The sequence below is a fragment of the Thalia democratica genome, chromosome 8 (genome assembly GCF_965202585.1).
Source record: "Thalia democratica chromosome 8, ktThaDemo2.hap1.1, whole genome shotgun sequence".
NCBI classification, from domain to species: Eukaryota; Metazoa; Chordata; class Thaliacea; order Salpida; family Salpidae; genus Thalia; species Thalia democratica.
Genome location: NC_139172.1, coordinates 6,695,153 through 6,798,679, shown reverse-complemented (window position 1 = coordinate 6,798,679; position 103,527 = coordinate 6,695,153). Strand labels below are relative to the sequence as shown.

General features: G+C 25.0%; 6 protein-coding genes across 8 annotated transcripts; all 6 read left to right on the top strand.

The window, feature by feature from the left end:
- The first annotated feature begins 3,170 nt into the window (after positions 1–3,170).
- On the top strand, positions 3,171–9,503 carry LOC145842845 (uncharacterized). Its single transcript, XM_082950323.1, has 10 exons — positions 3,171–3,180; positions 5,173–5,230; positions 5,652–5,856; positions 6,727–6,908; positions 7,156–7,336; positions 7,537–7,610; positions 7,795–7,984; positions 8,132–8,281; positions 8,507–8,612; positions 9,340–9,503. Exons 1-10 carry the CDS (start codon positions 3,171–3,173, stop codon positions 9,501–9,503), a joined length of 1,320 nt encoding a protein of 439 aa, XP_082806449.1.
- Positions 9,504–16,003: 6,500 nt separating this feature from the next.
- On the top strand, positions 16,004–21,185 carry LOC145842473 (prenylcysteine oxidase 1-like). Its single transcript, XM_082949925.1, has 11 exons — positions 16,004–16,052; positions 17,382–17,555; positions 17,966–18,175; positions 18,421–18,607; positions 18,872–18,968; positions 19,034–19,154; positions 19,442–19,622; positions 19,979–20,101; positions 20,315–20,425; positions 20,561–20,743; positions 20,885–21,185. Exons 2-11 carry the CDS (start codon positions 17,387–17,389, stop codon positions 21,033–21,035), a joined length of 1,533 nt encoding a protein of 510 aa, XP_082806051.1. The 5' UTR covers positions 16,004–16,052; positions 17,382–17,386; the 3' UTR covers positions 21,036–21,185.
- A 12,757-nt stretch (positions 21,186–33,942) lies between these two features.
- LOC145842423 (uncharacterized) lies at positions 33,943–47,899 on the top strand. 3 transcript variants are annotated; one of them, XM_082949864.1, is made up of 10 exons: positions 33,943–34,330; positions 37,109–37,293; positions 38,221–38,301; positions 42,360–42,471; positions 42,683–42,951; positions 43,543–43,708; positions 45,789–45,943; positions 46,650–46,709; positions 46,953–47,057; positions 47,340–47,899. In XM_082949864.1, exons 1-10 carry the CDS (start codon positions 33,958–33,960, stop codon positions 47,589–47,591), a joined length of 1,758 nt encoding a protein of 585 aa, XP_082805990.1. In that variant the 5' UTR covers positions 33,943–33,957; the 3' UTR covers positions 47,592–47,899. The 3 variants fall into 3 exon arrangements, with proteins under 3 accessions (XP_082805990.1, XP_082805989.1, XP_082805991.1); XM_082949863.1 differs by having other exon boundaries at positions 42,671–42,951; XM_082949865.1 differs by lacking the exon at positions 33,943–34,330 and adding an exon at positions 35,982–36,166 and having other exon boundaries at positions 42,671–42,951.
- Positions 47,900–69,354: 21,455 nt separating this feature from the next.
- On the top strand, positions 69,355–77,101 carry LOC145842741 (alpha-aminoadipic semialdehyde dehydrogenase-like). Its single transcript, XM_082950220.1, has 11 exons — positions 69,355–69,522; positions 69,790–69,843; positions 70,279–70,437; positions 70,660–70,771; positions 71,927–72,104; positions 73,275–73,492; positions 73,820–73,999; positions 75,225–75,331; positions 75,551–75,771; positions 76,025–76,174; positions 76,794–77,101. The coding sequence occupies exons 1-11, from the start codon at positions 69,370–69,372 to the stop codon at positions 76,846–76,848; spliced, it is 1,587 nt and encodes a 528-aa protein (XP_082806346.1). The 5' UTR covers positions 69,355–69,369; the 3' UTR covers positions 76,849–77,101.
- A 10,241-nt stretch (positions 77,102–87,342) lies between these two features.
- LOC145842843 (uncharacterized) lies at positions 87,343–90,418 on the top strand. Its single transcript, XM_082950322.1, has 7 exons — positions 87,343–87,402; positions 87,472–87,577; positions 87,841–87,982; positions 88,201–88,264; positions 88,474–88,557; positions 89,289–89,383; positions 90,289–90,418. Exons 1-7 carry the CDS (start codon positions 87,343–87,345, stop codon positions 90,416–90,418), a joined length of 681 nt encoding a protein of 226 aa, XP_082806448.1.
- Positions 90,419–95,806: 5,388 nt separating this feature from the next.
- LOC145842633 (myosin-M heavy chain-like) lies at positions 95,807–102,681 on the top strand. Its single transcript, XM_082950108.1, has 9 exons — positions 95,807–96,018; positions 96,480–96,668; positions 98,115–98,216; positions 98,617–98,730; positions 99,299–99,361; positions 100,250–100,405; positions 100,693–100,755; positions 100,944–101,029; positions 102,325–102,681. Exons 1-9 carry the CDS (start codon positions 95,830–95,832, stop codon positions 102,503–102,505), a joined length of 1,143 nt encoding a protein of 380 aa, XP_082806234.1. The 5' UTR covers positions 95,807–95,829; the 3' UTR covers positions 102,506–102,681.
- Positions 102,682–103,527: the final 846 nt, after the last annotated feature.

The window sequence follows — 103,527 nt, the reverse complement described above, 5'->3', positions numbered from 1 at the left end:
ACTAAGCTAAAAGATGCTTTTTACAGATTTTAAAAATTCAAAACAATTTTTGAGATATAGCTGGTCAAAGTCGGAGGCAACAATAGGTTTCTTATGGGAGACGCAAACTAAAACAGCAAATAACTAGAAATCACTAAAAATCTATCTCCTGCTAGGTTTTTTTTGAGATAACTACCTTAAACTTTCAGGAAATGTTCCTTGCAATATCTAGAAAATTCTGTCAGAACAGAATTTAAAAAAATTAAAAAACTGAATTTTATAACAAAAAAAAAGTTTTCTTTGTTTATTTTATATATATATTTTTTTTTAAATCCTGTTCTGACAGAAATTCCTTAATATATCAAAGAACACTTCTCTAAAATTTTGAAGTAGTTATATCAAAAAAGGTAGGAGAAGATAGATTTTTAGTGAAATAGTCTATTTTTGCTGCTTTAGTTTGTGCCTCCCATAAGGAACCTATTGTTGCCTCTGACTTTGACTGGCTATATCATAAAAATTATTTTGAACTTTTTAAATTTGTAAAAAGCATCTTGTAACTTAGTAAAAACTATAAAAATAAGATTAAGTTTCAAAAAAAAGAGTGTTCCCCCCATATGCCCTTAACAGTTACAAAAAAAAGCTTAAACTATACTTAACTTATAAATTTGTTGCACCCTTTATTGTTATAGCTCAAAGATTGAACGTTTTAAAAAAGACAATTAAGATTTACTAGAAATATTTTTTCAAGCTTAATACTATTTACAATTAGTTAAAAATTGTTCAAAGTGTTAAATATGTTAGCTGCCGCCCATCATATCAGAATTTCAGCAGAAATCCCTCTTAAAGTTAGCTTGGTCATTAAAAATGACAACGATTATCTACATAACAGACAGCAGTTTTTATAGATACAAAACTTGAGAGTTTTAAAATGAAAACTATTTTAACTTGTTTTTTATTTTTAAACATTTGAGACAATAAAAACAAAACAAATTTTCTACCTTTCAAAAAGAATTCTTAACCTTCTCATTCAGAACTTTTTTTTGGCTATTTTGCAAAAAAAAAACTGTTATCTAGATGTCTTCCTTATACTAAAACCAATGAATATTGTAAATAAGTGTAACCATAAGGGTTGATAAATGTTTTAGGCAATTTTTTTCCAGCTTTTCATAATTTATTTGAGATTTTTAAAACTACACTTTTTAGGGTCTTTTTTAAGTTTCAAGTTAAGTTTAAGGTAAAAAACTGTGTTAAAAAGTATAACATCATTGAAAATATATCTTAAAGCTTTTTTAAATGTATTTTTGTTAAAAAAATATTTGATGATGACAAAATTCTTTTATCTATAAGAAAAAAATATTGTGTCAAATCGAAATTTAACTACTTAATATGAAAAAGTTGTTAAAAACTCTAGGTTTTTCAAGGTTTTTTGGTAATTTTGTTCAAAAATTACAGGTTTTTTAGTGATTTTTGTTTAAAATTAATGTTTTTTTTTTCAAAACTTCTAAAGTTCCAGATTTTTTGGCAACCCTGAACAAAACCAGTAAAAAGTAAGTTTTATATAATTTCTAAATTAGTAGTGCCAAAGTTTAATAATTTCCTTAAAACCTGTTTATCCTGTATAAAAGCTTTTTTTTACAATCATAACATAACTTTACTGCCACCAAGAGGTATAAGTTTCTATTATATCAATGAATATATTTACAAACAAGCATTTGTTTATTAGTTTCTTCCCAGGGAGTTTTGCATTTTCACAAGTATAAACAAACAAATAAGTCAAACTACCACAGATCAGTTAGTTAATTTATATTAGATATTTATACTATAATATACTATTAGATATATTAGATATATTATATATTAAACATATTAGATATTATATTAGATATTTATATTAGTTAATTTAGAACGTTCTAATATAATTGCCTACTGAAGACGAATTTTTTTGAAAGTACTTTAGGCAATATAACGAATACTAATAACTTTGTAGATTTTTTTGTAAAATAAAAAAGACTTTTTATTTAAAACGATTTTGACAAAGACAAAAAATCACGAAGAACATAAAACAACCAAAGGAAGATTTGAGATACTTAAAACTATTATATTCCTACTGTGATATGTTAAGTAATATAAATTAGTAAATTGGTTATGTTTACAAATTAATTAATAAGTTTATATTAAAAGCAGTAGTAATTTCTACTTATTCCAATTTGTTAAACGGTATTTAGTTATCCTGCTACATTCTCTTTTCTTTTTATGAGCTAACTTTGTTATATAGTAAAAGTAAAAAAAGTATACGATAGTTAAATTTGATAGTAATTTTTTTATGTTATATTACTTAATAAGTTAACACACACTTTAGTTTTAAGTTTTACAAAGTGCTAAAGTAATCTAAAGTTAATGGTTTCATTAATTTGTAGAATTTATAAAGATTATTAACAAAATTTACGTTTTGATCAAACTGAGCTTTTATATTTTGACTTTTTTAAGAAATTTAATTAAAATCTAAAGTAGGAGTGGGCAACGTAAATAATTGCAAGGCCGGATCCAAAAAAAATAGTCCTCGGCGGGCCGGAGCATTTCAAGTAAGTGATCTACCGGATTCAGTTGGATCCTATTTTAGATCCGGATCGTTATTCAAAAATGTTTTCCAGATCCGGTTAAATACTAATCTTAGACAAGGTTCGTATCCGAATAGAACTAACTTCAAAAGGCTTGGATCCGGCTCGATGCTAATTGATCTGTTGTTTTAAAATTTTGAATCAATTTATTAGTTACCAAGGTTCTCAAGTATAAAACTTTAAGTTAATTTTTATTAAGTACTCATATTTCTGTATTTATTACAACTCTGGACCGAATTAATACTAGTTAGTTTTATAAAAACAATAATTTACTTATTAAAATTTACTCGAGCCTCAAATTTAAAACTAAAACATTAAACATTTTTAACTATTCGAAATTATCTAATTTTTTGTAGTCCTTGGCTCGAGGCTACATTAACAATTTTAGACTAATTTTAGACTCGAGGCTACATTAATAAATTCCGTTTAAATTTAAAAAAGGTTTGGGGGCCGGTCATTTTGACTCCGGTGCCGGATCCGGCCCGCGGGCCGTACGTTGCCCACCCCTAACCTAAAGTCTAAAACAGTTTAGAAAACTCATGAAAAATATCTAGTTTCTTGTTTCAACAAACAATGAATACATGTTTGATTATTTAACTTTATCTTTTTTTCTGACAATTTTTTTAACTAAAGATTATGGAAAATATGATTTGATGATCTATGACTGATATCAGAAAACTGCGGCCCGCGAGGTACTTTTTAGCTGAAAACAGACTAAAAACAAGTATCTAAGAAGCGATAAGGTAAAAACTTTTAATTAGAGCTTTACTAGGTAGTTACTCTTTATTGATGCTTATTTTTGTTGCTTATTTTACCAAATTTTAGGTATGAAAAAAAAACTATTAAAAATTATTTTAAAGTTACTATTGAAGGTCAATGGAAGCCTCTTAAATGCGTTGCAGCCTACGAGTAATTATTTTAACAAAAACTGGTCAGTGACTAATAAAAGGCTGCCGACCTATAATCTATTGTATTTAAGTTTTAGCTTAGTTGTTATAGTTGTGTTAAGTTTATTCAATTTAAAATGCTTTTCCAAAAAACGGATACTAATTTACAGTAAACTATTTTAGTTAGTTTAGTTGAAATACTTTCTGTAAAACTTGCAAAAAATACAGCTAAGTAAATTAAATCTATTAAAATGTTTTACAATTGTGTTTACAATTTTTATGTTTCCTGCGTGGCTAATATCACAGAATAAAAAAAAAGGCGACAAAAAAATAATTTTATACTATGATGTAGAATTTAAAACAATTACTACTTTAAAGAATTAAAAGAATATAACCAAGTTCGCAAATTACTTGTTGTAAATTTTGTTTTTTCAAACTGAACATTGTATTCAATTTATTAACTTGAAAAGTTAAATGGTTTATTTATTTCATTAAAGTAAGTCATGTTTCAAAATAGTAATAATATAAGTCAACTTTTAACGCGAAAAAAATACTTCTACCATTTTATGTCATTTGATATTATTTTAATTGAATAGTCCAATGTTTTTTTAGAAGTTATCTAAACTAAAAAAAGATCAATTTAAGTAATAAAATAAAAAGTAAGTAATTCTAACTTATAAAAACATCTTTTAATATATTGAAAACAAAGTTTTAGAAAAATTATATATTAAGTTTTACTTGAAATAATTAGTTAACAGAACGTTAACGGATTTCCGGCTTAAATCATTTGAACAACAACAATTTTTGCAGTTTCTAGTTTACTTTTTATAGCTTAGTAAAAGTTCAATAAATGTTTATATTGTTTTTCAGGTTTTTATTCTCTTAATTAAGATGTATGAAAATCTACAATTTTATTACATAGCTGATTTATCGTAAGATATTAATTTTTCTAAAACTTATTTACCTTTATTCGTTAGTCAACTTGGTTTTTATTAAAAAATGTTTTTTATATTAGTTTTATAAAGTTTAGATCTTACAAGAAAGGTACATTTGATTAAACAAACTATTTAAAGTTTGATAAAATAAACATAAGTTTATTGCTAGGAAAAATAAAAAACTCTTGTAAAATATTTTAGTAATACAGTTTAGTCTTATTAAGTTTTCCAAAAACGAAATAAATAAAAAAGCGTTAAAATAAAAAAATGTAAACAGAAATAAAGAGATAAAATATAATGAAGCGAAAACTATTTTTAATCTCAGCAATTATTCTTTTCAAGTTTGTCTGTGGTAGGTTTTTATTTTAAAATATTTTCAAAACTGTAGTAAAAACAATTTAGCTCTTTCGTTGTCAATTTTTAAAAGTTATAGCTAATATGATCTTAGTTTTTTTTTTACAATCATAGCTACTTACAGTTTACCAAAATCTTAATATTAGTAGATTTTTGATAATTTCAAAGTTACACAGTACTCTTTCTTTACAAAACTAATTCATATTTCTAGGTGTTAGTTTAATAAAAAAAGAGTACTGTTTAAATTTGTTATAATATACTCCAGTGAAATTGTTTCTCTAGGACCTCTGCTAAAAAACGACTTACTCTAAAATTTCAATAGTTACAATTTTAATACCTACTTAAGTTTTTTATAATAAATACTTCAAATAAATTTCTATAATAAATTGTTCTGTGCAGGGTTTCCAGAAGACACTGGTAAGGATGGTGGTTATTGCTCACCTAACTTAGTGTTGCAGTAAGTTAAATTGAAATTTTTCTCTTTTTTATGAATTTGCTTAATTAGGTTATCGATTTAGATTTAAAATAACATTTAAAGGTCAATTCAATATGCATTTAAAAAATTTAATCATATTTGTTAGCTAATAATATTTTTAGTTTTTGTGTACAGAGAATGTTTCTGATCCAAAAGTCTCAAAATTCAAAGAGTTTATGATTTCTATAAATTGCGACAAACAAATCTTAGATTTTTTAATAAATTTAAAGTATCTACTTTGGTTAAGTCGTGTAAAAGTACTTAAGGTAAAGCCGTTAACAAAAAAATGCTTTATAAGTTTTAAGAAAGCTACGTTCTTACTGTTAAAAAACAACTTAGATTTGATCAATTATAAACAACCAATTTATTGTCAAAAAAAACAAACTAAACGTTATAACCACAGAATAAGCCCGGTTACGATTGCTGAGTTCAATGTTACAAACCCGGTTTCGCAGATAGTGTTGGGAGATACGAAGTACTGCAGTAAGGATCTCAACTACGCAGCTGACGTCGACAGCAACTGTTTTCCAACCGAACAAGTTCTGAACGGAAACACTTACTTGATTTTCAACAACAGCGTCAATGATTGCGGTGTGCAGCAAACAACAGTTAGATTTTTTGAGCGTTTTTAGTAAACTTTTTGAGGGTAAAAATATACTTTTACTAAAATAAATCCATTGTCGTTTTTGTAAAGGTTTATTTTTAGTTGTAACTGTTAAATATTATAATAAGGTTTTTTAAAGTTAAACATTTATTTAAAACTATAAAGTTTTATGCACGTTAGATATATAGTTCAATAAAAAATAAGATATTAGATAATTAATTTCTTAGTATTTTAAAGCTTTAATTAAAACTATTCAGTTTTATGCACATTGCATATTGACTATACAATTTAACAAAAACTTACTTCTACGAGTTAATTTTTTTTTCAAAAGTATATCATTAACTTTTATTAGTTTTATGAGCTTTTTTTATGTTTTCTTTAAAATTTATATGTCTAAAAGTTAAATACAAAACAATAGTAGTAACATACATGAAAAAAAGTAGATTGTATGCTTCTAAACATAACTTTACAATTTTACATTGTTTTAATTCACAAAGAGATTAATATGTTTTTCAAATAACTTTAAATTGAAAATTGACTAAGTCAATACTTTTTGTTTTTAAGTTGTTTAGTTTAATGCTTTTGTGATGCTAAGAAGCTTTTTTTGTTAAAACTGTAAACAAACTTGTGATTCAAGACATTATAATTATTATTATGTGTGTGTTGTTTAAGCGGCTCAGGTTTAATGCCCAAATCCATCTTCGCACAACAAACTTCAATAATATTAATAATAATAAAACTAAAACCTTTTTAGACATTAAATATCTGATAAAGTAAATTAAATTAAAATCTGAGAAGTTTCATACAATAGCAGTACAAAAAACTTAGCGTACAAAGCAACTGCATTTTAAACAACGGATTATATCAACTGCAGATAACTGAGAGTGGGGGGACGAAGTACGAGTACATTGCCACTGTCAGCAAGATACCCGACCTGACGAGTGATGAAGTTTCCAACGGGATAGGAAGGTACGAGTGCAAGAGCATTGTGTTCACCTGCAACATCCTCGCCGACAACAAGAACGCCTCCATGAAGCCGTACAAGCCCACACCGAAGTTAGTTTTTATAAAAAGTAGGACGAGAAGTTTTTTACGGACTGATGATGTACATATAAAGATAAAGCACGGTTTTTGTAAAAATTATGACAAAATAAAAACGATAAAAAGGTATAATCTTTAAACAGTGATATCTTTATACGCCATTCAAAAAACGCATGTTTAAAAATATTTGTCTTCGGAGCGATAAGTACTAAAAATAAGACAAACTTTGAAGCTTTTAGGCGAAAGATTTTAAAATTGACAGCTTGATCGACCAAGGATTGAGAAACGGGTCATCTTCCGCCTCATCGGTCCAATTCACCATCAAGGAGTCGTTGGACCAGTCGACAGCGATGACAGACACTGCAGAGGTCGACGTTGGCACGGACGTGTTTGTTGAAATAAACTACGATCTCGGTATCGATTCCGTCACCACAAAAGTGCAAGTTTGTGAATTACAAATAACACGGTGAAAAACATTTCTTGTTTTTGATGATTTTTTTTCAAGCAAAAAAAAAACTAATTTAGTAGCAAAAAACTATTGTTGACAATTTTTTTTTAAGCGTTATTTAAAATTATTACTTAGTGTTTGAAATTTGAAATTTTTTAATGTTAAATTTCTAATGTTTAAAAATATTAATATCAGATGGGAGAATGCTGGGCAACACCGACGTCTAATGCCGGCGATACGTACAGAGTTGACCTCATTCGCTGCGATGGGTATGAACATATTTATATATAAATAACAATAAACCCTAAACTAATATGTAACACTACAAACAGTTTAAATAGAAAAAAAAAAGTTTATAGCTCAAAAGTTTTATATAAATAAAACTATGCTGTTGTAATGTACTTACAATCTTTTTAAATACAATCTGTTGATATGAAAGTTTGTTTTTCGAAGGTGTGCGGTCGAATCTGGACCGGCAGAGGTCGGGTTGATACAGAACAACGCGCAGTCGCCAGAGTTCTCGTTCAAAACTTTCATATGGCGGCACATCGATCTGTATTCCGACAATCAGAAGATCTACGTTCACTGCGAAGTGGGCGCGTGCATTGAAGACGGAAACAACACTTGCGCTAGTTTCGATAATGTTGGTTGAAGTTTAAAAAAAATTCGGATTTAAAATAAAACCTGCTTATGAAAACATTATTTGGAAAGCTCAACAATTTCATAAGTGTTTTTACTTCAAAAAAAAACCCTAATTTAGATTATTAAATTTTTAAAAATATTGTTTCAGGCCAAATGTAGTTCTGGCGCAGTTTGCAGCAAGAGAAAACGGAGGTCGGTTGTTGATGCTAAAGTTTCCACCCACGGATTCCGAGTCAGATCAAAACCAAAAATTAGGGTTGAAATTCCTGATAAATTTGAGGAAAATCCTTGCCATAAGGTAGTTAAATAAAAACATTGCTTTTTTAAAATATTTAATTAATACTAGTCAACAATGTTTTTTCAAATTCCTACTCCAAAATAACTTCATATAGTTAATTTATACTAGTAAATTAATAAACTTTTAATGTAAAATACTATTCTTTTTGTTTTGTAATATATGCTGCTGTTTTTAGTTATTTAAAGCTTACTTTTGACATTAAATTCACTAAAAATTAAATAACAGGACAACGGAGGATGTTCGGACAAATGTTCTGTAGCTTCAAATGGAATTGTAGAATGTTCTTGTTTTGACAACAGACTTCTTCAAACAGACAGCAAAACTTGCTTAAGTATGTTAAATATCTTTTTAACCTGTACTATTTGTAAAACAACATTAGTAGAAGTTTAGGTCTAAAACAATACTTAAATTTTAAGCACAATTAAGATAAAAGTTGCTTTAGGTTAAACACATAAGTTTTATGAAAATGATAATTTCTTTTAAATACAATAGCCTGAAAGTAACTGTATTCCTTAATGAACTAGCAAATCAAAATATTTACTTACTTAAGAATAGAGATTATTAACCTGGGGTAAATTTTCTGGTTTTATGGGGTAAGATTTTTTATTACAAGTTATGTAAGTTGAAGTTTGTTAGTTGTCTTTTTTATTTATAGGTTATTATTTAATTATTTTTTTTAAGTTAGATTAAATATTTAAATTTTAAGATTTTCATATTTCATAAGCTTTATATTCAAAAAAATTTTTCCTCAAATTTAATTTCTGTTTTGTATGTTGGGAATAAATTTGGTGATTATTTTCTAAAAGGAGTAAAATATGAAAAAGGTTAAAAACTGCTGCTTTAGAATAAACGATAAACTATTTATCTTCAAAAATAAAACTAACTGTAAATATATGTTCACATAACTTTAAAAACAATTTCAATAATTCTATTTTTCATATGAGTTTAAGTGGTTACTTTATAGGTCATCAAAAAGTATGTGTTTTATAGCAGAGTTTAAACTAGCTTAGTTTTATAAATTAATTTTAAAAGTAAACTAATTGTTGCATTTCTCCTAGCTCAAAACAAAATTGTCGAAACAAACGTTGAACCAGAAGAAAAAGTTGAAGAATACGAAGTCGAAGATATGAATTCTCTACTAAATAGTCCTGTATTGCTTACCTGCGCTTCTTTGAGCTCTCTCACCTTTGCATTGTTTCTTTTCTGGGATTTGTTTTATTAAATTTAGCATTCATTAAGGCTTTATTACAATAAATTCAATATATTGATAATTTTATTAAATATGTATATTTTACACAGTTACAACCACTCGTGTACACGTAAACTTGTTTATCTTTCAAAAAACACAAAAATTAATGATACTTTCATATATTTTTGGTTTGATAAAACAAAAGAAAGAAAATTTGAAGTTTTATATTATCTTAAAATAAAGCGTTCTATAATGGAATTGACACATTTCTGTTTGTTAAATGTTGTAGAAAATTAATAATCTGATGAAATGATAATTGAAAGCGAGTACAATTCCACGAGATTCATAAAATAGCAAAAATTAAAAAAAAATTGCAGATGGTGTTTGAAAAGTTTTGGAACTCATTATTATATATAAAGTTTTTGCTTAACTAGTCTTTAGCTATTTATACTAACAAATATTATTATGTAATTTTTAGTTGCCGTATTATTTTAAAGATTTTTTAAAAAGCGTAACTTAATTTTACAAACTAAATAATAGTGTTAAAAGTAATAAACAAGGAAAAAATAGTAGAAGTAATTTTTAAAACTAAACTTGTTCAGATGTTAAAACAATAGTTTATCTTATAAGTTTAAAAGTTAGGAAAATAAAAGAAAATACATAACAAGGATTCATGTACCTACATATACATCGTATAAAACTAAGTTTTATAATTACTATATGAAATATAACAGAATTCTATTTGAATAAGATTTCTTAAATAAGCACTGAAGAGGTTTTTGACCGAAACTGAGTCTGCTAAAAACTATCTTGAAAGAATTTAATAAATATAATTTTTCTCTAGAAGTTGAGATCTTTTTATTAGTTTTCGAACAATCAAAACATATAATAAAAAACATGCATTGTTAATTAAATTAAATTAGTTGTTAATTAAAATCTTGATAAAATGGACGACAAATAAACCTGCAAAATTATTGAAAAAATTTAATTTCTGTAGTCAAAATTGTGCAGCATATACATTTTATAGGGTTTCTTTTTAGCAAAATTTAATTAAATTGTTCCTTATTTACTGTACTTGAAAAAAATATTAAATAAGGTACTATAAAAAGAAAGTGCTTTTTATATTCTAGTGTATTAGTTGTCAAAACTAATAAAAAACTTATAGTGAGTTTATATATTATAAAAGCTTTAAACTAAAATTAATAGATAGATTAAAAATATTTAGTAATATTATTAATAAAAACACTTTTTTTTCTTCTAGCGAATCAGTATTTTAAACTATGTAACAAGTTTTTGTTTCAAGCTTATGAAAAGAACAGGCCTACATCAATTGTGATTGTTTTAAAATTAAAGTAATTTTAAGTTTTTATTACTCACTAGTATAATTTTTTTTGAGTTTAGAGAAGGAGTAAAAATTAAAATAATAAAGATACCAAAAAGCAATTTAACTAACGAAAGCTATCTTCAGTTTTTTGATTGTTTTACTTATTCAAATGCTTTTGTATGTAACAAAGTTAGGTCGAAATTAGCGTAATCATTTCGATGAGCTTTTGTAAAATGAAATTTTTATTTTGCGCAACAGTAAACAAAAGTTTTTCATATTTAAACTTTGTTTAAGTTTTAAAATTTATACTGTAAAAAAATAAAGATTTTATTACTCTAGTAACATTGTACATATTCAACTAAAATAGGACCAATTTAGTATCTACTTTTTAGAGCACAATTTATGTCAAATGCTTTTTAAGTATCTGTTTTACTTCTTGTCATTTGAATATTTCTAAAATCTGAAAAGTACTTACACACATACATTTTAAATACACAATCACATGGTCTTCAACCGAAGTTACTTTTTCTAAGCTTCCACTTTGGTAAAAGCTTTATATAATAAATCTCTGTAGTTTTACAGTTTTTAAAATAGTTATTTAGCTAGATTTATTAATCCACACTATCAGCTTAAAAAAAAAAGCATAACCAAAATAATCGATCTAAAGCTAAAAATAGTCAATACAGTCACCTCTCGCGAATCTACGTTTAATTACACACTTTTTAGTTCTAAAATATAATAATTATTAACTAGGAAAAATTTTCAAATTGCAAATTTATTATACGTATTGAGTTTACAATATGTTGAATCTTTTATATATAGTTTGAAATACTAATTCACCTCTATGTTTGTTTAGACTTTATTTAATTATGTTTCTTGACGGGTGGATAAATATGTGATTGTGCATTAGTGTACCATAAATTTTAATAGTTAACAACATTTTTATATAAAGTTCTTACTGTTATTTTCATTCTTAGCCCTTTTTTATACCTTTTAATCAAACAAGGTACAATATTCAACTCCTAACAATATTTATGGAATAAAGTTTTATAAAAAAAGTCAAAAAATTAATCTCTAATCTTTTGTACTGGCTGTTTGATCTTAGGTTAGCAAGGAACAAAGAAAAAAAATTGTATACACGTATAAAAATTTTATTAAAAAACTTTTCACATATATGTGTACAACTTTAATGAAAACTATTTTTGTAAACAAAAAAGGAGGAAAGTCCCCAAACTATATTTAATTAAATATATCATAAGAAAGCAGTCAATATAGTAGGTAAATTATTTACTCGTTTAATACGCACTTTTGCTGTGGACACAATCTTCGTCTATTCGCGAGAGCTGACTGTAGAGCAAACTTTGAAAGTTTATGCTTTGAATTATTAAAAAATAGATGTTTTCAATGCAATAGTTATTTAGTTCTGAGTCTATTTTTTAAACTATATAGTCCGTAATATGTTGATCAACATAAGCCTATGCTTATTTTTGAGTGTCCTCAGTTAAACACTTGATCTGTTTAATCTAACGAGCTTTAAATTTTTAATATCTTAGTGGTAGCACTAGAAACTAAACTAGTTTAAAGACTTCTAATTTTGTAGCAGAATTTACTTATGTTTATATATCTTTTTTGTTGTAAGAAACATCAGTCATTTACTATTTTTCATTATGGAATTTTGTAAAAGTTTAGTAGGTAGACTAGGCTTCTGTAAATCTAATTAAAATATAAATCATATCATTTCAGAGTGCATCTTTATCATCTTTATCATCATTTTTATCTTTTAGCTATAGTTATTTCATTATCTTTTTTGTAGAAGTTTTGTATCTTTTCAAAACCATTTGGCTATTATACAAAGTCTAATTGGATTTAAAAGACTTTAATTTATATTCATTTGTTAAGTTTATTATATATTAATTAAAATAAATGAATATTAAAGATTGTTGTGATTATTTTTACTTTAAATCGTATAAACATTTATTGTACTATTCAATAAAATGTTAAATTACGTTTTTGTTACGTGATTACGTTTTTGTTGCTTCGAAAACAAGAAGCACGCGTCATTTCATGATACAAACAAAACATACAAATTCAATATAAAACTATAACAAAAAAGTTTATATGAATTAAATTTAGAAGTTTAGTCTCGCTTGCCCGTTATAATCATTACTATATAAGTTTTTAAGGATTTAGTAGCATACTTGAAATGAAATATTAAACATATTTTTTTTGTTAGTATTAATTAGAAGTTATTTAAAATAATCTAATTAATTAATCTTTTAAATAAGAAAATAAGCTAGTTTTAGCATTATATTAAAAAAAACTAAAAACAATTTGAGTTGTTATTAACGTAATTCAGCTACTTAGACGTAAACAGAAACACTCTGTTTAAGAAAACGATTTTAATTGACATATGTAAGTAATAATAAAAGAAAGTATTAACTCGGAAGTCCTTAAAAATCTTGTTTTTCAATTAAATGCAATATGAGTGTTCAGTTTCTTCTTTTCGATTAGCATCGATTCTAAACTGTTAGGACCATTCTGTTTTCCACGTTTTTTTAATTAAAAACCATAATTTACCTTTTCGAGTTCTGGCTGAGTTGCAATTAATAATTAGTCTGACATTATTATCATGTTTTTGTCAGCTCTTCGCATTTATTCAGAATCTTTGACGTGATACTAGTATTGTAGATTTTTTGATATTTTTATCTTTCATCTTTATACGTATTTAAAATTTAGTATTATTCAAATTTACTTACAAAGACGTCCTGATCAACAGAGCAAGTGTATCTGAAAATAACATCTAGTAATAGTGTTTGCATAGGATTATATTTGATTTTCACTTCCAACCTTTTTACTATTAAAACAATCAAAAATCAAGTCTTATTATGCTGAAATTGAATTATTTGTATTATGCATATGCAATAATGTAACATTTTTTTTGAATTTTCAGAAATGTTCTCAGTTGAAAAAAGAAATCCTGTAATAAAATAAAAGTATACAGATTCCAAATATACAACTAGTGTTATTTTTATCTATCTAAAAAATTTGATTTCTACAATTAAATTTATATAGAACAAATCCTTTCTATTTTACAGCAAAAAGTTAGTTTTATAAAACCATCTTTAAAGCCATAACTGTTTGAAAGTTACTGAAAGAAAAGTTACAAAAATTATAAAGTTTTATTGTTTTCTTAAAAATAAGCATGTTTTTTATTTTCAATAGTTTTATTAGTATGAGTCGTTTAAACTATCTGTACTAACTTAAAATAAGAACTTATTAAAATAAAATATACTAAATTTTAAATAATATATTTAAAGTTTAAGTCAATTACTTTTAAAGCTGTTCTAATCAGATTAAGTTTTTAGTAAAGCATAATAATAATACAAATAAATTGGATTAAAATATAAAATACATTTATTTATTATTGTTTACAAACACTTCTAATTATTAAATTAGCAAAACCTACTAATCATATATTATCTTTAGAATGTACAAACTTTTTTATAAGTTTTGTTTTTGAAATTAATGTATTGCTTTAAAAAGTTTTCACTCAGTTGTACCAATATAAAAGATTATTTACTTTTCCAATAAAAAAGTTTTATATGATAAAACACTAAGTTTTTTTGAATTAAATCAATTTAGAAAAATATACTTCCTTATACATTTTAATTACTACATTCGTTAAATTATTTTTTCATGTCTTAGTTTTGTTTTAGAACAAACAAATATAAAGTTTTACTACAGTATAGATACAAGCATTGGAATAAATGTAAACTAAACTTTAGTAAAGCATATTATTTTATTTATTTATTTCTGCTAAAAAATGTTAGAGAAATCAGTGTTTATAAGAAGCTTAGGTACCTGGTTTTTATTACTAGTTTTTTGTATTTTTTACCATAACTGACTTTTTTACAAATGAGTAGCAGTCTATTAGCAATAAAGAGTTTAATTAGTGTGAAAGAAAGTTCATAAATTTTTCTTAAATATAAAAACTACACTTACACTTTGTTACTTAAACTAAATGTGGTTTGTATTCAAGTAAAATGTAAGGCAAAGAACGAATTACGCAACATTAAATTGAGAAACTACTCACGATTTTTTGAAAGCTCTTTGGTGACACCTGTGTCTATTACTAATACATCATAATTAAACGTTGTCAAAGTTAAATTCAAAATGATTTTCTTTCAGTTTTGACAAAGTATAAAAAAATTAGAAAAATAAAACTTATATTAAAATAAAAAGTCTTAAAATTTAATAGAACTCCCCAGCGTATTTCGTTAAAATCATGGTATTCGATTTTATTTTTCTGCTAAAACGTGACTATCTTTTTTTCCGCAAAATCTCTCTCAATAAATAGTAAGTTGCAGCAAAATTTTTGTTTAGTTTGCTATCTACTATTTCTCACAAATTTTACTTAAGCATTAAGTTCAGTGTTGTTTTGTGTGTTTACCTTGAAATAGTATTAGCATGCTTATAAAGCTTAGTCTACAAAAAAAAAATGAGTGAAAGGGTATCAAAATACTTAATTATTTAAAATTTAAATTCATTTCAAAATATTAGTGTTTTGTGAGAACGTTATGAGTAGCTGAGTTTACTAGTAATCAAAAATAGAGTAGTATGTTAAAAGTTATATTAGTTTTATTCCACTTATTAATTAAAAAAGTTTTAGCAAAATATTTAAGCTGAATAGTGTGTTTAAACAATCTGTTAAACTTAGAAAACTAATTATAAAAGTTATAAAAGTATTGTGAGTTAAAATTTTTTTTATTGTATCTAAAGTAAGAGTTTATTTTTTTAGCTTTAAATTTAACTTTCTAAAGTAATTTTGATAAAGAAAATATGTTTATTACCTGAAATAATATGTACTTTTAAAATATAAAAATGCTTTCTTTTATGGCAATTGATAAAACTTTAATAAGTTTTGAAAATTTCCTAAACAATTTTAATTTTAAAGCTGGTTTTCTTATAAAATAAAAGTTTTAAAGTGTACTATACTATATAAAACTCTATACTATATAAAATGTTTTATAATGTTCCAAATAGTTATTCAAAAATAGAAAAAGTATAAATTGTAAAGTAGAAATAATATTTTTTTATTTTACGGGATATACTTTTTAAAACTAAATAATTTCTTTAACACATTTTTATACCGTTAGACGTAGAAAAATTAAAATGTATTATATCATTGCATAGTAGCAAATATTTTTTCAGAATAGTTTAATGCTTAATGTTGTTTGAATGGTATTTCAATAAAAAAGGTTGGTAGTGTAGATTTGCTTTCTAATACTCCTTAGGATTTTAATATAGTTTGTACCGTAAGTAAAACCGATCATTTTGTAGCAAACTGTTTATTGCGAGTATATATTTAAATATCTATGTAGCAAACAATTAATCAAACATAATAACCTAACTAAATAGCAAAATGTGTAAATGATAATGTGCACGCGTAAACTTAAAAGCCTTTCATTTTTAAATATAAATCTGTTAAGATTATTTGAGCTTTTGAAAACAAATTAAAAAGTTAACACTATTTTTTTTGATTATAAACTGTCAAATGTATAAACATCATTCATAAAAGCATAAGCTTATTAGCTTAAAAATGTAATTTTAAATAAAAAAACTTTAATCTTATAAACTTCATTATACAAACGCAATATGCATGATATATAAAAACAGTTTAAAAGACTGTTCAAAAATTAATTCTAGATACTTTGTGTTTAACAACATAACAAAAAAAAAACTCCTTGTAACTTATGTAGATTTAAATGTTAAGTTTAAATAGTAGCTTACAATGTTAGTTTGGTCAGCAAAGTTTAAAACAGTTCAAAGTCTAATGTGACTTTTATAACTTTTAACTATTAAGTATTTAGTTTTTTTTTGTTATATGGTAAGGCATAAAATAATACGTTCTTAAACTGTGTAAACACAATAGTTCAGCAAAAATCTAATAAGTTATGTACCAACTATTACATAAAGTTTTATTTTATATAAACGTTTTAGAGAAAACTAAAAAAATAAACTTAAGAAATTTTTAACAGCAACACCAAACACATATAATATAGAGATTGTTTTTATATAAAAAAAATTGCCCAAGACCTTTTCAAAAGTTTTGTTTAAAGAGAAACTAAAGTTTGAAAGACTTTTAAAAACTTTAATTTCAATCAATTATGACGTAATTATATAAGGTTACAATATGAAACTACTAAAATAATCGAATTTAGTAAATTCTCAGTACAGCTATTTTCCCACTTGATTCTACTTGTGTGTGATTAATTTCGATTCTCCTTATCAAATTAGTATCAATTCAAATCAAGGGCTTAAGAAAAGCCAAAAAACTTCAAGTACTTTATAAATTTAAGTTTTAAAAAAAATTTACAAAAAAGTATTTGTTAAAGCATTTTACAATACATTTTTTTCTAAACGAATATGTACAAAAAGTATTGCTTTTTATAAAAGCTAGTGAATATGTTCAACTAGTTGAAGAACATTACAATACATAGTAAAAATTAAACTTATAGTAGACAGAAAAGTATTTCAAGTGTCTGATATAATAAACATTATTTGATATACTTATATTGTTTTTTTAGGTTAGATGATCAAAGAAATTATGAAAACAGCTATTGTTGCAGTACTTTTCGCCTTTTTACTTAACATCTATTATGGTGAAGCAGAAGTAATTCCTGACTTATTTTCAACTTCATACAAACAAGAAGTCTCAAAAATTGTAAACTCTGCTGACTCGAAGCATCCTAAAAATATAGGTAAATAAAAACAAAAAACTTTTTTTTTAACATTAAAAAGTTTAAGTTTTTGTAAATGTAAATAGTTGCTACTCAAAATAAAAATTTTGTTTTTTTAAACTTAAGTTCACCTTTTTAAAGATGATATATTGCCACTCAAATCATATCTTAAAAAAAAAGTTTGAAACACTTATAAACACATACTTTCGTTTTTATACAGTTTTTATATTTTCGTTTTTATACATTCAGTTTATATTCAACTTGATTGCTAAAGACTAAAAAATCACAAAGAACAATTGACATATTTAAGGACGATTTGAGAATTTAAACCATTATAATATTGTTACCGTTTTTATTATGAAACAAGTACTTACTAAAGTTTTTTGAAGTAAGACAAATATATTATAGAGTTATAAATTCAATGAAAACAGGCATCATCGGAGGAGGCATTGGAGGGTCGACCGCGTCGCTTTTCCTCCGCTCATTGTTCGGCGATGACGTCACAATAGACTTGTACGAGCCGGGGGAGCGTTTGTGCGGCAGGGTGAGGGTGTTGGAGATGATGGGAAGGAGTTACGAGTGCGGAGGTTCGATCCTCCATCCGAAGAACTTGTACGCGAAGCATCTCGCTCAACATTTTGGTTTGTTTATGACTTAAGAGTTTACAATGTTGATTTATTTTGAAAATATTTGTTTTGATTAAACTTTATGTACTGATAAGTTTTAAAAATTCTTATAAATTGCTATTTTTACTGAAGATTTTTTAGAGTTAAGCAACTTTTAATCTTCCAGTTTAAAATGCAGTTGAATTTATACGCTCATATTGTTCTTTTAATAAAAGTTACATTTAAACTAATACCAACAATAATATTTAAACAAAACAAAGATTTGCCTAAACGGGAAGACAACAAGCATTATGGAGACATTGAATTTTGGAATAAAAACGAAAAACAGTTCACCATGAACAGCGGCGACAGTGGATTGAAAACTTTGTTTTACATGATTTGGGAGTTCCAGTTTAGCATCATTAGAATGTTCATGCTAATCAAAGAATTTATTGGAAAATTTTTAAAGTAATTGATATAATATTCTATATTTGATTTTCAAAAGATCAAAATAACAGTTTAGTAAAGAAAATTACGTTTATAAAATTGGTAGAATATTTTTATTATAAAAAGTATTTAATTATTCCTAATCGTTAAAAAGTTTGAATAATTAACTAATTATTTAAAATGATATTTTCAAATCTGCTTTACCTAAAACTAGCTTGACCAATTTAATTGTCTAATACTTTTTTTATGGTCGAGTATTAATGTAACGAGCAAACTATAATACAGTATTTATGAAATACAAAATGATGGAAAGAGCTATTCTTCTGTTAGAGAATTATTAAAAGGAATAACTCCAGACGAAAAGTTCTACAATTCAACTCAAGTTTGTTACTTATTATCTAAAGTGTTTTATTATAAAAAATATAATCAAATTTTTTTTTCTAACAGAAAACAGCGTGTGAAATGCTTATTGATAACAATGGAATCAGCGAAGAACTGACAAACGTTCTTGTAAATGGTGCTTTGCTGGTCAACTACGGTCAAGATTGCAATTTGAATGGTTTTGCAGGTTACTAATGGTTGAATATTTAAAAACAATGATCATAGAAAATAAAAAAGTGCTACAAAATATTTTATATATTTTATTTTTATAATTTAGTACCAAAATACACAATATACTTGAACAAAAGTTTAATAGTTAGTAAAACGAAAGGAGTTATTTATTTAAATTTATAAGCTTTAGAAAATAGTAAACTTGTTTTTTCTTTAAATATAGTTTGCAGGTTTAAAACATTAAATTGCTAACCTTTAAATCCACACCTTAAGTTTTTTATCATACTTCTAACACTTTTAAAGGCGCAGTTGGTATTTCTGGGTTTGAATCAGGAACTTGGGCTGTTAACGGGGGAAACTACCAGTTGTGTGAAAGATCAGTTGGTGAATCGCGCGCCAATAATATCAGATCAGCTGTGAATAGTGTTGAGTTCAATGCTGCAGTTAAAAAGTTTTCCGTATCATCAGATGGAAACTTGACCAGGTTCGTTTAAAATTTATAACATCATAATGTTATAAGACTACAGAAATGCTAAACCTTAGTTTTTAAAGAATATAACAATAAAACAGTATGCACAATAACTTGTTTCAAACTGTTAAGTGTAGACAAATCAGCTAGTTTAAAATTTATTTTGGCAAAATTAAAACAGTACTGTAAAAAAACCTCTGTCAAAGTTATATTTTTATTTTATAAAAGCGCAGGATTACTTGTATGCTTGCGATTGAAAATTATTAGTAGCTAAACCTATTCAGAAAAATATCTAAAGTTTGCGTTTTATTTATCAGGATAATATTTGTTTAAAATCAATATTATTTTACATCCAATTTGAAAATGTTTAGATCATATGATATCGTAATCCTAGCGAGCCCACTTTATTACAATGGACCATCGATAGATGTAAGTAAAGCGTGCTCAAACGGAAGGAAGTGTCCTACAAACAAAAAACACAAACAAAGTTACAGGTTAAATATAAATTAAAATCTTAAAACTAAAATGCTACTATTTTTCTATCTTGTTAAGACGAAAGTCTGTATTTAACAGTGAGCGCAATTTATTTAAATTAATTTGTACACCTCAATGTCCTACATAGAATTTTTCTATCGTTTTAAATTAATATGCACCTTTTAAATAGTTTACTTTAGACAAAGTTTTCAAAGAAAGGAATTGAAAAACAGGTCAACAGTAGCAACATTCGTTTATGGTAGACTCAACAGCACAACTTTTGGATGCAAGGGTAAAGAGTGTCCTATAACTAAAATAAACACGATAGAAGACAGCTTTTACAGGTGTGAAATCCCTTTAAAAAGTGTTGTATTGTTTAATTGATTACTTTACTAGTTAAAATAATTAAAACTAACTTGATTTTTTATAAAGACTGAAATGATTTTTTAATTCCAAAAACGACACAATTTAATTTGCAGGTCAATAGCGTTACAAGCACCAGCAGACTACAGTTCAGACGAAGATAAACTTTTAAATGAAAATAAGTTGGGAGTTTACAAAATATTTTCCACTGAAACTCTCACAGACAATCAATTAGATTATTTGTTTGAAATTTACAAGGAAAAGAAAGAGGTCCCATGGAAAGCTTACCCTAAATTTCAGTCAGTATAAAAAGTTAAAATTAGTATTTTTTTGTATAAACATTTTTTACCTATAACTTTTCAACTTATAAACATTAATTTTCAAAATATTTTTCAATTTAATATCACATATCAGCTAGTTAAATTTAGAAATACTTTCAGACCTCCAGAGCATTTGGAAAGTTTTGTATTAAACGAGCAAGGATTGTATTACACGAGTCCTATTGAATGGAGCGCGTCAGCTATTGAAATGTCCATAATCTCCGCTAAAAATGCTGCACTGTTGGCATTCAACAACTGGTTTGGTCTTTAGCTTACCCTAAAAAAAATCAAATAAAGTCTTGAAATGATAATTTTTGTTCATTTGACGAATTTGACCAAAAGTTTGAAAACTATCGTTTCATACTTGTAGCATTAAAAACTGAATCAGACTTAAAAGAACAAAAGCTAAAGATGTTTTGTTTATAACCTATTAATTTTTAATTTTTTATTTGCATTTTAGCAAATTTTAGATAAACTTTTTTCTCTTTTTAAAAGTTTTATACAAGTTTACCTAACTAATTTTCAAAAATAACAAATACATTATGTTTATTAACAAAGTTTTATAATTATTTAAAATTATTCCGTCCAGTTCAAGTATTCATTTTAGCTACGTAATGGTTAAATTATAACACTATGTCTAACAAATTCAATATTTTTTCGTAAACAATTTAAAAGTTTTATTTATAACTTTTGTCTTCATTTGTTAATGCTAAATTCAATACACTTAACACAATATGTATTATCAAAGCTTTAACTCTTTTGAATAACTAGTTTTATACTTAAAACTTTTATTTTCATTTAACTTTATAAATATATAGTTTTTTCATGATATATATTGCAAAATGAAAAGCTAGTGTGAATAGTTGAAACATATTTGTTTGCATTTTGTTAAACTTATTGTAATTTGTGTTTTTTGCATACAATCATCGTAATAAATATTCTTAGATAAACTTTTTCATTTACTTAACTTTATAGTTTGTCGCTTGAAATAGATTTAGCTAGTGATAGTAATAAAAACTTAAGACTTTAAGAAGAATGTAAAACTTTAAAAACATTCGGCTTGAAAATCTATATTCATCATTTTTGGCTGTAAACATTAGTTAAAACAATGGTAATTTTTTTATATATTTTATATCGAGAGAGTTAAACTTATTTAGAGATTACATTTGGATTTAAAAAAATTTTTATTCATATCTTTACGTTTTAGTTATATATTAATAGTTATAAAACATTTTTTTCCACTTAAACTAGAATAATTAAATCAAATAGAATGTCACAAAAAAAGTTCATACAAGAAAATTCATTAGAAAAAATGTAAAAGTTTACTGTTGTCTGATTTTTCAATAAGTCTAAATTTTTACTTTCTAGACGGTTTAAAATTCTTGAGAATTGTTTTTTTGACACTTAAATATTAATACTTGCTCCTACTATTTCAAATTTAGAATGAATAAAAAAATTCGTATTCTACCGATATTATTTTCAAACTTAACCAAGTTTAGAGCTTTCAGAATGAGAATTTGTACTTTAAATTTTGAGCCTAATTATCATTTATAACTCTAATGAAAACTAATTAACAATCTTAAATTGTTTTTTAATAAAACTGTTTATATAAAATATTTTCCTTTCCAGAGTTTTTCTTGTACTGAATATCACTTACTTTTAAGAACTTTGCATTTTTAAAAAACATTAAAGAAGTATTCATTCCTTCATTCCATTTTTTTTTTCTTGTATAAAAATATTTTTGCCAAGCATCGTTAGATCAGAAACTTTTTTGTGTATCAATTAATTATTAATGTTGAAGTTTTTTTTAATTTTATTTAGTATGCATTTAAGCGCCACATAAATCATCTTTATTAGCTGCTTGTAGTAGTTAGTAAATTTTTTTAAAAGCTAGTTTCATTAAATAAACAGGTTTTTAAGACTAAATAAACAAAAAATATGTGTTTGAGTGAAAAAGCGGGCCGTGAAAAAAAAGGCACCATAAGGGAAACTTAGATAAGTTTAACGAGAAATTTGAACTTAACTTTACAATCTTGGTTCTATAGTGAAGAGCAAAAAAAGGTCTTAGGTACATTTCACGAAAAATTCAAAAATTACATTAGGTGTACTAGGGTCTGTAATGAAAAGTAGAAATTTCTTAAGCAAAGTCTACTGATGATTTAAAACTTACACTAGACGTTATGGAGTCTTTTATGGGCGATCATTTTTAAAAAGTGCGTATATGAAATTGAGTTTAGGAAACTTTGATTTAAACTATAACAAAACTAAAGATTAATTTTTTTTTATCTTTTTAAAAAAATAATCTTACAACAATTTTTTTTTAAATTAAAGAAAATATTTAGGTAATCAGTTTATATACATAACAGCAAATTTATTTCTTTTGATAAGTTGTGATACCTGATAGCCTAATCTGTTTTTTTTTTGGAAACATTTTGTCTCAATTATTTCTCTAAGTTACAATTTAGTTTTATTTGGAATTTTTTATGAAAGCTTTAAGAACTACAGTGCAACCGCAACATACTAATACATAATATTGTTTTTGAAATTTATATTTAATGATTAGTGAGTTTAGAACACTGTTGTACTTTATGTATTTATAATTTTAAACTAACTTAGCATTTTCCATCTGCAGCTGCAATAAAGCTATTTTAAGACAAGGTAAATTAAGGGTCTTCTTTTTTTTAAGTATATATAAATGAAATTTGAATAAAACTAAGTTTATAAAAGTTATTGAAAAAAATCAAAAAATAAATACAAAAATAAAAATAAGTTACGCTAACTTTCTTAACTTGTTTATTAAGTTAAGTTTTAAATAACTTTTTAGTACTACAGATATTAAACAAAAATTTAAGACAAGATTTATTAGAAATGTTTTTTATTGAGCAAACAAGTAAGATATACTTTAGCTAACCCTTATCACCTACTTTTGTTAGCAACTAATTTTGAAATAAAGGTTAGGTAAGTAAATAGTTATGGGTTTCATTAGAAATTACTCAACTAATAAAATTAAACCACATCAATCAGAGATAGATTAACAGTTTAAAATTACATTATTAATTTAAGTAAGATAAGCAAGGTACAAAAATAAAAGTAAAATTAAATTAAAAATAAAGTTAGAAGTAGAATCAAACAATAAGTAAAACAAAATAAGCGAAAAAAACAACACTTATAACAACTTATAAAGATTAGATTTATAAACTTACTGTTGCTTGCATAATTTAGGTCTAAATGTTTTTATAAATTCTAAAACGTTTAGATGATAATCATTACGTGCTTTACTTGAAATTTAATAATGATTATCATTATAACTCTTTGACAATCATAATTGTTTAATAAGTGTTCAGCAATCATCGATGACCTATTAGATGATTTATTCAAACCTGTGTCCATCCAACTTCAAAGGGATTTTGAAAAATTTTCGTGTCTTTTAATATGAAATCTCTGGGACGTTCTCTCGATATGCACACTATCACAGTAGCATTTGAACTTATAAACGACTTTAACTTTTGTTAGATCGGCAGTGACATCCTATAAACTTCATTAAAAGGGTTTCTTGTAAAATGGTTAATTCTTAGTTGTACAGATCTAAAAGTAGAGTTGACAATGTATTTGAAATATTTTCAATATTTGTTATGTTTAGTTTTCCACTTATTTTTTATTTCGTAAATTGATATAGCAAACTAAAGTGTTATATTCTTTGCACTTTGTTATACGCTACGTAAACCTCCAAAGCCTATTTTAATTAGTGAACTGTATTAAAAAGATAATTTCTTGATAGTATAGAAATATGTATAACATTGTTAAACTGTATAATATAGAATTTCTTTTAAAACATATAGCTAATGTACGGTCGATCAAAGATTTTTTTAATATGAAAACTAGGAAGCTTAGTCTTTAAGCTAGGGAAACCTTGCACTTCAAGATTTATATCAAACATTATATTATCACTTTATATCAAACATTTGAGCTTTATTTATACAGACGGGGTAAACTTTAAAAGATGTAAAACATTCAGTATCAAGAAACAGGTATAATTTAGGAGATCTTAGTTATAACAGCATTACAAGCTGTTTTAAAAATTTAGTAAAAAAATAACTTCTATGTCTCCGAACAAAGTTAGATTTTTACTTTTTATCCTTTAAAGATAATCTAGGTTTAATTGCAACTACATTTCATTTTAAGGAAGTACATACATACTTTTTTAAGTTGTTTTTAGCTATACAACGTTGTAAATCTTTATACGAAATGCTTAAACTTAATAATGCTAGTTATCAAAATCTTATAAACACAAAACTGAGTACAGACTATATAATCTATAAACGCATACTAAATAGAAACACTCATATAATTTTTTAAATTAACCATAGAAAAACTGTTTAAGTATTAGTAGACTTTAAAAACAAAATGTTTTTATAAAAAGGTAAGGAAAGGAAAAAAATAAAACAACTTTAAAAAATTCTAACCCAACGTAAAAAGTTTATTACTTCAAAATATTATATAATACAGTGTTGATGAATTGTATAAATAAAATAATGTTTGTTACAAAACAGCTTTCACAAAAAGTCTCTTGTAGTGATTTGAAAACACAGCTTCTTTTATGTTTGTGTTGAACAAAATGTAAACTTTATCGCTACCTTTAAACTACAAGTTGTTTTTTCTTTTTGTACCAACTTCTGTCACTGTTTTTGTACCAATAATCATCTTATATTTCCTTGCACTTCGCAGTGCACTTATTGCTGTTTAGACCTTTTGTGTTTTTGAACAAACTGTATTCACCTTTTTCACATGAAATGCTGCCCTTTTTTTATGAAACACGTATAGAAAATTTCACCCAGTTTGTGATTTTGCTACCTTCATTGATTTTTTGAGAAATCGTAATAATTAATAATGGAAGTTATTAACAAAAAGTTTTAGCTAATTTTTTGTTCTTGTTTCACTCCTCGCATACTGTTCGCTCGAAACAATTGTTAAGAATATTATTATGTGTACAAAAGTTAGCCCGGTTACTTGAACTACGAAGGTTTTGAATCAAGTTTACATAACATTTTTCTCATATACGTCATTATTACAGTCACAAAGATACTCTATTTGAAATATTACGCCAAAAGTTCGAATTATCTTAGATTTTTTGTCAGGATCAAGCTGTTTCGTTTAACCATCTGCAACCTTTGAGTTTTTACCTTCATTTATTAAGTAAAAATTCACAGAATTTTAAGCATCGTTTGTATTTAGCAGTAAGCAGTTCTGTTTTTGTATTTTCAACCTTAAATGATTGTGCTGACATTAACTCTCTAAAAACGTTCAAACAAAACTGCGACCCCCTTTGCAAGCTTGCCTTTATCGGGGGTTGAATTCAGATTGTAGGCTCTGCTGATAAAATATTGCGCAAGTTCAGGTGTTTTGAACAAGCACTGGAGTATTGAGTCAATGCAAGACGTGCTTTCCAGTTTTTCCAAGCCGCAAAGACTTTTTTCAAAATCGTTGTCAGACAAAAATCTTCCGAACTTTTTTTGCACCATTAGAGGTTTCATTTTCTTCACAATAACCTTTACTATTTTCATCTTATTTTTTGTTGCCACTTTTTTGACAGCCATTATTAATATTAACCATGTTTTTTGCAGATTTATAAGAATCAAATCAACCTGCTTTCTAAAGACTTTTGTTAGTAATTCCGTCACTAACTTTTTGTATATCTGCATTTCAGTCACTAATAACAAACGAAACTAATTCTTGTGTAACATCAGAATTATCATCAGGTGAAGTAGTGTAATAAGTTTCATTAAGACTGTTTTTTTTTAATATAATCTAAAAAAAGCCGTTTCAAGAGAAGTTTAAAAATGTTATTCTTATTTTTTCTATTTATCTGAGCTTCAGCTCCAGTTTTATTTTCAATTGACAGTATTTAGTCGAATAAAACTGAAAGGTTTGTTGTTCTGCTATCAATTACCGACTATTTTGTGATTGCGCACAATTGTATGACAATCTCTTCAATACGATAATCATTTAAAAATAAGGGGAAATTCGAGTAATTTTTCTTGACTTCAAAAATTTTAAACATAACAATATCTTTGTTCTTTGTTCTAAAAGAATTTTTTTTTTGTGTTGTTTAAAAGCGTAATCAATAATCATACAGCAAAAAGTGTATGATATTTTTTTAACTCGAGTTTATTAAGTCGGTGCTAGAGCCGAAAGACAAAATTAAAACATTTTGGCTTTTTTTTAGTTATCGCAGCATATCTCCAAAATTTAAATTTTCACTATTTTGTTTTTACTTTTTTCGGCGAATTAATTTTATTGGTAAACTTTTTTTATATAAACTTAATATTTTGTGAGATAAAGGCCATTGACTGTTTGTTTAGTCTTTAACCCTTGTCTTCTTACTTGATCAAAAAAAAAATTAGGAAAACCTAAATTCACTATGTAATAAATATATATATTTTTCAATTTTAAAATTAAGACAAAAGATTTTTTAAATATCTTATTTTAAATATTTTTTGAGACTAAGTAGCCACTAAAGAGTTTCCTTTAGTTATCGCACCACATTTTTTGAGCCAACTTTCTAAAGTTTTACATTAAAATAAGATTTTAACCAAACAAGTTGTATATTTAAGTAACTTTCGTAAACTAAATTAAAGCTTATTTACTTCGACCCACATTAAGCTAATAATTTCACATCTTGCCTGCCGACAAAAAACGTTACTCTCCCCTATTTTAAATAAAGCTTTTGATAGTGTGACTAGAGATATTCTATTTGGCAAATTATAGTTTTATAAATGGAAACTAAAGTTTTTTATTGTGATAATATCTTACTGAATGGAATTTTTTTTTGATTTTTACGGGATATGTTTCAACCAGCGAAAATAATGATGTGAAAGTACAACAGAGTTTAGTTCTAGGACCTTTACTGTTTCTTAACTGTTTAATATATGTTAACCGTTTGTAAAACAATACCGGTTTTTGGGTTCTAAACTTGCATATGAATTATCATTGTGTACAACTTTCTTAGAAACACATATGCAAAAAACAGTGCTAACAGTACTTCCGAACTTTAGATAACTTAAGACTTGCATATAAAAAACAGACTTAAGTTAAATGTTTATAAACAAAATGCATGTTTTTCATAGAGATAAAAAATAATATAAAATAGGTTAAACAATGATGAAAAACTATTTAGTTGTAAACATTGTATAAGGGATAGTAATATAAAATAAAAAAGAACATGTAAAAAATTTAAATTTAAGTTATCAAACACAGTTGATGTTTTGTATAAAAACAGATAGTCTTTAAATAAAAATATTTTGTATTTTATTTCTAATTCACTCTTCATGAGTCACATAAAATACAGTTAGTTGTGCTAGGTTAGTACAAATAAAGTAAAAAACAATGAAGTCTATGTACTTAAAAACTAAACAATTAGATGTATTTGTTATTAAAAGATACAAAAAAATTGTAACCTGAAAGTAACAAAATAGTATCAAATGTTGAAAACTTGTTTAAACTTGAGCTATTTAGATGTCTTTATGTTTAAATAATGACTTTTTACCAGTTAATAACAAATTCTTTTTTGAAAACATAGATAGAGTACACAACCATTAAGAATATCTACTTTAAAAAATTGTTCGTACCAAACTGTAACAGACATGGGTATGAACCTCTAGTTTATGATGGTAGCAAGTTATAGAGAGAACTGCCAAATGATTTAAAAGATCAAATCAGTTCTGAAAAAAACCAGCCTGGTCTTAGACATTTTTTACTTTAAGAGCAATTATATTTTGATTAGAAAATGTTGCACTGGGTATAGTATCTTCATATTTTCAGGAAATTACTGATAACTATTTTATACCTAAGGATAGTCCTTACTAAGTATGCTAATTAGGTTCTAATGACTTTAATCAAGTCTGAATTATTTAATTATCAGTTTTCATTCATTATCAATTTTTGTCATAATCTTATGACATTTAGACTTTGGGTGAGTTTTTATTTAGTTATATAGTAGCTTTTTGTAAGTACACTTACTAAATTTTTAATATATATGCTTAAAAACAATTGACTGGTTAAATAGTTAATAAAAAATACTGTTAAAATATAAACTTTGAAATAGTCTTTATGAAATTTATTTAAGTTTTCCTCTTAAAACAAGGTTATCAAATCAAAGAGTTTTGAAGTACTTTTTTATGTTTGTTGACGTGATTTATTTTGTTATAGTTGGTCTATAAGTATACATATAAAATTGTAGTTGTAAAATTTGACAATTCAAAAAGATAAAATATTTTTATTTTGGAAGCATGTATATCTTAACGAGAGCTTCTTATTTTAAGTTAATTAAAACATTATTTTTTAGGTCAAATTTTTCATTAGATATCGTTTCTTGTTTTATTTTTCTACTAGTGTGTAGGTACTACTTTTTAAACCTGAGCTGATAAAGTTTTTAACTTAAAAAGACTTTTTTTATATACTCAAAATAGTTATCAATCATTACTTTACAAAAACTTTTACTGTTTTAAACAAATCTACTTATTGCTTGATAAAAAAAAAACATGATAAACTGTTTGTAGACTGACGACTGCAAGTTTTTTGGTTGCGGCTGACTGACGAGTTTCAATGAGAACGAAACCCGAGTCTCAGTCTACCGAAGGTTTGTGGTCTGATAATCGAATTTGATCAAACCTTTATGTGAACTTTTCTCACGACATACAGAAGTCCAAACTTAGGCTCTGTAAACTTTTGCCGATACTTTCTTTGCTATTTTTTAGTAAAAATCCTTGTTGTTATATAAAAGTTATTAAATATTCAAACTTTATTAATGTGTTTTGTTGCCATCAGTAATCTATACAACCGCGTTGTTTTAAATAAAAACACTTAAGATTATTTACTAAATTAAGAATTTAAGACTTAAAGGTTTTATTCTAATTTTTTCATATTTAATTAGATTAAAAATACACAAAACATAGTGTTGTCTAAAGTCTGTGTAAGATTATGATCAAATTAATTTTACTAGTGTTGTTCTTAATTTGTTATCATGTTTTTAAAAAATCAAAACTTTTTTTTAATTTTGCTGAAAAATAAACAATGTTTTACTAAAAAGTTGTAAATGTTTCAGATTGTATTAAGTTATCTATTAAAAAATAGTCTTATTTTTAGCAAAGTGTGTAACAACGTTTTTTTTTTAACGAAAACTTTGAACTATTTTAACATACATCCTGCAAAGCTATAATATCATAAAAACTATTTACTATGGTACATATATTAAACATGGTTCAAAATTCAACATTCCTTGAACTTTGTTTAAAAAATTTTATTATTGACTTCGTTAAAACATTTTAATGTAATATTGATTTTTTTTTGGTAAAAAAAACTTTGTCTTATGAAGATAAGTTAAAACTTTAAACATTCTCAAAAACAAAGTATGTATATATAGATCACGTTAATGAAAATGAAAATGTTAGTGTAGTTTAATGCTAAGGTATACAAAGCTTTTAAATATCTAAAAACTTTATGAGTAATAAAAAAAAATGTGGTCTGTACTAGGAAATACTATTCGAAAATGATTAATTTGCATCATTTATTGAATATTAGAAATGACATTGCTTGAAATTTAATACAGTTTAGGAAAAATACACAAATATTTTTAGATAGCACTAATAACTTTAACTCTATTTTGTATAAGAAAATAAAACTTAAACAACAATTTTTTAGTAAAATAAATATTTTTTTTATAAATAAGTTTCTATAAAAGGTTGATGTACTCTTCATAATTATCAAAATTATTTATATATCGAGTCAACGCAATTTAAAATAACCTAGAAAACTTGCTTGTACCATATGACAATGAAACAAAGTGTTTGATACGGTTACAGCTAAAAATATTGTTAAAGACTACTTGGTAATTTACTTTTATTCTTATTATTTTTTATTTACCTTATCTAAACTTTCATAACTTTTTTTTTGTCTTTAAAATATTTTTTTTAAATTATTTCTTTATTTAAATCTGTTAAATTACTTTTAGTTCGAAATCAGCAGACGTTTTAATTCAATCAGCAGACGTTTATTTTAGTTTTTTTTATGTTCTACAAGTTAGAGACATGAGCATTTTATCTACATCACAACTTAATCTAAACAAGTGTTTAACTAAATAATTACGAGCTGAATTTATATCTTACTTTTAAAACATTACTTTAAATATTGAAAAAAATTAATACTAAACTATTTGATCAGGTTCTCTTGTGTGAGATATTCTTGATAGTTGTTTAGATTGTGAACTCGAATAAGCTTTAAAAGTAGTTTTATAAACTAAGGTTTAAACAAGCTGATTAATAAAATTCTATTTTGTTAAAACGTTTTAATATCACTTTACTTTAACTTAATCTCTAAGTAATCTATCTAAAAAGTCACTTAACTTAATTTAATTACAAATAGTTGACTAAGTTTTTAGAGCATTTTTTTTTAGCTCTGAATATAACATAATATAGAATGTATTTAAGAAGACTGTAACGTCTTATGTTGTTTAGTAATTTAGTTTAAAGTAATTTCTATTAAATATATACACTAGTTATTTTTTTATATTATTTGGATAGCTAATTATATTTTTTAGCGAAAGAGCTTATTACATTATTATAGTTTGTATTGACTTTATTTTTATGTTTTACAGCTGATTAAAATATCTTTGTAGATAAAATATTTTTTTGAAGTGTAAACTTATACTTTTTTTAAACTAAAATTAAAATTTTGTAAAAATATAAGAGTAATGTGGAGCATATTAGTTGTTTTAAATTTTTAGTTAGGAAAACACTAGATTATTAGTATAGTATTGTGTTATTGTTACCAAAAACATTTTCAAAAACGTTTAAAATTAAAATAAATTCAAAAAAAACAATTCAGATAACTTATTTCATTGTATAGCTATAACTTTACTTACCAAAACAGTCATTTTGTTCTATAATACTGAACACAATGATTATTTAACCTTTTCGAATTGCACATAAGTACTGGTTCTCATTGTTTTGTCACAATGTTAGTATCATAATCACTTAAGTATTTATTTGAAAAATTATTACATTTAAAAATGGTTTAGAAGCATCTGCTTCATAAGGACTCTTCAAAAATGTAAACGCGATGATTTTGTAATATTAATATAACTATATAAAAACGTATACAAAAATTTTGTTTTACTCAACTGAGGTGCCTTTATTAGTTTTTTTTTTTGAAATAAATAAATAATATTGAAACGTGATTTAAGTTTAGCAACTTACTTTTTTTTTTTAATATATTGTTTTTTTTGTCATGAATTAGTTTATTGTTTAGACTGCAAATAAATTTTTGCAAAAGATGATCACTGTGTTTTCACATTTGAATCTTTATTATAAAGTAAATCAAATTAGTTTTAAAAGTTTTTTATTTTAGCTTTAAAGTATACACTATAGTTATTTAGCTCTCTTTTTATAAGTTTCATTTTTAATGCATAAAAAAACTTTTTTATCAGCTTAGGCTGTTATATTATAAAATGTAGAAAAACTGCTTAGCTAGCTTTTTTAGTATATGCAGGTAGAAAAAAAACTTAATAATTCTTTTTTTTTAACAATTTGTGTGAATTAATAAATTTACACAGAAAAAATATTTCAGCGTATTTTTGATTTCTTTATTATGTGTCTTACTTGAATTTTTTTTAGTTTGATAGATGTAAAACTTATTAAAGTCTACAATTATCTATAACAGCATAAAGCTAAGTAAAACCTTTGATGTTAGTATCAGAAAAATACACGTACTTTATACAGTTTTTTTGTTCAATATTGAGTTAAAAATTACTAAATATGTTCATATTAAGATTAAATAACGAGTAAGTTTTACAAATAGCAAAACACAATAAAATATGTGTTTTCCTTTTTTGTTATGCAACATTTTACAGATTGAAACTTATAAACAAATTTAAAAAAAATGTATTAAATTTGAGCTATTTAAGCACTTCAACTAGTTAGCATTTTTTGATTTTCAAAATGTTTATAATTAGTATTTTATAGTATAAGAAAATTTGTGTAAAAGCTCATAAAAAAAACAACTAAAATCACTTATGTTCATTAAAACATAACAACTTATTAACTAATAATAATGTGTGTTGATTACACTTAATTAAAAGTTAGATGGCTTAATTTTTACTTAGTTTTTAAAAATTAGTGTCTAATAAATTAAGTACTTTGTTATATAAAAGCTTTTGTTGTTTTCGAAATCAAAAAATATAATTTAATTAGATGGTAAACGACTTTTTTATTGATAAAGTTTAGTAAGTATTTCAGTATTTTTTTTAAGTTTTTTTTTTTTGTAAATTGATTGACATTATTTTTAATTTATATACAACAATTGATCAACAAAAGTTTATCATGTTGATATATATATATAAAGGTTAAGTTTAAGTTTTATTTAAAAGGCAAGTAAAATCGAATAGCAAATTTTTTTAAATTGTACACAATTTTTACCTTGTACATTTTTGTTCTTTTCTGTTCACTATAACTTTAAAATACTTATGTTTTTGAGTAAATCGCATAGAGTAAATTACTTACACTGTAAAAAACTGTAATTACTTAAAACATAGTATAAACTAGGCTGTGCATACCTATAAATAAAGAAATCTTTTTTTATATTCTTAAAACTAATCTTATCATTATTTACCAATTTCTGTTCATTAACACTACTTAAATACTAAAACTTACTAATGAAAACTATTTTGAGTTTAAAAATTTTATTTTGAAAACAGTTTATATGTTAATTTAGTTTATATATATATTACATATATTAAACGTTTTTTACTTTGTATTTACTTTTCATTTAATTTTCTGTTGGGTGTGCGACTCGAGAGGTGTTTTTGTGCACCTTGGACTAAAAGTTTTTTTGAACATATATTTGTTTTTGTTCAATAAATTTAATATACACACTGTTGTGCATACTTAATAAAAACTGGATTAAGATTTTTTTTTATTTATAAGCAAATTCTTGATTTTTTAATACATATAGCTGAGTAAATCAAGTAGAACATTTTTCTGTTTTTATTTTTAATTTTCTGTAATAGATAATTTATCAAATTTATATAAATAACTGTTTTTACTAAACAAATTTAACCGTTCTATTTAGTTTGCAAAGTTCTATCAAACTACTAACACAAAATAATGTACCACTTATACAGTGTTTATAATAACTTATTCAAAATGCTTCCAATTACGCCGGTTCAAAACCCAGCACCACCGATACCGATACCACCTCCCCAGATAAATTTCCAGGTTCCACCCGTTCCGCCATACCTACTACCACCCACAAACAACCCTGCAATTTTCTCAAAGCTTGCAGACGAAAACAAAAATGTTCCGTTGCAAGTTCCAGGCCAACAAGTAGAGCAAAAATTTACTTCTAATTCTCTACCGCCTCCGATATTTCCGCCTCCGAAAATGAGTAAGAACAGTCAGGTTTACCAAACTGCAGCAGGTGCATCAGGAAGTAAACCTACAGAAGTGCAAAATCTGCCGGTACATTTGCCAGTGTTGAACAACCAACCGTTTCCACCCAATTTCAACTTTCTACCAGGTTAGAATGATGTATTTATAAGCATATTTTTTCTTACAATTAATTCGAAAGTTTTAAATATTTTATTACTTTACAATTGTTTAGTGCTTCCGCAATAATCAAAAGTAAATAAACTTAAGTGACAATGGACATTATATATATATATATATATATATATATAAGATGTAACGTTATAAGGCGTTAAATCCTGGAGATCCTGATAAGCTAAGCTTATCGGAATGTATATCACAGATGTTCTTGTGCTAAAACTTTATTTCAACTAACGGCGTTTCACTGATCTGTTCTTAAATTTATTTGAGAGCAGTGAAACGCCGTTAGTTGAAATAAAGTTTTAGCACAAGAACATCTGTGATATATATATATATATATATATATATATATAGTATTAGCATAGTAATCAGTCAATTAAGTAGTTTTAGTGCAAAACTGTAAAGGACTACAACATATTATAAACAAGACAAGTCGTTCATATAATGTTTAGTAACAATGTTTAGCTCACTGCACAGTTATACTTAAAAAGTTACTCTGCATATTAGTTATTTTATGCGTACTCTTATACTAGTAAAACTATAATTACTATTTATTACACGTTTAGAGCTATCAAAATCGGCTTTTTTACAATTCGAGGTAAAATTAAGTATATTTTTTTCTTATACTTAAAAAGTATTGTTGAAAGAAAAAAACACTTAAATATTTTAACCGCTAGCTGTCGGTAAACAACTTTGGCCTGTCGAGTAAAAACACGTGCGTTGTAAGTACAAAAAAAAGCTGAACTTTTAAAGATGCGTTTCTTGAAACAAATTTGCATTGTGCTTTAAGTCTGAGATCACTTCTGCTTTGAAATTACTATTTTCTACTTGAAGCTAGATATAAATATACTTTTTTTCATGTATTTGAAATTTACTATTGCATTCCAGTAGTTAAAGTACTTTTGAAGCTTTTTTTTAAATATTTAGTTTAGGAGAAATAACTAGAAAGTTATTTATTTATGCTGCTAATTCTAAATATAAAATGTTATTTAAAAAGAGTAAAAAGTTATTTAGTTAGTATCTATTCAAATTAGTCCAGTTTTAAATGCGTTGCTTATTTAATATGCCATGCGTAGTAATAATAACAAAGTTGTTTTTAATTTTAACAATCTTTTACTTAAAAATTTTTCAAAATCACGTTTTAATTTACCATTTTAGTAATTTTCAATAAAGTATTAAATATAGTTTAACTAGTTTAATAGGGTATTTAAACTTTCAAAGTAAAATTATTACAGCATTTTTAAAAAGCATTGATTTAAGCTGTCTGTATTGACATACAGTTTAACCAAAAGTTTATTGAAAAAATTCATTACATTATAAGTTTAACAACATCGCGATACAAACTTTCATAAAAAACTTTTTCACTTGGAGAATTAATATTTAATAAACCACCTTATAAACCACATGGCAGCCGCAGAAATAAAATCTTATTGTTGTCTGAGATTTGAGCGTATATAATCCTTCCAACGAAACATGTGCACCAGCAGCAAAAATTACAGACCTGTCAATTGGAAGCTGTTCATTCGGCTAGGCAGCAGAAAAAGGGGGATTAATTGAAATTACATTTTCCGTTTTTTAATGCTCAATGATCGCTTTAATCCTTCTTTGAAGAGTTTTGCGTGTTCAAAGGCTTGTTGTGTTTTTGTCCCTCAGAGCTACTTTTGAGTATCGATTTTAACCAGTTAAGTACACATACGCATCGCTGTGTATACGAAGTTGATATCGCTCTCTGCCTCATTGTTTCCGCATTAAGCGTGGTAATTTTTTTTCAGCAAAAGATATGTTTGTTTCTGGTAATTATTTTTACGTAAGTTTAGTATTACTTGTCTTTTTCTTATGAGTACTGAGTAAATGAGAAAACAATTTTTTTTTAATAAAATGAGGTAGAAATAAAAACCTTCTACAAAATAAAATTTGTTTTGTTTACTGATATACTTAAAATTACTGTACAAAAAAACACCTAATAGTCTGTTAGCTTTCATTTTTAATTAAAGTTTGCATGTTTAATGAATCTTTTTGATACATATTAAAGCTTGTGTTGTATGAATAAATCTTTATTGTTAGTATGTTAGTTTTTTGTAAAATTTTAAGCCAGTTCATTGAAAGTTTTTGTAAGAATGATAAGTTATGTTATGTTATAGTACTTTTGTAATTTAATAAAGTTTTCTCGGAAATTAGTAATTTAGAAAAATTTTGTTGTAAAAACGTTGAATAGAAATTTTGTAGCAGTTTTCAACTCGTTAGAAGTCAGTCGATATTTTACAGCAGATGAAAATACGGTTAGATCAAAACTCAAGTATCGTTAATTTAGTAAATTTCTTAAAAAAAAACTGTATTAGGACTTATTTTGTAACCAGAGAGTTCTATTAATTTTATACCGAAACGAATTGACACTGTGGAACTGAACAACTTTAATTTTTTTTATCGATCAGCCAACTGTAGGGTTTCAATTAACATTTCCAAGCTGCATAATTGCGCTGTTATCTAACCTCAGCCTGAAAATCAACTTAATTTTCTCGATCCGAAACTAGCTTGCGGTTTTCGGCGTGTCAAACCTGTTTTTATGAGCAGAGTTTGAATTTTCAGAACAAATCGTTAGTAAAGTTTTCAGTTGTTAGCGGTTTCGTTAATTGAAATTTTACCGTTAATTGTTATTAAGGTAGCCTAAAAATAAGATAGAATTACATCGCTTTAAATTCGTTTTTTATGTGAAACAATTATAATAATATTGGTAATCATAAATTTTTAGGTTTAATAAACACATACACCGTACCGAGCAAGATGACCTACCAGCCGACTCAAGTGATAACAACAGCGCTGATCAGTCCCCACAACAGGCCACCCCACAACGAGTCGCAGTTTGTAACCACGATGTCCAAATTGACCGGAGCTTCCAACTTCATCCCCGGTCAGGTGAACGAGCATGCAAGCCAGGTAAGACCTTTTATGTATCTGTTGTTATAAACGTTTAGAAAAAATCCGCTTTTGAAGCTACTTTTTTGTAAAAATCCTTAATTGTTCATTAAGAAGCTGAGAATAATATTTTTACATATTAAACGTAATAGTACCATGTAAGATAAACATCAATAATATTTTGTAGAGTATTAACTTTATCAACTTTTGTATCAACAAAGTTCTAGATGACGTTTTGTTTAGGTACTGTCTTACTTAAGTATTTACATTAAAAATAATGTGAAAACTTATCATAACATTTAGCATCGTCACTAATTAATCAACATTAGTACAGAATGTATATTGTATAATAATAAACGCTTACATTATAAAAACTAAAAAACAGCAATATGACTAATCAATTAAAATATAAACTTCAATGTTTATGAAACAACACTAATGAACTTATTTTATAAATATTTTATAAAAACAGCAGCATCTTATAACTTAGTCAACACGAGTAAGTTGTTTTTTATAAATTAGCATTTTTTTTTCGCTTACAAAGTCTTAATACTTTTGCACAATATTTAAGCTTTTGTTTAAAAGATTTTAATACGTGAAATATACGTTAAGAACATGTATTTGAAAGCATTGATGCGTGTAAGTGACTTCTAGGTGTCATGAATAATTCACCAACCTCATGATGACTCCTCAATGACGGCATATGCGCTTTAATCATCTAATTTGTTTGTCGCAAACTTTTACCGTGAAAAATATTTTTCTTCGGATAATTTTTGAAGTTGTAATCGATGTGTTTTTTTGTGCAAAAATCATGGTGACTAGCTTAGTATACTATTTTTTAGTTTAAATTCAAAGTAAATGATTCTAAAGTTTATAAAAAAAAGCTTGTATGTGATAGTTAAATTATTTTTATAATTTATCGTTTTATTAATTTGTGATATTTTTCAGCTCGGACCCGTTGAAAAAGCAGTTCTTGAACAAGCGATTAGAATGAAGACAAAAAGCACCTATGGGCCTACAAGAAATAAGGTAGTTTATTTAAAATGTTTTTTTTATAATGTATTAGTGTTTTTGTGAGCGACCGCTTTGCAAGATAACAATTGAAATGAGTAAAAATGTAATATAATAATTAATTAACACCAACGCATTTTAACCAACAAGTTGCTTTAAGGTGATGTTGATAAAATATAACTGTAGATTTTTGTTACAAAACCAGCAAATGTAATGTTATATAAAAATAAATAAATAAAGTTTTAGTAGTTCATAAAAAATACCCTAATCATTTAACAACACAAAAGTACAATTTTAGTTTCTTTGTTTGTTTAAAAATACTGAAGTAACAAAATAAAGGTTTTTTTAGACGTTAGGAAAAGAATATTATTTAGTGTCTAAACAAACTGCTTTTTAAAGCAAAACTACAGGGAAAAATAAGGGAACAAAACTATTTTTTCTAAAGTAATTAGTTGACAATTTTAGTTCCAGATACTACTTGATAATTTCAGATTTTATGTGGGTAGAAAATTTAAGATTTAAGATTAAGATAAAGTTCTCAAGAAAATTCTTGACTACGTATACTTATCTTTTTTTTACATTCCCTCAAGTCACTAGTTAGTATAAAACTATATGTTATTGCTAAAGCAATGAAGTTTATTTTAACAAAATTACAGAACCAAGAGTTTTAAAGATTAGATTAATCTTTTTATATTATTATAAAAGTATAAACAGGATATTTAGTAACAAAACTTTAACTTGTAAGCTTGAAGTTGCAGATATTTTTTACAATGACATCATAAAACGCTATAAGGTTTTAAAAAACAGCTTTTGTTGAACTTATTGTTTTTAATTTTTTTTGTTTTATCATAAATTTAGCAATTAACCTAAAATAAACCTTATTTTTGCTAGATAAGTTTAAGCTAAACAAAATCGTCGACTTTATTATTATTTATTTAAGTTTTTGAATAGTTGAAGTACTTAAATGGATCAAAAAGTTCCTAATTTAATTAGTATTCTTAGGGGAGATATTTAAAACAGTCAATGAATTTAAAAAAAATTGTTTAAATACTTTTAAGATTTTTAGAAATAGCAAAAACTACCTTTTTTTACTTGATATGAAGATAGCTAAATTCATTCAGATTTAATACTTTTAAGATTTTTAGAAATAGCTAAAACTACCTTTTTTTACTTGATATGAAGATAGCTAAATTCATTCAGATTTATCTCAAAAAATGAAAACATTTGAACATTTCAGACTGGTCGAAGTTTGTAAACCTCAATATTTATTTTAAGAACAACTACATAAGCGCTTTGAGCCAAAATTCAAACTTTCTAACAATGAAGTATTGTTTTAGGGATAACAGTTTGTTAAGACTTGCAAAATAGTTTTGGTGGTCAGTCATGTGCAAACTATAAGGCGACATTGGACAATACTATAGTATGACGTCACGCAGCAAATAACAAAGTTTTATCGTTTCAAGACAAGTTTTAAATGACATAACGAATTTATATTTTTTTTGAATACTGCAAACAACTTAGTATAAACAAAACTTTTAAACCAAAAACAATTAAATGTTTCCTTGTAGCTTTCAAAAGGAAGTGTCTAGCTTTAATTTAATTAGTAAGCAAAATTATTCATAAAGAATTGATATTTATGATAGTTAAAGAGGAAGTACACCAACTTAAGGAAATATTTCTCAATGAAGAAGAAATAAACTTTAAATTAACATTAATTAAAATATCTATACTTTTAATATAATGCTTTTTAGTTAAGCAATACAAGTTTGAATTTTCACAAAATGTTTTGACACAAAAGTTACCAAAAAGTTTATAAAACAACTTTAAACGAACAAACTTGTTTTAAATGTTCATGTAAACTTTAGTTCTGATCAATTTTCATCGAGTTTACAAATCAACACATAAATATCACTTCATCAAGTTACTTTTTTATTCTAAGACCAAAGAGCTTTGAGAATAACAGCGCGTCAACTGACCTAAAACACAAATAGCTAATTGTTTTTCATCAATTATATAAATAAAACCCGAGCAGTTTATATAACGGTGGTTATAATTAGGGCAGGGCCACTGACGGCGTCTAATAGGTGAACTTAACACGTTATTCCCATTATCACTCTGCATTTGGCTCATTACAAAGCATTTGGCTCCTTTGTACCAGAATGACCATCAAATGAGGTCTTGAACTCGCAATTGACTTTTAACTCGGGTTTGTTGTTACGTCACTATGGCTTATTATCATGCAAGCAGATAATCCAATTATGATATTATTTGACACAATATAATGTATGTTTTAGAATATTTTTTAAGCAATAATGTTTATCAAAAACTTCTAACTTGTCGAATGCAAAAAATCACATGTGTTTTAAATTTAAAATGTTCATAAAATACTACACCTGTTTAAATTTTTTTAAATATTACAGATTATTTTTATTATCGTCTGCAAAAAATAACACTATCTTATAAGTTAAATAGCTCGTTAGGCAGTATAGCTCTAAAATTTAAACATTTCATAACGTTTTATGGTTTTTTACAGTAATAAAAAAACTTGTTGTATTCCTTCCTTAATTAAAAATACATAATTGTTAGCAATTGCTTTTGCAATAACTTGTTGCTTGTTAAATAGCAAATAAATAAAACTTAGAAACAAAAGTTTTACAATTGAATACAGTCTACGTGACTAGAAATTATCAATGTTTGTTTAAAGCTCTGCTTTTTGTTTGCCTTTTAAACGTAATAAACATTTCACTAATAACTTTTTGGCTAGGCTGGATCAAATATTTAATCAATAATTATTTTACTGTCTAATTAAAAGTTTAACTTTTTTTATCAAAATTTTATCTTCAAAGTATCCTTGTAAGTATTTTATACAACATTACTTCTGTATATACACGGAAATGTAATAGTCATTTGAACTAAAACTTATTTAGAACTAAAATAAAATAGCTTTCTAGTTTGTAAGAATTACAGCTACTAAAATGGCTCTCTACCATAACAATAGCAAAGTTTACTGAGAAAAACTTTAAAATAATGTTATATTTCAGATTAATTTTATTGGCTAACTCCAACGTAAAGGTTAAAGTTTATGTAGTGTACCTTGAAATTTGATTCATTCATTGAATTAAAAAAAAGATTTTATAAGTAAAATTTTAAGCTTAATAAAATCAAGTAATTGAATTTATTACACTGTAATAAACAACTAAATAACTTTAATGTTATATTTCGATACACGTATAACATATAAAATAAAATATCATTACATGTTTAATCATTTTTAAAATTTACAAAGTTTTTATTAGTTTGACTAGATATATTTTCTTAAAATTAAAAAAATATATGTCTTTTGCTTGAGCCTAGAATAAGGAAATTTAAAAAGTTTAAGTTATTCATGCAATAACTTAAACCTCACTTCATAAAATAACCAACTTAATAACTATTGAAATACACACTTTAAAAAAGTTCTGATGAATGTACTTGCTTACAAAAATTTAATTCGTTCTAAATTTACGCTTAAAAAGCTCTTATACCAAGCTCTTTTTTTATAAGATTGTGGTTGTTTAACCCAACACGCGAGCTAGTGAAAACTTATTGTTTATTTTTTACTAACTTTTGCTCTGTCTCGTCGATTTACTTGCTCATTTGTTAATTACACACAGCCAGATGTTGCAAAAAGCAGTAAGCTATTTTACCTTTTTGTGCTGAAAGTATTTTTATTAATTTAACACCAGTTTTGAAAAATTAGTATAACAGCGTTGTTTTTAAGGTTAATGTTAAAAACAGTTTTTTTTTTCACTAAACGGCAAGATACTACTTTTTGTTGTTTATGCGTTATGAATAACATATAGTATATGTTATTTACAAACACAACTTTATCTTAATATACCAATTTTTTAATTATATAATTTAAACTTTTTTTTTGTTCGAACAAGAAAAAATACTGTTTCTTGAACAAAATAGTATTTTTTATTAGCTTAGGAACTATGTTTTAGCATATAAACTGAAGTAAATAAAGAATTTTTTGTTTATGTTTTTTTAAAACTTTAAGTTGTAGATAAATAAACTAAGGTATATATTTTTAGCACACTAAGAAGCTTTATAAACCAAGTACTAGATACTCTCCATTGCAAAACAAATTAAAAAAATCAAACATGTCAAGTGAAGAAAAAAATTCTACATCATTTTTTTCCAACGGTAAGTTGTTCATTGTTTAAATTTACCTTAAGTAGAAAGTGTAAAAAATTTATTTTTTACACAAACATTTTTTTTAGTTAAATTTAATCATTTTGTAAGCTTTTATATTAAGTGCAATCACTGTATTTCAATAATTACTGTGCTTTTTGTTATTACTTAAAAATATTAGAAAAATTAATTTGAGACAAATTCCAATTAGCTTTTTCTACAGCTGCGAGAGAAAGCGACAAAAATGTCGCTGAAAAGCAAAAAACCAATTCCCTTGCCAGTGACGAAGGCGTGACGTCACAATCCAAAGCTCGCTTCAAACCTTACACTGTCCCTTCCAACAAAGTAGAGTTGCAAGGACCTAAAGTGTTTTCGGGAACTGACGATTTGCAAGTTCCCTGCCTAAACGTCCACAACGTGAAATCCGATCAGATGACTCCGTACAGGCTCAAAGGGGCGGAAGATGATGAAGATAAAAAAGAATTTTTAACAGTAAGTAATTCACTTTATTTTCTATAAATGATAGTTTTAAATTAAAATAAACTTAAGACTTACTCTAAATTGTTTCTTTTTATAATAGAAAGTTTTTTCTTTACTTTTTAAACGTATCCTAATAAAAGTACCCTTAGAAAGATACAGTAGTTTTGTTATTGATTTTGGTAAAAATTCAAACTAACAATATGAGTCGAAAGGGCAAATTAAAGTAAGACGAAATGTTGCTGCAAATTACTCTCGGAAAAGCAAGTACGAAAAACTTTTTTTTGTTACTTGAGACATCATTACTTTTCTTCAATGCTGCCTCGACGCTACTACTATTATACGAAGGGTCAATAAATCTGCTGAAGTTTTTCTCTTCCTTTGCCTCGACATGTTAATAAACTGACTTTGACAAATGGCTATTTAAATAAAAACTTTAATTATTCATACAGGCTTCTGTTTGGCTATAATTTGTTGAGTTTATTACATAGCTTGGAAATAATTAGTATGCAACCTAATTATGAAAGTTATTAATAGTTTAAAAAAATTTAATCACAACTTTTTGTATGATGTTTATGTCGTATGTAATTGTAAATTTTCTCATAGAATCAATCAGAAAAAGAATCAACAAGTTTAACAAGTGATGAAGTTTCAAGTAGTTCAGATGATAAAGCTTCGGATAAAGATACAGATTCACCGCAGAAAGTCGAGGTCAACTTACCGGATCCACTACCGAGCTATATCATCAAAATAGACACGCCTGCACCAAAAGGTTCAGTGTTAAAATTTTCTCACTTGATTTTTAATTAGTATTTATAACAAAGATAATTGAATTTAGCTCTATTAATATTTTAATTACTTAACTATTTTTTCTACATTATGCTTTGAATTAATCTCCGCAATGGTTTGTGGAATTTTTGGAGAAACTTGTTTTAGGCTTGTACAATAAGTACTTTAACAAAAAAAAACTTATTGTTTTGAAACACTTTAAAATATTTTCTATTAAATTGACAAAGCTTAAGCACTCTGAAAAAATTAATAAGACGTTTTAAAAAAAAATTAAAAAGTTGTTTATTCTTACTTATAAGTTTTTTTAGCTAACAAAAATAAAGCAGTCTTTAATTTATGTTGCGGATTGTGCATACAATTAAAATAAAACCTACACTACTTTAGTGTACGTAAAAGTAATTGTGAACATGTGCAGTGTACACCTTGTATTAAAAAGCAGAATTATTTTCTTAATTGACCATTTAATCGGCTTATTTGAATACTTTTTGAATTAACTCTGTTATATATCTTAATTAAATCAAAATTCCTTTAGTGCTTAAGGGTAAAACTGTACTATTAAAACATTAAATCATGCCTAAAATTTTTAGTAGTTATTGTTTCTAAGTTTTATATCAGTAGGCTTTTTACATTTTCTGAATGCTTGATTTCTATAAAAACTGTTTAAGAATTTGTTAAAAAGTAAAGGTTTTTTTTTTCTTAATTATTTTTAGTTTCTTTTTAACTTCTAGTAAGTGTTCTATTAAAGGTAAAAAGGTAAATAAATTTTATATTATTTTTAAAATTTTGTATAAAATTTAGTTAAACAAGCCACTATAACATAACAAGATTACAGCTTTAAATTAAGTTACATGAATGTTTTTTATAACTAGTTTTCTAAACACATTACTCTCCATTGTACTGAGACAATGCTTAAAGTATTTGTTTTTCATTAAGAAAACTTAAAGTTCAGCATTGAAAAATAACGGAAGACTCCAAAATCGATTTTGTGTAGAAATATTTATTTCCACATACTTTAAAACACATCGAAAGCTTAACACAAACAAAAGTGCTTCATTTATACGCCAAACTGCGGGCTATCCAGTAAATAATAAATATTTTTCCGACTATCGATTTCTCAGCTTTTAAATTGCCTTATAAGTCTTTCATGAATTTACTTACCTCAAACGGAATCTGTTCAAGTAACCTTTTGGTCACCATCCAGATTAGGTGTTTTGATAGCTTTCCAATAAGGCTTTATTGAGACGCACTCAACTTAAGTATGCTGTCAGGATGACTGATAGCTTATTTGAAATGCATCTGACATATTTTTATTTCGAATATTTTCTTTCAACTTTTGTAATTCGAATGGCTTTTTTAAATATAGTAGACGTTTTTATTTTTAAAATTCATACTTTTATGATAGCGATAGTTTCAACTGTAAAGTATACTTAGTACGTTATAAGCATATAAGTTAATTATATATAATGATTTTTAAACAATTACTTAAAACTAATAACAACAACTAAGTAGTATAAACTCAAAGTATAAAATTTATAAGCTCAATATATCTAACGATAAATACAAACAACCTTTTCTTTTAAAAAATATACAGGTCAAGTAACATAGAATTTTAAATATGTGCAACTAATACGTAAAATAAACAAAACTATAATACTTGAAAACAATAAGCATCTTGTAAAACATAAGTTTAATAAATTTAACTAAATATCTTACGTCAAAAAGTTTTAATACAAACTATTAAGCATTATAACATTTTAAATAGCATAACATAAAAAGCATAACAGTTAAAGGGTGCATCTTTTTAATAATTGATCAAGTTTACACAATGAAAAAAATTAAAGTTTTTTACCTAAAATAAAAAGTAACTTAAAAAGGTTTTTTTAAAGCCTAATTTCTTTTTTCTCCATAATAAATTGACAAAAATGAATAAATATTTTAGCATAGAGTAGTAACATTGCTCTAACGTTCGAAAGCATTGAATAAAAACGAGGCCAAAGCTAACAAACACTAATCTAAGTTTTATTTAAGACATTTTGTAATTTCTAAATAAAGTAAACGTGCAGTTCACAAAGACTCATTGTACTGCAAGGTGTGCGATGTGCACACCAATTCAGACAACCAGATGAAGCAGCACCTTGCAAGTGCCCGCCACAACAACACCATGCAGGGAATACCCCACGTTGAAAACATTCGCGAGAAAAAAATTAAACCCAAATCAGTTAGTTGTTAAGTTTTGTATTAGTTGATCTGCTTTTTAATAACTTTATTATGTGTTTATATTTTTGTCTGTTCTTTGATAATTAGTGAAAAATAGTTAATGAAAGATTTAAACTCATAACTTTTACTTAAATTTCTAAATGTTACTTGTAAATAAATTATGGCAGATTTTTATTCATAGTTCTACAAAACAAACTCTTCACATTTTGTTTGAACTTTTATTTTTTCTTGATAAACAATAAAAATGATTTAGATGACAAAATACAAAGTTTATAATTAAAAAAAATCCATATATACCTTCAGCAAAATATCTTTACCATCATTATTAACAGTTTAAGTGTAAAATCTAATTTTACGAAACGCCACTGCAAGTTAGATGAAGTAACGAAAAGTTAAAGTGTATGAAAAATTAAGCAGATATCGATTAGAATATTGTAAAACGAGTTAAGTGCTTCGTTAGATAAGTTTAAGGTTAATTTCTCACAAGGGAGTACTTGCTTTTATTTACTCAAAATCGTTTTTTATTGCTTTTTTAGCTTTGAAAAAAGTTTTATTTTGCTATACTATAAAAACATTTAAAAACTAATTTTATTAATTTGGGACTGGGCTAAAAAAAGTATTAATCTAATAGTTTTAACTATAATAATTTTTTTTATATATAAGTATCATTAAAAAGAAATATTTATTTATTCTTTTATTTTATACAGACACAATACCGATGCACTATTTGTAATGCGATTTGCAACTCTGACATTCAACTGTCTCAAGTTAGTTTTTTGTCTTTTTTTTCAATGTACTTGTTTAAAAGAATTAGATATGTTAATAAATGTTAAAAATCAACGCTTTTGTTATGGAACTGTTTTTCTAAAACAGGTTAGATAAAAGGTCAATTTGATTTTTTAAAGTTATTTGTTGTTGCCTATCCGAATAGTTAAATTGAATTTATTAAAAACTTAAAACTTTTATTTGTTTTTTACTTAAAACTTTTTTACATTATAGTTTTATTTCAGCATTTAACCAGTGGTCGTCACACTGCAACACTAAAAGGGGAAGCCCCTAAAAGATGGCATCCGTACGAGAGAAACCCGATGATTTCTAAAAGTGGCGTCCCCTTGGTTAGAACATACTTTGTTTAAAAACTCAAATATATATTTTATGCTAAATAAGAACTTATGCTAATAAGGTAAAACTTTATTTTTTTTCAATCCAAATTTTGTGTTATGTTGAAAGGAACCAAGTTTATAACAACTCAAAACTTGCTAAAACAGTTTTTGTTGGTGAGAAATCGATTGTTAAAGTTGAGTTCAGGTTTTATTTATTTTTTTAACTATAAAGCATGTTTGTTTCTTTCAAAGCTTGAATAAAACAGCTTTAATTATTCACTTGTTATAAAACAGAGCCAACACAAGCAGAACCTGGTCTACCTGCAGCAGCCTTTCGCCCAGCAGCCGGTGTCGTACCAACCCATGCACCAGCTCATACCCACCCCGCTGCAGATGGACCAGCTCGTCCAGCCCACCAAAATCGTGTACCTGACCCCGCAGCAGGGACAGTTCGCCCCCATACCTTTCACGTACGGAGGGGCGGTCCAACCCATGAGCGGGCAGCAATTGGTTTCCATCGTGCCAAATGTCCAGCTTCCTTCCTAGTTTGCACCAATCTCGTTTCACATTTAGTTTTACCTAGATTTTTTTTGTTTTTTTTTTGCAAAATTCAAAGCTATAAGTGAATAATTAAAAATGTTCAAGTTCTACCTGAAGAGTGTTAAGTTTAAACTTGATTCAAATTGTACATTTTATTATATAAAAATATAATTCGAGAAGTTGTTTTAACTGTTAATGCTTTTAAAAGAAGATATTTTTATTCTTTAAGTTTACATAAGGCTTAAAAAGAGTTATATTTTAGTTTCCATTAAACTAGGTATTGTAACTACTAATAAACAGTTTTTATAACTTTGTCTAAGGCATATTTTTACATTTTCTATTTTGTGTTTTGTTTTTTATACTTTTTACAGTGTCTTCATAGTGTTATTACAATTTGTTAATTATTACTTATATATTTTACTTAACTTGTGGCCATTATCTTTTGATAATTAAGTTGAATTATAAAATAATCCAGTTTATTTGTACTAGAATTTATGTTTTTCTTTATTGTATTTTAAGTTTGGTTAAAGCTTTAAAATAGTGTTCTAGTTTTTCAACATTTTTAAGTATATCTCGGCATCTTTTAGTTATCGATTGTCAGTTTTAAACAAGAATTTCGTGCACTTAAAGTACAATTTTTTACACTTAAGGTATTTTTGAGTTTTAATATATTTTAATAGCCATACAACTGAAACTACTTTGTGCATAGTGTTTTATTTTTTTGTTAAACATTTTTTACAGGTTGTGATGAATTTGTTTTTACGTACTTTTTTATTATTAGTAGTTTAAAAATTATTAATAAAATATGCATAACTTGAACACAGTACTTAATTTTCTATAAAGTGTAAAATATATTTTAAAACTATTTTACGATTATTATTTCATAAATTTATTTATGTACGGTTTCTTCCCTACATCAACTTTAAAAAAATATTCTACATAAAAACTTTAACTAAGGTCTTTAATGTTTTTTTTAATGACAGTAATAGTTTAAAAACTTTTTCAAGCTTTAATTTAAGTTAATAAAAGTGTTGTGCATCAATGTACTTTTATCTTATGTTGCCTTTAGTTAGACAAAAACTTTATATACATTTATTTATAAATACTGACAATGAAAACAACGTTTTAAAAATTTAACTTTCACTTAACGTTAACAAAAATAAAAAGGTTATTTGGTTTACAAATACTAAAGCAGTTTAAAACATTTTTTACGTATTAAAGCTTGTAAAAACCTCACAGCTTTTTTTGTTGTATTTAAAGATTAGTTATTTCTACATTTGTTTGTTTCTATAACAAAGATTACCAGCGAATGAAAGTAAAGAACAAGCTTCTTTTTATTTTATTTTAATGCATAATTGTGTTTTATATTTAACTTTTCTTCATACAAATTAGTAACTTTCGAAAAAAAGCTTTATTTTAAAGTATTTAGATTTTAGTTGATCTATGAAGCTAGACTTAATAAAGCATTTGTTTAAATAACAACTTTAAAAATTTCGGCTGTTTTAAGATATAGTGTTTTACTTTATCTAATTAAACAAAATCCAGTTAAAAGACCAACACTATTTTTTCTATAATGACCAAATAAAAAACCACAGCTAATGTAAATGTATATTGAAGGTAAACTGACTCGTAATTTATAAATAATTGGTGTTGTGAAATGTCAAAATTGTATATAGCGGTTTACATGTGAATACTTATGTCATTCAAATGTCGTTAGCATTCAACATAGGGGCTGCAAAATGCTCAGATGTTGGAAAGATTTCTGATGTAAAAAATAATTGGTAACAATATCTGCTAATAGTTGTAAACATTTATTTGACCTATAACTTAAATGTGACAAACCCATAATAAAATTGTTTCAAAATTAAAAAAAACTCTAACTTTTTTATTGTAAACATATTACAACAATTTTCTTTTCAACCGGTCTTTACTGATAAATACTTTTATAGATAAGTTCTTTATGCATTCTTTAGTTCCGTTTTAGTGTTATGTACTACTTCATGTTTTAAAGTTGTGCTTAGTAAATATACAATATACGTTCATAAAATTGTTAACTAGCAAAATATACTTAATCTTAGGTAAATAATAAATACTTTTTTCTTGTTGTTTTAAACATAGGAACTCAACTTTTAGATATACTTAAAACAGGATTTTTACTATTAATTCCCTAAAAAATCTCAAGTAGGGAGCTTAGTCCTACAAAGTATATTTGAAAAATAACTTTAATTATTTCTTGCTATATTTCAAACATTCCATTAAATTATAAAAATTAAATTTTTTTTTTTTATTGTAGAAGGGAAAAATATTTTAAATCCTTTAATTCTGTTACTTTTTTCAGACAATAAAAATTTTTACACTTTATTTCTAAAGAAACTGTTTATAAGTTACATGCTTAATATCATACCTTATGTTTTACAATTCAAACAATTTTTTTTATGTAAATCAGAAATTTTTAAAATATTAAATAATTAAATTTTTATCGAACGCATGGAAAAGGATTTATAATAATTTTACACTAAATTTAATGTAAGATAGGTACAACCTTTACATAAAGTTTACAAAACATAAATGGAAACTAGATGTAATTATTTCAATTTAGCTTATTAAAAGTATAAGACTTGATATAATTAATTAAAAGCTTTTAGTTAAAAGTATATTATTTTGAAATAATTAATCCTATTCAAACCATTAATACGATTTTTTTTTTGCCTTTCTGCATTCTGAAAACACACGAACGTTTTATGTGCAAATAACATTTTACTTGCACATTTTATTTGCTATTTGAAATTTTTTTAATTTAAGTTTTCTAAAAGAAGCTTTAGTAGGAAGGTTAGTACTATAGGTCCCTTTAAAAAATAACTTTTTCTAGATTATGTATAATTATTTAAAACTTACTTTTGATACAATGACTTAAATGTTTTTCCTTACTAGGTTTTAAACAGTCTAACAATTTGGACAAAACAAAGTATTGTTTTCTATTGTTAAAGAAAAAAAGATTTTAAAGCCTATAATTCTGTTGCTCTTTGCAGACGATAAAAATTCATACGCTTTATTTCCAAAGAAACTGTTTATAAGTAACACGCTTACTATTTTAACTTATGTTTTACGAACTGAACAGATATTTTTTGACTAATTTAGATATGTTACAAATATTGAATATATAAATTTTAAGCAAACCAAAAGAACTTTTAATAATTTTGTACTACCTTTTATGTCAGATAGTTACAAACTTTACATAAAGTTGACAAAAAATTATTGTAAACTAGCCATAGTTATTTTAGTTTAGTTAATTTATAATATTAGACTTAATAAAATTATTAAAAGATGTTTAGTTGAATAAATTAAATTTACGAAATACCTAACCCCATTCAAACCATTAATGCAATTTTTCGCATTTCTGCAAAAACATTTTTGAAAGCACACGAACGTTTCATGTGCAAGTCAAACACATTATGCAAAGCAGTTTCCTTATTAAAAGACTTTAGCCTTTGTATAATCTCATAAACTTGACAGGTACGTTTGAAGTGATTATATTTCGCTGTTGCGGGACCTTGAGCGCGTACTAATTGGACTTAAAACTTGCAGCAGCGGTGGTAGTCGAACAGAAAAAAAAAGTAGCAATTATGTTGCTTCGACACTTCTTGTTACGTCATAATAACAGCCCACACAAGCAGGCTGAATTATTCAGAGTGCATGCATAAATACCGTTTTTTGAGGACCCGTCCAAGAAAAAGCAAAAAGCTACCTGTCTTATTATTTGATGTATAACTGATTTTAAGAATTTTCTTTATTTTTTAAGCTACGAAAACATTTAAATTCAAAAGAGAAAAATTTTATTTACCCTTTTAAGAGTTTTTACAATTTTTTTTTTTCAATGATTCTCAATGAATTTATGTCTAAACAGATTAGAAAGAAATCTTTAACTTAATGATAACGACTAATTAATAATCTTTTAACTATTGACATAAAATTAATAAGCCTAATCGAAACTAAAATCTATAGTAATTAAAATAATAAAAAACTCGTTTATTAACTTATTTTTGATGAAAAACAACCCCGTATAAAAATATAAGCGAGTTTGTAACATCAAATTGTTATAATTTCTACAAACTGCGCATATTTCTGACAGCAATAAATATTTAATTGTAATTCCATGTTCGTATTAGTAGAACACAATGGTTTATTTAGCATGCTTGGCGACACGTAAGTAGATGAGTAAGATACTTGACAATTGAGGGCTTATAACAGAAATATACGGCATGTTCTCAACAAAACTACTTTGTATTTTTCGTACAACTGCGTAAATTATGATGAAAACCGATTTAGCAGACAAAAGGCCATTCAGTATTTACATCTGATATTTTTGTTTTTTATTGACGCGAAATAAAATTAATTTTATGCTGCAAATTTTCAAACAAGCTAATTGGTTTTACGTGTTCATAACGCATTTAAAAATTAATACGGTCTATAAAAATAATCGTTTACTTACGTATGTTTTGCGAAAAACGATTATAAAAAATATATGGTGAAATGTTAAACATATGCAAGCTTCCAACTGAAATGGCTTTGAAATATTTTTAATGTATATTTTAAAGCTAAGAATTTTAATATTTTCAGATATATTTACTTAAATTACTATGTATCTATATTTTATATCATATTTTTTATTAGAAATTTTGTTTTAGCTTAGTTTGTAAATAAAGAAACTATACTTTATAAAAAAATGATCATTAAAGCTTTAATATCAAAACACTTCTTCATAGTTTACAAAAAAATCAATTTCGTATGTTTATTATAAAAAGGTGTTGCCGAGACTCGTAACAAAATAAATAGTTTGTCTTATTAATCTCAAAATAAAAGTTTAAGATAATTTTCATAAGAAATGTTGACCTTTAATTTAGTCAAATGGCACTTAGCTTAAGCAAAAATATCTATTAAAAGCTATTAATAATTGATACTAGCTTTATAGTATTTTGATCATCGTCCACTCTGTTGAAGTGCGCTAAACCTGCAGCTATAAAAACTTCTAAAAGCAGTCTATAGTAATTTACTAAATAAAACCTTTGTACTCACTAAAAATTTAATATATACTTTTCTGTCCTAAAAACTGATTTTTAATTATAAACAATATAACAAATCCTAATAATAACTATCAAACTTTAGCCTTCAAAAAAAAATGTATAACACTCTTATTGTAAAATACTTTAGTATTATTTTTTTGCACAGTAAAGTAATTTTTATGCGCATATTTGTTCAAAGAAGATTTTTTTTATATAAATTGTGTTAGATTAGTTCATGAAAATTAAAAAAAGTTATTCTAATTAACTTATGATTCCTAGTTATGTAAAACATAAATATTACACTAATTTATCATTTGACTTTTGTTGCGTTACACCGTTTCCCTGCAGAGACGCAAACCATCAGACGCAAACAAAAGCTGAAAAACAAAAATACAGAGGAAAAATATACTTTTCCTAATATCTAAAAACATAAATATTTACTAGCATACTAAGAGTTACACAATTCAAGACTAAAATTATGAAGTATGCTTTTTATTAGGTTTAAGTCTTACAAGCTTTAAAATAGTAGAAATTGTAGAGTTTAACTTATACTAACATTTAAAACTTATTTATAAAAAATAACTTTTAGATTTTTACTTAAATAATGTATAGCTATTGATTCAAAACCAAAAAATTAAAAGCTATTTTTTTATGAAATTATAGTAAAGCTTTTAAACGGTATTTGAAATGTGTTATAGTTGGTAAAATAATTTAGGTTTTTTAAATATGCTTCTCTTACATTTGTACAAATTGAATTAAAACATTTTTTGTTGTATACTTTTGCTTTGGATTTAATCTATTTTAACAACTAACTTTTAAAACTCGAAATTCCGCAAAACAATTAAGATAAAAATCATAAGTATTAATTACTTGTAGTTTTAGTTGTAGTTTTGTAATTTAATTTTTGGTTTAATTATTAATTTTAATATGACGACTAATTTTTCCTTAGTTTATATAATAATCAATAAAAATTTAACAGAAATTTTGACAAAAGTTCGGTAAGGACTTTGCGGCATTAAAAATAAAGTTTTATGAAATTTATTTCCTAAAACAAAATTCTAATTATAATTATTCGACAAAAGCTTTTGATGAAAGCAAACACAAATAATAGTGCTTTTAGAATTTCTAACCACAAACAAATAAATATAAAGGCAGCTGGAAACGACTATCCCTACAAACAAACAGGTATAACCATAAGAACAAACTTTTTTAAAAGTTACTGTAGCATCATTGTTTTTCGGTTAGAAAGGTGTTTTATATTAAAAAAATTTTTACTAAAAATTACTATAAAGCAACCAGGAACTACGATATTAATACTATTTTTTTTGATTATTCAAAGTTTTTTGTATTTTTTTGTTTTAAATACTACATTTAAGGCTTTGTCTCGCTTCATGTCACATAAAGTAAGAAACATCTTGAAATATTGTAATAAAACATATAAATACATCAAAACTTTCATAAAAAATCAAGGTTTATCCAATTACTATGCATTTAAAATGTTAATGAAACTAATCTCTTTCTTTATATATAAAGTAGCTTTCTACGAATAATTTTAAGACATCAGAAAAAGTTGTCTATGTCTTTGTAAAACTTTTTGTTTTTAGAAAAGAAACAAACACAATATGTTGCTTTCGTCAAATTCCAAAAACTAATTAAATTTGCTTATCTACAATATAAACCTTTATGTGAGTCTTTTTTTACTGTTTTAAAATTATATTTTAGGTTCAATCAAATTTAAATAAAAAATCAAGGATTGTAGTTATTTTATTTAATAAAACTTTAGTAAAGCTTTTAAATAATTTTTGAAATATATTATAGTTGGTAAAATAATTTTGGTTTTTTAGTTATGTTTCTCTTTACTCTATTCAAACATTTGTGCTTTTGATTTCTACTTTAGGCTTCTTCGTTTTAGATAAAATTGTGTTGAGTTACATAATGAGTTCAACGTGTTTTATATTAAACCTCATATGTACGCAATTTATCAAAAGTTTAACAAAACTCACCAGAATTATCATTAATAAAGACTTTAATAAGTCTTTTGTTTTGTTTTTAAGATCATTTTCTGTTTAAATTAAGAACCCATGTTATAAATATCTTTTTTTAACATTTTCTCTATTTTGAGCCAAATATAAATAATCATAAACGGCTTCATTTTGGTAAAAATAAAGATACAAAAAATAACTGCTTAGCGTTAATTACACTGTTTACTTCTGTAGAAACTATTTCTTTTCTTTTTTTTTTCTTTTTAGAATTCTAAAACACTTTTTAAATATGAAAGTTTATTTAAATTAGTGCATTTTCTTAGGCTTATAAAAACAATTATTGTACGTAAATTACTGAAAACTGACAAGTGTTTTTTTCTAAATTATTTATACTAATATAGTATTACACATTTTAAAAATTGTGTTAAAGCTAAACTTCATTACTTTGAGTAAATGAATTTAGTAAAATTACAAGTTTTGTAAAAAGAAAAGTACTTTATGACTTTACAACAGAAGTAGTTGAGTAAAACTTGAAAGTTTGTAAACTAAATATTGAACTATAACATAAAAATTATCTTAGAATAATCAACTAAGTAAAAGTAAAAATGAAAAATGTTTTATTTTTATTTTTGGTTATTATATTGATTTAACTGATTTCGGTTTTTAACTATAAAAAATAAATTATAAAAGTTCTTTAAACAACTTCGAAAAGTATCAAGTGTTTTTATGAAAAAGTGTTTGTTTTATATAACGTACTTTAAGTTTACTAAATCTAAAACGAAATAATTTCTTGTATAGTTCTTGTACAAAGTTGTTTTATCAACCTTTTTATAAACTATTAAGCTTAAAGTAAACTATGATAAAAATTACATTGACCTTTTTTGTCTGGAAAGAAAATCGTACTCTAGAGAATTTTCAAAAGCTTTTTAGAGCAAGTTTTTATTGACAAACAGTATTGTATGTAAAATTTTATGTAGATTTTCTTATTAAACTTTTTAAAGCAATCATTTGATTTTTATAAATTGCCTCCTAACTTTTTTGTTTTATATATTACTCCACAATAGTTAAAATAGTTGTACGTACATTCTAGGTTTCATATGTAAAATCCATGTTACTACAATGTAAGTAATTATCTTATATTATGTTTATCAAATCTAGTAGTCGTTAGTTTTTTTTTTTTAACTGAGGTTTTAATTTACTTTAACAATTCTTTTCAGTACCCTACTTGTTAACAAGTTCTACCAACAAACACGCTTAAGCTATAATAATGTGAAATCATTTAAGAAGCTTTATACACCACACAAAGGATTATTTATCAAGGATCAGTTCAGTTGCTACATTAGTACGACTTTTAAACTTTTATAAAAAATCTTTAGCTTTTTACATTTATATTGTATTTTTCACTTCGTTATTTTAATATAGCATACTAATTTAAAATGATATAACACAGTCTACAGCTATTTTCTTAAGTTTTAAACTCCCCTTAGACAGTTAAAATACAAATTTATTGATTACTTTTTCAACTTAGATTCAAACTATAAATTTGTAAATAAATTTTGCGTTTAAAAAACAGTTTTAATATAAAAGACTGTTTGTGTAAAATAATCTTCATGTTGAGTACGAACTGTTGGACGCTTTCTAAAGAGACAAAAAAATTGTTATAAATACATATAAGTTTTTCTTAGTTGAAACTTTTTTTATTTTTACAAAACATATAAAAGAAGTTGTGTCATTTACACTTTTTTTCGTTTTATGTATTTTCGTTAAACTTTATACATAGTAATTACTTAAACTTATTACCACACGGTCTAAATTTAAACTATAACAAGTTAAGTTTTTACTAAATTCTAAATAAGTTAGTTTTGAAGATTTACTTAAACACAATTTATTTTAAAGTACTGATTTTATTTGACGAATGTTTAATTATTTTTTCTACATTTATATAAGTAATAAAAATGAAGTAAGAAATCAGATCACTCTTAAAGATTTTTGTAAAAGAGAAAAATCTATAACATTCTAATGATGCTCACTTAACTAGTATTTTTAAATTTGATCAAATAAAGTTTTTGAATTTACAGACTTGACGTTAAATTAAGTGTGTGTTTATTTTGATGCTACTCTAATTAGTTTTTGTGACTTGCAACAATTTAACCTGAAACAAGACAAGCAAAAATCTAGTTGTACTTTTTGCACCATAGTATAATTAGGCTACATACATGGTTTGGTCTATTTTGGAAACTATGCTCTGCGACATCTAAACATTACTTCTTATAGTATTGAAACAAGTAAGTGTAAAAATTTATAACACTTAATCTTTACGATAACAAAAATTGATTACCATATTTATTTTAGTATCTTATTTTAAATATTTAAACTTTACAAATATTTTTTATTTAAACACTAAAGTTCTGACCAGTTATTGATAACTATTTTAGATAAGAAATAAAGCAATTTCTAAATTTAGTTGTTTTTTAATGACTGGGAACCATTTAGCTTCAAAGTTTTAAGTTCAAACTATGGCCAAACTAATTTATATACATAATGATCAATTTCATTACTTTTCTTATACTTGATAACCTAATGGCTATAAATGTTATAAACTAATAAAACATGTTTAATATTTAAATAAAAACTTACAGTCTTATTCTAGCTTGTTTAGATTTAGGTCGTTAATCTAGAATAAAATAAATGTGATATCAGAGTCGACTTTGTACTTTTTTCAGAAAAAGTCGACACTCTTTATTTTAGATTTTCTTTTTTAAGAAACAGTCCTTGCCATACAAAAAGTTACAATTGTAAGTTTGTATTAATCAAAATAAATAAGTAAAAATATTTCAAATTATAAACTAAACTTTATCTCAAACTTTAGTTTATTCTACTTTTGATGTTTTTTTTTATTAGTTTATTAAATCTTAATTTTCTCTTTGTTTTTAAATTTTGTTTAATTTTTTTTAAATACTCAAACCTTAAAAATAATTTTCACTTATTCTAGAAAAAATCAACTTTAAAAACTTAAGTGAAATGTTTTAAGAAAATAGAAAATAAAGTACTTTTTTCAAAAAAAACTTAAAATATATTTTTCTGATATTTAGTTAAAAGATATTTTGATAAAAAATATAAAAAATAATATTACATACTTATATAACAAAAAATTAAATTAAAATAATAAAATACTAAGTTAGACATCTAAAAAATATTCTATCAGTTTAAAAGTTTTACTTAGTACTATATTATAAACTCTAATAAATATCTTAATAAATTAATAAATTGTTATTTTTGAGAAAAAAACAATTACTCAGTTTCACTGCAGAGCGGATTTTCAAGTTGTAAATCTTATTCAAATAGAATCGACATTAACAATCTTAATAAATTGCTAGTATATTTGCAGAAAAGTTTTAATTTTAAAGACAATATAAAATGAAAATTACTTAGTTTAAATAAAAAAATCTTTAATTTTTACCAGTAATTATTGTAATTTTCATAAGTACTATTATAGGAAGGTTTTTGAACGTATTTATATACCATTTGCAACTTAATATCAATAGGTTCATTTTGTTTTTTATATTTTATTACACAAAGCTTTTCAAAATCATACAAGATTTCTTTGTCAAGTGATAAATTTTAAATGAAATTTGAAAAAATTTTTGTGGAGTGAATAGCTTAAAAATAACTTTAAATTATGACGTATGAATGAATTAAAATAAATATAAAAAATAGAGATTCAGTAAATAAAACTAAAGGCATGTTTATTAATAGGTTGTTAATAATTTTGTTTTACCATTTAATGCTACTTGCGTATTTAAGTTAGGTCGCTCTTCTTCAATCAATATTGATTCCAGGCTGTAAAGTTCGCTTTTCTTACATCGTTTTAAAACTTTAAAATTTTGAACAATGTCAGAGTTTTGACAGGATGTGCAATTAAAAAGATGTTCAAATATTGCGCTGTTTTTATCTGTTCCGCAGTGGTCTGTAATTCGTCGGAATATTTGCCGTGATGTTTCTCCAATGTAAGAGATGCTCTGATCTGCAGAGCAGGTATATTTATAAATAACATTTGCGTCAAATACTTCCGAGCATTTACTTTTGTTGCTGAAGTAGTCAGAAACCTTTTTGGTGGTGTAGGCCAGTTTAATACTAATGTTGTGTTTTTGAAATATGGATGCTATTCGTTTTTGGAACCTTATTGAACAGCTTCCAACATAAACTGTTGTGAAATAAGCGTAGTTTTCGGTTTCTGTTTTCTTTTTATTTTTTGTGTTGATATTTTCATTTCGTTTAAATGTTGAATTGTCGATTTTGTGAGCTTCAAGAAATTTGTTGATTTTGGACTCTATAAGGTTTATTGGATACTGATTCTTGAGTAATAAGTTTTTAATTTTTGTAAGTTCATCTTTAAAAGCGGTAAAATGAGCATATATTAAGCGCTCTGTTTAGATAAAAGTTTATTAAACCGAGTTTCCAAGATTTAGGACAAATACTAGTATATTGCATAATTAGACCTGTGTCTGTTGGTTTTCTGTACACATTTGTGTGTAGTTGGTTTGATATTTGTTTTACTTCAGTGTCAAGAAACGGTAGTTTTCCGTCAACGGATCTTTCTAAAGTGAATTCTAAGTTTGGGTGTAGAGTATTCATTTCATGATAGAAGTTTGTTAGTTCAGTTTGGTCTTGTGTGACTACGAATATCTATTTATATAACAATCTATTAATAAACATGCCTTTAGTTTTAATTACTGAATCTCTATTTTTTGTATTTATTTTAATTCATTCATACGTCATAATTTAAAGTTATTTTTAAGCTATTCACTCAACAAAAATTTTTTCAAATTTCATTTAAAATTTATCACTTGACAAAGAAATCTTGTATGATTTTGAAAAGCTTTGTGTAATAAAATATAAAAAACAAAATGAACCTATTGATATTAAGTTGCAAATGGTATATAAATATTGAAATTTTAATTTAATACTTATAATGAAAGTTAAAAAAATGTGTTTTTAAACTTTAGTTTTTTGAAATAAAGGTTGCTGAAATTATTTTATATTTTTAAACTACCCTATAGTTCTCTATATCTGTTTATCAAACATCCACTGACAAACGAGCATACGAGTCGTACTCAAAAAAAAATCAGTAAAATCACACAAAATATAATTGAGATTAAAAAGAAGGCTATTTATAGAAAATTAGATATCATCTTTATTTCCTCTTATCAAAATCTAAACTTTGTCTTGTAGTTTAGTATGACATATATGTGACATCATAAAAAACTTCATTTTTTTTAGTTATTATTTTCCAAACTAGTGATGCTAGCAATTAAAAAAAAAATTGTTTTTATGTCGATAGTAGTCCACATAAAAAAACCACATAATAATATAGTAGTTTATTGTGGTAGATTATCCATAACTTTCACTAACAACCGAACAAAACTTTCTTAAGATAAATAAGGACCATTTTGCGTTTGACGCGATAACTAAAAATCTTCGAAAATCTCTTTGTTGTACTCAGTATAAATTAATTTGTTGGTTAAATGTCTGTTTCTTTGATTAAGACTTTTTTTTTCTTTGGGATTTAAAATGTAACTCTGTGAGTAATAGTTTTAAAGCAGTGAATTAAAACTCTTAGGTAACTGAACTAAATAATTGGCAAAACAAATTATTTTGAGTAAAATACTATACTACTTTTAGCTTTGTTTGAAAAATGTCAGTATTTAGCTTTTAAACATTTTTGAATATTAAATTTATACAAACACTCTTAGTAAATAAACTGCCTAAATATGTTTTCATGATTTCTTTTTGTAAAAAAGACTTTAACATTATTGATTGTTACTTTTTTTTAAGACTTCTATTTGTGCCCTTGATAAGACATTATAAGGTATCCGTAGTGTGCGACTCAATTACCAAAAGGTTCTTCGTGCACCAGGTGCTAGGATCAAATATTTTGTGCGTGTTTTTTGTCGTTCAATAAACTATAATGATAAATAATATTGAATTGATAATAAGTATAATGAACAACTCAAATTTTTAGTAACAAAGTTTCGCTGGTGTATAAGTTAAGTCAAAACTTCTCATGATTTTTTATTTAGAACACCACCAACGAATTTTTCCTGTCTTAGAAGAAGCACCGTGTGTTTCAACAATTTAATTAATACTTATTTGTGTATTTTATTACATTAACCTTAAACTTTCTTGTATACTGTGTTGCCATTAGTTAGTTTTCTATGCATAAACATGTTAAACAACAAGTTAAGTATTTTGATAGATTAAGCATACAAACAAAGATTCAATAAGTTGAAATCGCCTAGCCTAATTTAACTAATGATTTTAATCTTCTGATTTAATTTTTTCCTATGTTCTATGCTAATGATTTTACAATGAATGAATGATCTATTTTAATATCAATTTTCAAAAGAGATCATATTGTTTTCTTTTATGACACTTTTAGTAAAATTAATTACTGAGGAAAAGTTCTACAAAAAAATTGGTTTGAGAACTTGATAGTAAAATATAAAAAAAAATAACAAACTATTAGCTAACTGATTTCTGAACGGATCAATTTTGAAGTAAGTTATTTTTGCACTAGTGACAGTTTTGTACGAAATCGAAAATAATTTAAAAATATATAAATAAATGAATGTTAACACCGACCAGGATTAAGGATAGCAGTGATTTTTTTAAATATAATAAAAAATAGTAATCTTAACATAAAAGATAAATAATAGTTATCATAAAGACAAAAAAAAATATCCCAATAATAATATACCATCGACCAAGGGTAAAGCTTAGAGGTAACAAGTGATAGTAAAAAAAAAAGTATTAATTAAAATACAGACCTTGGGTAAGGGTAAGGGGTAACATAAATAGTAAAAAAAGTAAAACAAAATAAACAAAAATGAAAAGTTTCAACACTTACTAAACTGACTCCGCTTAAAAGTCTCTCTCCGTGCATTTCTGACATCTACCCAAGTTATTCATTTGCAAATAATATTAAAAGTATTAATGTCAAAATGACACCCATGCACCAAGTAATCTTAATTCTTTTAGAGCAAAGCTCTTAGACCGAATTACGATGTATGAAAGTCAAGTTAAAAGTCTAGGGTAAATTATATTTTATATTTAAATTGTTTAATTAGCGAAAACATGCGTACGTTTGTTTTTGGTAAATCTAACAAAACTATTAAAAAATTGAAAAGCAAGGCACTTGAGTTTTTTTAATTCAACTAGATAGCTTTTCAAAAACGTTTTATTTTAAACTTAAAATGTTAAAGAAAACATATATAACTTAACAATAACTGGATTAAAAAAAGTTTATATTAGTAAAAAAAAATATGTATTGAAATTATATTAAAATCAAAAAAATTGAAAAATTAAAAAAAAAAGAAATCAATCTTTTTAAATCCAGTAATGAAACAGATTCATTTAAAAAAGAGCAGGAATAATATGTATTTAAGATAAGGAACATAACAAGAGAATAAAACAACTTTAAATAAAAAGTTAATTACTTATCTTATTCGATTTCACCTTTGCTTAAAGATTTACTTGTCTTAAAAAAATATTTAGCTCAGATATATAAAACAAAAAGATACTAGCAAAACGCAGTAGTTAACAAAAAAAGTTTTAACATAACAGCAACATATATTAACATATTTACAATGTAAAAAATCTCTAAACTTGCTTGTCTAAACAAAAAGTGAAAATAATTTTCGACTAATGATTGCTAAACCTATACAATTCTATTAAAGTAAAAAACACTATTCTAAATTTTTATTTTTTTACGTAAAACCAAAAAAAAATGTATAGCTAGATTTCAAAAACTTTTATTTGCACTTCTAAACACTCTTCTACACAAAAAAATATTCAATTTGATACCTGAAATCAATGTATAATGCTTTTTTTTTCAATTATTTTGGAAAAATACCCAAGAAAATAAAACATCCTCCTTAACTTTGCAAAAACTAAATTCAAATCGGACTTACATACTACTCCTTTGTTCTATTTATTAAATTCCCATGTTAATTTTTTGCATGGTAAATCAAAATAAACTTATTTTTATAGTTTACTTTCAAAATAAATAGTTAAAATTTATGAGTATTAAAGTATTAAAGGTAAATAAGTTTTTTTGAATATATTTTCACATAATTTTTAAACGATAATTGTATAACAATATTCAAAAAAAATCACTCTAGAGGTTTTGTACTTGTTATTGTTTATTTTAAGTATAAAAAAACTATTTTTTAACAAGGTGTTTTACAAATCAAATATTCGTAACACTTACTTTTATTCGATTTTGTATTCTTTTTATAAATTCTTATCACAAAGTTTATACGTACATTTGTTTATATATAATTTTTAATATATTTAGTAAACTTACTATTTTTCAAAAAAAAGATAGTTTTAACAAAACAAACTTAAGTAATTAATAAGTTATTTAAAGATTTTAATAATTTATCACATTAGTTTTCTTAAACACTAAGTAGACAGTGGAAATCTATTTGCTTTTTTTAAACATTTGTTTGTATTCTTTCTGTCATTATAGAATAAAGTTACAAACAGTTTAAAATAGAGTATTTTGAATCAGTATAAGGATTTTTTTCTATTATTTAAAACCAGCTGAATCTTCTTTATTTTTTATTGTCATTTAATTTGATTATACAATCAGTTAGTTATCCATGATTCCTTTTCATTTCTTTAGAAAATAGTTTTTTCGGGTTTTAAAATTAGTTAGGATTTTTTAACAAATTTATTATTTTTTTACTTATCAATATATTTTATATTGAACGACAAAAAGCGCTCACAATATTTGGTTCTAATACCTGGTGCATGAAAAAACCTTTCGGTTATCGAGTCGCACACCACGGATACTTTTCAACGTCTTGTCCAGGAGAAATATATATTTTTTTATTTTGCTTAAAAAAAGTTCAATAACAAAAAAAAATATTCAAGTTTTATAGCCCAGGTAGCTGAAAAAAGGTTATATGTTATGTTTTTAAGTTCAAAATTTAAACCTTGTTTGTTACATCTGTTAACAGAAATATATAAAAATAAAAACTATTTATATTAGTTTTTTTTTTAAACTTACAATAAATATATATTTTATTAATAACATATTTAAAAACATGAGTGGGTAAAATAGGGAAACTAAATGTAAACCATTCAAGTGTCTTAAAAGCTAAAATAGTAAAAATTGCTATTAGTATAAATTATTGTTAATAAGACTATTTGAAATCAGTAAAAAGAAGTTTTAAATTTTTTAAAGCGCACAGCTACAAAGAAAGTCTCCTAATTCAACCCTACGAGTTTAAATAATTAAGTTATCTAGAAAGGTTAATATGTGTTTATAAATGTATTTTAATTTAATTTAGCTTCAAAAATGATTAATTAAGCGTTGAGATTAGACCGTTTAAGACGAATGCAAAACTAGTCTTCATAAATATTTAAATTTAAAATACTAAGTTATATCAGACAAATCTTAAAAACCATAGGTTACTTATTATTTTTTTTATAAATTAGTAAAATTTTATAGAATAGGACTATTAAAAGATATAAATAAAGATAGAGACAAGTTAGATTGTGCTAGGTGCAGTAGTACTGTTATAATTTAACTTGCTAGGTTTAGTTTATTTTAATTAAATATTAACTAACTTTAAATTTTCATTTAACAAATAAAGCTCAAAATCTTTTGTATTTTTGGGTAAAGAAAAACGATTTAGATTTAAACTCTTAGTTAAAACAGCTTAGTGGTAGGTTTAAATTCTGTACTACTGTATTGCTATTGTTTCTCATAATAAAATAAAATGTTTTTAGAATAGCCGTCCCACAAAGTTTATAATTTAAAAAACTATACATTCATCACAAATATAGTGACTTGACTATTTATTTTTCTACCTACTTTTACATATAAAAACCCATTTTGTTGAAATGCATTTGACGTTTCGAAAAACATTTTTGCAGCTTTTCTATTGGTGCAATTAAAAAAGGTGCAACATTTGACCTAATAGTTAAGCTTAAGATATGTATTGGAGTTATATATACATGAAATTGTTTAAATTTTGTATATTTTTATGTTAAACTGTGTGCATGCAAAAAGTTTTTGAAATTGATTTTACTACTACTAATTGAAATTTTCTTATGCTGTATGAAATAAAAATATTACATTTTGTTTTTATTTTTGGCAATTTTTAGTACGTTTTTGATTTTAAGTTATAATTTTGTTTTTGAAAATTCATCAATCTCTTATTTTTTTTTAAATAAACGTTATTTAAAAGTTAAGCAAGCTAGTATTACCATGTTAAGCTTCACTTGTTTAAAAAGCTTTCACTTGGTGGCTTGTCACTTGGCAAGTACCAACAATATTTAAAACAGAATAAAAAACTACAAAGTGTTGAATTAAGTATTTACCAATACTGTAACTATAATCCAACAGTTTATTTTTGTGGCCCACATGTTCAAACTATAAGTTAACTAAAATCAATAAACCATTGCCTCACTATTGCTTTCCATAAGCTAAAATGTTCAAAGTTGTATGAAAAACTTTATACGTTTTAATAATGATATTTTTATTTTCTGAAAACTCTCACAAATAATTTAAACCACAGCAAAAATATGAGAGTTCACTAGTTTACTAGCAATGTTCACTTAGTTTATGTGGTTTTAATGAAATAAACTTAGTAGGACGTTTTTGCTCAAGAATATTTCCATAATAATTTAAACTCACATGAAGGTATTAGGTTTGAATTTTTATACTTTAATGTTTCTCACTATATCAAATAATACTGATGTAAACAGTTTTAAATATTTCAACATTAAGACCTTTTTAAAAAAAGTTTTTTTACAATTAAGAAGAAGTCAAAAAGTAATTAAATCTAATCCATAAGTCTTTTAAAAAAATAAATAACTCTTTAAATAATATTTGAATATGTAATATAGATAACCAAAATAAATTATTTTTGTAAAGTATTTGTAATAAACAAGCATGCAAATATTTAATGTTTCACGATAATTAGTTTTAGTGAAGCAAGCTAAGTTTTTAAAGTTTATAAAACAAAAAAAAATAAATTCACATTTTTATATCCTATTTAAGGATCTTCAGGCTTTTTTAAATTGACAATAAAATAAAATGAAGCACACAAATATACACAATAAGATTAGGTGATGAGAAAGTAATTAGTTATTAATCAGTAATTACATGCTTGAGCAAATACAAGGGGAGTTAAGTAATTAATTGTAAAGACAAAACTAAGCAAAAGCATTCCTTGAATAAAATTAAAATAAATACAAATGAATACTTGTAATCAAATTGCTAGTAATACAAAAGTTAATAAATGGATAAAACTTAAGACGGTATAAAAAATTAAAACAATAAATTATGAAAAAATTATTATCAAAAATGAAACTAAAAATAACACTAAAAGTAGCTAGATCTGAAATGGGGGCATATCGATGTTAATTCTTTTCTTACATAAAGTGCTTTTTCTCTGTCCGCTTCAGCAATGGCCATTCTTTCTAAATTGCATATAGTGCAGTTTTCTGTTTTTTTTGGGAATTAAGCACTTAATTTTAAACAATATTTGCCATTCGATTTCTGAGAATTCAATGTTGTTAGAAGTAGTTAATTTGGTCAAAGCTGTTGATTGTAATTTCTTAATAATGCTATGCTTATATTGTTGCCACCTTTTTTTAAATAAGTTTCCTGTGGAACCGATGTATTCCTTGTCTCTAACTTTTGCTTTATATACTCCTTTTAGGAGACTATAAATACAAAGCAAAAGAATTTCAGAACTTTTGCTTTATATACTCCTTTTAGGAGACTATAAATACAAAGAAAAAGTTAGAGACAAGGAATACATTGGTTCCACAGGAAACTCATTTAAGAAAAGGTGGCAACAACATAAGCATAGCATTATTAAGAAATTACAATCAACAGCTTTGACCAAATTCACTACTTCTAACAACATTGAATTCTCAGAAATTGAATGGCAAATATTGTTTAAAATTAAGTGCTTAATTCCCAAAAAAAAAAACAGAAAACTGCACTATATGCAATTTAGAAAGAATGGCCATTGCTGAAGCAGACAGAGAAAAAGCACTTTATGTAAGAAAAGAATTAACATCGATATGCCCCCATTTCAGATCTAGCTACTTTTAGTGTTATTTTTAGTTTCATTTTTGATAATTAATTTTTAATAACCTATTCTTTAATTTTTTATACCGTCTTAAGTTTTATCCATTTATTAACTTTTGTATTACTAGCAATTTGTTTGCAAGTTTTCATTTATACTTATTTTAATTTTATTCAAGGAATGCTTTTGCTTAGTTTTATCTTTACGATTAATTAATTAACATCCCTTGTATTTGCTCAAGCATGTTATTACTAATTGATTACTAATTACTTTCTCATCACCTAATCTCATTGTATATATTTGAGTGCGTCATTTTATTTTATTGTCAATTTAAAAAAACTCTGAAGATCCTTATATAGGTGAAACAGCGTTAGCTTGAATTGAAAATTGTTTAATAAATTATACTTAATAATTAAGCTCTGTATATAGAGCACTGTACTTCAAATAGTGTTTCAGTATATGCATTTTTATATCCTGATCATAAAACACTCCAGCATTTATTTGTAATTTAAAACTTTAATAAAGTGTTTTAACTTCATGTTTCTACAAAATTGAAAGCTTTATACACAAATACTAAATATAAAAATACTGTACAAAATATACAAATACTTTATATGTAATTTCTAGAATTAAGATAAAAAGCTTAAGTAAAAATAATACATGTATATAGTACATATAACTTTATTTAAATGTTATCTAATTAAAAAATTTTTTTTCAGTTTATAACTTAAACTAAAACAAATATTTTTTTAAGTAAAAAACTAGCTAATATTTGTTATTAAAATCACTTTAAAAAATAAAACAGCTAAATTTAGTGTTATATATATATAGCTAAATATATATATATAAATTCTTAAACCTGATTACCACATCATTTGACAAAAACCACCCATTCCATAAAATATTCAACCGAAACACAATTAAAATATCTTACAGTTGCACAAATAATTTCAGAAGTAAAATAATAGCTCACAACAACAAAATATTAAACAAAAGCAATATAGACAATAAAAGCACCATAAAAATAAACTTTGTAATTGCAGTAAAGAACGTTGCCCTTTAAATAACGAATGCCTAGTGTCAAATATAATATATAAAGCAGCAAAGCAGTATATTGGATCCACAGGAAATACTTTTAAACAAAGATACAGAAACCACATCATCATCAAACAATATTAATAAAAGACACACAACAGAACTAGCGAACTATATATGGAACTTGAGAGATAAAAATACAGACTACAAAATTAAATAGGAAATATAAAACAGGGCAAAATCAAAATTCAATACTAAATTCGGCTGCAAACTTTGTAACTTAGAAAAAATAGAAATCGAAAAATCAGATAAGAGCGTAACACTAAACAAGAAAAGCAAAAGACAAAACATATGCATCCACTATCAAAAATACTTTTTTAACAAAATTAAAACCAACTAAATATTAAAACAAAATAAAATTGAAGCAGCAAACACGAGTATTTTTAACATTTTTCCAACAGCCTAAAACTTTTTTCTATTAGCTTAAAACATTTTTCTAAAATAACCTTTCTATACTTTCCTAAAAAAGCATAAATTAACAATCACAGCGTATTATTTCAAATTCAGCTAATTGTACAATAAACTGTACCATTACTACGTCACAATTATTATAGAAATTTTAAAATCAAAATTTTTGTTTACTATTATAATAAACTGTAACTTACTGAGGATCACATGAAATTTTACATTTCATGTGTGAAACAGCTGTAAAAATTATAGTTTTTATATAAATAGATAAATATATATATATATATACATAATAATTATTTTTTGAACTTTATGTGGATAACTGAAAGGTTTTTTCATGCACCAGGTCCTAGGACCAAATATTTTGAGCATACTTTTTTGTCATTCAATAAGCTATACATGTCAACTTTTTTAATTAGGTTCAAAGAATAGTTTTCATTGTTCAGAAAGAATATTAAAAGTTTAAAAAGACACCTACACTATTTTGTTTACACCTACTTATTAAATAAAAATTATTTGCCTTTATTTTTTTCACTTTAAAGTTGTTCTTATGTAGAATCAATTGTATCTAACTAAAAATTTAACTTCATCTACAAGAAACTATTTTACACTTATTGTGCTGTAGTTGAGCTCTACTTTTAACTAAGTAAAAAAAATATCAATATAATTTATTCAGGGTTGCCACTTAACCTGGAATCCTGGAAAAACCTGGAATTTTTATCAAAAAACCTAGAAAGACCTGGAATTTTTTTTAAATTTTAACATTTTCAGTAGTAAAATTTCGATCTATCATATAAATAAGATACTTTTGTCATCATCAAAAAATTTTTTATTTAAAAACACATTTTAAGTAACTTTACAGTATGTCTTCAATGTTTTTATACTATTTAACACATTTTCTTATATAGAAATTAACTTAAAACTAAAAATAGACCCAAGAATGTGTACTTTTAAAAACCTGGAAGAAATTTGGAAAACCTGGAAAAATTTTGGAAAAAACAAGTGGCAACCCTGTTTATTGTTGAGTATCCTAAAGTAAAAAAAAAAGTTCAATATTTTGTATATTATAGCAAGAGAAAACAATAAACTGTCAATTTGTCCTTCCAGTTTTAAAAACTTTAAAAAAATGCTGAAAATTATCAACAAGATCAAAATACAAAACACCAGGCAGGTATCATACCTTGTCAACAGACCGGAGTACTCCTGGTTGAAGGAGCTTGGTTTGGAGGAGGAAAATAAGGGAGTTTTTGATGGAGAGTGGAAGCACGGAGGGGGTGATGTAAGATTTTGCTATAGTATAAGTAGATTGAAACAAGCAGTTTTTATTGTTTGGTTTTAATTAAAAGTTGATAAGATAAACTTCATTCATTCTTATGAAATTTATTTTGAATATTAAGGCTCTTTTTTCATACAATAAGTTTTTTAAAGATTACGTTTTCAAAGAAAAGATTTCAATAAAACTTGAAAAATAAAAAAGTATTTATTTACTTTAACTGCTCATATCAAAAGTAGCTAAAAATTTTACTGTTAACCAAAATTTTAACAGATGATAACTTCTTACTCGCCTGCTACAAATGAACCCATTGCAAAAATTTCAGCTGTTAGTTTTTATTTTAATTAATTAAAAAAAGCATAAAAAGTTAAAGCTTAGTTTCTGTAGAAATTAGTTTGTATATAAGTATTGTAGACAAAAAATATTATGTTGATCAAGTAGCCAATTTTTTCTATAGAGGTAATATAAATAGTACCCTAAAAGCTTTTGATTATAAATGTTACAAGTGCTGCAGTTAAGATGTTTTTAAATATACAAGACTTGATTTTAGATTTATTTAAAAAAATATATTAGATTTCCAAAAATATTATAAGAATAAAGTGTTGGAAAAATAAAATAACATTATTTACTATAATTTTGTGATGTTGAGAACTTAAATTGTTTAAATAACAACTAAATTCATAATTATAAACCAAGTTAGCAATCTTATATTGCTATATTGAAATTAATAATGTTTTTGTTTATTAAATTCAAACAATAAAGGCAACATTAGACGACTACTCAACAACGATAGAAGCAAGCAGGGAGGCTTACAAGGAATGGGCATCCATACCCGCGCCACAGAGAGGAGAAATTGTCAGGCAGGTCGGTCATGCGTTGAGGGAGAAGAAGACGTTGCTTGGCAACCTTGAGGCTCTTGAGGTTGGTTTAAGTTTGATTTGTTTTATAATTTGTAGTAGTGTTTTTATATTTTTTTGAAAAACTTTGTTTGTTCTTGAAACTGTTGATAAAGGAAAATGAAACTTATTGATTTTTAATTTGAAAGTTCATTAAACAAAGTATAAATTGTTACAAAATTACTTTTTAGAACATCTTAATGTTTTACAAATTTTATTTTTTTTAAAGTTTTTGTTTTATTTTTAGGTTGGTAAAATAGCTGTAGAAGGAGCAGGCGAAGTTCAGGAATACATTGATGTTTGTGATTATGCAGTTGGTCTCTCCAGAATGTTACCTGGAGCCGTGTTTCCGTCTGAACGTTAGTTTAAATAGTTTTTCAAATAATTAAACTAAAAATAAACTTAGCCCAGTATCTTCAAGTATATAATTACATAGGTTTTCATTGATTTTTAAAAGATTGTCTTTTTTAAATATTTTTAGAATTGAAGTTTATAATTACAACTTTATGAAGCTCAATGATTTTGCTTCAATTAAAAAATCATTAAAAAAATACAATTAACTTTTATTGGAAATTGAAAACATATTTTACAAACTTTTTGTCACTGATGTTGCAGTTTGTGATAAAATATCATTCATTTATTACTTTAATTTATCATTGAATAAGATTTAAATTGTAACTGAAGATCCCTTAAAGGGTGAAACTTAGTTTTGCAAATAAAAGTCTTGAATATTTAATATTGTATTCATTTATTACTTAAGTCTTTCTAACATTTCATATTAAATTTTTGTTCAAATTTTTGAAAAAGTTATAAGATAGCTTATTTTAACAGCATTTAGATTTTAGATTAAAACATCTGTACATAATATAGTTAATGTACTTAATTTTATGGACAGTCCTTGTTAAATAAAAACTTATCATATTTATTTATGAAATATTTTACCACAAATTTTTTAATATTTCAAAAGTTTTGGAATAAAAGTATTTTGAAAAACTTTGTTGTTAATTCTTTTTTGGGTTGTCTTTTTTTTAAATATATCGTTTTGCCTAGATTTTGTTTTGTTAAAACTAGTATATTTGGTGTCAAAAGTTTGTGAAGTTTGTATTAACAACTAACATTCTCATTGAAAATACTTTAAAAAGATGCTAAAAATACGATTATTTAAGTAAAAGTTGTCAAAACTAAGCATGTTTATAATTCTATTTTTGCATGTAAATAGTACAATTTATTTCATAAAGGCTAGGTAATTTATTATATATTTTAAACCAACAAATTTAATTTTTTAAACGTAGTGATAATAAAATTATAGTTATTACTTTAATGCAACACAGACAATTTTTAAACTGCTTAAATAACTTATGAACAATATTTACTAACTCTAACAATCCTATACTTTTAAACTTAAAAGATGCTATAAAAATTGTTTTTTCTAAAACTCCTTTTTATCTAAGCACAATATAATTAACTTAAATTATGTAATTTGTAGTCTAAACAAATACTTTCATCTTATACAGGTAAAGGACACGCCCTCATAGAGAATTGGAACCCGGTCGGAGTTGTGGGTGTGATAACAGCGTTCAACTTTCCCATTGCTGTGTACGGTTGGAACGCCGCAATCGCGCTCACATGCGGAAACTCAGTCATGTGGAAACCCGCTCCCACCGTTAACCTGTCTACTGTCGCTGTGCAAAAGTTTGTTGATGTTTTTCAATATAGATATTTCAATATTTATGTACGTAAGAAGTATTTGGCATTGTAAACAATGCAATTATTTTAAATGAAATATAAGTTTTTTTATAATATAAAAACTATAGTTATCTATAGTTTTTATATTATAAAAAAACTTATATTTTATTTAAAATAATTGCATTGTTTTTGTAAGAATAAAGAAATAAATAATAAAAGGTACATAAAAAAATCACCATCATTAAAATTCATAGTCTTCCTAAGTTTTATTTGTATTTACATTAAAAATTATTTAAATAAGTCACTCTCTGTGTAGCTGTAGATATATGTTCAAAAGTGTTTCTGCTCTCCTGGCACATTTGAATTTAATGGAGTTTCTGATGAACCTCCTTCGTTTTTCTCTTTGGCTCACTCTTATTGTGGCTGCTTTGAGGTCTTTTTTGGGAGTTGATGGCACTGAATGGTTCTTTAAATTTCCACAAAAAATATCATGAATACGGCGACCATTGCGAGTCGCATCACGGCTGATTGTTAGCTTAGAAAAAAGCTGCTGTAGCCATCTTTTTGAGGTTAAGAACGAAGTAATTTTGGTGGAAGAACATACTTGCCTGGCAAAATCAGACTTGCTTCAACAACAGAGTATCTATGTATATTATTTTCAATGTTTACTTATCACTTATGTCAAAAATATGTTTCAACTATAAATACTGTTTGCTAAGTAGTATATGGAAACTTTAGAGTCAAACTTGGTAGACTTTTATTTGTTAAAACTCATTGATAAATAAGATAATGGAGAAAGAGTTGATAATACATTTAAAACATTATTTAATTTAAAGTGATGACTTAATATTTTTGTGTAACCATGTAATTTTCTTCTACAGTGTTTATTTTTTCAAACGTGTCAATAAATAAGTTCTTTAAAGTAATTTTGTTTTTGAAAGTTTGGTCTTGAAAAACACTACTTACATACTTTAAGCTCGTTTAATATTTAGATTTGAAATATGTTTAAAGTTTTTCAAAATCCTATTATAATCTTATAGTACTTTAAATCTTAAAAAACCATATAGAATAAAAATGCTTAAACTTGTTAACCAAAAAATCAAAACAATTTAAAATTTTAGTTTAATTATTTCAAATAACCTCTTTGAAATTATCAGTCTAACCTTATTATGACAGGATAATGGCGGACGTGATGTCATCGAACAACGTCAATCCTGCTGTGACGTCACTGTTGTGCGGGGGAAGCGACGTGGGAGAAACGATGTCACGTGACCCGCGCATCGACCTCTTGTCGTTCACCGGATCGACAGAAGTCGGACAGCAGGTCGGAGTGGAAGTTCAGAGAAGGTTCGGGAGAAAAATATTGGAACTCGGAGGCAATAACGCCATCATCGGTTTGTTTATTTTAATTTTTGTATTTTAAGTTATTTGTAATGAATTTAAATGAGCAAACTAGTTTTATTTGTATTATTTTATTTAAATTCATTTAGACTATTTCTTGTTCTTACAGTCTTTACGCATAAAGGATTAAATCTTTTTCTGAGCTTTGTTTACCCATAAATAATAATTTAATCAAGTTGTTGATGATCTTGAGGTGCAATCTAGTTTTTTTTTAATACTTACGAAAATCGACAGACTAAAATTAAGTCCTGTAAAAGTTATGAACTAAACAACTAAATCTATTCATTAGTACAATTAACCTAATACAACTTACTGAACAGTGTTGGAGGACGCGGACGTTGACATGGTTGTGAGGGGAGCGTTGTTCGCGTCGGTCGGTACCCAGGGACAGAGGTGCACCACCTGCAGAAGATTATTAGTTCATCCTTCATTGTATCAGGAGGTGCTTGATAAACTCAAGGCAGCATACCAGCAAGTTTCCGTTGGAAACCCGCTTGATGGTTCGTTTGTAATTATTAAAGAAGTTTTTAATTTGTAACTTTTTATTTAAATCGATGCAAAGAAATCTTATAACTATGACTGAAAGTATCGTTTTTAAAGAAGTTCAAATGCGTAGTTTGTTAACGTCAATTTAGAGTTTATATTTTTTATATGGTATTTGTTTATAGCTTTCACAAGTTCTAACATAACTTTTGATATTTATAATATGGAAATGTTCAAACTTTGCGCTTAAATAACTTTTTATGTAGGCCTAATGTATTATTATTTATAAGCTTATAGAAATTAAAAGTTTAGTTTTTTGGTACTATTATATTACATGACTATTAAATTACATACATATTATTAATGTAATACTCCATCCAAAGTTGTTAAAAATAAGTAATCTCGAAAACTTAGTAAAGTTTAAATTTTTTAATGAAATATTTTTTCAGTTTTTATTGTTTATTAAGTTTTGGTATTTACTATACTAAGTACAACTATATTTTTGTTTTGATCAAGGGTTGATAGAAATAAATAATTGTGAATACTCAAAAACAATAATTTAAAAGGTCATGTTTGAGTAATTTTTTGATTTAAATGAATTTAAAATGCTTCGGCACGCAAAGTACTAATTTTTTCCGCATCCGACCCGCAGACTAAAAGCGCTTCCACTCCTATCCTATACGGTATTTTGTTGATAGAGTTTTTTTTATTGATTTTTTAATTGAAAAGCTATACGCGTTCTAAAATTAGTATAATTCTCAATCTTCTCCAATTGAAATAGTTTTGTTGATTAACTTTTTTTCTTATGTTCACATACGGCGATTCTGCTTTAACACTAATAGTAAGAAAAAACTTAGGTTTGTTAAAGAAGTTTTTCATAGTAAGACGGTAAAAATTTTTTAAATGATCATATTTTTTAGTAGAGTAAGGTCAGTTAGTTTGCGAGATCAGTTGTCACAATTATACTTGAATAAGAAGTATAATATCAACAATCTACAGTCATACTACAAAAATAAAGTAGCTTGTTGTTTTGTATTTATGACTGTCCAGAACAGCAGTTGTTTTATTACAACTTCAAATATTTGTTGGAACAAAATGCAACGTGCAATATCTGTGATTATTAAGGTCAAAACATTTACAGACAATATACAGATTGCAAAAGGACAATCATTTGAGTTTTTTGTTTTAACTTTTATATTATTAGAAATTGTTTTAAAATAGTTTCAAACTACAATTTAACAGAAGGAGTATTGTACGGCCCGCTTCACAACAAAAATGCAGTGGAAATTTACAAATCTGCAGTTGATCAAGCTGTTAAAAATGGCGGCAAAATTGAAGTTGGAGGAAATGTTAGTTTAAATATTTTTTTTTGAGAACATATATTAAAGTTTTTATTAATTGCATATTTTTTAAATTGCACTTTTAACTTATCTCATCTTAATGTATTAATATTTACTATTTTCTACCAACAGGTGTTTCGTTGCTTTTTTTTATTGTTGTAGTTATACATTCTTATCACGTTTTGACCTAAGTTTTCAAACTTGAACAATTTAAAACTTGTTGCCAAGGTGATGGACAGACCTGGTAACTACGTGGAACCCACCATAATATCGGGTCTGAAGCACGACGACCCCATAGTCCATAAGGAGTCGTTCGTCCCCGTGCTGTACGTCATCGCGATGGAGGAAGGTTCGTTGCAGGAGGGAGTAAGGTGGAACAACGAGGTTGATCAGGGACTGACCTCAGCCCTGTTCACACAGAACATCGGCAACATATTCCACTGGATGGGGTTAGTATTTAAGTTGGATTGAAACATGTAATCTAAATTTAAACCACTAGCTTGTGACTTTTTTGTGTATAAATAAGGTAATGAATGTGTGTGTGAAAATATGTAAACAAGTTTCGGATCTTTAGTATACTTAGTATAAATTTAAATTTTAACAAAGTTACAGTTTTAAGAAAAAAATGATATCTAACTACTTTAACAACAGAACTAAATAACTACGATACAGTTTTACTCATATAATTAAATTTGCTTCCAGACCGCACGGATCAGACTGCGGAATTGTGAACGTGAACATTCCGACATCCGGGGCTGAGATCGGAGGAGCGTTTGGAGGAGAAAAGCACACTGGGGGCGGAAGAGAGAGTGGCAGCGATTCGTGGAAACAGTACATGAGGAGAAGCACCTGGTTTGTTAAAATAATATAAATATTTTAAAAGTTGTTTTGATCTCTTATAGAAGTCTGATGTTTTAAATTGAGCGCTTTGGTTGAGCGCACAGCTGAAGCTGTTCAACAAGTTTTCATAAATTGAGAAAATAGCTATTTTTCAAATTAAAAAACAAGCTACAAAAATATTTCATTGTAAAGATCTCTGAGAAATGTTTTATATCACTATATATAACTTTTAAAATAAATTTCTTGTTAAGTAATTTAAGGAATTTAAATCTAAAATACTTTTACAATGTCTGTTTTAATTAAAAAAAAAAAGAAACTTATTTGATATTTTTTTCAGCTATGTTTGATTAAAAAGCAAGTAAATTATCTGTTCTATAAAGTATAACATGTTGTTTTGTTTTTTTAAGATTTTTTCTTATTCTGAGATCTTTAATTCTGATTTTTTTAGATAGCATAACAGTTTTAACAAACTTTGAATAGTGCAATATTTTGCAGTTATTAGTTTATTGCTAGACTTTATATCCATGACAATTATTAAACTTAATTACTATTATCAGACCAAAAACGAGTTTCAAAGTTAAATTAAAAGTTGTGTTTATATAAAGTTTATTAAAAAAACTTTTATTTTCAGTACAATCAACTACAGCAAAGACCTCCCATTAGCACAAGGAATCAAGTTTGACTGAGCATATTTTACATTTAATCATATCAACATATGTTAAATTATGCTTTTTTGCATTTTAAAGTCTTAAATCGAGCAAGAGTTTACTGTTATTTTCAAAATTTACTGTAAATACACAATATTATGTTCACTTTTTATTTGAAGTCTTATTTATAACCATCTTTCATATCATTGGATGTTGCACATACTTTTTAATCAAGCGAATTTATTCATTAGATAATAAACTGTAGAAATATTTGAGATGTTGTATTGATACTAAAAAAGTTTTATTTGTAGTATAAAAACGTAATTTTCATATTTAAATGTAGACTAAAATCGTTTGCTAGAATAAAGTTTCTAAAGTGTTTAAATTAAGAAAATCATTTATATCTTATAAAGTTAATGATATGTTGCACTTGACTTAAAAAAGGTTCTAATTAAAACTTTCAACTATATTTTTTTTGTTTTCTCTTTTTTAAATAAATGATTCTTTATTAGTTAAGTAAATTACTTCTAATTAAAACTGTAATACTATTGTTTTCTTGTTTAGTTTTCAAGCCTGTATATTTTAAATTTCAATTATTTTTGTTTTGAAATTCCAAGGAATTATTGAATTGATAAATGCGTAAAAAATATAATTTTATAACCACTTCATTGCCAAAGTGTCAAAAGTTATTGTTTGTTTTGAAAAGTTGTATACATATTGCAATGTTCTTAATATTTTCCAACGTTTTTGTGATTTAACTTAAAAAGTTGATATAAGTTAAAAGTTAATATAAATAAAATAAAAGTATTGTTACAAGTTGAAGGGTAGTAGGCGTAGGTTTTGTTATTATTATTCAAGTTTTTAATATAATTTAGATACAAAGCTAAAGTTTAAACTTGAAAAGATAAAAATAAAACTAAAAGGCTTTTAGAATGAAAGAAAATTTTAAACAAAATCACAATTGTGCAAGTGAAAAATTGCTACCTAAATATAATATTGCAAATAGTTCGGTAAACTTTTAACTGTAACCTACCTATAAAAACATTAAGTAGTACACAGTATAAAAAACCTTATCACTTCTTAATTCAAGTAAACTTTATTATTGAAATATGGAATAGAAGTTTAAGACTTTTTTTACATAACTTACAGCTTTAAACGTTGTATTTAGAAACAGTTCAACTAAGTTTATAAATCAAGGAAAAGTATCAGGTTTTTTCATTACGATGAAACTAACTAATTCACTTGGAATGTAGGATTGCAATTTTATTTATATGTTTTAAATTAATTTTGGTAGAAAATTTTTGCTATTTTTATTTAAGAAACATAAAATTATTTTGTATATAAGCACAAATAGTTATATAAAAGATAAATATTTTATAAGCTCTTCACAACGTAGTATTAAAGTTTTTATAGTGAAAAAAAATTTGATATTTTTTGATAAAAGTGTTAAACAGCAAAAACTATCTAAATGACGAATAATTGCTTACAGAAAGGGATACTAGTTAAACTTCAAATATTTATACTCTTGTTATTTCAAGTTTTACATAAATTTTTAAAGTTTAACTTTGTTTTCATTAAAAATTATTTTAAGAAAAAAAATGTTTTGGTTTAAAATAGTTAACTATCTTTTTTTTTTTAATTAACTCAATTCAACTGAAAATTTTACGTTTCTAACCCGAATATTTTCTTACTTGGTTTTTTCTAACTCAATACCAACTCACTTGGTCTTTGGAAACAAATTGTTATTGTTTGTTTCAATATTTTATAAAACATTTCGTTCAAAAAAAAATATTTTGCTGAAATTGATTTTAATTTAATCTTTGATACAAATTTGAAACTCTAAAATTAAAAATTGGAATTGTTCTAGAATAAAAAAATTTCAAATATAAAGTTAGAAATGTGTCAAATAGGAAAAAAATCGAGTTAGCAATAAAAAAAATTGTATAAAAGTAAACGTCTAAAGTAAATTCAATAAAGTAAAATAAAAAATAACTTAAAAAACATTTTTTCTCTAATGATAGGCTCCTATGTTAAATTTGATTCTTAGAAATTTATTACCGTACTTTAAAGCATAAATCCTAAGGAAGACATAAAAATGTATACCTTAGTTTATTGTAATTTAAAGAAGTTTAACTATTTGTTTTTTTGTTTAAAAGTATTTATTTTGCTCAAAATAAAGTTAAAAAATATTAACATAGCTTCTACACTTATTAAAATGGTAGTATTTTAAATAACAACTTCTTTTTAATCTTATCATTTTATTTTCAAATTTAATCTAATAAAAAAAAAATTTACAACAAAAAGGTTTTATAAGTACTAAGTAACGTAAACAAAAGTTGACTTAAAATTTAAAAATCACTTTTATTAATAGTTTTTTTTAACAATAAAGTTGACTCTAAGTTTCATAATTAACTTGTCAATTTTTTTTTTGTATAAACAATTTGCTCTTTTTTTAATATAAGTTATATGAATTACAAAATTATGCATTCTTTATTTGAATTACAGAATAGCAATAGTCTTAGCGTCTTAAACTTTGCAGATGATACAATGCTATACAAAACATTAAAAAATCTATACTCAAATTATTGCAAAAGTTTTACTGCAGAACTAAAAAAGGCATCAGATTGACTAATGGAAAACAAACTCAAACTGAACCTTAATAAAACCAGAAGCATGATTCTACATCAATCAAAAAATAGTTTTTCGAAAATATAGATATTTATGTAAAAATAGATAAAACAGTTATAACAAAGGCAATTAGCTATAGATATTTGGGGACAATTATAAACAGAAATTTAAAATGGTCAGAACACATAGAAATTATAAAAACAAAACTACATAAACCTAGGGTGTATTATATAAAACGAGACACTTCTTCAATGAAAAAGTATTATGCTTGATTTTTAATTCTTTGCTTATGAGCAATGTTAGATATAGCTTGTTTTGCTGGAGAAGAGCAAATAAAAAGTGTACAAATGATGTCAATGTTCTCATAAACAGAGCACTTAGATGCATACATTATAAGAAGTATAAAATAATAAAATATTGTAAGATAATTAAAAGCTTAGAAAAAAAATTGATGTTGAAAGACTGTATCTATATAAACTAGGTCTATTTATGTTTAAGTTTGATAATAGTTTGTTACCAGCTAACTTTAATAATTACTTTAAAAAAGTTAATACTATCTATAAATGTTAACGAGGTATTCAGAAACAAATTTTTCCTACCTAGATTCAACAGCAAAATATGTCATAAATCGCTATCCTACCAAGTAAGTAAGTTATGGATTAAGCTACCATTATGTTTGAAAAATATTAGTCATTTTGGAAAGTTCCAGGATAAACTTAAAAGTTATATATTAAATAGTGATTGTTAAGGTCATTAGTAATCATTGCTACTCGACTATTTACTTTTGTTTTAGGAGTTAATAGTATTTGTCATATAAACCCAAAAAAATTTTTTGTTCAAAAGTTGATTTGTTTGGTTAAAATAACAGTGGTTTAATCTAAATTGCAGAATTTTCTATATGGTTATTCTTTAGATTACTTTTTAAGATTACTATTTTGAATTAAGTTCAGAATACTTAAAAACTTTTTTAATTTTTTTAGCTTATCAATGTAAAAAAAAATAATAATAGATGTATATACTTTAACAAAACATTAAGTGTTTAAAAAGTAAGCTGAGGTAACTGTTTCAAGCAAACTTAGGTAAAAAAATCTCTTTTTCTAAGGAAATCAAAAAACGAAAAAAATCTTCTTTTTTATGTTCTCAAATATTGTTTACCTTCTTTTATTACAATTTTAGACTTAGTAAAGTTTTCAAAGTATTATAGAGTATATTTTAAGATAGAAGGAAATTTGTTGTAGCTATAATTTTTATTATTAATATTACTTTTTTTTCTTATAAAGTGCGTGAATGGTACACTACTTATCTTTATATTTTCATTTATAAAAGTTGAGTTCAGTTATGGTAGAATTCACTTCTAAAAAATTAAATATGAAGTTGTACAACTGTTTATTTATCTATTTAAGTATCAAATTCTCCTTACTATTAAAGTAAAACTATTAAAAAAAATAAAAATTACACTTTTAGCAAAAAATATTGATACGATTTAGCGTGATAATACTTCAGTCTATTACAGTTTTACCTTCTTTATAGAAGTTGTAACCTATCATTCAAGTATTTACATTTTTGCTATTAGTATTATTTATCCTCCTTAATAAGTTAATTTAAAGTTATATATAATTTTTTTAGTTCTTATGTTGTTAGACAAGTTTTTAGTACATTTTTAACAGAAAATTAAGTTAGTTTTCGTTTAGTTTTCTTTTCTTTTATTTCGTTTAATTGGTTGTTTTATCACTAAAGATTAAAATGTTTAGATGTTAAAAAATATTTTTAACATCTCGTAAGAAATTTTACAAGCATGCGGTGTTCGACTCGATAACCGAAAAGTTCCTTTGTACACCAGGTCCTTAGACCAAAGTTTTTGAGCGCTTTTTTATCGTTTAATAAACAATACTTTTTAGCTAAACCAAAAAAACTTTAATTTCAAAAACAAAGTAGTACATTAAATCATATAAATCTTAATTTTTGAGAATGGTTTTTCAAAAAAATTAAGCTACTTACTTTTTATAGGCAAAATTTGTGAGAATACTATAATAATCTAAAAATTAGTACAATCCAAGTTATTTGGTATAAAGTTTAAACTTAATGTGTTCAATTTTAAACAGCTACATTTAATCAAGTCAAAAAAAATAACTTTACACGAAGTCTTCACTATCGATAAATTCAGATTGTTCTCTCTTGTTTTATATGAGTATTCCGAAAGTTTTTTAGCTGACATCAACTTGTGCTAAACAACTAAAGTTGATACTTCTTGTTACAAATTATTTGAAGCATGCTTTTAATTTTATTTTTGTTACACGTTAACAATTATTAAATAAAAGTTTAAATTATTATTTTAAAGACTTTTTTGTAGTATAAATTTTCAATAGTATGTCCTGGACAAGACGTTAAAAGGTGTCCAAGGTGTACGACTCGATAACCGAAAGGTTTTTTCGTGCACCAGGTCCTAGGACCAAATATTTTGAGTGAGTGAGTATGCCAGCAATGAATTTTTTGTAGTGTTTGTCCCCGAAATACATCTACTATTTATTATGGTTTCTATTATTACAGTTTTAGACTTGGAAAGGTATTAAAAAAATAAAATAAAATAAGGATTTAAAAATTGAAGGAAATTTATTGTTTTTAATATTATTATTGTTAAAATTGTTATAGTTTTTTATCTTTTTTTCTTATAAAAAGCATAATTTTACACTATTTATGTTCATATTTTATAAAAGTTAATTTCAGTTATTGTAAAAATCATTTCTTAAAAATTCTTAAAAAATAAATTGCAATAGTTTATTTAACTATTCAAATGTAAAATTGTTTTTACTCTTCAAGTTAATTTATTAAATAAAATAAAAATTACCTTTTAATAAAAATACTTAATTTTTTTTAAATTTCAGCTTATTACATTTTACTTTCTTTAAAGAAGTTGTAACCTATAATTCAAGTATTCACACGTTTGTTATTAGTGTTGTTTATCTACTTTTAAAAATTATTTCGAATTAATTTCAAGTTGTATACATATATTTTTTAGTTCATATGTTACTAAACAAGACTCATAGTACATTATTAAATACAAAATTCAGTTAATTTTCGTTAAGTTTTATTTTCTTTCATTTTTTCTTTTCGTTTAATTGATTGTTTATTACTAAAAGTTTAAATATTTAAATGATAAAAAAAACGATGTGTATTAGCTCGTAAGAAACTTTGTAAGCATGTGGTGTACAACTCGATAACCGAAAGATTCCTTTGTACACCAGACCCTTAGACCAAACTTTTTGAGCGCTTTTTTTTTTCATTCAATAAACAATACTACTAGTAAATCCACTGATTAAAAAGTTTCCTTACTCCTACTCGTAATAAAGTAAATAAATTTTAGAACATAAAGTTATTACTTTTTATTTAATTGTTATATAACTTAAAATTTTAAGCTTTAATCAAAAATAATGTATTCGACCACAAAATAATATTTAAAAAGAACGTTTTTACACCAACAATAACTATTATTTAGCTACAGATGATTTAAACTTCACACTATTAGTAGAAGGGCAATATTAAAAAATAAAAATAAAATTACACACAGTATCTTAAGAAAATTAGCGAACGAACAATAAACAAACAAACATTTACTGAACACATGTCAAGTTCTCACAACTTTTTGATGTGAAATATTACGTGTCTTTATAGAATTATTCTTTATGAGCTAGCTAGTAGCACATTTGATTAATAAAATTGCTTCTTAAGTTTTAAATTCATACTTCTTAGAACTACTGTTAACTATCAGCGTTTTTTTTATAGTTTTTCTATAAGTTTTAAACTAGTAAGATTAATTTAAAATTACTATATATACGTTTGTTTCGAACAAAAACTGTGTATGTTTTAAAAACTTGAGTTAAAAGGTTCGTTTTTATAAAACTATTTCAAATAACAACTAAAAAAACAGTTAGGATTAGCAGTAGTAAAAAATCATATAAGTTTTACTTTAATTTGGTTAAGAAACTAACTTAGGAAACATACAATAAAATATTTTTTTAAATTATCTTACTTATTTATCGAAAATATAACTAATAAAAATAATTAATTTTAAAAAACAAAACTATTTCCTTATAGCTTTAGTCAAAATGTTTAATCCTGTTTTTAAAGATTATAAGTTGCAATAAAATTCTGAAACGTTTTTTATCAAGTTTTGTTTTTGTCTTGATAGTAATTTGTAATTATCCAAAGCTTGATCAACACATTGTACACTACATGTACATAATTTAATAATAAAATAAGAAGAAAAATTTTTCAGATATTCAAATGTATTTTCTCCAATAATTCTACAAGAAATGATCCTTAAAAACAAATTTAATAAGAATATTTTGTTTCTAAGAAATATTAGGTGAAAAATAACACAAATTAAAGATTAGCTTTAAGCTATTATTTTTTGATTTTCACGTTAAGCTTAAAACTCTATTTTTAAGATATTCGAAATATTTTTAGTGAAACTTAATTTACAAAGAAAATTAATTTAGGAATAAAAGTTTAAGTATTAATCTTTTATTTGCTAATAAAACAAAATTTACTTAATAATGAATTAGAAACATTAGAAATGCAATTTATAACAATAATTTTTAAGTCATTATTAACGCCATTAAGCTTATTATTTTTACAAGTACAATTATTTCAAATCATATAGTTCATTAAGTACTTAATTAATTACATTTTTACTTCATTTAATCTTTAGATAACATTTGCTTTTTGTCTCATAAACGGTTACATTGCTATTTGTAAGCAGAAACTTATTTGAGTAAAATTAGATTTTATTATTTGAACATTTTAAGTTGATAAAATGAAGCACAATCAGCAAAAAAAAGTCTATATTTTTAGTTGTTTCAAACTTAAAGCAGACTAAGTTTTCAAAAAAACAATATACAGGACAACAAAGTTGTAAACAGTTTTTTTTTTCAAACAGTTAAGCCAGGGTTTCCCAAACTCATTTACTAAATCGCCCCCTTTACAGAAGTTTGAAAAAAAATCGCCCCCCATGATTTTATAAAGTTTTTTTTCTTCTTGAGTACGCACTTTTGAGCCAAAAAAGTTGTATTCGAAATGTCATTTAGTCTTGAATTTATTATTCACGCTCTTTTAGGCAATGTTTAAAGTAATTTAAAGGGCTTGAAAAAATAATTTACCGATATTTTCTTATAAGCCCATGAAAGTGTATAAAAGTACTAAAATATTAAAAAGCCTTTTGTAATCTGTAATCAATTCTGTTTAAATACGAATTGTTTTGAAACTAATGAAACCTTTAGATTAGTTGTGGACAACTTTTGTAGTCAACAAGTCATTTTTACTAAAAAATACTTTCTAGTGTCGACTTGTTAAAAAAATGTACTTGCGGGCTACATGATTTAAAAAACTAAGATATAAGAAAATTAAAAATCTCGAGCAAAATTTAACAAACTGATTTACTATTATTGCGATCTAGGAAGTACTATTGTGAACTGAAAACCAAGTTGAAAGCGTATTTCAAAGTAATAAGTATCAAGAAGCTAAAGTTTATTGTTTTGCACAATAGTAGTTTTTAAGTTACTTAACGGGCTGAAATTTGACTGGATCTGGGCCGTACGTTACCCATCTAAAATCTTAACTAAAACCTAGGCATATTCTAAAACTATTTTACCATAGATTAAAAAAGTTTTACAGTTAATTTTGTGAACAGAAAGTAATCTATTAAAAATATTTTTATTGGATTAAAATTTTGGTTTGTAACTGTAGCAGTCTTTTCGATGGCTTATTTAATTCTGTTCAAAAATGAATTTGTTTTCTAGCTATCAGCCTATAATAGTTTATCAGAGGAAAATAGTTAAAAATAAAAAGCTAGGGTTAAAATATTAAAATAAACAACACATTTTAATTGCCAAAATATTTTGAATTAAGATAAAACAAAAAAAAGTTGTACTAATAGTTTAAAATCCTTAATATATAATTATTTTTAAATAATAAATCAAGTTAGAATATAAAACTGACTTTAAGAATATTTTTAGTGAAATAGTTAAAGTCATTTAAAATAGAGACTTCAAATCTATACTCTTTAAAAGTCCAAAATTCTTTATTGAAATAAAAACTTTATTGGTTTACATAATTTTTTTACTTATACAGACTAAACAAGTAATAATAAAAATATGTCAAATAAATATCTTTTAAACAAATATTATATTCACTATGCTATAAAAACTTTTAGTGTAATGTAAAACAACAAATATAAACTACAAAATTAACCAAGTCAAAACAAAACCACTTAATAAATACAGTAGACTTGAATTTGCACTTTGAATAAAATTAAAAAGTGCTAACTCAAAAATTCATTATCATTTTTTTTTACAAAAGGCAAATTTCAACGTATTATAATGCAATACTGTTATGAATAAACGTGAAATCCACTGAAACAAAAAAAATGTTTATTAAAAAAGATTGATCTATACAAGCTATTAAGTATAATAAAGTTTTTGTTTTTTTAATACTTAGTTAGTTATATACTTTATTTAAGTTAAGTTAAGAAATTCTAAATTTGCACTTTTTTTTTGAGTAAAAGTGCGAATTCAAGAGGAAGTCTACCGTAATTAGTATTCATTAGGCATTAAGCAAACCTGTTGTAGAATAAATAAGTTAATAAAATTTTATCATAAAAAGACTACTTAAGTACAATACAAACGAGCTCAAGTAAGAAATCTTTTATAAAATCAACTAAAATTGAAGACCTTACAGAAAATAATGTCTGCAACTGAAGTCTAATCTAATGTGAAGGATGAGCTTCATGACTGATTGCAAGTTTTTCTATATCTAGCTCTAAATCAGTCAAACAAAGCCTCAAGTCACCTCCTTAACAAATATCTAGATTATATATTTTGTTCAAGATGTTGATAACTGAACTGAAAGCTTTCTCAACAACATAGCTAGAACGAAAAACTATAAACAACAATCTAACTTCCTTCTTAATGATTGGATACTAATGCCTTAGTTTTTGTTGAGTGCAAAAGCTTTTATATCGTTCTTTGGAAAAATTTACTTTAAGTTCAAGGTCAGTTTGTAAGTCTGAAAAAGTTTCCTGTCAGTCAACGTTTACTTCAAAAAGATCTGCTTTGAAGGGATCCATAATCCACTTCGGGACGTTTAATTGACCTCAGGGTCAAATATTTACTGGCAAGCTAAAATTAGTAAAATAAAAAGGTAAAAACTAAAAATTTTATGAATGCCCAAAATTATAAAATCGCCCCCTATTCGCCCCCTTACTAGTTATCGCCCCCCCTTTCGCCCCTTTACTAAAATTCGCCCCCCGACTTACTAAAATCGCCCCCAGGGGGGCGATATCGCCCACTTTGGGAAACCCTGAGTTAAGCTTACCTGCGCTGACTTTGACCATTGACTTTGAGAATTTTACACGGTACAAAAAAGTAATTAAAAAGTATATAAAAACTTAATCAAATTTTCAAAATAGTAGTTAGTTTTTTAAAAGTTAGTCATCAGATATAATTTTTATATTTTTTTTACAATTACTTTTATAGTTGTTAAGTTTGCAAGCACACTTCCAAGTAGTTAATTGACTATTTAAATTTTAAATAAAAATTATTTTGTTAGAATTTTATAACAGAAATTTTCAAATGGATGAGTAAATAGTCAACGTTTAATGTTAAAGCTATAAGTTTATCGATTATAAAAAGAAATACGCACTAAAAAAGATAAGAAAAAACTAAGGTAGCAAACAAAAATATTAATACAATTTTTTAGTTTTAAAATTTGCAGTAAATTAGCTTTTTTTTTAATAACTTTATACATTTTTTAAATTATTTTTCTTAAGAGTTAGATGAAAACTTAAACCACACTTCGCTTTATTGACATTTTAGTAGTTTTGATACACAGCTATACTCAGTTCTAAAAGAAATGAAAACTACTTTCACTTTATTTTGTTTGGTTTTCATCGTTTTGTCCTATCTATCTCAGGTGAGTTCTTTTTCGCTGCATACTAAATTTCTATATTTAAGTATTTAAACTACTGCATTTGTATTAAAGACGGAGGGAACTCTTTCTAAAAAAGCGAAGAAGAAGAAAGGTAAGAAGGAAAACAAACCTCCGGGCGTGGCAGGAGAAAACAAAAACTTTCCTAATAACTGCCAATGTAAGTTTCCTAATTAACATTTAATATGTAAAAGATTTTGAACAACTTAAAAAAATTAAGAAATAAACTACAAAAATGTAAGATTTTAGTTTTTTAAACTTTGCCAAACTTATCATTTGTTATTTAGTATTATAGCAATGTTGTACAAACTGTATTAGTAAATTACAAACAGACATTCGACAAATATTTTAACGAATTAAATAGTTTTAAAAATGATTTAGAAATTTTTTATGAGTTTTAACCATTTAAAACTTCAAACACAGTATGTAGACTGATGGTTGAAGAAATAACAAAGATCTTAGAAGGAGAAGGCCAAGAAGAAGAAGATAAAATGTCTGAGGAGCAAAAAAAGAAGAAGAAAAGAAGAGAAAGGAGAAAATCAAGAGCTGAAAGAAAAAGAGATAAGTAAGAATAAGTTTTAAAGCCTATTTTTTAATTAGAGCTAAAAAAATTTTTTGAATAAGTGTCTTTTTTCTAAAACTGAAGCTGGTCTTGGATTTTTACTTAACATTTTCATTGCGAACTTCATGTATTATTGCTAGATATATTAAAGTAAAACTTATTAGAACAACAAAAGTGCTTAGTGTTATTTAAAATATACATTACATATTCTTTATTTGAAGGAGCATGCCTATGTTTGTTGCAATCGAAGATGTTTGTGACAAAATGCTGGATTATGTACCTCAAGTGAGAAAAAAGAACTTTAGGTAGTATGAATAGTAGTGGAATTATGTGCATTTATCTAACAATGGTTAAATTTGTATAAACGCTTGATACTGTAAAACTTTTATAGTAGTTACTAAACACTTTTTCAAGTTTGAAAAAAAAGTCTTAACTTTACTAGATACATCAAAAAAAGCGATCTGAGTGGCACTCAAGTGATTATGACGTCACAGGTTGAGGGTAACGAGAAAGGTGATGAACTACAGAAAAAATTCGATGATTACAAACATCCAGAGACTAATAGATTAATGTCACAAGTTAGTAGTTTAAAAAAAATTGAAATTAAAAGTTTTCGTTTTTGTACTTAAGGACATAACTACTAAGTGTTTTGTTGCGTTTATCACTTAATACTACAAAAAAGTTTTTTTGTGAGATATAAATTTTTACTGCTTTAAGAATTATAACAGAAAAGTTTTGGTTGAAAAAAGTATTTAAACTTGAAATTAATGTTTATAGGAACTTTCTTTAGTATAATTTTTTTTTCAGTTTAGAAGAATTTTTTGAAGTTATGAAATTAGCTTTTTTTATCAATAGCTGTATTCATACACTAACATTAAATATTTAACTAGAGTTTCAAAATTATATTATTTCAATTGCCATTTACCACAAAGTTAATAAACAATGCTATCTTTATTAAGATATCGGCAGGTATTTAAATGATGGCGGGCCAAATTTAAAAAATAATAGTTTTGCGAGCTGCAGTTGTAGTTACAGCGTGACTTATATTTTACTTTTTGTTACAAAACTAACAATTTTAATATAAATTTTAAATTCCTCGTCAATAATTGATATAAAATAAATAGATTAATTAAAAAGTAAGCTAAAAATGAAAGTTCTTTAAATGCAAAAACTCTCAAAATCACCCCCTTAATTGCCCCCGTCTTACTAAAACCGATAACATCTTAATTCACCTTCTTTGAGAAACTCTCTTCTAGCTGTTCTATACCAAATGATTTAAAGCAAGTTGTAATGATAATTTTCTTTTCAGTGTGACGAGCTAATAAATAGATTTGAGAATGATCTATTGTCATGGCAACAATCTGAAGAAAGACCTGATCTCTCGGACTATTTTTGTAGAGAGAGGTTTCAGTTTTTATTTTACATGAATAAAAAAATATTTTAAGTCAGATAATTATGTTCGTTTTTAAAGAAGCAATAGTTTGTATTAATAATGTCGAACTTGACTGCAGTTTTATGAATTACTCCTATAAATTATATAGCAGAAACTTGGTGTTATAAAACATTTCTTATAGAGATACGAACAAACTTTTGATGTAATGACTATCTTTGTGTATGACTATCTTTTTTTAACACATGCCTTTAAAGGTAACATTTGTTTAAGTTTTTTTTTTATAATTTGCAATAGATTATAAAGTATAAGATGAAAAAATAATTTCATTGCAACAATAATTACAGCTTATGTTTAATTAATGAGTAAATGTAGTACTGAACTTTCTTTTAATACGGCAGCAAGTTAAACTAAATTAAATCTCAACTTTCAGACTGTTTGATTTAAATTGACATTGTTTAAAATTAAAACACAAAAGTATCTTTTGAATAACTTGTAGCAACACAATTAAAAATTAAATGTAAACAAAAATGTAATTAATCAAACTAAAGCTATACTAAAAGAATAAAAAGTTTAAAATGTTATAGAACATGGTTGCAATAAAACAAACATGTCTCGAGGGTTCAGTATTACGATCCGTCATAATATAAAGAAAATTAGAAAGCTGTTTAAGATTAAGAAAAACTATAACTTTTATATCTTTCTATAAAGTATAGTCGAAAACTCTAAAAGTCTAAGAAGTTACTGTTTTGACATTTAACTAAAGATAAATTGAATTTGTTTTGACTGAAAAAATAACAGTTTGTCACGGTGTTTTTAACAACAAAGTAATCAATGAAAAACAACTTATCGAGTTATATTATTTTGCGATAAATTTTTAAATAAGAAACTACTTTATCTAACTACACAAATTTATCAGAGTATTGAAAGAATCCGACGACGATAGTTGCTTTGAAGAGCAATCAGCGAAACAAGAGTTGTGGAAGAAGACGTTTGATGTCGTCCTTGAGCACAGACCGGACCTCCGCGAAGCTAACTTCGATGTTTAAAATTTATTAAAAATCATTGTTTTCAGTTAAAATATTTTTACAACTAATTTGACAATTAAAAATTTCTACTAAAGTTTAATAGTTGAAATTTAGACTTATATTGAGCTATAGCTGGCTTACAAGTTTATAAGTATTACTGAGAGACAAAACAAATAAGTGTTATACTTTATATTTAATTCAATATCGTTTTGATAAAAACTGATTGATACACATGAAAACATGAAACTAAAAACATGAAACTAAATAAGTAAAACAAAAAACTCAAACGTAAAATATTCAAACTGTTTAAATAATAAATCTGAATCTTTTTATTAAATAACAAAACAAACAAATACCGAAATTTTGAGAAACAGAAATTGACTGCGATTTGATAGTTTTTCATATAATGAAAGTTATAAATGTGAATTTTTGATCGAACTAGTAATACAAAAAACTTTTTTTAATTTTTGTTATACAGTTTATTTAGTGCTTAAAAATAGAGGTTATCAACTTAACAACAACCTTGCTGTTATAATTCAGGTTTTAATTCCGGTCAAGGCTGATACAAAAATGTTGCTTATTGTAAAGCAAGTTGAACTGACGAAATTTTCAATGATGATGTTATGTCAGATTTTTGATGATTTTTACTTTAATATGAAAGTTTTTGATAAACTCAATTAATATGTATTTACGCGAATTTAAAAAGCTTACCAAGTGCTATTGATAGTTATTGGTAATTATAGGTGATATAATTACTTTAACTAATCTTGTTTTATTTTAAAGACTGTACGGTAGGTAGCTAAACATGATATATTAAAAGTTAGTAAATAGTTATTTAAAGTGATATAAAATAACATTGTTTTATAAGCTGTTCAATAACTTTTCTATTTTAAGGTACAGTTTGGTTTGAGGAAAAAGTTATTTTTTTAAGAGTATACATTTTAAATGCTGTTTGGAAGTTTGAAGTCAACTTAATTATAGCAGTTTTGGAGAACGATAAAGACTATTAAACCTTAATTTGGGCGTTTAACAAACTTTGTTTTTTAATTTTTTAAGCTAATGGAATCAATTCAACTCAATATTTTGAGCACTAAAGAAAAAAAAATTATGGGTGTTTAATTTTTTTTATAAATTTTACGGTTCAATGTATTTTGAAACATACAATATAGTAGAGGCTGTTAAAAACTATCAAAAGTAGGCTTTTATTGTAAGGCAAGAAAAGTTATACGTTTAACAAATAAATCTGTACACCGTAAATTAAACTAATGGGTTTCATTATTTACAGTTTTTATAACAATGTTTAAAGTTAGACACATTTAGATAAAAAAAATCATTACTGCTTTACCTTAGTTTTGTAATAAGATAATACTGTAAAAAATAAGTTTATACACTTTTAACATGCCGTAATTTTATATATTTTGTTTGTTAATTATAACACACTAAAAAAAATCATTTTTTTTTAATATTTCGACATCAAAATAAATAAATTATCAGTTTAACTTTTCATAAATTTTCTTTAGTTTTAGTTATTCAATTTAAACTAAGATAAATAAGCATTAAATTTTAAAGGTAGATAGCCAAGTTAAAGTATGAGAATGATAGTATGAGTGTAGATTGTAGATAAGTTTTCAATATAAGATTTTAAATAAAGATGTGCAAATAAAATATACTACTTACTACCAGGTTTCGGTGCTAAAAAATTACAACTTTTTCAAATATGATAAAATATAAAACTGCACATAACAATGTTGCTTATCTATTATGTTATTTAAAAACTTATTTATGCATGAAAATCTAAACAAAAAGCTAAAATAATACATATTCGAAAATTCAACCTTATCAGTGTATAATTAGGTAAATTTAGTACTAGTTTTATAACATATAGAATTTAGTTAATGAATTTAAATAATATTAGTTTTTAGTAAAATATTTTGTTACAAAATAAGACCATAAAAACTTAGAAAAGTTATTTTAATAGTTACATTATAAACTAATTTTCTTAAAGCTTTAAATATAATTTTTACACGTTTTTGTTGTTAAACTAAAACTATTTATTTGGCCGTATTAAGAGTTTTTTAGTAGTTCCTTAACTTTTTTGTTAAAATATTATTGTCTAATTGATGAACTTAATTAGAATTTAAAGGTTTGTTAATCCTTTATTTTCATTATTAATACTAGCTCTTTTACTCAGACTTTAAAGTTATACAACTTTGTTAATACCTCGTTTTATAGTAATTTTTTGTTTATTGAACGACAAAAATACGCTCAAAAGGACCTGGTGTACAAAAAACATTTCGGTTATCGAGTCATACACCAGAACAGTTTCACGTCATTCCCAGGACAATATAATGTTTATAGCACAAAACAGATATTTAAAGACTTAAAAGTTTAAAAGTATTATTTGTAATAAATTCAGTAAAATTTTTATCTAAATCTTCTAAAGTTTTTTTTATTTAAACTTTATTTTTAAAATATTTAAGTGTTTAAAATACAATATTCTACTTAAACAGTCACAAAAAAAAATAAAAAAATTAAAACCTACGAAAGATAAATATTTAATTTAAAAAATAAGGTTACAAACTACATATCTGTTTAGTTTGCTGTTTTTACTACCATTTTCTATAGCTAAAAACAACATTTAAGCCTAGAAATTTATTACCGTAGTGTTAAAAAAGAGTATTTACTTTAAGAAGTTTTTTTCCATACGTTCTTTAAAAAACTCGTAAAAGTAGTTAAAATTATACTCAAAATTAATAAAGTTTTTAATACTTTTTGTCGAACTTTAACCACTTAAAAACTAATGTTTGTTTTAATTAATGATTAACAACATTTAATTTTGCAGATGTTGAGTTGATTTTTAATCGTGTTTAGTATAACTTTGGTTACTGATTTAGTATTGAAATAATTTAGCACAGTTTTTTTTTTGCTAATTTTTTTTTTAAGTTTGAATTAAAAAAAATCTTTGGCTTGGTTTGAATAAGAAATATATATTCAAACACAAAAAGTATTATCCTGAGTATTACAGTTAATATGATATATTTTCTGGTACTATTTACACTTTAATAGTACTTAATTGGTACTTACTTGTATTTAGTCTTAAAATATCTAGCAATTAATATATTACTAGAATAAATTAAATTGCAGAGTATATAAATATTAATTTAAGAAACATCACTTGTCTCGCCAAACCTTAAGTTTGTTTGTAGCAAAATTAGCTAGATCTTAAGTTTTTTTTTTAGTATTTTATAATTAACTATATCATAAAACAACATTACTAAAACAATCAACTACCTGTAAAAACAGTTAAAATATATTGCATACTCATATAAGTTTTATATGTGTATTTAAAACAGCAGGTGCTTTTTAGACAATATTTAACATAATAATCCTTAAAAATCAACACGTACTTAAAATTAAAATATTTTTTTGATAAAACATTTTGCTTGTTCTAATAAACTATTAAAGTTATAATTAGCTCTTGAACTTTAAAGTTAAACCATAAAAACTTTTACTATTAATAGCATTGTGAATAAGATTGAATGTTCTTTTCAAGCAAGAAAAGTGGTTTTAGTCCGTCCGATATTACCGGACCTCTAGAAAAGATGAGTTTTGATGCTCCAAATTTACCAAATATCAACAATTTTCCACAACTTGAGATGGTGGAACAAAGCTACAAGGAAAGATGGTTAGTGTAATTAACAATTGTAGTTTTATTTAATCCAAAATATTTAAACTTTTAAAACAATAAATAGCATTTTTTTTTTTAATTTTCAGTTGTAAAATATTTACGACCTTGGTAGATTAAAGTAAAGAGATGTTTTTGATAGTTCAAAAGCCAAAAGAATTAGTTATAACAGAGTAGTAGTTTTCTTTTTTCCAAGTACAGGAGAATACTAACAAAAGTTTTATATAATTAGTTCCAAATAAAAGGTTGATGTTGTACAGTTTGTTAATCCGTTACTTTTTATTAAAAAAAACTATTTATATTTGACTTTTGACAAAATGTAAAAATTTTAACCCCCTTCGAAAAACCCTATTTTAAACTTAATAAAAAAACTGTTTGATTATCATTAAGATATTTAATAAACGTTTAGAGCTAAAACTTACTAAAAGCTTACTAAAAGGAATAAGCATATTGTGCACAAAATGTTAGAAATATTACCGCCAATATTGTAAATATTTTCGTTAGTGTCTTTTTTATGATTACTAATCACATAGAGTTTACTCGAGTAGCAAAACAAAGACAAACCGGTAAAACTTTTGCGTATTACACGTGCTTTTTTAAACATTAAGTTCATAAATTATATAAAAGTATTTTTTTAATGTTTACATTTTATCATCAGACTCAAAGATTTGAAAAAAAACATTTAATGAAGAGTTTTCCTTTAGAATAATGTTTTATTTTTTTTTTTAAGTATTTTTTTTATTAAGGAAACCAACTTCACTAATTATTTTTTATTAAAAAGTTTATATTTTACAAATAGCTGCTAAAACATTTAGTAAACTTTCTTTCACTATTTGTGTTTTGTTAAATTATTTAACAAAACTTTAATTATGATAATTTCCAAGTTTGATTAAAATGTAATGGTTTAATTCTTAAAAAAAAGTTAAAGTTAGTTGTTTGCCTTATTGCGACAAATAGTACTAGCTAGTTTCATAAAAACACTTATTTTATTTTGGAGTTATTAAAATAAACACTGGTTGTACCGATATTTAAATATTTCAATTTAGTTTATAGCATTTTATCTAGAAGTATAAATATAATAGTTGAATGCTAAAAGTTTTAGTTTTTTTTAATGTAATAGCCATTTTACTTTTCAGTTTCAAGCTTGTCTAAATAAAAATAAAAATTATTATAAAACAAGTGTCATAAAAAACTTTGAAAATGTGTAAGTCTACGAAAAAAGAAACTTAAATATTAACTTTTTAGCTTATAATCTTTTTAAAACTTTGTCGTTTTATTATTCACCATAAACAATTTGTTTTTATATGATGTAATAATAGAAAAGGTTACGTGTGAAAACTTTTAATCCAGTTTTCAATTGGGAATGCGGAAGCTAAAAAACATTTTATTTATTATTTTTATATGTTTTAAGTTTTTGTCAGTTTTTAATTATTGTTTTTTTTTACTGGATACTTTTAGTAATTTTTGTTAATTGTTAAAAAAGTTTTATGCAGCATATAATATGTTTTAAACGAAAAAGACTTTTAAATATTCTAAAACAATACGGAAAATGCTAAGCTTCAGTATGTCTATTTATAAATGGGTCTTAGATTTTTTTATAAACTATTTTTATACGTAGCAAACTATAGAACTTTACAGTACTTATTAACTTATATAATTCTAAATTAAAAATGTTTAAAAGTTGTAAACCAATCATTACAGATTTTTTTTAAGACAGCTGCTATTTGTTTAAAATATACACATTATTATGCTAAAATTCGAATCTCATAACAAAATGAACACTAACAAGAAAATAGTAACAATTTCAAACCCGATCATTAAGAAACCTAGCTGTGAAATTACTTCAAAATCTTTATACAGGATTCGAAGTCACGTTATTAGTCGGATAATCGAAGTACATAAGAATTATGCGGACGCTTTAACATTTCATCTGAAGGTTTGTATTTTTTTCAAAAAATATTTGCTCATTTTTACTAAATTAATTAACAAAATCTAATTAGCAAACATATTTTGTAATTTTAAACTTGTTGATTTATTGTGTTAGAAAAACAAGTTAAATGGTTTTTGTTTTATTTATAAATATTTTCACTTAAGCTAAGATTGCGTTTATTAAAACTTACTTACTCATTTTTACTTAAAAAGAGTTTTTCTAACTATTAGCTAATTTATTTGTTGCAGAGATCTTTAAGATCAATTTCTTTACATTTCATATCTGATTTAAGAACTATAAATGCTATGCATAGCTCTTGAGAAAAATTTAATAAGATTGTTAAGGGATTAATTTGAGTTTTGAAAATAGAAAAACAAGTTATGAAAGTCCATTTTCAACTAAATTTTATTTAGAAAAAAAAGAACTACAAGTAATTTTTTAAGTTATTACAAAAAAAAAATTTTAAGGTATTGAAGCCAGCTTTACTTGAATACTCGGAACAGATGGAATACAACATAGATGAACACCAAGTCAGAATTATGTATGCAAACATGGACATTCTGCACGAAATCGAAACTAAAATAAGAATGAAGTTAGCTGCAGTTGAAACAAACTTGAATGAAAGTTCTAACCTTGGATCTTATTTTCATAATATGGTGCGTTTGTGAATTTCATAATATGGTATGTGAAGTTGTAAACCCCGGCCTGGTTAAGGGATTACTTTTACTTTATAAATACAAATTAGTATTTACTTCAACCTATATACAGCACTCTAGCTGTAGTTGCGTTAAATAATGTTTGTTCAATGAAGCATTACAAAAAAAACAGACACTAACTAAGTTTTGAATCAACTGATAACACAAATCAAAGCAAACATAAATACTCTTTAGCGCCAAATTACAAATTAGTACGTTAGAAATCAAAATCAAATATAACAAAGGACAATTTGTTACATTTGAACTCCTCAAATCCTCTCACTGAAGACCGTTGGAAGGGTTTTCATAATTTTTTACTAAAATATAAATTTAAAGTTAAAAAATTGAATATTTTATACTCCACAAATGTTCACATATAAAAATACAAAAGTTCTCACAACATATATATATAATCATTTCTTTTAAGAGATCCTTTTCTCTTTTTAGCATTAGTTGCTGCTTCCACTGGTTATCTCTCTCTTTCAGGGCAATCTTGGTCTCCGAATCCGTACAAGGTACGTCCTCGACGCTTCAATGCTAATACAGCAATAAAGTGGTGACTGTCTTACGCTTGAATGCTCAGTATAAAAGACTGCATCAATACTTTCAGCACACTACGAGTTTCTTCGTAAATCAAGCGTATCCAGTGTCGGGGTGTATTTGCTTGAGCATTTTGTACACATAAATGATAAAACTTTCCTTGCAGTGAGACCTGCGCTAAACACACTTTTATTTACCAACCGAATACTCATGAGTATTTCCTGAACTCTATTTTAATATTTTCTACTACATGAAAAATATTTTCGTCGTAATAATATAATTACAAGAAGACAGTTTACCAAAATATTTCTACATATTTTTCTATCAACACTAAATTACTAAAACTACTTAAAAGTTAGTAACTATTGAATAATTTAAAATATTTTTACAACATTTATTGAGTCTATTTATTGAATAAATAGAAAATAGTACAACAATATTTTAATAAATGTTACATCCATGATTTAGCTCAAGCGTAAAAATTAAAAATTAAAACTTAAAAATTAAAAGCAGATGTTAGAAAAAGTAGTAAAATTGTTTTTTCTGTAGAAGTTTTTACTCGAAGTTTTCAATAAAGTTGGTTTTCTAAATGAATAACCCTGTAAAACTTAGATTTATTTTTAACAAACTGTTTCTATTAAAAATTCAACAAAGTGATTTTGTTTACAAAAAAATAATTTTTGCAGCTAAACTTTATTAAAAATTTTTGATGTTGTCGTTTGAAACTTTTTGATTTATCGTTAAATAAACAAAAGTTATTTACTTATTCATTTGTTCATGTTCTACATAAATAGAAACTTTGTATCAGCAACAAGTTGTAGACGCATATAAAAAGAGATTAAAATTTTTAATTTATTTTTTTAACAGAAAGACCAACTTAGACACAACGAAGGATATTTCCAGGAAATTGAAAAAATTTTGAAGGTTTCCGACCATTGCGAAAGAACTAATTTGAAAAAAGAAATAGAGGTTGTCATATTATTAAATAATTATTTTTAAGAAAAATATGCTTTTCAAAACTTTGAAATACTATCAAGTTTATTTATACCTATACAAACAAAAATTTGTTTAAAAATGGTTTTAATTTAAAGACAAATAGATGAGTTACTTATGAATATAAATAGTATAAATAAAATAAATAAATTGTTTCATATATGTAAATTTTTGAAAAAACATTATAAAACTTAATGCAAACAGTTCATTACTAAATATAGTTCAAAGATACGATGTTAGCCTAATATTTAAAGTTGTAAAAGTTTATAAATTTAAATTTACTCTAACAACTTGTTCTATTTTTAATGTTAAGAATAACAGTACCAAGCTAAAAAATTGTTAATATTTTTATATTTTTAGTGAAATTTCTCTACAGAAATATAAGTATCAAGTAACAGTGAATGATGTAAGCGTAGCTAGAGACGGTTTTCTAAGATTTATTTTGTTTCAACCAATGTATCATGTATGCAATATGAGCGTTCTTTTAAAGGTTCGTGTATAAGTTACAGTAACTAATTATTAATCGTTTTAATTATTAAATTAAAACTTTTAGAACTTACGACTTTTTAATTGTCTTGTTTCATGTATTATGAATATAAAAATTGTTTGTTTTAAAAATATAAAATTTGTACGAATAAAACTTTAAACACTTTTTTTAATATTTCAGCTCCGTATTGTTTTTAAACTAGATAACATTTAAAAAGCTTGCAAGCAAATTGTTGACAAATAAACTTATAAGATTTTCTGATCTTGTCTAGTAAAGATAATACTCATATAAGTTTACATGATGATTATTAGCAAATTTATTTTACAGCTAAATTTAAGATATATTCTCTCCTAGATTTAAGTTCAGCCAAAATATCGTTTTATACGAATTTTTCAAATTCAGAACTTAATGATAACTGAAAAGTGTTACACAGCAAAACATTGATTTGTAATAAAATTATTTAATACTAATCTTGTATTTAAATTTTTGAACTTATTTTCAGAACTCTAGTTTTTGCTCTTAAAACAAATTATAAAACGAAGTATTATAGATAATAATGTTTTACATACAGATTTTAGCAGTGTTTACTCCACCTACTCATACAGATGCTAGAGAAATCATACATGCGTACCAAGTTAGTAGAGGCAATTTTTCTGATTATAGTTTTAATTTAATACTAACACTAAAAACTAAGCAAAGTTAAGGTTATTTTTACTTTTGAAACAAGGTAGTAAATAGGTCTATTTTATTGCATGGTGTTTTTAGATATAAAGTAGCCATTAGTATTAGTAGTAGTATTAGTTTTCTGTTTTAAATTGTGAGCGTACTAAAACCTACTTGTGTTTTGTAAGAAGAAACAGTAAAAATGTTGAAACCATGGACTAAGGTATAAATATCTGTTTTAATTAAAAACGTTTTACATTTTTAGTAAGTTGTTAAAACAGCGGTTAGGTTAAGTTATTAGCTCTTTGTTATTACATATAAAAAAAAACTATTAAAAATAAAATTACATAAGTTTCTAAAAGCTTACTAAGGTTTTTAATTGATTTTTCGGCTATTTGTAAGTATATTTAGTTTATTGACGAGAAAATGCTTTTACGTTTAGTTTTACTTCTTTAATATTATATATAAAAGTTAAAAAATTGTTCAACAAAAGTTATATTCGCAACCTAATTTGTTGTTTTGTTGATAAAATAAACACCATTGTTAGAAAAATTTTTTTTGTTAAGTATGTTTGATTTTAATTAATATTTTATTAGTGAGCAGGATTGTACAGCTATTTTTTTTTTCCTTTTTTCAGCATTTTTAGTTTTGTATATTTAAAAGCTTTCTATGAAGTTCCGAAAAAGCTCTGTTGAGTTTGAAAATATATAAATAAGGAATTTTAAAATGTATCAGGAACTTTTATAAACTACTTTTATGTAAATAAATTTAGACTTTAATTTTACTTAAAGTTAATTTCTTTAAGAAAGTATAAAACTATAAAATAGTATTAATTCTTAATGACTTAACTTACCAATAGGTGTATCAGAGCTTAGTAGTGAAAATAAACCCATCTTATTGCAAGACGTTTTTGGAGGAAGCGTACAAAATTTGTGACGATCTTCAGAATCACTGGGACACAATTGGGGCGAGCAACAAATCTGGATTCGCCACTAAACGGGGTGGAAGCGTTAAGGTTTAGTTCCGATTGAAAGCGCTTTTGAAGTCATAATAAAAAATAAAATATATTTTTTCTACTGAAAAAAAACATTGATATACGGATTTATTACTTTTAACTAAAAAATCTAGTTTACAAATGTACTAGTATAAACTTTATTAGTAGACCAGATTTACCGAAACTAATTTTGTTTTTACACCTTTCTAATTTTGAAAATCCGCTTTGCGCTTTACTTAAAGTTCATATATTTGTACCGTATGAAAATCTTATTCCTGATAATTAATTGAAATAAAACTTTTTTTCAGACTTGGAAAATCCGTTGGTTCACAATGAAAGGAAACGAACTGAAGTACTATGAAGAACCTGCGGTGAGTATAAAAACTTTTAAATTCAATGTTAGTATTAAAATAATATAATTAATCTTTGTTACTTTGCAAAATACAGATTACTTTTATAATTGTACTAGAAAAATACTCTTAAGTAATTATAAATCTGACGTAGTTGTGCTCAATAGTTAATAAACATTTCTGAAAATTAACATGAGTTGTTTCACAAGGCTGATAAACCACTGGCGACCTTAGACTTGAAAAACTGCAAAAAGGTTTACCCAGACTCTACTCAAGAAAAAGAACATTGCATTGGGTGAGTTTTTATTAAAACTTAAAGTTATAAGTGTTTGTGTTTAAAAGCTCTTACAAGCTAATCTGCGTAATCTTATTTTTAATAACAATAACAATAAGATTTTTATCTTTTTAATTTTTATTTATATACTATAAACTAAAAATGCTAAATTTTTTTGACTTCTTTAAAAATCTAAAAATATTTTTTTACCATATAAGCATTTTTAGTTTTTATAATTGTTTAATGTTAACAAATATGAAATATTAAGTAAGTTTAATAGTTAAAGTAAACATAGCACAAGTGCACAAAACAATTATACCTTTTTTAATATTTAAATTTGTATCAAAAAAATAACTAAGATTAAAATACGATTATAAACCAAGACAATTTTAATGTTTTAGTTTTAAATTTATTATACAGGGATAAAGGTAGATTAATTACAAACAAATTTAAATATTTAATTTTTTTACAAACTATATATAGAGTTAATACTTTTAAAAAATTTTTCAAAAATTAGCACGAAAATGAACAGAACCAGAATATGTATATGTAATTATATTTTTATTATTAAGCTAATAAATACTTAGCAAAACTAATGTTGAGTTTTATAAAAACAAAACTTACTTAAATTTTAACTGTAACAACTATGTTTAGTAAAGACTAAGTTTATATGTATATACTATGAAAAATTTTCTGAGTTTTTCTTGTTTAAAATTTTAGATTTAACTAGACTAGATTACCTCGAGGAAAAAACTACTTATCAAAATTAGTGTTTCAAAAATAAGTTAGAAAAAATAAATGCTGCTTTTTAATTTGTTTAATTTTATGCACAACTAATGATATCTTATTTAACTTTGTTTTTATATACATTTTTTAACTCTTTGTGTTGATTTTTTAAAGTTAATTTTATTGTTACAATTAAAACAAACAAATATATTGAAAATACTAAAGTTCTAAGTAAGTTTAAAGTTATTTTACTATATATAATACTGTTTTCACCTTGTTCTCGAAAAATGTTTTAAAATTTTGTGCAATCAAAAACAAATTATCTTTAAGGTAGTTATAAATTTTGTACAAAAGTTTTTTTTTAAATAATATTCAACTTATGTAAATTTTCTGATACAGTTAAGTAAGTTATACAAACTTAATAACAATACAATTATGTGGGTTGTAAAATTAACGAAACAGTTTGAATTAACAGTAACGAATGTTGAAAATTGGGTTGTAAACTAATTGTTTTTTTCAATAAATATACAGAAGTTGTTTAACAAAATGTTTTAATGTTTAAACATAAAACAAGTTTAAATTATATACAGTATGGAGTTCAAGGAACGTACATACTTTATCTATTTTACTTCGGTAAATGAAAAGAACGAGTGGATGAATGCACTTCAGTGGAAAGTCTTCTTACGAAAAGATCCCGTCAAAAGAGCCCAACAGTCTATTAATACTATCAAACAAGGGGCTTTCCCTAACCCTATTTCTCTTATAACCTAAAAGTACAATTAAAGTTTATGAAATTTTTAAATTAAGTTTAAAATAATTTTATACAAAAAAAAATTACATACAGAATCTGTAAGACTTTTTAAGCATGTTGAGTTTTTTTATTAATTTCTTTAGTTGTGTATTGTTTTGGTTTCGTTTGCATTAAGTTTTGTTGCAATATTTTTATACACTGTAAACAATTGAAACAATTTTATTATTTATCTTAACGAAATAAAAGAATCAACTGCATTCACATTTTTGACTTTCTCAATGTATACTTTTAATTTTTTTTATTATTTTCAGATAAAAAACTCTAGAGATACAGAAAAACCAAAATGTTTTATTATTCAAAAAAAGACCTAGTTTGTTATAAGAATCGTTAAAACTTAGTCAAATAATTCAAAAAATATTTTAAAATAAGTAGATATTTTCTATGTTTCTTAAGCTTATTTTAGTACAGTTTATCTAAGAGCTTATATAAAGTACAAGAAAAAAATGCGTATAAATAGATAAAATTACTTTTAAGCAATAAGACAACTGCATGTAATTTGTTATAAAACTTTCCAGAAAAAAATAAAGATAAGTATGAAAAAAAGCATCATAAAAATTGCTTTATAAGAATTAAGGTTTTATGAAAACGATACTGGAGTATTTATTATGGTAACGAAAATTAATAAAAATTTATTTTAAAGTTGTCTGAGTAATGACCTTTACACAATTTAGTTTTAATGTAAATTTGTAATCATTTTAAAATATACATATTGTTATTCGAAAAATATCTCGAAAAACTATTTTATATTTACAATTTTACTTAGCTGATTAATAAATAATAGTTGAAAGTATAAATCGGATTTTAAACAAAATGTTCTAGTATTGCTATATTTTCAACCAAAAATATATATACAAAATCGTAAGTTTCAAGTAAACGCTGTTTTTTACAACAAAAATATTCATATATGTTGTAAAACAATGACTAATTACGAAAAATGACCACTATAGCAACATTTTTTTAAGCACTATATTTGAAAACTAAT

What these genes read in the sequence shown, in the direction of transcription:
- LOC145842845 (XM_082950323.1), top strand. An exon ending in CCGTACAAGCCCACACCGAA is followed by an intron (nt 6,909 to 7,155) that starts GTTAGTTTTTAT and finishes TAAAATTGACAG; the next exon opens with CTTGATCGACCAAGGATTGA. An exon ending in AGGAAAATCCTTGCCATAAG is followed by an intron (nt 8,282 to 8,506) that starts GTAGTTAAATAA and finishes ATTAAATAACAG; the next exon opens with GACAACGGAGGATGTTCGGA.
- LOC145842473 (XM_082949925.1), top strand. Translation starts at nt 17,387, where the DNA reads ATGATCAAAGAAATTATGAAAACAGCTATTGTTGCAGTACTTTTCGCC. An exon ending in TCAGATGGAAACTTGACCAG is followed by an intron (nt 19,623 to 19,978) that starts GTTCGTTTAAAA and finishes GAAAATGTTTAG; the next exon opens with ATCATATGATATCGTAATCC. An exon ending in AAACACAAACAAAGTTACAG is followed by an intron (nt 20,102 to 20,314) that starts GTTAAATATAAA and finishes ATTGAAAAACAG; the next exon opens with GTCAACAGTAGCAACATTCG.
- LOC145842423 (XM_082949863.1), top strand. Translation starts at nt 33,958, where the DNA reads ATGCTTCCAATTACGCCGGTTCAAAACCCAGCACCACCGATACCGATA. An exon ending in CAATTTCAACTTTCTACCAG is followed by an intron (nt 34,331 to 37,108) that starts GTTAGAATGATG and finishes ATAAATTTTTAG; the next exon opens with GTTTAATAAACACATACACC. An exon ending in TGAACGAGCATGCAAGCCAG is followed by an intron (nt 37,294 to 38,220) that starts GTAAGACCTTTT and finishes GATATTTTTCAG; the next exon opens with CTCGGACCCGTTGAAAAAGC.
- LOC145842741 (XM_082950220.1), top strand. Translation starts at nt 69,370, where the DNA reads ATGCTGAAAATTATCAACAAGATCAAAATACAAAACACCAGGCAGGTA. An exon ending in AGCCGTGTTTCCGTCTGAAC is followed by an intron (nt 70,772 to 71,926) that starts GTTAGTTTAAAT and finishes CATCTTATACAG; the next exon opens with GTAAAGGACACGCCCTCATA. An exon ending in AACATATTCCACTGGATGGG is followed by an intron (nt 75,772 to 76,024) that starts GTTAGTATTTAA and finishes ATTTGCTTCCAG; the next exon opens with ACCGCACGGATCAGACTGCG.
- LOC145842843 (XM_082950322.1), top strand. Translation starts at nt 87,343, where the DNA reads ATGAAAACTACTTTCACTTTATTTTGTTTGGTTTTCATCGTTTTGTCC. An exon ending in CTTTCCTAATAACTGCCAAT is followed by an intron (nt 87,578 to 87,840) that starts GTAAGTTTCCTA and finishes CTTCAAACACAG; the next exon opens with TATGTAGACTGATGGTTGAA. An exon ending in CTAATAGATTAATGTCACAA is followed by an intron (nt 88,558 to 89,288) that starts GTTAGTAGTTTA and finishes TTTTCTTTTCAG; the next exon opens with TGTGACGAGCTAATAAATAG.
- LOC145842633 (XM_082950108.1), top strand. Translation starts at nt 95,830, where the DNA reads ATGCTAAAATTCGAATCTCATAACAAAATGAACACTAACAAGAAAATA. An exon ending in ATTTGAAAAAAGAAATAGAG is followed by an intron (nt 98,217 to 98,616) that starts GTTGTCATATTA and finishes ATTTCTCTACAG; the next exon opens with AAATATAAGTATCAAGTAAC. An exon ending in AGTACTATGAAGAACCTGCG is followed by an intron (nt 100,756 to 100,943) that starts GTGAGTATAAAA and finishes TTGTTTCACAAG; the next exon opens with GCTGATAAACCACTGGCGAC.